General features: G+C 44.5%; 1 protein-coding gene across 2 annotated transcripts; it reads left to right on the plus strand.

The window, feature by feature from the left end:
• The first annotated feature begins 3,749 nt into the window (after positions 1-3,749).
• EFCAB2 (EF-hand calcium binding domain 2) lies at positions 3,750-105,799 on the plus strand. 2 transcript variants are annotated; one of them, XM_039237469.1, is made up of 7 exons: positions 3,750-3,856; positions 46,058-46,142; positions 81,975-82,047; positions 100,607-100,686; positions 101,544-101,586; positions 101,690-101,756; positions 105,221-105,799. In XM_039237469.1, the coding sequence occupies exons 1-7, from the start codon at positions 3,826-3,828 to the stop codon at positions 105,334-105,336; spliced, it is 495 nt and encodes a 164-aa protein (XP_039093400.1). In that variant the 5' UTR covers positions 3,750-3,825; the 3' UTR covers positions 105,337-105,799. The 2 variants fall into 2 exon arrangements, with proteins under 2 accessions (XP_039093400.1, XP_039093401.1); XM_039237470.1 differs by lacking the exons at positions 46,058-46,142; positions 81,975-82,047 and adding an exon at positions 72,108-72,172.
• Positions 105,800-144,179: the final 38,380 nt, after the last annotated feature.

The following is a 144,179-nucleotide window of genomic DNA, read 5'->3' on the forward strand; positions in this document are numbered from 1 at the left end:
ACTCTGTTGTATTCTGATAAGGTTTTCATTTGGGGATCCCAGGGGTAGGTAGGGATAGTATCTTGAAGGCTGGGCTTTCTTCCATCCTTTTTTTCTTTCCTCCCTCCCTCCCTTCCTTCCAGTAATCTCTACACCCCAAAGTGGGGCTCAAACTTATGACCCCAAGATCAAGAGTTACACGCTCTACCAACTGAGCCAGCAGCCAGGCGGCCCAGGGAGAACATTCTTGGTGTTAATCATCCAGGGAAGGGTTGTAACCTTCTTTAGGAAATGGGAATTAGACGAACCAGAGAAGTAACTGCCTCCCTATCATTTCTGGGGTCTAGTGCTCAAGGCATCTAGATATGCTTAAAGCTACTTCTGCTTGGGAAGATTTAAACATGGCAGGGTGGGGACAGGAAGGGGCCACAAACTGAAGATGCTAAACCCTATCACGTAGACCGGTACGCGTTCGTACGTGTGTGCTTGCGGGGAGCGGAGTCAGTACTCTAGTGAACAGTGTGAGGCCTGGATCAGACCACCTCTTGTGTCCCTCCCACTGGATAAACGAACTCTCCCAGTGGGAGCTGAATCTCGGGAAAGAAGTCAGGAGTTTGGCCTCCAAGTGCTCCTTCCTACATGGAAGTGGGGGTTTATCTCCAAAGAAAGTGGATTTCCTTGCAAGGTCTTAAGCTTTGGAAGAGCTTTCAGTTACATCTGTTGGGTCTCATGAAACTCCAAGATAGGGAGTTTGGACACTGCCATTTCTGTTTTTCTGAATTAACAGAGTTTTAAAGAGATGAGATGGGGCACCTGGGTGGCTCAGTCGGTTAAGCGGCTGACTTCGGCTCAGGTCATGATCTCATGGTTTGTGAGTGCGAGCCCTGCATCAGGCTCTCTGCTGTCAGCACAGAGCTCGCTTTAAATCTCTGTCCCCCCCCCCCTCAAAAATAAATAATTTAAAAAATATTCATAAGAGATGAAATAAATGACTTGCCTAGGATCATGTCAGTCCATGGCAATGCCCAAGGAAAATCCAGTTTTTCCTTTTTTAATGACTCCTAGTCCAAGAAGATTTTGATTATCCCCAGAATAGGAGACATGGTGTGATTTTTTTGACTCTGATTTTGCATTTACTCACACCACTTGGGCTTTCCATTTCAGCCGCAACTTGGGTAACAGAGTCTGTTGTATTCAGAAGAAACATCTTCTGTGTTCCTCATAGACACGGAACAGACATCTTCCGCACCCCTCGCTGTCAAGGAACTGACGCCCGTGTAAACAGATTTAACTCACTATAAATTCAAACAGGCAGAAGGACATAACCTGTACATATCCATCTGGCCCCGCTGAATAATTAATCAAGTGTCATTGTCTAAAACAGTGCCCTTGTTTTTTACAGTCTGGTAGTCTGATTCAGCCCTAAGATTGTACACTATCTGAGTGGGACCAAAAATAACTTTCCAATTAGAAATTTCAGAAAAAGTCATGAAAAATCACTATGAGAATCTTATATGAAAGAATGCTTTAGTGGGATACAGTATTATAACAAAGTTACAGCCATAGTTCAAAAACAAAATATATTCTAAGGGGGGAGAAAATAAGTTGTAGTTTGCCATTGTCCAAAGCAAGTTAATAATATTTTATAATTTAAAGTATAAGAGGGGCGTCTGGGTGGCTTAGTCGGTTAAGCGTCCGACTTTCGCTTAGGTCATGGTCTCGCGGTTCGTGGGTTTGAGCCCCGCGTCAGGCTCTGTGCTGACTGCCAGCTCAGAGCCTGGAGCCTGTTTCAGATTCTGTCACTCCCTCTCTCTCTGACCCTCCCCTGCTCACGCTGTCTCTCTCTCTCCTAGAAAGAAATAAAACATTAAAAAAATTTTTTTAAAAAAGTGTAATAAAATCAGAAATCACTTTTCCACAACCAAAAAAAGTGGACAGTCAGGTAGCATCATGCAGATAATTACACATTGGCATTGTGGACCTCTATTTTGTCATTTGGATTACCATTTTCTTTTTCCACTTTGTGGAGTTTTCCAGAATGATACTTTTATGTGTAAGCAGCTAATTGGCCAATTGAAAAGTATGTTTTAATCTCCTAAAATGCGTCCCAAATTAGGCGAGGTAGAGGTACTGTGGGTATATAAAAGATGTGTATGGTCAGGCTCAGAACTAATTAATTGGAAGAGAGGGGCTAATTAATATATATTACTTCTTTACTCATCCAAATTTAGAGAAACAGTATTGTCTTAAACATGCTGTAGGAATCAGAGAAGTAGAGATTAATGTCACTGGGATTAAATAATCAAAAGCTTTGCGTCTTAGTAAGTCATTGAAAGGACTAATTCCAGTTGCAATTTTTAAAATATATATTATTGTGAAAAATACATATATATTATTTCAGACACAAAGGTTGAAAAATTGTTCTAGGCACTGGGGACCAATATATGGACCAATAAAGTTGTTTCCTGTCCTCCAAACCTTGCAGTTCAAGTAAATATACAAAGTCATTGCAAATCAATGGAGGAGACTCTAAGACTACTGGACTACAGAGGAAGCTTCAAGGAGTATGTGACCTTCACCGAGGTCGTTGACAACTGGGAGGGAGCGAATGTGCCTTTGTAGGAGGGTGAATTTTGAGGGAAAGGCATTCCAGAGAAAGGAAACTGCAAACAGCCTGTGAAAAGGCAGTGAGTGTGAAGTAAGCCTGAGCCCAAAGCTGAGGTTTTCTTTCCTACCTTTATTTCAAAGCCCTTCCTTATCTGTACGGAAAAGGGGGAGTCTTTAAAAACAAACTACCACACCATAACGACCATGAAATTTAAATATATGTGAATGCCAATGATTACTTTCCCATGTTTGGGGGTGTTCAGAATTTACTGTAAACAACTGAATCCATTTTATGTTAAGTACCTATCTTCTAACAGAAGCCATTTTGTGAGGATTCAATAGTTTCTAATCAATTTCAAAGAGAACGTTGGTCATAGCACCAAAGGAAGATCTTCTATAACTAATACTTCTAAGAATAGTTTGCTTTACGATTTACTGAGAGATTATAGGACCACAATAAAAGGGAGCATAAAAACGATGTTAGGAAAATCACGGACAATGAACAGTTCGTACATTTTTACACAACGTCACTTAAATTAGTACCCTTATGCACTTGCAAATCCAAGATTAGTTTAAAAGTTTCCTATTTGTTTGAACCGCCTAATTAAAAAATCATTTTAAAAAGAAAACGTTCTCGTAAAAAGAGCTGATCCTGACAGGGAGACATTTAACATGCTACAGCCTCAAAGTTTCAGAGCAGCGGGATTTAGAACTTTCCGTGGCGACCGTAGCCGCGGGCCCCGTCACATTTCACGAGCGAGGACACTTTCCCGTGCGCGGCGAGGGGGAAGGCGGGCGCCGCTCGGTTGCCGGGGGACCCTCCCCGTCTGGGTCGCAAGCTGGAGCCCCGACAGCGCCGAGTTCGCGCCCGCGCCCCGGCCCCTCCGCAGCCGCCACGGCGCGGCCACCTGCTCTCCAGTCGCGCGTGACCATCCGCAGGGAAGAGGCCGAGCGGCGCCACGTCGCGCAAACACGGGAGGGAGGGAGAGGCGCCTGCGAGGTGCCCACCCGGGTCAGCAGGGAGCGCAGGGCTCGGGGCTCCCTCCCTCCCGAGTCCCCAGGGCCCGCCGGGAGGGCCGGCGCGGGGGAGGGGCGCGCGGGGGAGGGCGGGGCGCGCGCCCCGAGCCTCCCCCCCGCCCCCGCCCCAGGGTCTAGACTCGCGCGGGGGGCCGGAGGGGGCAAGGACGCCTCGACCTAGGGTGACGCCAGGCATCTCCCGGGCGACGGCTCCGCAAGAAGATGGCGGACGGCAAAGAAAGGGAAGGCCCAGGTAAGAGCCGCCCGCCGCGACCCCGGCCGGCACTGGGCCGCTCCGGGCGGACCGGGCCGCCCTCTGCCGGAGCCGCCCCCCGCGGGGCGCGGGCCGACAGGGGAGGCGGCCGCCGGCCGGCACGCTGGGGAGGCCGCCCTGAGGCACCCGCAGCCTCCCCACCGGCGCCTCGGCCCCGCCCAGTCCCCTCCCCCTCCCCCCCGGCTCCCGCCCCCCCACCCCCCCAAGCTCCAGGCCGCGGCTCCGCCAGGCCAGGGCGATAATGGCGTCCTTGTTCGCGGCCGCCGGCACCCCGCCTCCACAGCCTCGCCCGGCCTCGCTGCCGCAGGCGCCACGCCGGCCACTGCCGGGCTGCGGGCATCGGGGGCGGCCTGGCCGAGGACGGGCTCCGGCCGCCCGGATCCCGCGGCCTTTTCGGGCCGCGCCGAAGCCCCGCCCGGCGGGAGCGCGCCCGCCGCCTCCATCTTGCCGCATCAGTGGGGACGCGGGGGGACGGCCCCTCCGCGCCGCCAGCCCCCCGAACGCCCGCCCCGCCCCGCCCCGCCCCGCCCCGCCCGTCGGGGGCCTGTTCGGGCACACGCGCCCCGCGGCGCAGGGGGGGCCGGGAGCGGGGAGGAGGGGAGGCGGACGAGCCTGGCCGCACGGCGGCGGTGATAGAGCCCCGACCGTCCGCGCGGAGCTGCGAGCCCTTGGCGTAGTCTCAGCGCCGCCGGGGCGTCGGGCCCCCACACCGCCGCTGTGCGCCCGCTGGCGGGCCCGGGCCAGCGCGGGCGAAGAGCCGGACAGCCGTACCGGCGAACCTCTCAGAAACCAGTGTCCCATCCCTGTCCCGCCCCTGGCGCGCGTGGAACACCCCGTCACGTGTCGCCTGCCTCCGCCGGCGGCAAAGTGCACGCAGCTTAGCATTTACAAGTGAAGCAGCCCGTCTCGTTCGGGCGATCACAGAAATCAGCGGAGAAACGCGGGAAACGGTGCCAGAGATCTGCCTGCTGATGACAGTGCTAGGATTTGGTTCATAGCGCTGCTGGCCTGAGGAACGATGTTCTAGACGTTACCTTTCCTAAGATGGCCTTCTAGTCTCATTGTGCTCCTTCAGACATGAAAGATCCATCCGAAGGCAGTGATTACTTTTTTAAGACTAATTTTAAGGCGTTTTATTTTTTTTTAAAGTTTGTTAATTTATTTATCTAACTCAGTAATCTCTACACCCTGTGTGTGGCTGGGAACTCAGGACCCCAGGATCCAGGGTCACTTAAGCCTCCTGACTGAGCCAGCCAGGGACCCCTGTAAGACTCAGACTTGCCCAGGAAACCAAATGACTTAGTTGTTTTTATTTATTAAGTCATTTACCAAAAAATGGAAAAATCATCAGGGGATAAATTAACACGTTAACTATGGATATGTGTTTATTTAAGATTGATCAGGTCAGCATGAGAAAATGCAGTGGATCGTGTTGCAAATACAGTTTTTCTTTCTTTTTCTTAATGTATTTTTTTATGTCTTTATTTTATTTTGAGAGCGAGCGAGCGGGTGTGGGACAGAGAGAGAGGGAGACACAGGATCTGAAGCAGGCTCCAGGCTCTGGTGCCGACGCGGGGCTCAAACCCACAGACCATGAGATCATGACCTGAGCAGAAGTCAGACGCTTAACCGACTGAGCAACTCAGGTGCCCCGACAAGTATAATTTTTCATAAGCTTTTCTGATATTTCAGTTTTCAGAAATACTTTTCTATTTAGAATAAATTCAAGAAGAAACAATTCTGTTCATAGCTACAGAGGAAGTAATGACAGAGTTGGATGTCATTCATTCAGCCCGCGTGTATTTAATGCCTGTGGAAGGTGTTCTGATTCGGTTAGAATCTTGGAAGGTGGAAAGATGAGAACAACCATCTTTTCTCCTGAGAACAGGGAGATGAGGAAGGAGAGAAGACAGACATAGAGGGGAGAGAACAGGTAGCTGGGCCGAGCGACCCGTGTGCTAGATGTTTCCAGGTGAGTTACTTCCCCTCCTGGCCTGAGAACATCCTGGGGGTTTATCGGAAATGGAAAAATCTCAGTCTCTGCCCCTGACCTGTTCAATCAGTCTGTGTTTTCACAGATCTGTAGGTGACCCATAGGCATATTAAAGGTTGAGAGGCAGTGTTAGGTAGTATTTTTTATTCTTAGCAGTTTTAGGAGTTAGCTATAACAGCAGTTTGGAGGACATGATGAAATAAAGGTACATTGCCTGAGGGTAAACTAGCAACTCATATGTCAGTATCTTTATATGGACATGATTCCTGTCTCTGTATTTGATTTTCTGCTCTGATGGTTGAGAAATTATATCTAACCAATTAATTGGAATTGTGATCAGCCTTTGGGGATTCACTCAAGCTAACAACTAATGAATTATTAAAATTTTTTTTTAAAGTTTATTTAAGTAATCTCTGCACCTAATACGGGGCTTGAATTTAGGACCCCAAGATCAGGGGTCTCACGCTCTTCCAAATGAGCCAATGAGATACCCCTAACGAAATATTAATTCTTTGTCTCCCCTCACCTCCACCTCCATGAATTATTAATTCAGGGCCTGTGTTGATACTTTAACCAACAAGCTGATCTCTTAAACTTTTGGGGAGGGTGAATTTATATTTCAAAAATTCCTTGATGAACATGGACTCACGCAAAAGAAAGGGTGGTTCTGGAGGCTATATCCATTACTCTGTAAGCTTTGAGAGGAAGGGAACCATTTTCTGATCTATTAAACTCAAGGTCATGCCGAGTGGCCAGCATATGGTAGGAACTCAATATTTATTGAATTCAGATTATTTGAATTAACTAAAGATATTTATGTTTCAGCTAAAACAGTACTTGCTGTTTCCTAAAAATCTATTCTATACCCAAAAGTACCTACACTGTTTTTAGGTATTTCCCCCTCATTCTTACAGGTGAGCGGTATGCTTCTATTATATCTGGCTCAACAAACATTTTTTTGAGAGCCAGAGTAATCACTGTCTTTAAAAGACAACAACTACAAAAGTCTTCTTTGTAGAAACATACATATATTTTAAAGAGTTCATGTTTAATCTTGAGTTTTTTAAGGGGAGCCTGGGTGCTCAATTGGTTAAGCGTCTGATGGCTCGGAGCCTGGAGCCAGCTTCAGTTTCTGTGTCTCCCCCTCTCTCTGCCCCTCCCCTGCCTGTGCATGTGCTTGCTCCCTCTCTCACTCTCTCTCTCAAAAATAAACATTAAAAAATTGAGTTTTTAAAAAAATTATAAAGGAAGATTAAGTTTCTGGGTTTATGTCATGTCCAGCTCTTCAACATTTAGGGATTAATCTTGATAAAAGTACTGAGAACATCAGTAACAAAAATTACCTGTGATGGGTAATTACGTTTTATTTATAACACTTTATATAAGATGATAAGACATTGAAGTTCTATTGATTTGTAGCATTTTTGTGGTTTAACATAATATATTTTTTCCTAGATCGAAATATGTATGTAGTTCTGTTAACTAAAAAAGAAAAGTTGAATTTTAGAATCAAGGTAATTTTAATAATCATTTAATTTTGTTTTACTGAAAGAATGTTTGAAATGGGATAGCAAAAAATCTATTTATATTTTTTACAGAGAGAGAGAGTGTGTGAGCGAGGGAGAGGGGCAGCTGGGGGGGAGGGGGGAGAGAGAGAGAGAGAGAGAGAGAGAGAGAGAGAATTTTAATCAGACTCCATGCTCAGCACAGAGTCCATCGTGGGGCTCGATCCCGTGACCCTGGGATCATGACCTGAGCAGAAATCAAGAGTCGGACGCTCAACCAACTGAGCCACCTAGGTGTCCCCAAAAATGGTTTTTGAAGTTCTGTTATTTTGCTCAAGTTTACTCAGCCAGAATATTTTTCTCCTTTCTGTTTTGTTTGTTCAGAGAATCAGTGCAATTGTTGATTGTTTGGATCTTTAAATCTTATTGTTTTTATCTCCTAGAGAATTTTATATAGGACTGCAAGGAACTTCTGTCTGTAATTAGAATTATATCTAGGCAGTTCAGTCAGTTGAGCATCCAACTTGAGCTCAGGTGATGATCTCATGGTCCATGAGTTTAAGCCCTGCATCGGGCTCTGTGCTGACAGCTCAGGGCCTAGAGCCTGCTTCAGATTCTTTGTCTCCCTCTCTTTCTGCCCGTCCTCCACTCATGCTCTGTCTCTCTCTCGCCCTCAAAAATAAATAAGCATTAAGAAAAAAAAAAAAGAATTACATCCAAGAAACAAAGTGGATTAAACTGGATTAAAAAAGTTAGGATTAAACTTTTCTAACTTTTGGCAGGCCAGGGAGCTTTGGAAATTATATCAGTTTCTTTAGTAAGCCCCAGATACTCAAACCTTACTTTAGGATATACTGTTTTTGTGGGACACCTGGGTGGCTTACAGGTCATGATCTCATGGTTCGTGGGTTTGAGCCCCACCTCGGGCTCTGTGCTGACAGCTCAGACCCTGGAGCCTGCTTTAGCTTCTGTGTCTCCCTCTTTCTCTGCCCCTGTCCCACTCATGCTCTGTCTCTCTCTCTGTCTCTCAAAAATAAACATTGTTTTAAAAAGTTCAGGATATACTATTTTTTGTACTCAAATCTTGCTCGTTACTTTGCATTGCTTGGTAAAGTTCACTTCAACTATCAACTCCTAAATGGGAGAGGTTTTACGGGTTTTTGTTTGTTTCTTTTCTTGTATTTTGCCGTTCCTTTCAAACCCCAACATTTGGAAATCTAAAGTAAAAATCACACTGCAGGTGGATGTTACTTTTTAGAAAAGGAACCATTGATAGTACTATGGGTATATAGTACTATGGGTATATACTATGGAGTATTAGAAAAAGTAAGCTTTGGAGTAAGACCTGAATTCGAATTCCAGCTTCCCCAAGCTCTGTCTGATCTTAGCCAAGATGCTAGACCTCAGGAGGCTCTGGTTCCTCTGATGTAAAGTGGGAATAATTATGCCAATTTCCTAATGTTGTTAGGATGGAGACAGTGTCTTCTTACTCATTTTTGTATCCCCAGCACCCGCTGTGATGCCTGACAGTAAAGAAATGCTGAATACATAGGAGGGAAAGTGCTGGGCACACTCTAGGAAACATGTAGCTCGTAGTATATGTGCGGCATGGAGTCCAAGGGGTAAGAAAAGCTTAAATCTAAGTCTTACCAGTTGTCAGTCACACATGATGCATTCGTACATATTTTAAGGGCCATTTCATAAGTTTTTGCCCTGTTTTAGATGGATAACAGTCGAGGTAGAGACGAATGGAAGGAGAAAATGAACTTACTGACAATTCACTTCCTCTCATTCAGAATAAAGTTTGGAGAAAAACTGGGCTGAAATCGATGTTTGTAGTAACTGATAAAAGCTTGTCAAGAAAATTCATACTTTAAAAAGGCAAATGGACAGTGAGACACCAATTCACACCCGTTTGGATGGCCATGATAAACAAGTGTTGGTGAGGCATGGAGAAATTATACCCCTTGCGTTCTGTGGACGTGTATGTAAAATGGTACCGCTGCTGTGGGAAATAGTCTGGCAGTTCCTCAAGAATTCAGATACTTGGGGCGCCTGGGTGGCTTAATCGGTTAAGCGTCCGACTTTTGCTTAGGTCATGATTTTGCGGTTGGTGGGTTCGAGCCCCGCGTTGGGCTCTGTGCTGACTGCCAGCTCGGAGCCTGGAGCCAATTTCAGAGTCTGTATCTCCCTCTCTCTCTGACCCCCCCTGCTCACGCTGTCTCTCTCTCTCTCTCCTAGAAATAAATAAAAAAATATTTAAAAAAAATTCAGATACTGAATTACCATATGATCCAACAACTGCATCTGGGTTAAAAACTTTTCTTTTAATGTTTATTTCCAAGAGATGGAGAGACACAGAGTGTGAACGGAGGAGGGGCAGAGAGAGAGAGAATCCCAGGCAGGTTCCACATTGCTAGCGCAGCCCAGATGTGGGGCTCAAACTCAGGAACCATGAGATCATGACCCGAGGCGAAGTCAGATGCTCAAACAACTGAGCCACCCAGGCGCCCCTCTGCATCTGGGTTTATACCCAAGATAACTGAAAGCAGGAACTTGAACAGATATTTGTACACCCGTGTTCACAGTAGCATTATTCACAATAGCCAAAAGGTAGAAGCGACTCAAGCGTCCAGCAGTGGGTGAATGGATAAACAAAATGCTATATATGCATATAATGAGATATTGTTCATCCTTAAGCAGGGAAGACATTCCGACTTCATGCTTCCACAAAGATGAACCTTGAAGATACTCTGCTAGGTGCATTTAGCCAGTCACAAAAAGAGAGGTACTGTGTTACTCTCCTATACGAGGTACCTAGGGTAGTCTGATTCATAGGAACAGAGAGCTGAACAGTGTTGCCAGGGGTTCGAGAAAAGGGAAGTCGATATTCAATGGGAAGAGAGTTTCAGGTTTTGCTAGATGAAGAGAGTTTTGGAGATCGGTTGCACTACCACGTGAATGCACCTAGCACTATGAACTCTACACTTATGAGTGGTGAAGACGGTTCATTTTCTATGTCTGTTTTACCACAATCTAAAATAGATCAAATGGAAATGTTGAGTACCTCCAAAACAACAAGTAAAAAAAAGGTACCTTTTTCCCCTTTGGACGGCAATTTGAAAGTTTGTGTTAAAGAAAAAATGATATCCACATGCTTTGATTCTTTAATATACTCCTGGGTATTTGTCCTTAGAAAGATATTCTGAAAAGAGGAAAAGTGAGAAGTAAAATGATTATTTTAAAGTTATTTATAAATTTGAAAATATGGATAAAATCTACTTGTCCAACAAACGGGGGATGCAAAGTATGTTGTTATTGACTTAAAGGTCTCATTATCTTATTTTATTTTTAAAATGTTTATTCATTTTTGAGAGAGAGTGTGCACATGTGAGTGGGGAAAGGGCAGAGAGAGAGAGGGAGAGAATCCCAGGCAGGCTTTGCACTGTCAGCACAGAGCTTGATGTGAGGCTCAAACTCACAAATCACAAAATCGTGACCTGAGCCAAAGTCAGACACTTAACTGACTGAACCACTCAGGCTCCCCAAAAGTCTCATTATTTTGATGTCATTTATACAGAAGCTTTAAAACGCACCTAACTATTTTTATAATTTAAAATCAGTATACTAACTGTAAATTATTCTTATCCATTTGTGAAAATGTGTTCACCACATCCCATACTTGGCAATGCTTTTGTAAATCTCTAGTATGGATCTTATAGGTATGAAGAGTGTAATAAAGTTATTTATTCTTAAAATTTTTTTTTAAAATGTTTATTGGTTTTGAGAGAGAGAGACGGACAGAGCATGAGCAGGGGAGGGGCAGAGAGAAAGGGAGACACAGAATCTGAAGCAGGCTCCAGGCTCTGAGCCATCAGCACAGAGCCCGATGCGGGGCTCGAACCTACAAATTGCAAGATCATGACCTGAGCAGAAGTCGGATGCTTTAACCAACTGAGCCACCCAGGCGCCCCAGTAATTTATTCTTTAAATGCAGCAATAAATTTGGAGTCTAAAGACTGGGCTTGAGTTTGGATACAGCTTTTTTTCAGATTTTACTTGGGCATGTCACTTAATTTCTCTGAACTTCAGTTCAAAGAGTTCCCAGTGTAAACGGCGCTTAGTCTGAAGTGGGCACTGGGCTAAATGTTTTTACATGAAGTAGGTCATTTAATCCTTCCGACAAACCTATGTGATAGATGCCTCTGTTAATAGCCTTTCTACAAATGAAGAAATAGGGGCTTAGATGGGTAAAACAGACTCTGGTTTCAGCTCCAATGGATAAGAGCTTGGAAGTGATCACTCCTGTCACTATAAAAGGGAAGAAACACTTGGTAATTTTCGCAAATTACCGGGGGCTACACGACCTGCCATAAGTGTGAGAAACTCCCTGGAACCTGTAGTTCTAGGGATCCCTCAAACTTGGGTTTTGCTTCCAGGAAATGTGCTGGGTCATCTGGTAAAGAGCTAGTGAAAGAGCTGGGTCATCTGGTAAAGAGAAAGACCGCACGTTCCTTCAGCAGGGGGAGGGGGAAAGTAAACATCTTGAAATCTCAGTGCATTCCTCATGACAAAGACCTGATCTCCAGGGGGAAGGAGACTTTTCCAGTGAGCTGCTGGGGGAGAAGCGAGAAAACAGTCGTGAAGGTCTCACCCATAAGCAGGCCCACTAAGAGACTGAAGTTTAGTTATGAGATAGATGCTTCTCTTCTCTTACCGCCACATCACAGAGTTGTAGTACAGTAACAGTGGATTACAGGTGAAAGGTGTGTGGTAAACACTCTGTTGAAGGAGGGGTTCTTAGAGGAATCTGCAGCAGCCTTATTCCTAGCCAAATTGACATAAAGCCTCTTGACCATCTGCCTCAGTTCCTGTTACTTGATGGATCCTGTCTGGCTTTGAACAAAAAATTACAAGGCATGCTAAAAGCAAAAACACAGTCTGAAAATAAAACGAGCATCAGAACTAAACTCAGATCTCTGATGCATATTTTGGAATTATCAAATGGAGAATTTAAAAAAGCTATGATTAATATGTTGAGGGCTTGAATGGAAAAAGCAGCAACATGCAAGAACAGATGGGTAGTGTAAGCAAAGACATGGAAACACTAAGAATCAAAAGGAAATGTTAGACATGCAATGAAATAAAACAGAAGAATATCTTTCATGAGTCCATCAGTAGACTCGCCATGACTGAGGAAAGAATGATAGAACTTGAAGATAAGGTCATTAGAAGCTTCCCAAACGGAACTATAAAGAGAAAAAAGAATGGGGAAAAAAACCAGCATCCAAAAACTGGGACAATTTTGAAAGGTGTGAAACACACATAATTGGAATACCAGAAGGAAAAGAATGAAAAGATGGAGCAGAAAAAATAATTGAAGTAGTCACAGTCAAGCTTTTCCCCCCAATGAATGACAGACACCAGAGCAGATCCAGGAAGTTAAAAGACCACCAAGCAGGATAAATACCAAAGAATCTATATCTGAGCATACCCTGTTCACACCACAGAAAATCTAGGATGACAAGAGAATCTTAAAAGAAGCCAGAGGTAAACAAACACCTTACCTGGACTTTGTCAGAGACCAGGTAAGCCAGGGGAGAGTGGAGTGAAATATTAGAAGTGTTGAAAAGCAGGGAAGGCAGTGTAATCAGGGTCACTAGCTAAGTGGTGAAGCAAGGGCTCCATTCAAGTCTGAGTCCATGGCCAATGTCCTTAGCCTCTATGCCTCACATAGAGAAGTCCAATAGAAATTCAAATATGGAAGAAAATAAAACTCCCCCATCATCTCATTATCTAGAGCAGTGCCCAAACTTCAGTGAGCATCAGAATCACCTGGAAGCCTTATAAAAACATAGATTGCTGAGCCCCCAGCCCAGAATTTCTGAACCAGTTGGTCACACCAGGGGTGTGAGAATGTGCATTTCTAACAAATTATCATAGGGCGAGGGTGGTGTTAAAAGCCATTGATCTAGAATCTAGAATAAAGTTTGTCATTTTAATGTCTTTCTTTCCAGATTTTTTTTCTTGGCATATTTGTGTTTTGTTTGTTTCATAGAGTTGATATTGCATATAGTTTTATACCCAGCTTTTTCACTTATCCTTAATAAGCATTTCCCCATGTCCTAAGCGTTTCTCAAATACCTCATTTATAATAGCTGCATCCATCATTATTTATGGGACATATTTTGTTAAGCTTTTCCTGACTGTTGGATATTTAGATTGTTTCCAAATTTTCTGTGCTAGAAATAATGCTGCAATAAATGTTCTTCTACAAGGATCTTTTGACCTAGTTTTGATCCCCACCCTCTACCCCCTTTGAAAAAATAATTTCATATAATCTCACCTCTGTTGGATCTTACTAGTTAATAAGAGGGTAATCTAATTTCTGAATTCCAGGAGTCCCTTGTTGTGATCCTTTTATACTAATTATATTAATTCTTTTTTTCAATTTTTTATTAATCAAAGACACATCATGGCCAGAGTGTATGATCAGTGTAAGCTACATATTTGTTTTCTGTTTGTCTGCTGTATCATAGTGGAAACTCCATGAAGTCAAGAGACTTGTTTCATTTACTGCTGAATTTACCCTGGAATTTAGGACAGGGTGGAGGATGCAGGAGTCACTGTAAATATTTGTTTAATGAATGGATGAACCAGGAGTAACACATCGAGTAAAGAAATTTAATGTCACCCTTCATGGTCTCATTATGGGTAGATGAATTTTTCTGCTAACCTTTAAAAATAAATACTGAAAATAGCTCAGCTACCCCCATTACATTTGCAGAAGCATTGGGACTGAAAACACATATTTAATGTAACTTCATAACAAGCTAGAATGCCACGTCCACTTCACCATGGTGATTGAGCACACATGTTTATTTTTACCAGTCTTGAAACGCTACTAACATGACAGTAAGGGAATTACAAAAAAAGGCATAGACCTGACAAGGGTAAAGAGAGCGGGAGAGGAGCTAATAGTCGTTTGTAAAAAGACATTAGGAGAAAAGAATAAACCGATATTAGGAGAGGATATAAGAAATTATAAATGGATGGATGAGTGGCAACTAGCCTGGCAGAACCAAAGAAAAGAGACAAGTCTGTAGAGGAACGAGCCACAAAGAAACAAACCAAATGGAGCTGTGCTTGCCCTGGGGACACTTGAGATTGACAGGAGCAGCCGTTGCCGCAGGCGCATGCGTGCGCGTGCGTGCGTGCAGGCTAAATGTGGGGAGTTGTGGATTGAAATCACGGGCAAGTGGTTGGATCTCCCGTCCCCTGGAATAACCAGGTGACGCCTTCCTTTCCGTCCACGCAAGAGACTGGAGATGTCGTCTCTGATGACTTTAAATCAGAGAGACAGGACTTAGGGTTACCAGCACAGTTGAGAATAGGGGGAGATAGGTCACCATTATTATTGTTACCATCTTTGATACAGTAGCTGAAACAGTATTACAATCTGTATCAAGTTTATATTGTCATGTAGATTAAATATTCGGAGTAGGACTCAAGATAATAAACCTGAAACGGGGTAGTATGTCTGACAGGATGTCAAAGAGATGGGGACTTGAAATTCTCTTTATTAGGAATGAGGAAGAGGGGCTATGTACCTCTTTAACTGATTACTAGATTCGCACTGGTAATTAAATTATAAAGTAGTACAACTACTAAAAACTTCAAAAGGAATCCAGAGATTCAAAGACTCGAGGTGAAATCAGTAAATCGAAATTTCATATGAAACTGCAATGTAAAAATGAGAGGGAAGCTGTCTCAAATATGGCCTCAATTTCGATGACCTTGATCTCTGCTACACTTCGTTAGCCAAACTGGAGACTACCATAATCTGGAATACCTCTGATATCTAAAATTCAGATATTTCATTGTTGGGCAATATCTTCTTCAATATTGATTATGTAAAAAATAACTTTGTAAAACAATTTCTTGAAAAATTTCAAACTTCGTGAAATAATTTCAAATTCACAGAAAAACTGCAAGAATAGTACAGAGATGTCCCACATTCCCTTTACCCCAATTCACTAATTTCATCACTTTGTCACATTTTTATCATTCCTTCTCTGCTATATATAATAATATAATAATGTATCATATAATATATGTTGTATGTAATATATATTTCATTTACCTGAAGCATTTGAGACTATGTTACATACAATTGTGAAACTTTATCCCTTAATACTTTGGTGTGTATTTTCTAGGAACAAAGGTAGTTGTCTCTTATGTAAAATCTCTGAAGTGTAAGTTTATCTAATTCTGTGGTCCACATGCTGATTTTGCCAGTTGTCACAGCTATCAAAAATGCCTGCGGTAGCATCGCATCTCTAATACAGGTTTTGGTCCAGGATCACATACTGCATGAGTCTCTGGCTGCTCATCTTTCCTCTAGAGCAGCACCTCCATTTTTCTTTGTCCATCGTGGCCGTGATGGCTTCAGAAAGGGCTTGAGTCATCTGCATGACTGCACGATCTCATCTCTCTACTCCCCTCCCCTCCCCATTCACGCTGTTTCCCTTCCCTTCCCTTCCCTTCCCCCCCCTTTAATGTTTATTTATTTATTTTGAGAGAGAGAGAGAGAGTGAGTGCGAACAGGGGAAGAGAGAGAGTCCCAAGCAGGCTCCAAGCTGTCAGTGCAGAGCCCACTGCGGGGCTCGGCTCGAACTCACGAACATGAGATCATGATCTGAGCTGAAGTTGGACACTTAACCGACTGAGTCACCTAGGCACTCCAACCTTTTCACTTTTTACATGGCAGAGAAAATACAAGCCATAAGATAGAAATTCTCTTCGCTTTCTGGACACATACACATTTATCGGTATCTACCTACCCGATTATTGCAGAAGCCTCTTATGTGGTTTACTCGTTTTCATTTACCGTGCTGAAAATCTGGTTATCTGGTTATGAATCCTCTACCCAAAGCCCTTTAGCATTTTCCCATTGCCTCAGAACAGGCTAACGTCTAACAGAACAGACTAGGATGTTTTGTTTCTCCAGGTCTTTTTCTGGTCACGTGTCTGGCACGAGCCTCCGATCACTGGACCTTTCATCCTAATGAACCGTGTATGTGTTGTTCCTGTGGTGACAGCGATAGGCCCGTGCACACCTTGTGTCCTCCTCATGGGCTTTGTGTAAGAAATTGTGTTGCTCAGTGGTAAGAGTGTGAAGTCTATAGTAAAGCCTTAGGATTCACGTTTCAGCCCTCCCACTCCAGAGCTGGGTAACTTCGAGGTAGGCACCACACTGTTCTAGTCTCTTCACATGCCAAGCGAGTGTAACAGGGCCGACCTCATACGTGGCAGAGCATGTAGCAGAGGGCTTCGCACCTACCAAGAGCTCTGTACGCATTCTCAGTCATTACTTACCACGTCAGGCGCAGTGCTCACACGGGGGGAACGCTTAAAATTTCTTTTAATGTGTATTTATTTATTTTGAGAGGGACGGAGTGAGCAGGGGAGGGGCAGAGAGGGAGGGAGAGAATCTCAATGAGACTCCACGCTGTCAGCGCAGAGGTTGATGCGGGGCTTGATCGCATGAACCACGAGATCATGACCTGAGCCGAAATCATGAGTGGGATGCTCAACCGACTGAGCCCCCCAGGCTCCCCAGAGTCTAGAGATTTTTAATTTCTTTGTACTGGATGTTGGGACTTGGAGGGCAGGGTTACGGTGGATTAACACCTCTTTGTTTTGACTTCTGACTTCTCCTGGTCTCTACCTAAATCCCTGCCCAGGACCGGATGCCACCCCTGTGCTTCCACAGTATTGTCTCTGCCCTTGTGCCCAGTTTTGGCACATCTGCCGGTACAGTTTGCTGTAGCTGGTTTGTTTTTCCTTCAAACCAGAATGCAGTTGTAGTAGGTGGTCGATGTGCCCCTGGTGCCCGAAAGCACAAATGAAAGCTAGATCGGGTGAACACGGAATTTCATTTCCAAGCCAGGCATTTTAGTGCTATAGTGTCTTTGGATCAAGTTGATTATAAAATAAGAATTCATTAAGAACCAACCCGCCCCACCTCCAAAAAAAAAATAAATAAAAGAGATGAATTGGGTTCTTGGCTGTTTTTTTTTTTTTAAAGCATATTTCTGGAATAGGTACTGGCAGTACTTGAGACAAACAGAACAATAATGTTATTTGTACTTCTCGTTAATTAACCTTAAGGGCATTTCTTTACCTTTGCTGTATGTTTTAAACAGTTCTCATGGTAAGGATTCCTCTTGGGACTCGTTATTTCATTTTAATTTCTGTAGGCGGGGTTTTGAGCAGCTAGTTAAATATTTCAATATGTATAAGACATCTTAGGTTTGGGGCCCCTGGGTGGCTCAGTTGGTTAAGTGTCTGACTTCGGCTTGGGTCATTATCTCACAGCTCATGGGTTCAAGCCCTGCATCGGGCTCTGTGCTGACAGCTTGGAGCCTGGAGCCTGCTTTGAATTCTGTGTCTCTTTCTCTGCCCTTCCCCCACTTGCACTCTGTGTCTCTATCAAAAATAAATATTTTTAAAAAAAGACATCCTCAAGTCTAGGAAAGAACTCAGTTGTAGTACTTATTTAAAACTCTCCTCCATAGAGGTGCTTGGCTGGCTCAGTCATTAGAACGAGACTCTTGATCTTGGGGTCTGGAGTTCAAGCCCCACGTTGAGCGTAGAGCTCACTTAAAAACAACCCCCCCCACCCCCCTGGAAACCATCAGTGTGTTCTGTATGGCGAAGAGTCTTTCTTGCTTTGTCTCTCTCTTTTCCTTTTCCTTTGGTCATTTGTTTCTTAAATTCCATATATGAGTGAAATCATAAGATTTCTTTCTCTGACTTATTCCGCTTAGTTCCATCTGTGTTGTTGCAAATGGCAAGATTTCAGTCTTTATTTATGGCTGAATAAAATTCCATTGTATATATATACCCCTTCCTTATCCATTCATCAATCGATGGACACTTGGACTCCTTCCGTAGTTTGGCTATTGTAAATAATGCTGAAGTAACCATGATGCATGTATCCCTTTGAATTAGTGTTTCTGTGTTTTTTGGGTAAATACCCAGTAGTATGATTACTGGGTCATAGGGTAGTTCTATTTTTAACTTTTTGAAGAAACTCCATACTGTTTGCCAGAGTGGCTGGACCAGTTTGCGTTCCCACCCACAGTGCGAGAGGGTTCCTTTTTCTTCACATCCTCACCAACACCTGTTGTTTTCTTGTGTTGTTGATTTTAACCATTCTGACAGCTGTGATATCTCATTGTCGTTTTGATTTGCATTTCCCTAATGATGAGTGATGTTGAGCATCTTTTCTTGTGCCTGTTAGCCATCTGCCTGTCTTCTTTAGAGAAATATTTGTTCATGTCTTCTGCCCATAGTCAATTAGATTATTTGTTTTTTGGGTGGTGAGTGGTATCAGTTCTTTGTATATATATTGAATGCTCACCCTTTATCACATATATCATTTGCAAATATCTTCTTCCATTCAGTAGGTTGTGTTTTAGTTTTATTGATTGTTTCCTTCACTGTGCAGAAGCTTCTTATTTTAATATAGTCCTAATATATTTTTGCTTTTATTTCCCTTGCCTCAGGAGACCTATCTAGAAAAATGTTGCTACAGCCGATGTCAGAGAGATTACTGCCTGTGCTCTCTCCTAGGGTTTTTATGGCTTCAGGTCTCACATTAGGTCCTTAATCTATTTTGAATTTATTGTAGTGTATGGTATAAGATGGTGGTCCAGTTTCATTCTTTTGCGTGTAGCTGTCCAGTTTTCCCAACACCATTTGTTGAAGAGACTCTCTTCCCCATTGCATATGCTTTCCTGCTTCATCGAAGATTAATTGACCATATAATTGCGGGCTTGTTTCTGAGCTCTCTGTTTTATTCCATCGATCTGTGTGTCTGTTGTTGCGCCAGTTCCATACTGTTTTGGTTACTGTGGCTTTGAAGTATAACTTCTGGGATTACTGGGATTGTGACGCCTCCAGTTTTGTTTGTCGTTTTCAAGATTGCTTTGGCTATTCAGGGCCTTCTGTGGCTCCATACACATTTTAGGATTGTTTGTTCTAGTTCTGTGAAAAATGCTATTGGTATTTTGATAAGGATTGTATTAAATGTGTAGATTGCTTTGGGAAGTATAGACATTTTAACAATATTTGTTCTTCTAATCCATGAACGTGGAATGTCTCTTCATTTCTTTGTGTCCTCTTCAATTTCTTCCATCAATGTCTTATAGTTTGCAGAGTACAGGTCTTTCACCTCTTTGGTTGGGCTTATTCCTAGGTATCTTATTGGTTTTGGTGCAATTGTGAATGGAATTGTTTTCTTAATTTCTTTTTCTGCTTCTTCCTTATTAATATAAAAATTAGTATAAAATGCAATGGATTTCTGCATATTGATTTTATAGCCTGTGACTTTACTGAATTCATTTATCAGTTCTAGTAGTGTTTTGGTGGAGTCTTTAGGGTTTTCTATATATAGTATCATGTCATATGCAAATAGTGAAACTTCTCTTTCTTCCTTACCAATTTGGACACCTTTTATCTCTTTTTGTTAGTAGTGCCTAATATGGAATTAAAGAGAAAAAGGAATTACTATATAATGATGTAACTTGCCTCTAACTGGAATTTCACCAACTAAAATTCATTTTATATTATATTGACATATCAATTTAATTATATTTCTTTTATTTTTTTATTTTAAATTTTTTAAAAACATCTTTAGATTTTTCATTAAAAAAATGTTTAATGTTTATTTTTGAGAGAGAACATGCGAGCAGGGGAGGGGCAGAGAGAGAGACGGAGACACAAGATCTGAAGCAGGTTCCAGGCTCTGAGCTGTCAGCACAGAGCTTCATGTGGGGCTCGAACCCACAAGCTGTGAGATCCTGACCTGAGCTGAAGTCAGACGCTTAACGAAATGAGCCAGCCAGGCACCTCTAATTATATTTCTTTTATAATAAACAAGTGTTCTATATGTTTATCTGACCTAATAGAATAAGAAGAAGTAGAAAAATGAATTTAATATATTTTTAAAGGAATCTGATATATAAAATTTTATTTAATATTTTAAGATGAATTATTTAACTCAATACAAGATTATAGTATTGTGATACATTCAGTATTATATAGAAACCACTATTAACATGTAGAATTATAGTGAAATATCAACAAATTCCAGTACAGTTTGTGACTTCTTGAAAACGAATGCTAGTAACTCTAAGTGAGAAATTAAATTTTTGCTAATTTTTTCTTTCTATGTATGTTTCATGTGAATGAGTAATGGAAACCTTAATTTCTCTCAGTTAGATCTATATATAATACCTTTCTGAGATACCGAACAACTTCCCCAAATTAGAAAAAAAATTAGGAACGGGAACAGGTCTCTCTGATTGAATATTACTATAGTTCACATAGTACCTTTTGAAACAACCTTGTGGGATAGATATTCTTGATAGTGCCCTTTTCGGAGGTGAGAAAAATGGAATACCTAAGCAGTTAAGTAACTTGTTCAGAAGGCGACAGTGCTAGGAAGCAGTGGATCTGGTCTTTAAACTGGTCTGGCTCTCAAGTCTGTGATCTTAATCATCCCACTGCGCTGCCATCTTGAAATGGTGGCAAAATTTGTTCAAAGTAAGATGCTAACAAAGTTTTTTTTAATTAAAAAAATTTTTTTTCTTATGTCTTTATCTTATTTTGAGAGACAGAGACAGAGAGCGAGGTGGGGAGGGGCAGAGAGAGAGGGAGACACAGAATGCGAAGTAGGCTCCAGGCTCTGAGCTGTCAGCACAGAGCCTGACACGGGGCTTGAACCCACGGACTGTGAGATCATGACCTGAGCCGAAGTCAGCCGCTTAACCGATTGAGTGACCCAGGTACCCCCAAAGTTTTGTTTTTTTTAATTCACTAAAGCCTAAAGGACATGTATTCAGATGTCCTTAATTTTTACCTGCTGTCCTTTTCCTCTTCTAGGATCCCATATGTTGCATTTCACTGCCTCCTTAGGCTTCTGTCCTCTGTGGAAACTTCTCAGACCCTCCTGGTTTTTAATGACCACTTTGAGAGTTTTGAGGATTAGTGGTCGGCCATTTTGTAGAATGCCCCTCTGTTGGAATCTGTATGGTGTTTTTCTCTTGACTAAGCCAGGGTTATGGGATTTGGGGAGGAGGAACCCAGAGCTGAGGGGCCATTTCCCTAACGTCATACCAGAGGTACGTACTGTCTACATCACCGTTGATGTTTACCTGGATCCTTTGGCTGAGATAAGTGTTTGTCAGGTTTTTCCACTGTAAAGGTACTCTTTTCCCCTCCTTTCCATACTGTTCTCTTGGGGTGGAAGTCACTGTGTATAGCTCATACTTTTTTCTTTTAAAGCATGTCCTTATTTTCTGTCAACAAGATACTCCGGGCTCATCCTTTATATTTCTCACGCTAGTCCTAGAACCAACCCTTTCTCAGAGAGCCCCTAGTTCCTTTTTTGTGGAGAACGGTGTTAGAAACCAAGATCTGGCTGCTAGGCTGGCTCACTGCTACTGGAATGTTGTTGTGTCCCTGTGCTCCCCATGGACAGATTAAGAAAATATGTTTTCACCAACCTGTCTGTGTACAAACATCTGTACAGATTTCTTTACGTAGCCGTCAGCATCTATATGTAGCTGAACACAGGTTCGTAGAGATACCTCCAGCTCCAATCCATTGTTACACAAATCTGCTCACCTACCCTTGCTGATGACTGAATTTCCACTCCGGCTCTGTTGTTCAGTCCCTGTACGCGTGTATAGCGGTGTCCGAAGTGTTCACCGCTACCCCTGTGGGAAATAATGTTATTGGCTAGAGCACAGTGCTTATGTATGGTTCCTTTGGCCTTTGGCCTTAGCCATCCCGCTCATTTCCAAAGTTACTTAGGTCATCATCCCGCCGCCCCCACCCCCCTTTTTGTTTCATACATTTGTCATACAGTTAGTTTCTTATGTAACAGACTGCATCCATCTTGGGATTGCCTTAACCTCGCCAATGATATTCATTTTAATTGGCATACCTGAAGGTTCACTCTTTGCGCTATGTAAAGTTCTTTGGGTTTTGACAAAGGCGATGTCATGTGTCTATTGTGATAGTATCCTACAGACAGTTTCACCACCCTAAAAAATCCCATCACAATTTCAGTTATCTTCTCTTGCTTCATATTCTTGTTTTTTAAAAAATTTTAAATATTTATTTTTGAGAAAGAGAGAGAGACAGAGACAGAGCGCTAGCAAGAAAAGGGCAGAGAGAGAGGGAGACCCAGAATCTGAAGCAGAATCCAGGCTCTGAGCTGTCAGCACAGAGCCCAACATGGGGCCCGAACTCATGAACTGTGAGATCGTGACCTGAGCCGAAGTCGGATGCTTAACTGACTGAGCTACCCAGGTGCCCTGAGAATGCCTATTTTTACACTTAGTTGTTAGTTTCCTTCTTGTTGAGTTAATAAAATAAATTTTTAATGAACTATTTCTTTTTGATATCAGTCTTCCTGGTTATCATTCTGGTGGCATTTATTGAGAGCTTGTTTACAAAACATCTTTTTGAACTAACTTTATGGTAATCCTTTAAAAAATTTTTTTAATGTTTATTTTTTGAGAGAGAGAGAGAGAATGTGAACAGGGAAGGGGCAGAGAGAGAGGGAGACACCGAATGTGAAGCAGGCTCCAGGCTCTGAGCTGTCAGCACAGAGCCCAACCCAGGGCTCAAACTCATGAACCATGAGATCATGACCTGAGCCTGTCAGACTGAGCCATTCAAGTGCCCCTATGGTAATCCTTTTATGTGCTTTTATCTTCATAACAACTCTAAGAGGTATTATTCTCACTTTATAGATAAAGAAATAGGTTGGTAAATAGGCAGGGCCTGTTGGTCAGCATCATCCTATTACTGCTGCTGTTTAAACTTTTAGTGTTTCAAATTTCTGGAAAATTATGTAAATGTGCTATGTAAAACCAATAAATATTCATAAGGAAGCTATGTTTCTTCTTCACATTCAGTAACTTTCAGGTCATTTTCATGTAGTTCATAGAAAAAAAAAAAGGGAGGGGCACCTGGGTGGCTTAGTCAGTTGAGCGTCCGACTTTCGCTTAGATCATGATCTCGCAGTTTGTGGGTTCGAGCCCCGTGTCGGGCTCTGTGCTGACTGCCAGCTCAGAGCCTGGAGCCTGTTTCAGAGTTTGTGACTCCCTCTCTCTCTGACCCTCCCCTGCTCACGCTGTCTCTCTCTCTCTCCTAGAAATAAATAAAAAATATTAAAAAAAAAAAAGGGAGATTTTTTTTTTCTGGTTTTCATGGTGCAGAAAGTAAAGAAACTTATTAAAGTTGACTTTCTGGACTGCTTCATTCAAGAAGAAAATCAGTTGGTTTTCTTAGAAGGCCTTTTACATTTTGTGACTGTGTGTTTCAGACCACACCAAAAACAGAGATAAGAAAAGCCCATGGGAAGCTGGAAACTCTAAGAAGCTTTCTTCTGAGCCACAGCGTGTAGTTGACAGACATCTTTTTATAGACATGTCTGTGACTGCACACTTTTTTTAGGCTTGAAAATGTTTTCAGGGAGGAAAACCTTTCTGTAAAGTTTATAAAAGCTGTTTACAGTGAAATAGCAAACGATAACGAGACAGAAACCTAGCCAGTTCCCTTTGAACCTCTGTTGGACCACGTTTCCATAAAAGTGTCTACAACAGCCACAACAGAACACAATTAAGTCTTTGTTTAATGAGGACAAGTTGTTTTATACTACTTCCAAAATGATTTTTCAAACCTTGAGTGCTTTATAAAATTGAGAAAGTGACAAATCCAGACGAGAGAGGAAGGAGAAGGAAAACTCATTTGCTTTAGTGAAATTTGCTGAACAACTGAGATTACGGAAATAAGGATTGAATTTGACACAGCCCTTGTTTTAGTTAACTGTTACTGTGCAGCCAGTTACCCCCAAACCTAGAAGCTTCAATGACCAAACACTTATCATTTGATACAGTTTCCAGATGTAGATTTAGTGAGCGATTCTGGCTCAGATTTTCTGACAAGTCTGGGGCTCGCTGACATGACTCTTGGCAGGAGGCCTCAGCTCCTTAATGGTTGTTGGCTAGACGCCTCCATTTCTTGATACATGGGACTTTCCATTAGGCCATGTGAGTGTCCTTACAATCTGGCATCTGGCATCTGCCAGAGAGAATCATCCAAGAGACAGAGACAGATAGAGATCAAGACAGAAGGCGCAATATCTTGTATAACTCAATCTCAGAAGTGACACCATTATTTGTGCCACGTTTTATTGGCGACCTAAACTAACACACAACATTAGAGGTGACTGTGCAGCAGTGTGAATACAAGAGGTTGGAGCCACCGGGAGCCATCTTGGAGGCTGGCTAGCACTGTCTTCCCTTTGGTTCCCAACGATCCAGATCCCTCCCACATGTACATTCACCCTCTTCCACAGCCCCCTCAAGTCTCATCCCATTACATCATCAGATTAAAGTCCAGAATGCCACATCTAAATCAAGCCTAGGTGTGAATGGGATTCCTTGGCCATGGGCTACTTAAGTATAGCTTCTTGAGTAGTTTCCCTCCATCTGTAGACCTGCGAACTAAAGAGGTGAGCCATTTGGCACTTAACTACCCACCACGTAATGGTGGAATAAGTAAAGGATAGCCTCCTTGGACTAGAAGGGAACATAGGAGGCAGGCAGGAGTTGCTTTTCCATAAACTCCAGCGGGGCAGATGTTGGAAGGTTCTTGATTAGGACTTGGCTCTACTGTTCGCAGAAAATTCTAGGTGGGCTTTAAGCTCTACTGTCTGGGCTCTTGGTTCGGCCCTCTCCCTTTTATGAGAAACAGTACATGTTTTCAGGTAAGTGGTTCAGCTAAGCAGCCTGCTTCCTGCCAACAGAATTGTGGAAGAGTCCAAAGACTTTTTCATTTTGTGCTGTCTCTATCCTCTTTCAGTCCAAGCTGAAGGTGTTTCTGGAAATATGACAATCTTAGAATCTTCATGGGTCTCCTGTGAATCTTGTCCTTTAGGCAAAAGCCATACCCAACTTTACTTGAGACAAGCCATTGTCTACCTTGAGCTGCCCCACTGGGTGATCGCAACGATCTGTGGGACACACCCTCGAACCCTTGAAATGTTTTTTCTTGTTAGTCTGATTGGTACCCTGAGCCACTGTGTTTGATCTTTCTGAGGTCCTAACAAAGGATTTTATAGCCACATACACTGTTTCGTGTTTAGACTGTGTTTCCTGGCAGTGCCCCAAATTTGATCTTTGCCCAGAAGCTGTTTCTTATCTTAGCATCTATCGCCATCTGGAGAGGCAGGGAATTTTCACAACTAGCGATTCCTGGCTCCTTTTTATTTAACAGGCTTTCCTTTGGGTTATCTTTTTCCCCTTGTATTTTACTACGTAGAGCTAGAAAGAACCAGGGAGCACCTTCAGTGTCAGTGCTTTCAGGGAGCACTTCCAAGGCTTTTCCTCAAGGTCCTTCTGTCTAGATCTAGACCACCAGGTTCATTAGGCATGTTTACTATTTTCCATGTTCCTAGGAATTTTTCTGCGGTTCATAAAAGGGGTCCCCCTTTGTCGTTTCCAATGTGATTTTCCCTACTTTCTTTTGAGCTCTAACAGCCTACTCAAAGGCCAGCACTACCTGACTCCAAAGCCTCTCCCAAATTTTTAGGGTTTTTTAGTAGCATTTCACTTTCAGGTACCAAAATTCTATGTTATCTATTACTGTTATCTATGAATTTATTAGAGTTAGAGATCGAGAAGAACAGAGAGAGAGAGTACAACAAAAGCCTAACATTAAAAGTGACATGCTCTTAAATTCTACCGTTTTCTATTGGTCACATGGCCGGTCCCAGTAGAATAGGAAAGGTTTGCGATGTCCCTGCCTGTAGGAACTCCATAGTTGAGTGTGTATTTATTAGTGCCTGAGCATTGTGTTAGACTCACCTGTTGTTCATGTATGTCCAACCCTGAAAGGAGCTGCTACCACCAGATGAAGCTGAAAGAGATAACGTGTTCAAGAGCTCACCAGGGAACTCACCAGAGAACATAGATTTGAACCTACATTTGGGAAAAAAGACTTGGGAGCCCAGGCCTGAGGGAAAAGAGTGGATAAATACTCCATAGGATTATTGCCTTTGTTTTGAAACATGAATTTTCTTCAGCTTCTGTTTCATATGTGGAAAGCTTTGGGCAATGATCTTTTCTTATAGTCCCTTCTCTATATAGCTCTGACCTTTACCTGTCCTTTCTCCTCCTTCTACCGATTTTCCCCTAGTCACTTTCTGTGGAATCCTTTGGGGCTTCAGACTTATTCTAATGTAAATAAACATCTATCCAAATACTCTTTTTCTAGAACATTCCCCTCAGCTCTTCTTCTTAATTAACCCTGGCTCTCCTTCTGGAACACCACGCCTGTTGGTGCCATCTTGGGTAAGAGTTATTCATTCTCCCCTGTCTTTTATCTTGTAATAAGTTGAATTAGGCCACTTCTACTTCCAAATGACTGCTCTTTCATTCTTATAGAAAAATTCTTTTTCCTTTGAAATTTTCCCCATCTTACTCACCCTCTGGTCATCGCTGTCATTTGAAGTACAGATTTCAGAGTGGCTCATAAGAGTTAGCCAGGAGAACAGGATGTTGAGAATGAGTGGAAGGAAGTTAAGGTCATTGAGGTTGAAAAGAACAAGGAATTAGGAAACTAGCGTGTTGGATGAGTGGTCTGAACTCACCCAGAATGATGGTGGAATCTGAGATGAACAGAAAACTGACCAGGTAGACCACACATCTTTTTTTATTTTCCCCCACTGACTGACCACAATCTCCTAGATTTCAGTGCTACTCTACTTCCTTACTCATAAAGTACTTGCTGGTGGATCTTACCAAGACCTCTAGTTCTCTTGATCCTTTTCCCCTCTTCCCCACTCCCAGTTTATCAAACAAAACTGATCCTAGCTAATGTAAGTAGAAAAGGAATTTATTAGAGGATAGCAGGGAGCTCACGAAATAGGCAAGAGCCAGGAGGTTCGGCCTCCTATACCACCGTGAAGGTAATGGTACGGGACAGTCTAGTTGATATACCACTGCCAGAACCACTGCCCTCAGACTACTGCTCCTAAATCCTTGCTGTTATTGCTTCCACTGGGCCCATAGGTGACTAAAAAATTGTCCCTCATTTTTGTATTACCTCCTTAAGATTCAAAACCCTGCACAAGAACATCTGATTGGGGTGCCTTAAGGCTGTCTGGTCCAACGTCCACGTCTGTGCTTTCAGTACTGCTTGGTACTTCAAAAATGGTAGCCATCAGGCTTGAACCCCCTCAACTGTTTGCTTCTACCTTTAAACATATCTTCATCAACACTCTCCTTTCCTACCTTCCTTTAGTTAGTGAAAGAGCTCTTCCTTCTCTTGTTCGAGGCTAATTTTCTCATTTGCATTTGTAATCTCATCCACTCTGGTCTTCTCCAGGACTTTTCTTCATTAATTAAGCCTTTCTTCTTTTTGTTTTTATTTTCAACCTTGTTTTATTTATGTATTTTTAAAAAGTAATCCCCATGCCAAACATGGGGCTCAAACCCACTACCCCACGATCAAGAGTTGCATGATTCACAGACTGAACCAGCCAGGCGCCACCCCCCTTATCTTTGTTAAGATTCTTTACTAATATCTCTTTTTATACCAGACGCTGTTGAATGCCAGAGATGTAAAGATGAATTTAACATAGTTTTGAAGGATTTAGTATTTAGTAGGGAGAAACAGACACAAACAGTTGGTTGCAGTATATTTCCTTCTAATCAGGGTAATTTGTTACTATCTTATCCATCGAATGTCAGCATATCTTTTTGTTCTCTGCTGTGTCTTCAGTGCCTGGTACACAGTTGGTGCTTCATAAATGATCTGGCATGAATGGTGAGAAGTAAGCACAGGGTGCTAGGAATCATAGAGGACAGTGGTTGGTCCAGCCTACAGAATGGAAGGAGGAGGATTGAGATGGGGGAATTACAGAGGCTTGGTGGAGGAGATTTCAGGAACAGCATCTTCAAAGTTTAAAGTCAGCAGGGAAGCAGTGAGGTGAGGGCACCGGGTAGGGAGGGGAGCATGAATGAAGGTGGGGAATGACGAGGAGGCAGATGGCTTGAGCAGTTAGGTGTTAAATAGTTATTAACAGTTAACATCATTTATGGAGTGTTTACATGCGTATTCTAAGTGTTACATATATATTTTCTCAGTTAATACTTACGGTGTTCTGGGAGTAAGGTATTATTCCCATTGTAGAAAAGAAAAATACCTTCAATCCTTAGGGAAACTAACTTGCACAATGCCACTTGGCCTCTAAAGGCTAGAGGAGGGATTTATTTTGGGTTCTTTCTGGCCGCGAAGCCTGGGGCTCCTTACAAGTGTCCTGTAATACTAATGTATTGGTTCTAATGTAGTGGTTCTCAAACCACGTATTGAATCCCCCGTGGAGCTTTGCAGAAATACAGACTCCCGCTAGATCCAGGATCCTGAATCCACACTTCCAGGGGCAGGGCTTATGATGCGTATTTCTTAACAAGCTCATGGATGCTTCTCATCCACTGACCCGGACCTGGTTCTCTCATTCTTGAGAATCACCATGGCTGATGTCAAGAGCAAGCCAGGAGTCATTGATCAGACCATAGAGATAGAGTCTTCCTAAGGGTCTGTGACTTTCTCCTGTAGCTAAGGGGGGAGTTCCGGGAGGATGTTAGCTGGAACGTGATGTCATCAGACCTGCATTTTTGCATACCTCTTTGGCAACAGTGGGAAGGATGAAGTCAGAAGTACAAGACTACAAGCAACAAGAATGTTTATCTTTAGATTTCTGTCTTGATGGATTCCTTCCTTTGTGCCCACAAACATTCTCAAATCTCCATACATTTTTTTTTCTCATAGTCCTGCCCGTCTTTCGGTTGTGTGAGTTTCCTCTTTCTCCTTGCTAAAATTCTTTTTTTTTTTTTAATTTTTAAAAATGTTTTTATTTATTTCTGAGGGAGAGAGAGACAGCGTGAGTAGGGGAGGGTCAGAGAGAGAGGGAGACACAGAATCTGAAACAGGCTGCAGGCTCTGAGCTGTCAGCACAGAGCCCAACGCGGGGCTCGAACCCATGAACTGAGATCATGACCTGAGCCAAAGTTGGACGCTTAACCGACTGAGCCACCCAGGCACCCCTCTCCTTGCTAAAATTCTTAAAAGAAACAGCTATACTCAATGCCAGGTTTCAGTCAGGTCAGGAAATGCTCCTCATTTTCTTCATGACTGCCTCACCCTTAAGAACCCAGCTTCTACCCCATTATCCTATGTCTTCTCCAAGGTCATCTTTCCTTCAATAAGTTCTTACTGAACGTTATTTGCAAGTGTGGTCTTTTCTCAGATTTTGAGTTGACATAAAACCGGGGATTGGAGAAAGGGATCTAAAGGAATCGAGATAATGGGCCAGGGGCAGAGTAATCAGTCAACAAACTCTTCATGAACCAGCCTGTGTCAGAGCCAGGGGCGGGAGCACATGGCCCACAGGCAATTCTCAGTCAAAGGAACCTCCAACTGAAGATGGATGAAGGGTTCAATGGAAAATGACTGATTTTAGATAGGCTGAGTTTGAGGAAGTGAGATTCATAGTGGAAATACAGGCCTGTCCCTTGGGTGAGAAAAGGCTTAAAGTTTGGTAGTTCACAGCTTGACGTGGTAAGATGTGGACAGTGCATAATGCATTAGATTCATGAATTTTTCTTTAATGTTTATTTATTAGAGAGGGCAAGGGGGAGGGGCAAAGAGGGGGGAGAGAGAATGAGAACCCAAAGCAGGCTCCATAGTGTCAGCTCAGAGCCTGACGCAGGGCTCGAGCTCATGAACTGCGAGCTTATGACCTGAGAGGAAATGAGGAATTCTGCTCTTAACGGAGCCACCCAAGCGCCCCAATTCATGAAATGTTTTTTTATAATAATTTCTATCTGCATATCTTGAAACATTCTTCTTCTAAAGGAATGACACATATATCATGAGGGGTTTAATTTATCTTGATATACTAGAATTTAGAATGACACAAGGATTCAATTTGACTTTTGGATTTGGGTCATAATCATTCAAGAACCTCCCAAAAGATGGCATTCTCCTAGGATAAAAGAGTGCTGTCTCTTTGACATATTTTATGTAGTCCCTCCCCTCGTTTTCTATATGCTTTCTACTCAAGCTGTACGTCCCTCATTTTATTTTTTTGTTCAGGCTATTTTTCTTCTTATTGTTTTGCTCCCCACTAAGCTGTGGCTCTAAATGAAAATCAACCTATTCTGCTCATTAAAGGTTTGGATCAAATTTTTACTGTGTTTTGTTTGTTTGCATTTTGTTGTTCATGTTACAAAATGTTTCCGGGAGCCGGGTGAGCGGAAATGTAGTAAGATTTGTTTGCAAACCTGCATGTCTGGGTAGAACTCTCAAGTATCATTGCCAGACCTATAATTTTTAAGACCCTATGATGGAAACATATTGAAAATAGGCTATAAAACTGGCCGTAGTTGGAGCAGTTCTCTTCAGTAGGAAACAAAAACTTAGTATTCCCAAATCCTATTTTATTCCATGCCATATTTTTAACAAAATTAAACAATTCTTTGTCCCTCTTTTACAACTGTATGCAAGTATTAGGAAAGATTCAAAGCTTTTTATGGAGAATTATATATATCAATCTTAAATGTTAAGTCTGGTATATGATTATATTTATAATCTAAGCAATTTCTTTTTTTTTTTAAAGTTCAATTATTTTTGAAGGAGGGAGAGACAGAGCACGAGCAGGGGAGGGGGAGAGAGAGAGGGAGGCACAGAATCCGAAGCAGGTTCCAGGCTCAGAGCTGTCAGCACAGAGCCTGACGTGGGGCTCGAACTCACGAGCCAGGAGATCATGACTTGAGTCCAAGTTGGTCGCTTAACTGACCGAGCCACCCAGGCAGGCGCCGCTATAATCCAAGCAATTTCTTAAAAGCAATGAGAAGGGGTATAATGTAGTGAAAAGAATAGAATCTTTGAAATCATCCAAACTTGTGCTTGACTCTTCAGTTTCCCGTTTCCTAGGTATTTGTCAAGTCACTCATTTAACTTTCAAGCCTCAACAACCTCATCAGTCAGGTGAGGATATTCATGGCCGATCCAGATGATTTTTTTCTGAGAAATTGTAATAGTAGCTCACGTCTAACGACTGTGCGTATATGCCAGGGTCACTGCTGTATGTACATTGTGTCTTTTAATCCTCACAACAGCCTTGTAAGGTAGCTCCTGTTATTATTACTGTTGTGTTCCTATTATCCCAGGATTACAGATGACACCACTGAGACTTAGGGAGATCTGGTAATTTGCCAAAGCTGGGAAGAGTTTGGGGACTCCATCAGTTTTGTCTGACTTCAGACCTTCAGCTTTTATTTATTTTTAAAAAATGTTTTTATTTATTATTGAGAGACAGAGCATGAGCAGAGGAGGGGCAGACAGAGGGGGAGACAGAGAATCCTAAGGAGGTTCTGGCCTCTGAGCTGTCAGTACAGAGCCCGATGCAGGGCTCGAACCCACGAACTGTGAGATCATGACCTGAGCCAAAGTCGGCCACCCAGATGTCCCAGACCTTTAGCTTTTAAATGAAACCATCCCAGACGTCACACTGAACCTTGTGTCTGGCACACGGTACAAGTGTCACATTTGTTTGTTCAGACCTGCCTCCCAGGCCCATCCTGGAAATGAAGCTGCTATCCCCATCTTTCTCATTTTAGGATACAAGGTAAAGGCAATCTCCAAGTTACAGGTTCCCAGTTTGACATAATAAAAATAGCTTATGTTTTTAAGTTATTGCCAAGCACCATGTACCAAGCACTTTATATATAGTATTCACTACTCACAGTGGCCCTATGGGGTAGGTGAACTGTCATTAGCTTCATGTGACAGATTGGAGACTCAACTTGCACAAGGTCACACACCACCTGGCAAAGCTCGGATCTGAGCAGTGAGTCCAAAGAGCACATGGGCTACATTATTTATGTATGTCTTGTAGCGCACGGTGCCCAGCATGTAGCGGCTGCTCAACAAATACCTGCTCACTGAGGAGATGAATGAATGAAGGAATGAGTGAAACAAACATGACTTCCCTTTGAGCCTTCTCACTCCGCCTCGGGTTAGTAACGAACTTGCCCTGAAAGGAGCATGATGCCCTTGATCGCCTTCTTGATCCACCCAGGAATTGTCTAATTGCTGTATGTAAGTTCTCAATCTGGCTAAATACTGTGCTGTGTGTCTGCTGCTCCGGGGCCTGCAAGGCGGAGGCTGGAACCTGCCGCGCACGACCGTGGGCACCTCTTCCAGCATCCATGTGGGTTATTCCTTTATTTTCCTATCATTTGATCATTCATATGACAGATTTTATTGAGCACTGAGGACTCGCTGTGTGCTGCTTTGATGCTAAAGGCCTAGGAATACATGAGTGTTGAGAACAGATGAGGCCTCGGGTTCATTGAATTTCCAGTTTAATGGGGGTGAGGGAGGGGAAGAGTCAAGCGATTAGAGCACTTGGGAAGTCAAGGGCGCCCTGGGGGTGCATTTGGCTTGTCTCTTCCGGATCTCTGTGTGAGCCTCTAGTTTCTAACCAGCTCTGCCTCCAGCTGTGTTACCTTCAGGGCGGCAAGAGTGATCCTCCTTGATTATAAATCTAGCTAGACATGCTCTGCTTTATAAATTCTCTTCAGTTGATATCTGTTGCCCTTAGGATAAAATCCAGATTCCTTTAATGTGTCCTTTAATGTGTAAAAGACCTTGTCCCTACCTTGCACTCTGCCTCATAGCTGCGTCTCAATATAAGGATGTTTCGGAGCTAAAACTCGAACTTTTCCTCATGATTTTTGGTTTCTTTTTTCAAAGGGTGTTGTAGGAAAATTTTGCTTTTCATTACTTTGAATTTATTTTTAAAGGAAGATAAAAAAAATCGACCAAGTTAATATAAAGGATATAATTCTAATTTTTTTATTAAAAATTTTTTAATGTTTATTTTTATTGAGACAGAGAGAAACAGAGCATGAGTGTGGGAAGGGCAGAGAGAGAGGGAGACACAGAATCCAAAGCAGGCTCTACGCTGTCAGCACAGAGCCCAACGCAGGGCTTGAACCTGCAAACCGTGAGATCATGACTTGAGCCAAAGTCAGACACTTAACTGACTGAGCCACCCAGGCGCCCCAAGTATATGATTTTTAAGAACACATTTAAGAATTCTTGTCTCATTAAGTAGCTCCCCCCCAAAAATGCTCAGGAATGGGGGGCACACAGTAATTAAAAAGTGTTTCTGTTTATTTATACTCTCAAAATATACTCTTAAGTTTCTGATTTTATCAAAATAAACCTTCAGTCAGTACACAGTATGTTTTAAAATTTATAACATCATCTGAATTGAGGCATATATTGCATGGCTCTTTTATCAACATGTGCTTGTTAACGGGTATTTCTGGTATAATTTCACCATCTGACCATCTTGTAAAAGTGCTTATTTCCACGTATGGTTATTCCATTTTTTGCTTAAAGTAAAAAAGTAACATTTTCTGGAACACCTGCTGAACATGACATTTCTGTGAAATTTAATATGTTATTGCTAATATTTCTCCCCAAGCTTGGCAAAATTGCGTATACCTTGCTGAAAACTTACATATTCGTTTTAGCTGTATTTAATTTTTAAGATAACACTTCTGATATTGCCTTGGATGTAACCGTGAATTAAATAGACAGAATTACTTGGGTTATCAACCCATCGTTTTCTCTTACATGTTAAGGGTTTGTACTTCAAACCTGTTTTGTGGCAAGAAATGGAATCTTTCCAGAGCACATTTGTTAATTGTGGCTTTACTCCTATTCACGTAGCAAAGGCTTCAGTTTGAATAAGACTGTGCCTAGTGAAGGGGGACTGAGTATGGATTTTTAAAAATTGGTTAAGACTTCAGTAAACATGTTTTTCATTAATGGTGGTTATTGTCAATACAGTGCATCTTAAAAACAAAAACAAAAACAAATGATTAGCCTTTAGAGTAGAGAGCAAGAGACCAAGCCCCCATCCATGACCTCATAAGACTGTTCAGAGGGGGTCCTTTCATTGGTTAAAAGGGTTAAATGACTATTGTATTCTCTTTCAATTTAGATTTTGTGGTTTTCAATTGATCTTTTTCTCTACTGACCCAACTATGTCATCAACCACACAATTCATGGAAGTTTCTCAAAATTTGTATAAAATCCTAATCTGTTGTGGGTTAGTTACTCATGAAGGCATAGTGGATCTCAGTTATTACCAACATGTAATAATTTACATTTACAAACATATGTAGGGAAAAACACTTTGATTACCATAATACTCTAAAAATTAGTGACAATGCATTTGGTCACATTGCATTTCATTCTACTTATAGGTAAAAAATATACCTTTTTAAAAATTATTTATTATTTATTTTTAATGTTTATTTTTGAGAGAGAGAGAGAGAGACAGAGTGCGAGTAGGGAAGGGGCCGTGAGAGAGAGAGAGGGAGACACAGAATCCGAAGCAGACTCCAGGCTCTGAGCTGTCGTCAGCACAGCTGACAATGGAACTTTCTAAAGCTTTCATTAGGTTGTTAACATGCAGATATTAATAGGTTAATACAGCTTGCTGACATGTTATCATGGTATTTCAGCCAAATAGGAGGCAAGCCGGTCTTATATTTTGGCAAGAATATACACAATCAGGCTTTTTTTTCTTTTTATGATGAAACATGTAGTTAAATTAAAGAAATCAGGGATACTTAAAAAGCAAAACCAGAAACGCTAGCCAGAAAAGGGCAAAAAGGGGAAGACAGTGCTTTAGTTTGCTTTTCACTTGCTGGTTGGCTTAACTACCAGGAACTTTTCTCCTGTACTGAACCAATCTTGCATTCCTGGGGTTGATCCCATGTAGTCATAGTGTATAATCCCCTTTCTATGTGGCTGGGTTTGATGTGCCTTAGTTTTGCCTTGAAGATTTTTGTGTTTACATTTATAAGGGATCTTGATCTGCAGCTTTCTTTTCTTCTGATGTCTTTGTTTTTTTGGGGCGTCAGGGCAATATTGACCTCATAGTAGTTTGGAAGTGTTTCCTCCTCTTCATTTTTGGAAGGGTTTGTAAAAGGATTCAAGTTAATTCTTTAATCTGTGCAGGTTAGATGTGGCCCCATATATGTGGTTGCATCTTAAATTTATGATGTGGAACATATAGCACAAAAATATATTCTATGTGGTAAGGAGCACGATGGAGACATAGTCTCGATAGTCTTGAATATGGTATGTAACTTTCTCTTTGAGTATTGGAAAGAGAGTAGAATGCATGTAAACAATTCTGATGAGATTGTTTCTCTCAATTTACTGGTTAAACGCAGGATAGCTAAGAACTTCTTGCTAAAACCATCGTACAGCAGTTATTATTCAGAACTTCTATCTTTTGGCTGCATCATATTAACAGATGATGAAGGGCATGAAAAAACGGCAACATATTTCTCATATGGCATATTGGAAAACTTTTCTCTATCTGTCCTGTGCTAAGGCTTTTGAGAATATTTTTCCCACTAAATTACTGTAATCCACACAGGTTTTCCGGTCACTGGCCAAGTAATCTGGGTTTGGAAAATTAAGACTGGGAAAGGAAATTATCATAGGTTGAGAAACCTTTGGCAATTCATAATACTTTAAAACAAACATTATATCGCTACAAAGTTGCAAGCAAACATTTTCATGTTGGAATCACATGCCAGGGAAGTAAATGTCTGGAAATCTACCACTGAGCTGCTAAGATGCTGCCAAAGAAAATGTTTATTTTACAGGGATGTGTTCGATTTAATGCCAGGATACATATTGCCGTGATAAAATGGACGGCTTGGCCACTCTGCCCCAACAGCAGGTGAAAAGCCGAACACATTGAATAATTACCGACCATGACAGATCTTTTCTTGGATCGGGAAGAAAGGAGAAGACCTGGGTAAACTGCCCCCCAAGACTGTAAAGACAGGTGGGTATAGGGCGTCACGACTCAGGACTCGTGAGCAGAGGCTCACAAGCAGAAACAGCTGTGGGAAGCTGTCCCCGGGGAGGAAGACCTGCACTGCCGTCGGTGAACTCCTGGACACGCAGCGTGGACAGGGGTGACAGTTAAACTCCAGGGGGACCCAGTCGTCGGGGACCCCACGCTTTTATGAGTTTTACCTCCAGGAACTTGACCAGGTTCCTATAGTAAATATCAGAGAAAAATCCCCTTGTGCTTTCAGTAAGAGGAGGGAAAAAAGAATCATTTTGAAATACTCCAGAGAGGGGCACCTGGGTGGCTCCGTCGGTTAAGTGTCTGACTTCGGCTCAGGTCACGATCTCATGGTCTGTGAGTTTGAGCCCCGCATCGGGCTCTGTGCTGACAGCTCAGAGCCTGGAGCCTGCTTCAGATTATGTGTCTCTCTCTCTCTCTGCCCCTCCCCTGCTCATGCTCTGTCTCTCTCTGCCTCAAAAATAAGTGAGTGAAAAAAAAAATTAAAAGAAGAAAGAAAGAAGGAAATGCTCCAGAGAGGGGTGTGTGGGTGGCTCAGTCTGTTAAGGGTCCAACTTCATTCAGCTCAGGTCATAATTTCACAGTTCCCGAGTTTGAGCCCTGCATTGAGCTCTCTGCTGTCAGCATAGAGCCCGCTTCAGATCCTCTGTTCCCCTCTCTCTACCCCTCCCTTGCTCATGTGCTCTCTCTGTCTCAAATAAACATTAAAAAAAAATCTTTGAGATACTCCAAAGCACTCTGTTTTTAACAAGAAGAAACCAGTTAACTAGAATCTAACCTGCTCGGATGTTATCAGAGCTTAAACTGAGCTGGGGGAAGGGAAATACCCAAATCCAGCTCACTCTGGCCATCTCGTCCCACCATCCCACCTAACAGGAGAGGAGACAACAGAGAAGCACTGGTGAAGTTCATAGTCCAAAGGCATAGGCTTGCTGAGACCTAATCACAGGACTTATAGCTACTCCCCTCAGCTCCCACAACTCACTGCTGCATTGCTAAAGACCTTCCTTTCCCCTGGCACGTCATGCCCAGCTATAAAGAAAAAATTACAACGCATACCAAAAGGTAAAAAACACAAATAGAAGAGGCAAAGGAAACATCAGAACTAGATGTGGCAGGGATGTTGGAATTATCATATAGAGAAGTAAAACAGACATCGTGATGAATATACCAAGGGTGTTCCTGGATGCACCAGACAGCACGCAAGAACAGATGGGCAATGTAAGCAGAGAGATGGAAATCTGAAGAAAGAAGCAAAAAGAAATGCTAGAGATGAAAAACTGTAGCAGAAAATGAAGAATGACTTCAGTGGGCTTATCAGTAACACAACTGAAGGAAGAATCTCTGAGCTTGAGGATGCATCAATAAAAACTTAAAAAACTAAAAAGAAAAAAGAGAACAATGACTGAAAAAAACAATATCTAAGGATAGTGGGGCAACTACAAAAGGTGTAACGTACACAAAATGGGAATTTCAGAAGAAGAAAGAAAGGAACAGAAAGAAATGATTTAAACAATCATGACTGAGTATTTCTCCTAAATAATGTCAGGCACCAAACCACAGATCCAGGGAACTGAGAGAACACTGAGAAGGAAAAATACCAAAAAACAACACCTAGGCGTTTACTTTTCCAAACTACAGAAAAAAAAAATCCTGAAAGAAACCAAACATAAAAACCACTTCACTATAGAGGAATAGAGATAAGAATTACATACAACTTCTCCTCAGAAGCCGTGCAGGGAAGATGAGAGTTGAGTGAAATAGTTCAAAGGTTCAGAGAAAACCCCCCACCAGCCTAGAGCTCTTTATCCTGAGAAATTATGCTTCAAATAAATGCAAGAGAAATAAAGAGTTTCTCAGACAAACAGGCATTGAAGGAATTTGTTTTCAGTAGATTTGCCTTACAAGAAATGTTCAAAGCTCTTGGGGCTCCTGAGTGGCTCAGTCAGTTGAGGGTCCAACTTCAGCTCAGGACATGATCTTGTAGTTCGTGGGTTCGGGCCCCACATCGGGCTCGCCACTGTCATCTGTCAGCACAGAGCCTGCTTCAGATCCTCTGTCCCCCTCTTGCTGCCCCTCCCCCGCTTGTGCTTTCCCCCAAATAAATATTTTAAAAAATTCTTTAAAGAGGAAAAAATCATATAGGTCAGGAACTGGGATCTATATGAAAAGAAGAGCACTGAGGAAAAAAAATAAGTGAAGGTAAAATAAAACTTCTATTTTTCTTATTCTTAATTGATTTAACGGATATAATCTGTTCAAAATTATAACAACAGTGTACTTGATTATGTACGCTATGTATATGTCTTATGTACGTATACACATGTATGCTTATGTTTGCTTATATAAATGAGTGACAGCAATGATGTGAGGGATAAGAGGGAGGAATTAGGGTTATTTTGTTATTATAAGGTACTCACGGTACGTGTGAAGTGGTATAGTATTTGAAAGTGGACTCGTATTAGTTGTAAGTGTGTATTGCATACTCTAGAGCAACTACTAAAAAGAATTTAGGGGCACGTGGGTGGCTCAGTTAAGCCTCTGACTTCAGCTCAGGTCATGATCTCATGGTTCATGAGTTCCAGCCCAGTGTCAGGCTCTGCCCTTCCCCCACTTATTCTCTTTGTCTCTGTCTCAAAATAAATAAATAAACTTAAAAAAAGAATAAAAAAAAGAAATAATGTATATGTTATGAACGGACGGAACATGGAATCACATAAAATGCTCAGTTAAAACCACAAAAGGCAGAGAAAGAGTGGAAGACAAAAATAGGAACAAAGAACAAGGGCAACAAATAGAAAACAGCAAATATGGTGCTTATTAACACGGCTATATCAATAATCACCTTTTAAAAGGATTTTTTAAAGTTTATTTATTTTGAGAGAGAGAGAACATGCACAAATGGGGGGTAGGGAAAGGGAGAGAGAATCCCAAGTAGGCTCTGCACTGTCAGCAGAAGCCCTACGTAGGGCTCGATCCCACAGACTGTGAGATCACAGTCTGAGCCGAAACAGAATTGGTCGCTTAACTGACTGAGCCACCCAGGCATCCCTGTAGCAGTAAGCACTTTTGAATGTCAGTAGCCTAAATGTACCAACTGAAAGAGATTGTCAGAGTGGATCAAAAAACAAGGCTCAACTATATGTTATCTGCAAGAAACCCACTTTAAATATAAAGACACATATAGATTAAAAGTAAATAGATGGAAAAAATACATGATGGTAACAGTAATCGAAAGAAAGTAGGAGTGGCTATGTAAATTTCAGACAGAGGAGACTGGAAAGCAAGTTATCAGGGATAAAGAAGCACATTACCTTAACGAGAAAGGGGTCAATTCTCCCAAGAAGACATAATAATCCGTAACATGTATGTGCCTAAAAAACAGTGTCAAAATGCACGAGTCAACAACTGTGAGGAGAAATAGATGAATCTACTATTCATCACCCCTCAGCACCCCCTATCCAAAATGGTCAGATCCGGCAGACAGAAAATAGATTTTTTTTTTTTGTTATTGGTAGACGTGCAACTGAGTTTTGTGTGTTGATTTTGTATCCTGCACCATCGTTGATTTCCTTTATTAGCTTCTGACAGTTTTATTTGTGATATTTTAGAGTTTTCTGCATGTCATCATGTCATAAGCAAATAGATAGTTTTACTTCTTCCTTTCCAATTTGCATCTCTTTTATTTCTTTTTCTTGCCTAGATCCTCTGGCCAGAGCAGCCAATCCTATGTGGAAGACAAGTGGTAAAGGAGGGGTTCCTTGTGTTTTGTACCTGCTCTTAGGGGAAAATCTTTGTCTTTTCACCACTTAATATGTTAGCTCTGGGTTTTTTATACGTGACCTTTATCAGGTTGAGGTTTTTCTTCTATTCTTAGTTTTCTGATTACTGATATTGCTATAGGATGTTGGCTTTTACCCAATGCTTTCTCTGTTTCAGTTGTAATAATTATGTGGCCTTTCCCCCTGCATTCTATTAATGGATGTATAGCTTTGTTTTTGTTTTTGGGAGTTTTTTGAGTATCGCTGACACAAAATATCACATTAGACATAGTGATTCAACAAGTCCATCGTACTGTGCTCACCCCAAGTGTGGCTGCCATCTGTCACCATGGGAGGCTACTACAGTCCCATTGAGTGTACTCCCTGTCCCGTATGGCTCGCTCCTGTGACTTATGCATTCCTAACTGAGAGCCTGTGTCTCCCACTCCCCTTCACACATTTGCCGATCCCCCACCTTCCTTCTCCTGGCAGCCATCAGTTTGTTCTCTGTATTTCTAGGTCTAGTTCTACTTTTTGATTGTTTTGTTTTGTGTTTTAGATTCCACATATAAGTGAAATCAAATGGTATTGGTCTTTCTCTGACTTACTTCACTTAGCATGATACCTTCTAGGTCCATCTATGTTGTTGCAAATGGCAAGATCTTATCCTTTATTATGGCTGAGTAATGTTCCATTGTGTGTGTATACACACATATATGTATGTATTATGTATATATATGACAAATATATACATATACGTGTGTATATATATGTATGTGTGTGTGTGTGTGTGTGTGTGTATGTAATCTTTATCCATTCATCTATTGATGGAACTTGAGTTGAATTAGTGTCTTTGTTTTCTCTGGGTAATACCCAATAGTGGAATTACCACAATAATGTGGTGTATAACTTTGATTGATTTTTGTATGTTGAACCAGTCTTGCACTCCTGGAATAAATCCTATTTGGTCATGATGTGTAATCCTTTTAATATATTAATGAATTTGTCAACCACTACATTTTACTGTCTCTCATTTTCCTAAGTACCTTAAACCTTTCCTTGCCAATTTCTTAGCGAACAGATAATTGTCTTGTTATACAAATTGTTCTGTAATGTAGAAAATCACTAAACATCACCCAATTTCAGATATGAAGGGAATAAATAGAACTCCGATAATAATACCCAACAAAACCCCAAAAAGGGAAACTATGCAGTGTCCATATCCATATGAGATATGGATTATCTCCAACTAATTATTAACTGTTTAGGAAGCATTTATGGAGCTTTTAGTATGTTTAGTATGTTTGACTGTCAAAATTATTCCGAAGGTGTTTACAAGTATGGAAGGGGAAACAAATCCACTAACTACCTTAGAGCTTGCTGTAATAATATAATAGGAATGCCCATCAATGTTACATAATTACAGCTAACAGAAAAAGAGGATGAGGTTAGCCTTCAAAAAAATCTGTTACTCTTAAACTGCCTTGAATGCTGAGTAGGAGTCATCCAGGAAAAAGGAGAGGACTGTTCCATACAGAAGGACCGTCAAGCGCAATGGTGCTATGAAAAAGCATGATTGGGAAGCCACAAAGATTTCCAAGATAGGAGATCTTTGCAGGAAAGTGTTAGAGAATGACATTCTTGAGATAGGTGGGGCCCAATTCATAAATGGTTTTGTGGGCTTGATTAAGGGAGTCTGAATGTTTTCTTTTTAAAGACCCCAGGAATCATTGAAAGATTTTAGAGTCGTGTGAACAAATTTTTATTTTAGAAAGATCATCCTAGCAAGGACTGTGGTTTGAAGGTTGGAATGGGAAGAGGGGGAAAGGAGACTGAAGGCAAAAAGACAGAAAGTATTAATCCTGTATTAACCAAGGCCAGAAATGATGAGGAATGGAAGAGGAGAGATAGATTTCTGAGGTGTTTCATATGCACAGTCAAAGGGTGTTGACCATCAGATAGGACTGTGAGGATAGGGTCCTCTGAATTAGCTGGGGGGTTAAATTTGAAAAACAGTGATCAGGGGTGCCTGGCTGGCTCAGGCTGAAGAGCATGCGACTCTTGATCTTGGGGGTGTAGAGATTCCTTAAATAAATAAAACTTAAAAAAAGAGGACATTGATCAAGGAATCAGTAAAAGGCAGCAATGGAAGGAGGAGGAGTAGGTGACATGTGCTGAAGGAACAAAACTTAACGGAGTAGCAGTTTTTAACAGGATGAAGCAAGGATGCTCTCGGCAAGGCTGGGATGTAGGGTGCTTGTGAGACTCTGTGTTGCCTGATCCCTTCACCCAGCTAATTTCATGGCGGGAAGGAGAGGAGGTTGAGGAAGGATGGGGGACTGTTTCAGTTCAGGAGAGGCCAAAGGAAAAAAAAAAAAAGAAACAAATCAAAACAAATGGAGTATATAAACTTTGAAATCTCCTGAAGAGATTTGAAAATTGAATAGCTGTTAGATGATTTTAGTGACTTTTTTTTCATTTTTAAGAATGTCACAATTACACTGGGGTCATGTAGGAGAATGTCCTTATTTTTAGGAAATGGATGCTGAAGCACTTACGGGTAAGATATTGTAATGTCCACAATGTATTTAAGGACAGAGACAGAAGGAGAAAGCAACATATGGAAAAATATTAGCAATAGTTCAGTGCAGATGGTGGGTATTGAGTTGTTTACAGTACTGAGCTTTCAGCTTTTCTTTTTTAAAGTTTTTATTTTAATTCTATTAGTTAAAATACAGTGTTATATTAGTTTCAGGTATACAGTATAGTGATTCAACACTTCCCTACATCACCTGATACTCATCACAGGTGTGCTCCTTAATCCCCATCACCTGTTTTGTCCATCCNCCCCCCCCCCCCCCCCCCCCCCCCCCGCCCCAAGCTTGCAACTTTTCTGAATGTTTGAAATTTTTCTTAATTAATGGAGCTGGAACAGACAGGATGGGCTAGGAGGAAGGGACCAGGAGCAAAATATTGCTAATTTTCCTTAAATCCAAAATAGTTGACCAGGAGAATGAGTGGTACATCCTCAAAGGACTTAGGTGATTAGCTTAGGGGAGCGATTCCCAACGTGAGCGTGGAAAAGAATATTTGTTCAGCCTACTGGGGTAGCAACGGGAAGAGATTTGAGGCCTCCACATGGAGCTTAATGAAAAAAAATCATTGCCTTGCCTGCACGATTTTTATAAGAAAATAAAACATAAGAGTATTAGGAAATTTGTAAATGATGAATTTACATATATAACAGTTCCAAATATCTTTAAAAATTTTAATGAAGAACTATAGCTTCTTCCCAGAATACTTTTTATTGCTTTATGGTTATTTTTTAAACGTAAGCTCTACGCCCAAAGCGGGGCTTGAATTCGGGACCCTGAGACTGAGAGTTCCATGCTCTACCAACTGAGCCAGCCAGGTGCCCGCCCCCCAGAATGCTTTTGAATATCAGATTTTATGCTTCAGTGTTTGATAGCTTACCACCAATGAGAAGCTTTGTCATGTAAGAATGTAAAAGCATCTTTCTCAGCCATTAAAAAATGCTAACAGTTGAAATTATATTTATGTAATCTAAAAATGTAGCCCTTAATTGGCAAATATAATTTAGAAAAAGTTTTAATAATGCACACTGCTTTTTAACCCATTTGAACTTTCTCAGATCAATTATTTCAAGATAACGATGAAGATGTAATTTATGTAACATGCATGCATGTGTTGTTAGAACCATGTAGCAGGCTGCTAAAGAGACACATCGGGGGGCACCTGGGTGGCTCAGTTGGTTAAGCATCCGACTTCGGCTCAGGTCATGATCTCACAGTTCGTGGGTTTGAGCCCTGCGTCGGGCTCTGTGCTGCCAGCTCAGAGCCTGGAGCCTGCTTCAGATTCTGTGTCTCCCTCTCTCTCTGACCCTTCCCTGCTCACGCTCTCTCTCTTTCTCTCTCAGAAATAAATAAAACATTAAAAAAAAAAAGAGAGACACATCGGCTGCAGAGGGACAGAAGTAGGTGATTTATGTGAAGGTAGGGATGTGGGGCTGCTCCCCAGAGCCACGAATCCCCTCAGTCCCACCAGATCACAGATTGGGTTGCACACATTGCTCCTTGGACATCAAGAACATGAGCCTCTCCAGCAGCTTCTTGGGTCCTTTGTCCTTGGTGGGCAGGGACGTATTTGGTGTATGGTTTCTTTCTCTTTCTTTCTTTCTTTCTTTCTTTTTCTTTCTTTCTTTCTTTCTTTCTTTCTTTCTTTCTTTCTTTCTTATGTTTGTTTATTTTTGAGAGAAAGAGAGAGACATGAGCAGGGGAGGGGCAGAGAGAGAGGGAGACACAGAATCTGAAACAGGCTCTAGGCTCCGAGCTGCCAGCACAGAGCCTGACATGGGGCTCGAACTCATGAACCATGAGATCATGACCTGAGCTGTAGTCAGACGCTTAACTGACTGAACCCCCCAGGTGCCCCTGGTATATGGTTTCTGAAATGAGAGCCAACGACATAGGTCACCTTTGTGGTGATGTGGGGCAGCAGGTCTGATGCCATTCGTTGAGCTTGCCACCTGTGCAGATGAAGGCGCGTGGCTGTCAGATCGGTGCTCCCCTGAGCCTCCTCCTGGGAAGCCCTGGAACAGACAGATGCACTCAGCTGCTGCCTCCTCTGGCCACAGTGAAGGATGAGAGGACCAGTATTTTTGGTGACCGTTATCCATTCACGTGTTGCCAGTGTCCGGTAGGTGAGGATTCCTGAGTTGTTGAAGTCCCAGAGTCCAATCCCGGCATTATTCCCGACACAGGATACTTGGAGAAAGGAGATGCCGTGATCAGGCACATTTGGAAGACGCTGGGGTAAAGTGAACAGGTGTCCTTGCTGTAGAGCACCCAGAGTAAGACGCCTCACAGATTTCCAGGAGGAGGCTGTAATGTTCAAAGTTTCCCAGGAATGCTGGTCACCGAAGTCATTTATATCGAAGCATCTGGAGGAATGGGTGTGAAAAAGCACACTGTAGAAAATTTAGAAAATATGGAAAAGAGGGTGTTTTTTAAAGTTTATTATTTTGAGAGAGAAAGAGAGAGTGTGTGAGTGAGGCCAGGGCACCCACACCCCAGCACTCTTCACCTCCCTTCCCTGCTTTACATTTTCCATCCCCATTTGCCTTACAGGATATTTTTAACCAATATGTGAGCTTCTGTATCTCCCCCAATACAAATAGCTCCATGAGGTAGGGGTTCTGTCCATTTTGCTCCTTGCTATAACCTTAGCACTGACAAGGTGTCCAGCACATAGTAGGACCTCAATAAATACCGAATAAATGACTTAATTGGTTCAGAGAAGTAAATCTTAGTCTCAAAAACAAGTTTGAAAGCTCTTTGAGAGCATGTCCCATGTGGCTTTTGCTTGCCGCCCAGCCCCCGGGTTCCACCGTCCTCAAGCTCAGAATAAAGCAGGGCAGGCGGCCACTGGTGACCTACAGTCAGTGTCTAGTGCTGGGTTCCTTCTGCCTGTTCGGCTGGGACTCTGCCCAAACTACTTGGGACAGAAGATGCGCTGGGTTGGAAGCTGTGTCTTCATCTGCGCGGTGGCACCGTGACCGTATAGACATGTGAACCTCGTGCGTGAAGCTGGGTACTCAGAGGGGTAGGTCCTCTGATGCTACAGTGTGTGTGTCTCATGCCCCGGGACACAAGGCTCCGTCCATTCTCTGATTTCACTGGTGGAAGGTAAGCACACTACGTCATGCGTTCCGATGAGGAAAGCCTTCCGCACATGCTTCTTTATTGAGAAGTTCTAGCCAAGCGATCGACATTTCTGTTTGGAATTCAAAGGGAGAGTTATGAAAACAATATTCATTTACCTTGTCTTTTGCAGAGATACTCGTACCAGAGTTCCACAAAAAAATCAAAGAGGCTTTTGAAGTCTTCGACCACGAGGCGAATAATACAGTGGATGTGAGGTTTGGAAATGTCTTTGTTCTGATTCTAAATTACTGATACAAACTCCTAAAATAGAAAAGGGCTCTTTTCTTTTTCCAGGCCTTGGATTTCTGATGCTGTTTAAAGTATTTATTTCCCTGTGCTCTGTGGAAGGCCTTTACTAGCTATTGCTTCATGTTAGTACTGCTTCTTATTCTTTATAATCTGGTGAAAAGAGTATCCACATTGCCCATTGCAACCTCCAGACTGAAAATTCTGTCATTGAGGTGACCCTTGCTGTCCCATGATTGCTGGACACATAGCTGGTGCCTGGTAACTCTTGGTTGAGTTGAATGAATGGAATTTGCTTTTAAAATAAATAAGTTTTGTGGAGCGCCTGGGTGGCTCAGTCGGTTAAGCGTCCGACTTCGGCTCAGGTCATGATCTCACAGTTCATAGGTTCGAGCCCTGCGTCAGGCTCTGTGCTGACAGCTCAGAGCCTGGAGCCTGCCTTGGATGCTGTGTCTTCCTCTCTCTCTACCCTTCTGCTGCTCGCACACTGTCTCTCTGTCTCTCAAAAGTGAATAAATGTAAAAAATTTATTTCAAATAATAAAATAAATAGGTTCTGTGTGATCGAGCCAGGAATTACAAAGAAAGGTTAATAATGCCCGAACAGTGATATGCTCCCCAAGTAAAAGAACGAAAAGAACCCAAACAGAAGAACACACAAGAGGAGAGAGAGGCATGAACACCGCTCGATCGGGGATGGATCACCAGGGACAGAGTAGTCTGAGACCAGAAAGAAAGGCAGAAGAGACTGTCCCTGAGAGCAGCAGGGGTCGTGGGTCCAGGCCTTGGATGTGCCCGAGAGGCCATGGGACCCTCCTTCCAGGAGACCGAGCTGACTGAGGACCGTTTGGTGGGATCACTGTCCTGAAACTCAGAAGCGAAGACACAGGCCAGTGAAGCAGTGGGAAGTGACAGAAGTGCTCCTGGAAGAGAGCAGTTTGATGCCTGGAGGCTGGTGCCATCGCTCTCCAGGGCTGGTCCAGGGACTGAGCGCTTCAAAGGAGCCACCCCGGGGGAACCACGGTTTGGTTTTATCTGGTTTGCAACATGTTGTAACCGTGAGTGCCGTTTAGCGTCTCCACACCTGAGGGCACAAGGAAGGACTGCAGGAGTGGAGACTGAGACGGGGCAAACCGTTCATTACTTTATAAAGCTGAGTTTTATACCTCAGCCATGTTTGTGGGCCTCGAAGCAGGGGATACGGTTGGGAATGATGTTCCGGAACCACCAGTGCAGTAGGCCTCATGTGAGCCTTGGCTCAGCTGTTGCCAAGGGTGTGTGCGGCTCACGTGCTGGGCTCCAGGTGCTCTGGCCACAGTGCGGGCCCCCCGGGTGACACCCCGGGTGGGGGCACTTTACCCTTAAGGTGGGTATCATAGGAGGAAGACATCCCTCCGGTGGGGCCGTGGGACTGGTGATAGGGTTTGGGGTGAGGCAGGGAGCATGTGGCAGGAATGACAAAATCCTAGGATGGCTCTTGCCTTCGCCTCCGACCTCCTGCTGAGGCTGGCAGGTTCCCCAGGGGGCGGGGGACAGAGGTACTGTTAGAGAGGTCAGGGAGAACCGGAGGGAGACCAGGGGAGCAGAGAAGAGAAAGCAGCATTTGCTCGAGGCCTGTGTCTGACAGGTGACCTGTTGTTGGGTGCGGGGGGCTTCGTGGACCGTCCCTCATCTCAGTCTTTTTATTTGTGTGGCAGCAGTTGGCGTCTCTAGTTTCTGGAGACAAAGAGAAGGTAAACTGTTTGCTCGAGAAAATCTGAAAAGAAAATCTCTCAGATCTCGAAGAGCTATGATGCCGGCTATTTTCCTGGTACAGGGGCTCATTCAGGAGAAAGAAACGTGCTTATGGGGAGGTTTATCTTTTTCTCATTCAAAATTTAAAATTTTTCTTGAGGCCCCGAGGAAAAGTGTCTATATTTACAACCTAAATTGCCTACTTTATTACATAAAGAAGGTTACTGAGAAAATGGATGTTGTTTCACCTAGTAAAATAGCAATGCTAAGCATATTCAAGTAGTAGCAACAAGGATGAATGTAGCTTTCTAACCTTTATTCCTTCTGTTCACTTGTGTTTTTTTTAAATTTTTATTATATTATTGAGACAGATGGAGCATGAGTGGGGGAGGGGCAGAGAGAAGGAGACACAGAATCTGAAGCAGGCTCCAGGCTCTGAGCTGTCAGCACAGAGCCTGACGAGGGTCTCGGACTCACCAACTGCGAGATCATGACCCGGGTCGAAGTCGGTCGCCTAACTGACTGAGCCATCCACATGCCCCCATTCTGTTCATTCGTGTGTATAATGAGTGTTCTCATACAGCTGATACCATTCCTATGCACTCTTCGTAGGAGGGAGAAGCGAAGGGACTTGCCCAGGAGGGCACAAGGGGCCAGTGGCTGAGCTGGAACTCAGATTAACTCCTTCTGGTTGTGCAGCCTGAGCAGCGACCCAGCCCAGGCTTTGGGCACGCAGTGATGACGAGATCTGCCCTGCCTGTCCCCTCGGCAGGCTCTCTGTTTAAAAATAGCTAGTGTGGCTACAGTTTAGTTGGTCATGTGGTTAAAAGTGAAGGTCTACATACAGACTTTTGTTTTTTTCCCCCAAATTGCTAAACATGTTTGTTATGCCTACTTTATAATATACTGCCTTTTCTCTAATTGGATCTGATTTGGGCTGTGCATTCTGATCTGCTGTTTTACCTTTGGAAGCACTAGGTCAATCCAATATGAATTGCTGGAAATTTAATACATGGTTTAATATCTGATAGAACTAGTCTCTTTGTTGCTATTCTTTTGATTAAGAATTGAAAAATTCTTTATTTCGGCTGACTCTTGATTTTGGCTCAGGTCACGATCTCATGGTTTGTGAGTTCGAGCCCTGCGCTGGGCTCAGCACTGATGCACGAGGTTGCTTGGGATTCTCTCTCTCTGCCCCTCCCCTGTGCTCTCTGTCTCTCTCTCAAAATAAATTAAAAAAAAAAAAAAAACAAAAAAACCCAACATTAAAAAGTGAAAAAAAAGGAATAAAAAAAAAAAGCAAGACATGGAAACAACCTAAGTGTTCATCGATGGATGGAAAAGAAGTTGTGGTATAGATACACAACAGAGTATTATTCGGCCATAAAAATGAGGATATCCTGCTATTGGTGACAACACGATTGAATCCTGAGGGAATTCTGCTCATGAAATAAGCCAGAGAAAGACAAATACCGGATGATTTCATGCATTTGCGGAATCTAAAATGCAAATCTAAAATTTCTAAATTTTAGAAATCTAAAATCTAAGAATTTTAGAATCTAAAAACAAAAAGAACAGACTCCGGAAAGGAGACCAGATTGTGGTTACAGACGCGGGGCTGCAGGAGCGAGCCGGAGGAGGCCGGTGGCCCGAACGAGCCTCCAGTTAGGAGTGCGCACCAGGGTGTGACGCACGACAGGGGACGCAGCTGAGGCCGCTGGTGGTTCGTGGGGAGGAGGTGAGGGAAGGAAGTCCTGAGAGCTCCTGTCACGAGGACCCCTCTCTCTCCTCGTTCTTCCTGTCGCGTCTGTATAAGGGCACGGGCGGGGCTGGTGCTGTTGCGGTCACGTGCCCCGGCGTCCGTGACACCGACACGGCGCCATGTGTCCGTTGTCTCTCAGTGAAACTGGGGGAAAAGGGAATTGAAGGCGGAAGCCTCTGTCAGGAGGAGCGCGGAGAAGCGTCTGGCAGAGTGAGGGTCTGGACGCGCGGAGAACGGTCGCGCAGGGGGCGCTGTTGCGGGGCGGCTCCCCCCGCACCCCGCCCCCAGCCCCCAGCCCCCCGCCGCATGATGCGCCGCCGTTCTCCTCCTGCGGCAGCCCCGGGCCCCCGTAGGGACGAGTTTTGCGGAGGTCACTCTCCTTTCTCCTCACCTCACCGCTGCTTTGCACGGATTGAGAGACTGCATCTGAAGTTGCACCACAATGGAAAACGTCACGAAGCGGGTCTCCGCTGCTGTCCTCCGGGTCCGAGGGCAGCCCCGGCTCTGCACTGCCTGGGCCTCACTCCCAGCCGTGTGGCCGAGTCACTTACTCGTTCTCTCCGTGACCCCACAGGAAGGACCCTTTCGGGGGTCGGGGAAGTCAAAACTCTTTCTTATGAGAACTCTAAGACAGTATTTGCTATTTTCATTCTCAATTTTTCACAAGTATATGTTGGAGGTTTTGAAAAGCTACATGATGTGTGATAATGCAACAGATTGAATGCAGAACCAGATCGGAGAACCCAGCTGCCTTCTGTGAAGCCAGACAACACAGGGATCAGCAAACATGTAAAACGGTGCCATTCTTCTAATTCGGTTTCTTCTTGTTTGGAAAATACAGTTCTGTTTCATAAGATTACATACACTTGTAATGGATTTATTTATCGTTATTTGTAAATGAATATTTTAAAATATTTAAAAACGATATGTAGGGGCTCAGGTCATCATCTTGCAGTTTGTGAATTCCAGCCCCGCATCGGGCTCTGTGCTGACAGCTCAGAGCCTGGAGCCTGCTTCCGATTCTGTGTCTCCCTCTCTATCTGACCCTCCCTGCTCACGCTCTGTCTCCTGTCTCTCTCAAAAATAAATAAACATTAAAACACTTCTTAAAAATTATTTAAAAAATTAAAAAAAGATTTGTAAGTGAATATTTAATTTTTTTAAAAAGTTTATTTCTTTAATTTGAGAGAGAGAGAGAGAGAGAGCATGTGCAGGGGAAGGGCAGAGAGAGAGGGAGACAGAGAATCCCAAGCAGGCTCCATGTTGTCAGTGCAGGGCCCAATGTAGGTAGGGCTTGAACCCACGAACCGTGAGATCATGACCTGAGCTGAAATCAAGAATTGGACGCCTCACTAACTGACTGAGCCCCCAGGGGCCCCTAAATTTTTTGAGGTTTAATTTCTAATATGGTAAATATAGAAAAATATGACTCACGTAAGGAAAAGCTCTCTGGGAATCTCTATAAATTTTAAGAATGCAAAACACATTCTGAAACCAAAAAATTTGAGAACAAGTGTTATCATTGGTCATTTAAAAATTTTTTTAAAATGTTTTATTTATTTCTGAGAGAGAGAGACAGCGTGAGCAGAGGAGGGTCAGAGAGAGAGGGAGACAAAGAATCTGAAACAGGCTCCAGGCTCTGAACTGGCAGTCAGCACAGAGCCCGACGCGGGGCTCGAACCCACGAACCGTGAAATCATGACCTAAGTGAAAGTCGGACGCTTAACCGACTAAGCCATCCAGGTGCCCCACCCCATTGGTCATTTTTAAAGCCCTTACACTGATATTAGCTTGAGCCTTAACACTTAGAACAATGTTATTAGTAGTATTATACTTTGTATTCCTGAAGTAAATAATTTAAAGTTGGTTTTCCTCTGTTTACTCTGGACTAGCAATTATTCATCACAAACCTCTCATAAGAATTTTTTACGTTTTTCTGTGCATTGTGTTTTGATCTTTTAAGTTCTGAAGTTCATTTTCCTTGTTAACTAACTTTTGAGAGCTGGCACCTTGAAAATCATTGAGGCAGGTTTTTAATATCACTGATGGGAGACATTTTAATTTTGCATCATATGAAAACATAGAGCATGGTACATTGTAACTTATGGACATTTCCCTGTTCTTTGTTCAGATTTCAATCAATAAGACTGAACATCAAGTTTTTGTATAGATAAGACAAAGACACGGGGTCAAATTCTGAAGGTGTAAAGAATAGTGACAGGTATATCTTTCTACCTCTAACTCCTGGCTAACCAGTTGCTCATTTTATTATTTTATTTTATTTTATTTTATTTTATTTGTTTATTTTTAAGTTTATTTATTTTGAGAGAGAGAGTGAGGGGGGAGGGACAGAGAGAAAGGGAGAGAGAGAGAGAGAGAGAGAGAGAGAGAGAGAATCCCAAGCAGGCTCTGCACCATCAGCACGGAGCCCGATGTGGGACTCGAAGTCACAAACTGTGAGATCATCACCTGAGCTGAAACCAAGAGCTGGGCGCTTATACCAACTGAGCCTCCCAGGTGCCCCAGTTCCTCTTTTTAAAGCAAGCTTTGTTATAGGTTTTTTCCCCCCAGAGATAGTCCATGCAAATGTAAGTGTGTGTGTGTGTGTGTGTGTGTGTGTGTATGTGTGTTTTATTGTAGTAAGTATATAGAACATAAAATTTAACATTTTTAACCATTTTTAAGTATACAATTGAATGGCTTTAAGTACATTTGCATTCCTGCCATCCATCTTCCCAAACTGAAACTCGGTACCCCTTTGAACAATAACTCCCGACTCTGCCTCTCATGAGCTCCTGGCAGCCACCATCCTACTTTCTGTCTCTGTGAGTTTGACTCTTCTAGGGACCCAAGAAGGGTCCAAGTCATACATTTGTCCTTTTGTGTCTGGTTTATTTCTTTGAGCATAATGCCTTTAAGGTTCATGCTTGTTGTAACCTGCATCAGAATTTCATAACCTTTTTAAGGCTGAATAATACTCTGTTGTGTATGTGCCATTTTTCGTTTGTCCATCGCTCTGCTCATAGACGTTTGGGTGGTTTCCACCTTTTGGCTTTTTGCTCGATGTTGCTGTGAATAGTGGTGAACAAATATTTCTTCAAGTCCCTGCTTTCAGTTCTTTTGGATAAGACCCAGCAGGAGAATTGCTAGATGATGTAGTGATTTGATGTTTAATTTTTTAAGAAACCACCACACTGATTTCCACAACAGCTGCACCATTTTACATTTCTACCAGCAAAGCACAAGGCTTCCGAGTTCTTTAAGTCCTGGCCCACATTTGTTCTTGTTTTCCCTTTTTATCGTAATAGGTGTAAAGTGGTATCTTGTGATTTGGATTTGCATTTTCCTAATGATTGATGACGTTGAGCATATTTGCATGTGCTTGTTGGCTCTTTGTACATCTTCTTTGGAGAAATATCTGTTTAAGCCCTTGGCCCATTTTTAAATCATACTGTTTGTTTTTTTGATGTTGAGTTATAGGGTGTGTATTTTAAAAAAATGTTTATTTTTAGGGGGGGAGAGCGAGCAAGTGGGGGAAGGATAAAGAGAGAGGGAGAGAGAGAATCCCTAACAGGCTCCATGCTGTCAGTACAGAGCCGACCGAGAAGCTTCGTGTCACCAACCATGAGATCAATACCTGAGCTAACTCAAGAGTCAGATGCTTAACCGACTGAGCCCCCCAGGCACCCCTTTTTCACTTTATTTTATAAGTATGCCTGTTTCCCTACTCTCTCTTAAACAAAGTTTAATTATCAAACTTTAGGATTTTTTTTGTTTCTATTTTTTTTTCTTAAATAGTTTATTGTCAAGTTGGTTTCCATATAACACCCAGTGCTCATCCCCACAAGCGCCCTCCTCCATGCCCATCAACCCCCCTTCCCCTCTCCCCCACCCCCATCAGCCCTCAGTTTGTTCTCTGAATTCAAGAATCTCTCATGGTTTACCTCCCTCCCACTCCCAACAATTTACCAAATAATCTTCCCCACGGTCCTCCGTCAAGTTCCTCCTAATCCTTCTATACGTGCAAACATATGGTATCTGTCCTTCTCTGCCTGACTTACTTCGCTCAGCATAACACCCTCAAGGTCCATCCATGTTGCTACACATGGCCAAATTTCATTGTTTCTCATTGCCATGTAGTATTAAGCTTTAGGATTTTTGCTAATGTGATATGTAAAGAGTAGAAACTCAGTTAATTTTCATTTCTCTAATTATGGACCTCTCTCTCCATGTGTAAAAGTGATTTGTATTTCCTTTTGTTTGAACTGGAAGTTCATGTCCTTTCCCATTTTTTAAATTGAATTATTTACCTTTTTGTATATTAAAGATCTTAGCCATTATGTGTGAACTGTGCGTCATCTGTCTTTTGACTATTGTTACTTTCTGGTGTTCAGAAACCTAAAAAAATAGGTAAATTACACACCAGTATGGATTTGGTTTTTGGAAACAAAAGTTCTCAGAGTAATCTGAATAAAATAAATTTATTTTTTTAATATAAATTTATTTTTGAAAGAGAGACAGTGCACGAGCAGGGAAGGTACAGAGAGAGGGAGACACAATCCGAAGCAAGCTCCAGGCTCTGAGCTGTCAGCACAGAGCCGGCTCAGTGCAGGGCTTGAATTCACGAACCATGAGATCATGACCTGAACTGAAGTCGGCCGCCCAACCGACTGAGCCCCCCGGGCGCCCCTAGAATTTAAGTTAGCCTGAATAATGCTAGCATAGTAAGAAATAAGAAACATTTCACAAGGAATGCCTTTAAAGTAAAGAAGCTGTTTAATTTTTCCATGTAGCTGATAAATTTAATTTGAATGTCATTCAGATCTGAATCACAAACAAATCTAGTGTTTTTGGTAATCAGTGTTGTTTCATTTTTGACTCTAATAGAATAAAAATATACCACAAGTCAGTAGAGTCAGCTACTGGCTCTATCACTGAATTTGCTTATTTTTTTTTTTCTATGTTATTGTAGTATTCTTGAGTGTATTCCCTGAACTGTACTTTTCATCTCTGCTACTTGTTTATTCTGTAACTGGAAGTTTGAACCTCTTAGTCTCCTTCCTATTTCATCCATTCTTCCTCCCCAACTCCCCTCTGGCAACCACCAGTTTGTTCTCTGTATTTAAGAATCTGTTTGTTTTTTGTTCATTTGTTTTGCTTTTTAGATTTCAAATATAAGTGAAATCATATGGTATTTGTCTTTCTCTGTCTGACTCATCTCACCTTAGCATAATACCCTCTTAGTCCATCCATGTTGTTGCAGATGGCAAGATTTCACTCTTTTTTATGGCTAAGAAATGTTCCAGTGTGTGCCTGAGTGTGTGGTGTGTGTATCACCTCTTCTCTATCCACTCATCTATTGATGGACACTTGGGTTGCTTCCATATCTTGGCTATTATAAGTAATGCTGCAATAAAAATGGGGGTGCATATATCTTTTTGAGTCAGTGTTTTATTTTCTTTGGATAAATACCCAGTAGTGAAATTGCTGAATCATATGGCATTTCTGTTTTTAAATATTTGAGGACCTTCCATTACTGTTTTCCACAGGGGTTGCTCCAATTTACGTTCTTACCAAGAGTGCATGAGGGTTACCTTTTATCCACTTCTTTGTCGATGCTTGTCATTTTGAGACCAGCTGTTATGACAGGTGTGAGTGGTATCTCATTATGGTTTTGGTCTGCATTTCCCTGATAATAAGTGATGTTGAGCACCTTTTCATGTGTCTGTTGGCCATCTGGAATGTCTTTGGAAGAAATGTCTATTTTAATTGGATTATCTTTTTTTTTTTTTTTTTTTGGTGGTGATGAGCTGTTTAAGTTCTTTATATATTTTGGATACTAATCCCTCATTGGATACATCATTTGCAAATATCTTCTCCCGTTTGGTATGTTGCTTTTCTGTTTTGTTGATGGTTTCCTTCACCATGCAAGAGCTTTTTATTTTGGTGTAGTCCCAGTAGTTAATAAAAACAAACTTTTGTTTTCCTTGCCAGAGGAGACATATCTAAAAAATGTTGCTAAGGGCAGTGTCCAAGAGATTACTGCATGTTTTCTTCTAGGAGTTTTATGGTTTCAGATCTTACATTTAGGTCTTCAATCCATTTTGAGGTTTTTTTGTTTTGTTTTGTTTTGTTTTGATTTGATTTTTTAGTGTAGGGTGTAAGGAAGTGGTCCAGTCTCATCTTTTTTGTAGCCGTCTAGTTTTCCAAATGCAATTTATTGAAAAGACTGTCTTTTCTTCATCGTATGTTCCTGTCTCTCTCTCCTGTCCTGTTGATCTCTGTGTTTGTTTTTGTGCCAGTACCATTGTTTTGATTACTATCATTGGTTTTTTTGTGTGCCACTCTCTTTTTATTCATTTTCCTCATACCTGCTTTACTTAAGCCCTTAAAGTGTTAAAAGCAGCAAATGAAAAATGAATGAATTTTGAAAAGTATATAAGGTCAGATCAAGTTATATATGTTTCTAACACTCCATTCTAACCAACTCCAGAACAGTCTGATCCCCGGGAATTTGGTGCGCCAAGATGATATAGGGTCCTATCCTGGAATAAAGGTGCTGGTCGTCCCCTTTTTCCCAACCACACCCATCTGTGCCTTTCCTATGTTCCTGTGCCTTTGCAGAGTGACATTACTGGTATTCGAGGCTATTCTTTGTTTACTTTATTCCTGCTTCCTCTGTAGGAGATTTTTCCTACTATTTTCTTGTTGTTTTCTTAGTCTTTGGGCAAACTTTTTGCAGTTCAGTGGCCCCAGGTGTCCTCTTGCTGATGTATTGAGTCTCTTTTTCGGTGCCTCATTCTCAACTCAGCAGGAGTCTCTGAGGCGCACAACACCCAGTGTTCATCTGTTTCTCTGATAAGGAGACTTGAGTTTCTTAAGCAGTTGGTAGGAACTTTGAATGTATTAGGGCTTATCTAAAATTCAATAAGAAGTAGGTAATAAGAACCTTTTTGTTATGCATTAGGGATAGCTTTCTCTAAGAAGACTGGAGGTACCATAAATATTTTTTCTACCTCTTTGTATTTAATACTATTTTTGAAGATAAGTTGATAAGATTTCCCAAGACAGTTAATCAGGTATAAAAAGGTGAGCAATACAGAGGGATTGTGAGGATGGTTTCCCTAAACAATTATCTGAGAAAAGCTTGAGACGATTCGAAGAACTTTGGAAAAACTGTACACGTCAATGGACCTGTATTGGTGTGATGGAAAAGCACAGTGTTAAAGAGGAATGGGATTGTTAGATCCATAATTGTAAAAACTAGGTCTGTTCATGCATAGTTCACACATTTGAATGAAACGAATGATGACCTAGATGACTTGTACAACTGGGATCAATTTCAAGAATAATGTTGTGTTAAAAAAATTACAAAAAGAAGCAAACCTGATAACATATGTAAATTTTAAACATACAAAAGAATAGCGTCTGTGGTGTATGAATACAATGCCCTGCTAGGGAATGATAAATATTCTACTTAGAATAGTGGCTGCATCTGAAGACAGTGGCAGAAGGGATGGAGTGTGGGTCCTTAAGCTGTTTCTGCCGTGTTTTATCGTTAGGGAAGAAATTGGAAGCAAAGGTTAACATCAATTAAATCTTGGTATTGGATGTTATGTGGCTGTTATACTTTTGTGTGTGTTTTTTTCTGTAATATGTCACAATTACTCATAAAAATAAATATTTTTGGGGGGCACCTGGGTGGCTCAGTCATTTAAGCGTCCGACTTCAGCTCAGGTTGTGATCTCGCGGTTTGTGAGTTTGAGCCCCATGTCAAGCTCTGTACCAGCAGCTCAGAGCCTGGAGCCTGTTTCAGATTCTGTGTCTTCCTCTCTCTCTGCCCCTCTCCCGCTCACACTCTGTCTCTCTCTGTCTCAAAAATAAATAAACAGTAAAAAAATTTTTTTAAATAAATATTTTGTCATGAGTGGTGTACACCTTTTCACCATCTCACTTTCCAGTTGCATTGTAAACAAAATTGATTTGCTTATAAAAGTCCTTTTGGTGAATTGTGATTAAATAATCACTTAACATTTTAAGATATCATCCCAGGGGCGCCTGGGTGGCTAAGTCGGTGAAGCGTCCAACTTCGGCTCAAATCATGATCTCGTGGTTCGTGGGCTCGAGCCTCACATCGGGCTCTGTGCTGACAGCTCAGAGCCTGGAGCTGCTTCGGATTCTGTGTCTTCCACTTTTGGTCCTGTCCCGCTTGCGCTCTGTCTCTGCCTCGCTCTTAAAAATAAAGAAACATTAAGAAAAAATTAAAAAATAAAAAATAGTCCCAAATCTTACCTCCGAAAATAGCAGTTGCTAATGTTAGATAAATGTAGCTCTAGGCCTCTTTTTATTCATATGTAATAGGATAAATGGTTATAATGATGGAGAGTTGATAAGAAGGGAAGGAGGAGGAATGGGAAGAAAGGAAAAAGAAAACACATGGAAGAAAATAACCTAGAATATAATCTCCATGAGGGCAGGGCCTCCTGTCCGTTCTGTTCGCTGCTGTATTTCAGGACCCAGGCCTGTTTTTGGCGCAAGTAGTTGCCCAGTATACGTACGTTTATTAAATGCATGAGGGAAGAGACTATCCTCTAAAAATAAGATCATGATAACCATGCTTTTAAAAAATAAAAAGTATTAATTTAATTTTTCTTGGATTAGGTAAAGAAAAAAAATAAATTTAAATGGAAGAAATTGTGGAATCTCACATGTGTGCTGGCCGAGAGAGACTTTGTTTTCACTTCAGAGAAGATAATGAGGAAAACATTAAGAGGTTGTGTGTATTCTTAAAAAAGCTACTTATTTCAGATAGAAATAGTATCAGTTGACTCCCTCCTGTGGAGAATGTGGACGTTAGCACTTTTAAAATTTTTTCCATTTTTTCACCTTCAGTCCCCCATCTGAGGTATAATTATTTTTACACTGACAAGGTAGAGTCTTCATACTTGGTTTGATATTAAGTTTTTAGTATATTTTTTCTATATTTGAAAGGATTCTTGCTGACCCCCATTTCCCATACTTGCTTATATTCTTTGATTTATTTCTGTGGTCTGGATTCTCTTGTCCATTTCTTTTTCAGAAAGGGCTCTTGGGTATTTTTGCGAGTTCTTTAATGTTTATGTATTTTTTTAAATGTTTAGAGAGAAAGAGAGAGAGCATGAGGCGGGGAGGGGCAGAGAGTGGGGGAGGCAGAGGATCTGAGGTCAGCTCTGTGGTGACATCAGAGAGCCCCATGCAGGGCTTGAACTCTTGAGTCGCAAGATCATGACCTGAGCCAAAGTTGGATGCTTACCCAACTGAGCGCCCCAGGTGCCCCAGTTCTTTAATGTTTAAAATGTTTGCCTTATAGTCAAATACTTTGTACTTGAATGACATCTTATAAGTTTATAACATCATTGTTAAAAATGGCTGCAAGGTAAACACCTTGGGATGTATAACTATATCATAATTTAATGTTATCTCCTAATTTTAGAAATTTGGGTTGTTCACAGTATGATGTTACTGTTGTGGTCAGGGCTAAAATTATCAATGTGGAATTGTTCAAAGACTTTAGCCCTTTCCCAGAATGCCAAAAAGTAAATCCTGTAAGTCCAAGGTGTTTTCTCTTACCTTTGCTGAAGAGGAAGACTTTTTTTTCTTGTTGGGAGATAGGGTGTCTCAATCTGCGTAATTAAATTCTGATACTAGAATGGTAGTGGTGAGGGAATGAATAAGAAGCTGCTATGGTCCGGGGGTGCCTGGGTGGCTCAGTAGGTTAAGTGTCTGACTTCGGCTCAGGTCATGATCTCGCGGTTCATAGGTTCAAGCCCCACGTCGGGCTCTGTGCTGACAGCTCGGAGCCTGGAGCCTGCTTTGGATCCTATGCCTCCATGTCTCTCTGCCCCCACCCCCCCTCGTGCCCTGTCTCTCTGTCTTTCAAAAATAAATAAATGTTAGAAAATTTTGAAAAAAAAGGAACTGCTATGATCTGAATCTTTGTGTGCCTGCCTCCCTCTCCCTATTTCATATGTTAAAGCCCTACCCCTCAGCCTGATAGTATTGAGAGTTGGGCCTTTGAGAGATTAATTCGGTCATCATGGTGGAGCCCTTGTGGCTGGGAGCTAGCCTGTCCTTTCTACCAAGTAAGTTTACAGCAAAAAGACGCTATGTAGGGAGTAGGTTCTCACCACCCCAAGTCTGCCTGCCCCAGGACCTTGTACTTCCCAGCCTCCAGAGCTATGAGAGATGAATGTTTGTCGTTAATAAGCACTCAGTTCGTGATATTTTGTTTTGGCAGCCAGAGCAGACTAAGAAGGCCACTCTCACTGTGACTGAAGAGGAGTTTGTCAAAGATTCAAAGATGTTAAGGGGGGAAGAAAGATTTGAGAGTGGTGGATCTTGGTGACAGGATATGAAGGGAGTAATCAGGAAGGGGAATTAAAATTAAAGATACATTTTAAAAATAATGTATCTACATGGTTAAAAATTCAAAGAGACCGAAAGTACAGAGAAAAGTCTGGCTAAATCCCTTCCACCAGCCATCCAGGACCCCTCCAATGTCCTAGTAACTAAGGTACTAATTTCTAGGGATCACTCCAGAAATACTCTGTGCATACATAGAGAAGGATATGCATGTATGTGATTTTATTACCCCCCCCCCCTTTTTTTGCTCAAATGCTTGCACACTTTCATAGGATGAGACTGTTCCCTTGGAATGGGATCAAGCGCATGATGAAGTTCATTTTTATGGCCTCTCAGTAGCATTCAGGAGTCTAGAATGGATGTAGCTTTCCATTTACTCTTAGTCTAAGTACATGCATGTGCTAAGTTTTTGTGTATTGGAGGGCATCAGACAGGGGGTGGGGGTCCTAGATATCCCAGTAAACCATACCCCAGGCTTTATAGATGAGAGTCGATTAATAGAACAGCATGTGACAGACAGACACGTAGCTCTTGGATTGGGACTATCATGTCCAAGGCACTTACTTTGCTGTTGTCATAAAGAACACCCTTTTCTGTCTTTGATAACTTTGGAGGCCGACTTTGGTTGACTCTGGATTATAGATATCTCTCTGTTGTATTTATTGTCTATATCAGGTGTGAGTTTTATAAATTTTTAAAAATGTTTATCTTTGAGAGAGTGAGCAAGCGAGCAAGCAGGGGAGGGGCGGAGAGAGATGGGGGACAGAGGATCTGAAGCAGGCTCCAGGCTCCGCGCTGTTAGCACAGAGCCCAACACGGGGCTCGAACCCACGAACTGCGAGATGGTGACCTGAGCCGAAGTTGGACACTCAACCTACTGAGTGCCCCCAGGCACCCCAGATCAGGTGTGAATTTTATTGTACGGCCTTAAAAATCAGGAGCTGGAGGCCGAGGATTGGTGGTCTCAGGGAGTGTACTTCCTGGGGCCTCTGGGCATATAATTCCTGTGGCCTCTGGGTGTGTACCCTCTGTGGCTTCCAGGTTCATACTCCTGCAGCCTCAACCTGATCTTCACACAGGAACTAAATATGATAAGAGAAAAATAAAATAACACAATGATGGAGTGGGGCTCTTATGTCCTAGAGTTTCTGTTGGACGCCTGTGGAGAGATACGTCATTTGGTTGCCTAGCCATCTCTGCTGAAAACAGCCGTGCCTAGTGGTACAAAGCACCACACCCTACACGTGAGGGACCTCTCACCAAGACTGTGGATGACTCCCTATCTGGTACAGTTACCCCTAAACCCTGATGAGGTCACAGAAACCTAAAATGAGACCATTTCAACCCAATTTCTAGGCCAGTAGTGCTAGTAATTCTCCTTCTCCCTGGTAGTGCTAGTGATTCCTGCCATGGTGGTTGACCGTGGTAGAGACTGGGCAGTCTAGTTGTATTCCTGTCTTCCTGAGCACATAGCTGGGCTAGAATTCCCACCCTACTGGGAAGATGGCGGGAGGCTGGGAAGGGCTGTCTGGGGGGACCGTCTGGCTGGGTTTTGGCAGTGATGTGTGCCGCTTCTACCTGATCCTTAAAAACCTCCTGTGCGTGGCCCTTTGTGCTTTCTCTCCTTCTGGCTTGATACATGCAAGCCGAGTGACGTTGGAAGCCATGCTTTGAAGGTGATGGAGCCACAAGATGGACGCAGCAGGGAGCACAGCGATTCTTCCATCAGGAAAACTCATTTGGCTTTAGTGCAAGCTGCCTCTGTAAGCGTTGCCTTAGCCCCTGCGTGTTTGCTGTAGGGGTGACTGCTATCCTCACAGAGTTGCGTTATTGAACTTGCTCCACAGGAACACAAGGAAGGGTTTGGGGCCCCTACATATCTTAGCGAGCTGTGTCCAAGGCTGAAGTTGGTTGAAGAGGCTGATGGGAAATAGAGGAAGAGCCCTCATTGTTTGGTTACTGCTGTCAAGCATGACGTGAAAAATGTCTCCCTTCACGACTTACCCTACAGATCACAAGCCATGCAGATCAGATACATCTGTGGTTGTGTAAGAAAATCTGGGAATTGTTTGAAATGGCCCCAGATTGACTTGTGGGGGGAGAGCAAGAAGGGCAGGAGGGGATCGGTAGCCAGTGGGTCCGTATCATACACAGGGCCAGTGACTCGGTCTCCACCACAGTCCATTGCGGCAGTGGGATTCCATGTTCTACAAATTCTGGATGGAGGGAGTGGCGGAAACTTCATCTATTTCCTCCGTAGAGATAGTAAGAGATGCCCAAATCTGTCCTTTCCCCGGGGGAGGTGAGAAAGACAGGACTGTGCCCGGTGCTATTCAAGCGTCTGTGAAAGGGAGATTGGGTTACATTAGCAGGGTCCCAAGGAGCATGGGAATTCATTATTTGGGTCTTTGAAGGACTCAGAAACCAGCGTTTGGAAGTGTCACTGCATAATGCGGTGATGAAAGCTGGCCAGGAGCCAGGCTGCAAATGCTGTAATTCAAGTCAGCTTCTGGTTAATTTAAAGGCATGGTGGCTACCCCAGTTCCTGACCCATAGCCTTCTTCTGTTTCATTTTCTGAATTACTGAGAAGTGATACCCAAATGTCTTTTTTTTTTTTTTTCTAAAAACTGCCGGTGCATTTTGTAATAGTTTCCAGCCTTTCACGGAGAGCTCATTTTGGCTGTCTTGCCTTTGCTCGCCCAACTCTAAAAGTATTTTTGTTTCTAACTAGGAGCTTCTATTTCTCATCTCTCCTGTGTTTAAAAACTTACTGAAGACAAAATGTATTTAGCATTTGGGTTCTGCGTTGTGTACAGCATTGTCTTTTGTCCATATGCAGTGTCACTACTATATATATATTTTTAACATTTTATTTTCTTTTTGAGAGAGCGCCAGCGGGGGATGGGCAGAGAGAGAGGGAGACGGAGTATCCAAAGTGGGCTCTGCTCTGACAGCAGCAAGCCCCTAGGTGGGGCTTGAACTCACAAACTGTGAGATCCTGACCTGAGCTGAAGTTGGATGCTCAACCAGCTGAGCCCCTGGAGTGTCAATCATATTAGCAGAGGGTTTTGGTAGTGCTTTGTGGAGTTGTTAGGAAATGGATGTTATAAAGGTGGGCTGGGGCTATTCAGTCTTTATTTGTGCCCAAAGGAGCCTGGATTTTGTTATAAAGGGAGTGGAAATCCTTAAGTGCAGAGAGGTAACAGATTTGGGCTTTTAGAAAGAGAACTCTAGGGGCGCCTGGGTGGCTTAGTCGGTTAAGCGTCCGACTTTCGCTTAGGTCACGATCTCACGGTTCGTGGGTTCGGGCCCAGCGTCGGGCTCTGTGCTGACTGGCAGCTCAGAGCCTGGAGCCTGTTTCAATCTGTGACTCCCTCTCTCTCTGACCCTCTCTGCTCACGCTGTCTCTCTCTCTCTCCTAGAAATAAATAAAACATTTAAAAAAAAAAAAAAAGAAAGAGAACTCTAGCTGTAGGATGGTAGGTAGGTAGGCATGTGGACGAGAGCAGTGGTTTCTAGCTCTGGGTGTGCTAGACCTAGAATCACATGGGAGCGTCTTAAAAAACGCCCGCAGACACAGCAAAATGGGCAGAGACTTTAACAGGAACTTTTAGGCATATGTTGTTTCAGTAGCAGGTATAAACAAGGATATGGGCAAGATGACTTCCCAAACTCGGCTCCCAGGGATCTTAGCTAGAGATTGGGGGACAAAATGGCTAACAGTGTGTGTGTGTGTGTGTGTGTGTGTGTGTGTGTGTGTGTGTGTGTGTTGGCCTTTACAGAGCTGCCCCATAACCCAGATAGCCCAGGACTGCACACAGAAGAACAGCATAGAGCTGACCCGAGGGCTCTCCTACCTCACAAGACCCTGTGGCTTTCCGGAACCCATAGCTAACGCCAGGCAGAAACAGGGAGGTCAGCACGGGAGCAGACCTGGAGGGTATGAGTTCCTAGCCACACATTCACAAGTAATGAGCCCTTTGGATAAGTAAGCTTTCCTTGGATTCACCCTGATCTCTATATTGTGCTGAGTAATCGCCTCCCTGAGCTAGTGAATGTGCAGTGTGCTAGCCGCCTTGGTTGGGGGAAGGGTGCCTTGAGTTGGATGGAAAGGCTTTGTCGTTCCAAAATAGCCCACTACATAAATGCCTTTCGTATAAACCAAAACCCAAATAGCGAACAACAAAAAAACTCATGCCCAATAAACCCCCAGTTAATGTCCTATCCTTTTCCTTCTCTTCACAATTAAGAATTTCATGAGAAAAAGAGTTTGCTTTCATTGATAACCTTCATTCTCTTCATTCTTCATGGACACTGTGTACTTTGACTTCTATCTCCAAGCCCATTCCCATTCAAATGGTGTCTCCTGAGCTCACCGGTTGTCTCTTCCTTTGTTTTCCCCAAGTTCACCTATTGTTTTTACCCAACACCTCTGATTCTTCTCTCTGAGCTCCTGTTAGGGATGACCACACCTGTGGACAAATTACTAATGCCCCCCAGAAGTTCATCCCCACCCTTTAGATCCTTTCCAGGAAAATCTCATCCATATCCAAATCTGGGGCTCAACCTGGAAAACCTTTTAAGAGTCCCTAATGACTCTTAGATCAAAGGGGAAATTTTAGGACCATGACATCAGAAACTTCTGGGAAGTAACTATAATGGAAATGAGATATGGAAATGGCATTAGAATCCATTAGATACCACCAAATAAAAGCTCATGAAACCTGGATCAAGGAAAATAAAAGCATAAGATAATGAATAGAATATACAACTCAAAAAGCCAGGGGAAAAGTGTAAACTGAGAGAAAGCAGAAGGGAGGGATTAGTGAAGATAAAGCATGATGGGGTGGAAAACAGGGGAAGAGTAGGAACTAATAAAATGAAAAGCTGGTTCTTTGTAAAAGGTTAAAAAAAAAAAGTCCTTGGCAGTTTTTTGTTTGTTTTTGAGAAAGCACAAAAAGGTCTTGAGTGAAAGAACAATCGAATCAGGAGAAATTTAAAGATACTACGAGAGTAGTATATATTTATATATATGGTGCTGGACTTGCTGGATATTTACATGCAAGTAAGTGACATTTGGATCCTTGCCACCTACCATATATAAAAACTAACTCAAAGTAGATTGAAGGACCCCCTACACTGAGGACCTGAAACCATAAAACCCTAGAAGAAAACATCGGTGATAAGCCTTTGTAACCCAAGGTGAGGCAGTGGCTTCTTAAATATGTCACACAAAGCACAAGCAACAGAAGGAAGGAAATCGGTACATTGACTAAATCAAAATTAGAAACTTTAGTGCTTCAGTGGACAGCATAATGAAAATAAAAAGTCCACCACAGAAGAGGAGAAAATATTTGCAATCATATATCAGCATCCAGAATGTACAACAAACTCTTACAACTTAATAATAAAAATACAAATAACCCAATGAAGAAGTGGGGAAAGGATTGGAATACACATTTTTCCAAAGAACATACTTAATGGTCAATATACACATAAAACATATGCCAAACATCATTAATTGTTAGGGGAATACAAATCAAAACCATAAAGAAATACTACTCAGATCCACTAGGATGGCTATAATATTTTTTCATGTAAAATGATGAATGTCGGGGAGGATGTGAAGAAATTAGAACCCCCATACTCTGCTGGTGGGAATGTGAAATGGTCAGCCACTTTAGGAAACTTGTCATTCCTCAAGAAGTTAAACAGTTACCATAGACCCAGACATATTTCTTTTTTTTAAAAAAAAATTTTTTTTTTTATGTTTTATTTATTTCTAGGAGAGAGAGAGAGACAGCGTGAGCAGGGGAGGGTCAGAGAGAGTGGGAGTCACAGACTGAAACAGGCTCCAGGCTCTGAGCTGGCAGCCAGCACAGAGCCCGACGCGGGGCTCGAACCCACGAACTGTGAGATCATGACCTAAGCGAAAGTCGGACGCTTAACCGACTAAGCCACCCAGGCGCCCCGACCCAGACATATTTCATCCCTAGGCATATACCCAAGAGAAATGAAAAGATACATTCACACAAGTTTATGCATGAATGTTCATAGCAGCATTATTCCTAATAGCCAAAAAGGATATGGATGGATATCCATCAACCGATGACTGGATAAACAAGATGTGGTGTATCCACACAATGGAATATTCTTCACTCGCAAAAAGGAATGAAGTGCTGACACGTGCTACAATGTGGGTGTGCCTGGGAGACATTATGCCAAGTGAAAGACAGTGGACACAGAAGGCCATGGGTTGTGTGACACTTAGACAGTACATAGTGATCGTGAGGAGGTGAGGGGAGAGGAAATGAGAGGGGACCGCTCGCAGGTATGGGATCCTCTCTGGGGTGATGGAAATGTTCTAGGATTAGATAGTGCTAATGGCTGCTTACCACTGTGAACTTACTAAAAGCCACTTTCCAAAAAGTTAATGGACAAAAAAAAAAAAAAAAAGAAGCAAAACAATAACAAGAAATGGTGCCCAGTAAAGATAGAAAATCTCAACATACTAATTTCCATAGAATCAATAGGCAAGTTTTCAAAGAGCTCTCTCACCAAAAGGCTTCAATCCAGATGCTTTCATAGGAGAATTCTGTCAAACCTGAAAAAACACTTTTGTACCAATGGTACTTAGTTTCTTCCAGAATATGAGAAGAGAAGGAAGACTTCAAACTATTTTTCTGAGGTAAGTACAATACTGATAGCAAAAACTTAATGAAAAATTCCTACGGAACAGTCATACTTACGAATAGCTATACAAAGATTATAAGTGAAATGCTAAGCAATGAAATGCACTAGCACATTAAAGCAAAATGGGATTTATTCCAGGAGAGAGAGAATAGTATAATGTTCGGAAGTGTATGAATCTGTTTAATTATCTTTTTAAAGTTTATTTATTTTCAGAGAGAGAGAGACTCAGGAGGGGCAGAGAGAAAGGGAGAGACAGAGAGAATCCCAAACAGGCTCCACACCATCAGTGAAGAGACTACTGTGGGGCTCGAACTCACGACCAATGAGATCATGACCTGAGGTGAAACCAAGAGTCAGACACTTAACTGACTAAGCCACACAGGTGCTCCTATATTTAATTATATTGATAGGTCTGAGAGGAAATATCGTAGGATCATCTTTATAGACATGTAAGAGGCATAGGACAGAATTCAGCACCCATTCATAATTTTAAAGACTCAATATATTAGAGTTCTGCAGAGAAACAGAGGCAATAGAATATGTCGGTATCATCTGTACCTACATCTATATCTGTATCTGTATCTGTATATAGAGAGAGTCGGGGGAAAAGGAGAGTCATTATAGGGATTGGCTCACGTAATTATGGAGGCCAGGAAGTCCCCTGACTACTGTGTGCAGGCTGGAGAGCCAGGAAGGCCAGTGATGTGATTCAGTCTGAGCCCAAAGGCCAAGAAGCAGGAGCATCATTGTCTAAGGGTAGGAGAAGATGGATATCTGAGTTCAAGGAAAGACAGCAAATAGGCCCTTCTTCTGCCTTCTCTTCCTACTCAGGCCCCCCGACAGATTAGATGATGCCCGCTCACATTGGTGAGGACAATCTTCTTTACTCAGTCTACCATTCAAATGCTAATCTCTTGAAGACAACCTCACAGACACACCCAGAAATATTTTACCAGCTGTATGGGCATCCCTTAAGCCCAATCAGGTTGACACATTAAATTAGCCATCACAGGGGGCGCCCGGGTGTCTTAGTCGATTAAGCGTCCGACTTTCACCCAGGTCATGATCTCGCGGTTCGTGGGTTCCAGCCCCGCGTCGGGCTCTGTGCTGACTGCCAGCTCAGAGCCTGGAGCCTATTTCAGAGTCTGTGTCTCCCTCTCTCTCTGACCCTCCCCTGCTCATGCTGTCTCTCTCTCTCTCTCCTAGAAATAAATAAAACATTAAAAAAAAAAATTAGCCATCACACTCAGTCGATCTGAAATAGTCAATCTGGAAATACGTATATCTTAACATGAAATATGTGTATCTCAGCCTAAAATCCAGTTTCTTTCTTTTTTTTTTAATCCAGTTTCTTTCTTAATGAGAAAGCACAATCAATATTTCTGTTAAGTCAGGAACAAAAATAAGAATATCCATATTTGCCATTATTATTTAACATTAGAGGCTTTAGCCAGCACAATTAAACAAGTTGTGATAGAAGCATAAATATTGGACATGAAATGGTAAAAGGAAGAAAAGATAGAAGATAGAACAGTCTCTATTTGCAGGTATGAAATCATGAAATACCTAGAAAACCCGAGAGAACCAATGGAAAAATTACTACAGAAAAAAGGTCCAATAAAGTAGTAGGAAATCAAACTAATACACAGAAATCAAGAGCCTTCAACTATACAATGACCAGTTAGGCGCTACTATGGAAGATAAGACCCATCTACAAGAACAACAAAAAAGCTAAAATTTATAGATGTAACAAAAAATTCACAAATGCTGCCTTAGGAAAACAGGAAAGTTATAAAAATAGACTTAAACAAATGGAAAGACATACTGTGTGTTTTGGATAGGAAGACTTGCACTCATGAAGAGGAGCTCAACTTACAAATCCAACACAACCACAGTGAAAATATCAATAGAACTTTACTGGAGCTACGCAAGTGAATTTCATGTTCATATGGAAAAGAAATGAGCAAGAATAGCCAAGAAATTGCTGATAAAGAAGGGAAAGGAGGTGAGGTTAGCTTTATCTGATAGTAAAACATTATAAGTCCTTTACAATGAATGGAGTGTGGCATAACAGACATTGAAATAGAACAGAAAATCCAGAAATGTTCTCAAGTGCATACAGAGAGTTCATTTATGATACAAGTGACTTCTCCAGTCGGTGGGGGAAAAGGTAGACTCAACAACTATATAATAGCCATTTGAAACATTATGAAATTAGATCTGTACTTCAAGTTGTACACCAAGATAAAGTCTATATACAACAAAAACCCAAGTGTAAAATGGAAGATCTTTTTAAGTATTAAAAAATACATAGGTGAATTCCTTTATGAACTTGGCATTCTAAAACAAAATTCTAAAGTGAAAAGATTGACATGCTTAGCCACATCAAAAAAAATTTTCGAGCAAAAAAAGCTTAAAAAAAATCAAGAGATAAATGACTGAGAAAACGTTATATTGCAAATGGCTAATATCCCCGAGGTGTATAAGTGGTACTTCTTTAAAAATATCTGTTTTTTTAAAGAACTCTCCGTTCTTTGGCCATAGAAAAAAAGGCATAAATTATTTAAAATAACCTTTTATTTCAAACATTAAAAAAATTTTTTTATTAATGTTTTTTATTTATTTCTGAGAGAGACAGCGTGAGCAGGGGAGGGTCAGAGAGGGAGGGAGACACAGAATCCAAAGCTGGCTCCAGGCTCTCAGCTGTCAGCATGGAGCCCGATGCGGGGCTCGAACACATGAACTGTGAGATCATGACCTGAGCTGAAGTCGGATGCTTAACCAACTAAGCCACCCAGGCGCCCCTATTTCAAACATTTTAAGTAAAACATAAAAGTTATTTTAACACTTAATCTTTGTAGTGTTTCTAAAACCATTTTATTTTGAAATTAATTTGAGACTTACAGAAATACTAAAAGTAGCACCGTGTATCCTTTGCCCACCTTCTCCTCATGGTCACGTCTTCAGTGGAAGCAGCAGCACAGTTACCAAAAAGAAGATCTTCTGGGACTTTCAGCTGCTTTCCCACTAATCTCTGTTCGCTCCCTAGGATCTGGCACAGAATCCTTGCACTTAGTTGTCTACTGTCTTCAGTCTTCCAACCTGTGACATGTCTTTCTCTCTCATGACCTTGTTACTTTCAAAAAGTCCCGCTCAGTGATTTTGTAGAATGCCCCCCTGCTTGGGTCTGTCAGATACTTTCTCCCACACAGATCACGGTAATGCGTTTTTGGCAGGAATACCAGGGAGAGACTTTGTATTCTTCTCAGAGCATCACATCAGGGAGTCCTTAATGTGGCCGTGGCATTACCTTGTTCACTTGCCTAAGGCAGTGTCTGCCAGGTTAACCCACCTTGAAGTTATTATTTTTCCCTTTGTAACTAGTAAATATCTCGGGGGAGAGACGGCAAAATATCCTTTCTCTTCAAATTTTGCCCACCAACTTTTGCATTTGTTGATTGATCTTACGTGTAACAAATGATTACTGTCACGTTTGCCCAATGGTTTTTCAAGTGTTATTTTTAAAAAAGCAAACTCCAGGACAGTGAGCTTTTGTTTGTTTTGTTTGGACAGTGAGCAACCATTTGGCAGTGTTGAACTTGGGATTATTTAGAGCTTTCACAAGAGTGGAAAGTGTTTCAGTTAATTAACCTAGTAAAGGCTTATTAAGCCCATGTTACAATCAAAACATCTATGAGAAACATGCAAAAGGTGTTGTGGTTCTGTTCCACATCTGAGTCTTTTTCTTTATCACTACTTTTCACCTTAAATCACATTAGCCACCATGATTTGTTCTAAGAAAGATGTTCTTACAGCGACTCCTGAGAGACAGAATCTCAGGAATCAGAGAATGGAACCAGCTTCCTGCTTTGCTCTATACTAGTTATGTTCCTGGAGGGTGAGGCCTAATTTTTAAAATGGGGATTATAATGTGGATTGAGGGATGCCCGGATGGCTCAGTTGGTTGGGCGTCCAGCTCTTGATTTCTGCTCAGGTCATGATCTCAGGGTTCATGAATTTGAACCCCATGTTGGGCTCTGCACTGACAGTCTGGAGCTTGCTTGGGATTCTCAATCTCTCTCTGTTCTTCCCCCGCTGGTACAAGCACTTTCTTTTTCTCTTTAAATAAATAAACCTAAAAAAAAAAATTCCCATAATATAGGTTGATGTGAGAATTAGATGAGTGAATACGTATGAAAGCTCTTTTTATTTATTTATATTATTATTTTTTAAAATGTGTATTCATTTTTGAGAGAAAGATAGAGTGCAAAAGCAGGGAAGGGGCAGATTGAGAGAGGGAGACACAGAATCCAAAGCAGGCTCCAGGCTCTGAGCCGTCAGCACAGAGCCTGATGCGGGGCTTGAACTCAGGAACCGGGAGATGGTGACCTGAGCTGAAGTCGGACGCCTAACTGACTGAGCCACCCAGGTGCCCTTAATTGTTATTTTCAAAAGGTGGTTCTGGTCGCTGAGGGAGTGGCTGGGGGCGGCTGGTGGGTCGTTGGTGGGAGTGTAACAGCCGCTACCGTTGCTGTCGGGCGACACGTGCGCCCATCCCGCCGGAGTCGCGTCCCTGACGCCCAGCGCCTCAGAACGCAACCTCGTTTGGAGAGAATCCCCTCCCTAAGAGGCGGCTGAGGTAGAACGATGCACGAGGGCAGGCCCCAACCTGACTGGAGTCCGGAGAAGACGTCCGGGCACACGAGGGCCGCACGCGCCGGGGGCCCAGGCCTCGGAGAGCCCCGCCCAGCCGCCGTCTTGGTGCCGGGCTTCCCGCCTGCAGAGCCGCGGCGCGTGCGGTGGGGGACAGTCGTGGTGGCGGCGGTCTCGTCGTCCGGTTCAGGCCGGAGCCACAGCACCTCCGGTCAACATGGAGACGCCACTGAGTCGTTTATGATCTCTAGTGCCCAGTGTTTGGTAGAGCTTTTTTCTTGATAGAGGGGGCCCCGAGGCCTTCCCTTGGGGGCTGGAACCTCTCGCACAGAGCACTATACGAGGAGTAATAGCGTCACCGGTTAGAACCCCACGGTGTTTGGAAAGCACATCTGAGCAGTGGAAAAATGAGCCTCACTTGGTTAGAGGGGCCTCTGGAAAAGTAAGCCTTTTTTTTTTTTTTTCCGGTGAATAGAGCAGTTGTGCTGAATAGGGAGGTTCAGCCATTATTTCAGTTTCATTTCACGGCTTTGGAAAAAAGGGCAGTCTGCGGAAGACGCCCTGTGCAGGGGCAGAGCCTCCCTTCGGCCGGCCGCTGTGCCCAGAGCGGTCCCTGGCACACAGTAGCGTTTGGCAAATATTTATGAAGTAGATAGAAATCATTTTCGAATCCTGCTCTGTTCCTTCTTAGAAATCTTCGGCCTGCTCGCCGCATTCTGTTCCACGTCGCCGAATATCAGCTATTCCATAGAGGAGGTAAAATAATTTGCCTATTCTTTTGTCCCTTAGCATTGTGTCCATTGGCCTGAATCGGGGTCTTCACTCTGAACGACTTTGACCTTAGACTGCCCTTAAGCGGAAGGCTCACAGCCCAGCTCCGTGGCATTGGCTCCACCTTGTGTCAGGAACGTGGTACTGCACCCACTGGACGCCTGCCAGAATTGTCTCAACTAAATGATGTGACTCATATGTTCTGAAGCGATTTTGTCCCCGTGTCTACTGCGTTTTATAGAGTGCAAGTACAGAAACAAATTCTTAGCGTTTAACCATAAAGGCTTCGGGAGTTGTTCGTACTTCTTATCAATAAAAGGCAGCGTCTCCTGTGCCAAAGCGACTGAAATGGCCCTGCAGATTTTGAAAGACTTTAGAACATGACCGTTGATTTTCACTTTCTTGGAAGACACTACCAAAAGTCAGGTGTCCTCAATTAAAACGAAAATGCCACAAAATTGATTTAAAAGAAAGAAAAAAAATTTGCAAAGGAAAAAAAATATATGTTTTTACAATAAACCTATTTAATTTCTGTTCCGGAAACCCGGTTGGACACTAAGTGGGTCCTAACCCTGCTCGTTGTACAGAGGGTGGTCCCATCTGCAACCAGCAGGTCCGGGCCCCCTGAATGAAGCGGTTGGGTCTAGAGAACCAGTGTTGGAACCTAATCGTGCTGACTCACACGAGATGGTTGTTTGCGGGAATTCTGCAAGCCGCCGCTACACACTAATTTATGTAACAAGTCAATTACACAAACGTACAAGGAAATTATATTAAAAAAAACAAAGGTGCTCCCTGGGGCGGCGCCTGCACCCAATTTGGAACCTGTGCAGAGATGAGCAGGGCCCCTGCATGAGGGCGTTACCCAGACTCAGCAAGCGTTCTGTACTTTCTCACGCTGCTCTGTATAAAATGTGAAAATGAATGTGCTTATTAACAATGAAAAGGTAATAAATACTCAAAATTGACCACTTCCTAATTGCAGTACCACGTTTACTTACTTAGGCCTTTTTAAAAATTTAAATTCAGGTGAGTTAACACACAGGGCACTGTTGGCTTCAGGAGTAGGACCCAGTGATTCGTCGCTTACGTATGACACCCAGCTCTCATCCCCACCAGTGCCCTCCTCAGTGCCCAACCCCCCCACCTCCCCGCCAGTAACCCCCAATTTGTTTTCTGTATTTGAGTCTCTGATGGTTTGCCCCCTCTCTGTTTTTATCTTACTTTTCCTTCCCTTCCCCTGTGTTCATCTGTTGTGTTTCTTAAATTCCACATATGAGTGAAATCATAGGAGATCTGTCTTCCTCTGATTGACTTACTTCGCTCAGCATCATACACTCCAGTTCCATCCACGCTGCTGCACATCTGTCTCGTATACGTGTGATACGTGTGCTGGGGTGCTGTGCTGGGGACACCGGAACGGCTTTTCCCACCTCCTCCCCCGGTGACTTCCCTCTGGCAGCTCAAAACTGGCCCAGATGGCCGTGTTGACACAGGGGAGATGCAAACGCTTCGAATCAGGGCTTTTCCCTCCTGAGGAAGCACTTGGTAACAGCACACTCCCTGTTGTACACACATGCGTCTGCACATGCGTCTGCGCCTTCTCTCTGGGCTCTCTTCTAAAAGTCTGGCAAAAAGGAAGAAAGTATTAAAATTCAAAAACACTTTTAGTTTTATTTTACTACATTGACTTCAGTAAGTTCCTAAATAGTTGCTTTCAAAGGTACTTTAATCATTGTAAAGAGTTTTGGGGCACCTGGGTGGCTCAGTCGGTTAAGTGCCTGACTTCAGCTCAGGTCATGATCTCCCGGTTCATGAGTTCGAGTCCCGTGTTGAGCTCTGTGCTGACAGCCTGCTTTGGATTCTCTCTCTCTCTCTCTCTCTGTGCTTCTCTCCCACTCACTCTCTGTCTCTCTTTTAAAAATAAACATTAAAAAAATTGTAAAGACTTTAACAATTCACTGTTACGAGTAGTCTTAAAAGTTATTTTAAAATAATTTTCAATCATTTTGCTTGATTCAGAATCCTGTTTCATACAAGTAGGTCAATCAGCCTTAGTGTTATATGTAACTTTTCCACTTTATTTCACACTTTTGCTCCATGTTCCAGTTGTCTGATATCTTTGTCATTTCTTCTTCCTGAAGTTACTTTATTTTTGTCATTAAGCTTTGGAATTTCTGTTCCTTGTCTCCAAAAGCTATAGTCTCACCTCCTTCAGTGTTTTCTCACTCTTTCTTGTTCAGGTCTCCTCCTTTCTAGACTTATGTCTCTTTCTCAGAAATTCATGGCCTGATGTTTTTCTGGCCTCTGTTCTTTCTTGCCCTTCTCTCTCTTTCTCTCTCTCTCTCTCTCCCTCTCTCTGGTTTGTTTTGTTTTTCTTCACCCACCTTTATGAGCCCACTGCTCCTGAGGCTGAACTGTGAGTTGCATGGTTTCCTCCTTGGTGGCCAGGAATAGCTCCATCCGGGTATCTGGGGTTCTGGAAGCCCCTTCGGTTGCATTCCTGTGTTCTTGGCACCAGAATCGTTAGCGAGAGGAGCTCTTGGGATTGTCCAGCCTTCTCTGCCTCCAGCCTTGTATTTCAGGACAAGTTAGAACAAGAGGCATCTTCACTTCTCTGTTTCCTGCTTCTCTCCTCCCCTCCTCTCCCCCTTCCCACCTTTCCCTTCCCCCTTCTGGGAATGTGAGAGGCCTCTTGAAATAAATTCATCTCAATACATTATCATTTCAAGAAAGAGCACATTGAGGGGGAAGGGGTTAGTAGTACTTAAACACCCCCTGCCTTCCCCCCCTGCCCATCCAGGCTGGGGGGGGTCCTGTCCGGTGAGCTGCCGTGCTGGGCCAGAGTGGATCTGACTCTGGGTGGAAGGTGCTGCCCCGTCCGTAGTGAGCTTGAACCCTGTGCTTGGTGAGAGTCCGTCAGAGACACTGCTCTGGTCCTGTACCCGCAGGGAGTGGTTCACTGGGGGAGTGGGGGGAGGTGGGGAATGACCAACAGGGCTCCTTCCTCTCCAGATACCTTTACCGCAAGGAACGGTAGACAGACAGACGGCCTCATGGCAGCTTGCACTTCGTGCAACAGATCTTTTAGATCTATCCAGTGCTGCCACATTTTCGATTCTATTTTATTTTTTTTTGAGTAATCTGTACACCCAGCATGGTCCTTGAACTCAACCCTGAGATCAAGAGTCACATGTTCTATGAAGTGAGCCAGGGAGGCATCCCCAAGTTTTCAATTTTAAATGCTCAAGTACTGAGTTAAGAATGTTGTGACTCATTTTATTGTGAAACTGAAGAATGTTGTCACTAATGTATTTTCTTGTGAACTAAGAAATTGTTAGCAATCAACATTTTTTAAAAAAGTTCTTATTTATTTTGAGAGAGAGGAAAGAACGCAAGCAGGGGAGGGTCAGAGAGAGAGAGAGGGAGAGAATCCCAAGCAGGCTCTAAGCTGTCAGCACAGAGCCCGACCTGGGGCTTGATTTCATGAACATGAGATCATGACCTGAGCTGAGATCAAGAGTTGGATGTTTAACCGACTGAGCCGTCCAGGTGCCCCCATAATCAAATTTTAAGCCAAAAATGATAAATATAGTATAACACAAAAAGGTAAATTGTTTTGTAGATAGTTTATATAAGGCAGGATTTCTGTTATTATTTCTTATTACTTTGGTTTTCATTCCTGAGAATGAAATGTGCTTATCTTGTGTTTCTTTTAAGTTTGTTTTTTACTAATCTCTATGCCCAATGTGGGGCTCAAACTCATGACACAAGATCAAGAGTGGAATGCTCCATTGACTGAGCCAGCCAGGCTCCCACTTCTTATTGTTGTTGTTTTTTTTTTAATGAAAACTTTTTATTTAAAAAATGTCACATTTACAAATAGTAAGAGTGGCACACAGAAAGAACTCTTGTGTACCGTCACCTAGATGCACCGATTATTAATGTTCTGGCACATTTAAAAGATACACACACACACACACACACACACACACACACACTCTTACACTATATACATATTTATATGTTTTATTATTACTTTAATTTGGCTGGACTATTTGCAATCGAGCTGTAGACACTGTGACCTTTCCCCTGAAATCCTCTAAGTATATCTTCTAAGAACAAGATGATTCATGTACATGAGCCACAGGTATGTGTGTGTGTCCATGTGCGTGTTTATATATAATCTTAGAATCAGAGCCGCTGGGGAGAACTTTACAAGGTCTCTTGGCTCATTCCCCCTACAGGTAAATTCCTACGGTACAAAATCGCTGTTTCCAGGAAAGATAGACCCAGGTTCCTAAGGGCCCAGGCCTGTGATATGAATGTGTGAGGCACAGAGGCCAGGGCAGAGCTGAGGACACGCGTGTATGACCCAGCTCTGTGCTGAACAAACCTTATCTGAAGGCCAAGTCTGTCCCTTGGGTCGTCTGTTTTGAGCCCTAGATCTGTCTTCAGGGGGCCCATAGGACGGAGCCTCACGGAACTCCCACTTTTCTTTGGAGGTGCCTTGTCACAGTCAAGAAGCTCCCTCCATCTCCAGAAATACTCGGCAGGTTTATGAGAGGCGGCAGCTCGCAGGGCTGGGGAGTGTGGTTTATGGGAGGCAGTGGCACGCAGGGGTGGGGAGTGTGGATTCCAGCCTGTGTGTTTTGGGATCCCAGTCACTACTTACTAGGGCGCTGGGGAAGTTACCCAACCTTTCTGTGGCCCGGTTTACCCCATGAGTAGAATAGCGGGTCCGTCCTCACAGGGCTGCTGTGCGGACGAAGTGAGTAAGGGGATTGGGCCCGTGGGTAAAGCCCTGTTCTCGGTTGCCACTCCCCTGCAGCCTGCAGGTGGTGGAGGGGTGGGGGTGGGCCGCAGGGTCTCCTCCAAGCCCCAGAGGAGATGTCGGTTCCCAGCCAGAAGGCCAGTTAGTCTCCTGGGTCAGTGTCCTGCCCTCTCGTGAAACACGCAGCCTGGGCCCCCTGCCCTGGGGGGTGGGAGGCAGCTGCAGTGCGCAGCTGTTGGTGGCCCTGGTAAGTTACTGAACACCTCGGGATCATCTCCTGGTCTCTGAAATGGAGAGGACAAGGCACAGACCCCATGGGACTGTCCCAAGGGGTCAGGGCGTCTGTGGGGACGGCGGGATGGTCACCCACACTGAGTCCGAGCTTCTGGCTGGGAGCTGGGGTTGGCTCTCCAGAGCGACCACCTTCTCCGCTGTGTTCCCTGTGCCTGCCGCTTGAGTCCCCCACTGCTGCCGCCCTGCACCGGCTTTCTGTCCATCTCCCTGCAGGTGCCGGGGCTGTGATCACCAGAGGGCCTCTCTCTGCCCTGGTCTGGGGGGTGGGCCTCTCCCTGCCCGGATCCGAGGGGTGGGCCTCCCTCTGCCCAGATCCGAGGAGTGGGCCTCTCCCTGCCCAGATCTGAGGGGTGGGCTTCCCTCTGTCCGGATCTGAGGAGTGGGCCTGTCTCTGCCCAGATCCGAGCCATGGGCTTTCTCTAGTGCGGTCATCCTGCAACCAGGGGTCCAGGCAGGCAGCAGTTGCGGGGCTGTGGGAGGAAGTGAGGGGTGGAGAGGCTGAGGGAGACAGGGCAGGCTGACGGGGTGCGCCAGCGCTAGGCGGCAGGTCTGCAGTGGACAGTGGGCCGTGACCTGGCAGTTACAAGTTGAATAATTTTTTCATGTTAAGGCTTATTTATTTATTTTAAAATTTTATTTATTTTTTAATTTACATCCAAGTTAGGTAGCATTTAGTGCAACAGTGATTTCAGGAGTAGATTCCTTAATGCCCCTCACCCATTTAGCCCATCCCCCTCCCACAACCCCTCCAGTAACCCTCTGTTTTCTATATTTAAGAGTCTCTTATGTTTTGTCCTCTTCCCTGATTTTATATTATGTTTCCTTTCCTGCCCTTAGGTTCATCTCTTTTGTATCTTAAATTCCACATATGACTGAAGTCATATGATATTTGTCTTTCTCTGACTAATTTCTCTTAGCATGATACCCTCTAGTTCCATCCACATAGTTGCAAATGGCAAGATTTCATTCTTTTTGATTGCCGAGTAATACTCCATTATATATATACCACATCTTCTTTATCCATTCATCCATCGATGGACATTTGGGCTCTTTCCATACTTTGGCTATTGTCGATAGCGCTGCTATAAACATTGGGGTGCATTGAAAAACATTGGGCCCTTTTGAAACAGCACACCTGTATCCCTTGGATAGATACCTAGTAGTGCAATGGCTGGGTCATAGGGTAGTTCTATTTTTAGTTTTTTGAGAAACCTCCACACTGTTTTCCAGAGTGGCGGCACCAGTTTGCATTCCCACCAATAGTGTAAGAGGGTTCCTGTTTCTCCACATCCTCGCCAACATCTGTTATTTCCTGAGTTGTTAATGTTAGCCATTCTGACAGGTGTGAGGTGGTATCTCATTGTGGTTTTGATTTGTATTTCTCTGATGAGGAGGGATGTTGAGCATTTTTTCAAGTTGGTTGGCCATCTGGATGTTTCTTTGGAAAAGTGTCTATTCATGTCTTTTGCTCATTTCTTCACTGGATTATTTATTTTTTTGTGTGTTGAGTTTGATAAGTTCCTTATAAATTTTGGATACTAACCCTTTATCTGATATGTCATTTGTGAGTATCTTCTCCCATTCCATTTGTTGCTTTTTAGTTTTGCTGATTGTTTCCTTCACTGTGCAGAAGCTTTTTATTTTGATGGGGTCCCAATAGTTCATTTTTGCTTTTGTTTCCCTTGCCTCCAGAGATATGTTGAGTAAGAAGTTGCTGCAGGTGAGGTCAAAAAAGTTTTTGCCTACTTTCTCCTCTAGGATTTTGATGACTTCCTGTCTTACATTTATGTCTTTCATCCATTTGAGTTTATTTTTGTGTATGGTATAAGAAAGTGGTCCAGGTTCATTTTTCTGCATGTCATTGTCCAGTTTTCCCAGCACCATTTGCTGAAGAGACTGTCTTTATGCCATTGGATTTTCTTTCCTGCTTTGTCAAAGATTAGTTGGCCATATGTTTGTGGGTCCATTTCTGGGTTTCTCTATTCTGTTCCATTGATCTAAGTGTCTGTTTTTGTGTCAATACCATACTGTCTCGATGATTACAGCTTTGTAATACAGCTTCAAGTCCGGGATTGTGATGCCTCCAACCTTGGTTTTCTTTTTTAAGATTGCTTTAGCTATTCAGGGTCTTTTCTGGTCCCACATAAATTTTAGGATTGCTTGTTCTAGCTCTGTGAAGAATGCTGGTGTTGTTTTGATAGGGATTGCTATTTATTTTAAAAGAGGGAGATGGGGCACCTGGGTGGCTCAGTCGGTTAAGCGTCCGACCTCAGCTCAGGTCCTGATTTCACGGTCGTGGGTTCGAGCCCCGCGTCGGGTTCTGTGCAGCTCAGACAGCTCAGAGCCTGGAGCCTGCTTCAGATTCTGTGTCTCCCCCTCTCTCTGACCCTCCCCTGCTTACTCTCTCTCTCTCTCTCTCTCTCTCTCAGAAATAAATAAAACATTAAAAATTTAAAAAAAAATAAAAGAGGGAGAATGAGAGCACGGGAGAGGCAGAGGGAAGGAGAGACAGAGAATCCCAAGGAGGCTCCATGCTGTCAGTGTGGAGCCCAATGTAGGGCTGGAACCCGCAAACCATGAGATCGAGACCTGAGCCAAAATCAGAGAGTCAGCTGCTTAACTGACAGAACCACACAAGCGCCCCCAAGATCAGTAATTTGGAACAAGGGCTGTGGTAGCAAAGGAAGCGGAAGGAGAGTACTTGGAGGTGGTAAGGCACCTGTCAGAAATGTCTTAGGAGGAAGAAGGAAGATAACCTGAATATTTTAGGCCAAAAGAGGAAGCCGCTAGTAAAGGACCAAATGAAGATGCTGAGTGGGACGCAAGTGTGTTCAGAATGGGAGCCAAGACCCAGGGGATTAAGGCTACATGCACCGCGATAAGCTCTGGGTGACGTATGTACTTGTTGGGGGGAAGAAAAGAGCTAAGCCTGGAACTAAGGAAAAGTGAGAGGGGTGAGCTTTATTAAGGAAGAGCCCTTTTAGTTCCTCGGAGGCGGAGAGGGAGAGGAAGGGAGGGGGTCCAGGGGCCGGCCTTTCATGGGGGTGCCTGCCACCAAATGTGTGTGTCCCTCCCCAATTCCTGTGATGGGGCCCTACCCCCCACGTGATGGTGCTCAGAGGTGGGTCTCTGGGAAGTGATTAAGTCTAGACGTGGTCCTGAAAGTGGGGCCCCCGTGATGCATCAGGGCCCTTAAAGGAAGAGGGAGACCCAGAGCTCGCTCGCTGTCGGTCCTGGGAGGATGCAGGGAAGGTGGTCGAGCCACCCGCTGGCTGGGCCCAGGCTGTGGCACGTGGCTGGTCGCCCCAGCCGACCAGGCAGGTGGTAGGCGGGTTAACGGGGCCCAGTTTGCATGGGGGCGGGGGACACAGGAGACAGGTCTGTGGGGTCTTCCGCCGAGCTTCGGCGCGCTTGTGGTTTCAAGCGTGAGGCCATGATCTAATGGTTCATGAGTTTGAGCCCGGCTTGGGGCTCTGCACTGACAGTGGAGCCTGCTTGGGATCCTCTGCCCTTACCTCCCTCTCTCTGTCTCTCTCTCTCGATCTCTCTCTCAAAATAAATAAAACAAATAAAATGTTTTCTCAGTAAAATAGGGAGTAAGTATAACACCACCATTATTACCCAGGCTGGTAAAAGAATTAAATATTCTCATCGAGTGGGGCACCTGGGTGGCTCAGTTAGTTAAGCATCTGACTCTTGATTTGGGCTCAGGTCGTGATCTCAATGTCGGAGATTGAGCCCCACATCAGGCTCTGCGTGACAGCTCAGAGCCTGCTTGGGATTCTCTCTCTCTCCCTCACTCTCTGTCCCTCTCCCCACTCATGCTCTCCCTCTCTCTATCTTTCTCAAAATAAATATTTAAGAAAAATATTCTAGTCAAGTAAATATTTATTCAACTAAATTAACATTCAAATATTACACCTTTAATTTTAACAATTTTAAGTGGAAATATTTAACAATCGATTCCAAATCCTCTCTTTTCACATCTAGAGAGTACTGAATATAATTTATACTTTTCTTAGGTTATTTGCGGAATTGAGTTGCATCACTATGGGGAGGGCAGGGGCGTAACCAATATTTATTGAGTGGATGCCACTCAATACACAGTTCTTGCATAATATAAAGGAAGAACTGTGCTTGCTTTATATTATGATAGCTCATATTATTTCTCTCTTAGGGTGTTCCCGGCCCCTTTAAGTATCTGCACGAGGTCATTACACTTTAACGACCAGGTAGACTTCTGCACTCAGAGATTAAGCTACGTGACCTAGCACGTGACAGAGTTCGGACCCGAACCCCGGCAATCTGACATTAGTGCCTTGCTTTTCAGTATCCTGCCACTAATGTGGACTTTAACACAAACCTCTGAGGGAGACATTATTGTCCCCATTTTACAGATGCAGAAACTGAGGTTTGAAACAGTTAACTTAAAATCAGCTAATAAGTGGCTGACATTTCTTTTTCTTACCCACCCCCCCCCCCTTTATGTTTCCTAGGACTTCTGATTTGTGTTCAAGCTAATCAACACAAACACTTCTTTCTTTTCCCTTTGGTTCATTTGTCTGCCTTTTCCCTCCCCTGGAGAGTGTCTTCTATCCACAAGAGGCAGGACTTAATTGTGTGACCTTGGTGCTGCATCTGCCCTGACCTTGTTTAGAGAAACACAGCACTTGCTTTTCAAAGTATATATTCTCAGACTGTTGCCCACTTTCTCCGCAGAGAGATCGGAACGATTGTCAGGTCGCTAGGGTGCTGCCCGAGTGAAGGAGAGCTACATGACCTGATTGCGGAGGTAAGCAGACCTGGGTAAGGCTGCGTGCCGCGGGCTCCGTGCTGGGGCTGCTCCTGGTGCTCAAAAACTTTTACCTGCAACTAAGCATGTCCTAAACTAATGAGAGTGCTTGGTGGAAGCATTCGGGCAGCTTTACGGAACAGCCAGCCAACAGGGTCTGAGAAAACTAGTATCAGATCTGGAAGAAATGGCTTTGACCGAGTAATGTGATGGCTCAAGTAGGGAGCCCACTTTATATTGTTTATACTCTTTTTAAAAAAATGTTTATTTATTTATTTTTGAGAGAGAGACAGAGACAGAACACAAGCAGGAAAGGGGCACACACACACACACACACACACACACACACACACACAGAGTCCAAAGCAGGCTCCAGGCTCTGAGCTGTCAGCACAGAGATCCCGACTTGGGGCTCAAACCCATGAACTGGGAGACCATGACCTCAGCCGAAGTCAGATGCTTAAGCAACTGAGCCACCCAGGCGCCCCTTATTTCTGCTATTTAAAATTAGTTGAAGAAAGGCCAGCAGACAGACCCAGGGGACTGACTATGCAGAGAGGGTACTGACACTGGCAAGGAGTATCCTGAATGATGTCACTTCAGAGGAGATAGAAATGGAAACAGAGTCTGTAAGAAATTTATATTTATTTGGGGGAAATAAAACCAACTTTCCGAACATGCAGTGAACACAATAATAGGAACTAACTTGACATTGACCAAACAGTCTAAGAATTTGGAAACTGGTTATTTGTAACATTATAGATGAGTCCCTGGAGAGAAGTACCCCGTAAAGCAGTGATGAGTGGCCCACGACCGGAGAGCTTCGTCCCCTGCTTGGTTTTCCAGCAAAGTGTCTGCTCTGACTTTCACAGGCGGCTCTCAGTTCAACATAGTGGGGGCCTGCAGGGAACAAAGCTCCCTGCCCTGCCCCCACCCCCATGAGAAGAACCTTTCCAGAACTGCTTTTGTGGGTATGTGGGTCTGCATGGAGGCCAGGCCCGAGCAGGAGGAAACGGAAAAGGCAAGGAAGTACGGTTTTGTGGATTTCCTTATTCCGTGTGCGCACACAGCACAGACCCACGGTGAGTCCCTTAACCTCTGTGTCAGTTTCTCCATGATAACACGTACTTCATTTTTTAAAAAATGTTTTATTTATTTCTGAGAGAGAGAGAGACAGCATGAGCAGGGGAGGGTCATAGAGAGAGGGAGACACAGAATCTGAAGCAGGCTCCAGGCCCTGAGCCGTCAGCACAGAGCCTGATGCGGGGCTCGAACCCACAAACCGTGAGATCATGACCTGAGCCGAAGTCGTTTGCCCAACTGACTGAGCCCCCCAGATGCCCCAAAAACACATAGTTCAAAGATAAGTGGAATGACGTATTTGAATCCTAAAGCACTATATAAAGTTAAGGGATGGAAGATTAGGTGTTTACCCACCTCTTAGCGTCTCGGTAACTAAAAAGCAGTGCCAGTTTTTCATTAGTATTTAAACATATTCAGTAAAGCACAACATCTTTACCTTGGTTTTCCATTTGGGGACCCAATAAGGCTATTTTTACTCAGGGGGAGGGAAAAAAACCTTATTTTTCCTCGAGTTGTTCTCGCATTTTAAAAAAATGGTGTTGATCGCTGCTTGACAGCGTTTATTGACAAAGCTAGCATCTGTGCTCAGGAAAGGCAAGTTGGCGTTGTGGAGCAGTGAGGGACTGGAAGATGAATTTACAGTGAAATCGTAATGCTTGCATCTAATTCAGGAGAGTACATGGAGCGGTAATGAAAAATGGCCCCGGAAAGATAGAGAAGCAGAACCTTTAGCACCTGATTCCTTGATGGTTTGTTTGTATGTTTCAATCCTTAATGGAGACTTGGGGGGGGGGGGTGTCTGCAAATCCCAATCCCTGTTGTTGTAAATAAAGTTTTATTGGAAAACAGCTAAACTCGTTTATTTACATATCGTCTGGGGCTGTTTTCTCACTGCAAGAGTGGAGTTCGGTCCTTGTGACAGAGACCATATGGTTTGCAAAGCTTAAAATATTTGCTGTCTGGCCCTTTCCAGGAAGAGTTTGCCAACTGTTGATCTGTAAGTTTTTTCTGGCAAAGTAGAGCAGACGCCACAAGTAGTGAGTGTCAGGAGGTCTACATGCAAACCTCAAAGTTACCAGTTAACAGCTGTGTGGCCTTGGCTGAGTGGCATCCTCTTTCAAAGCCTGGCTCCACATCTGTGGAAAGAACGTGACAATAGCAAAGTGGCTTTATGAGAGTTAAATCTGATCACTGCAAGGAATCAGCTGTTCCCTGCTGGGCACTCAGGGTGTATTTGGGTTGGTTTGCTCTTAGGCGGCTCGTTACTGAAATGACCCTGTGGGTTTTGGCAGTTAATCACAGCAGACAATTTTATTCTGTCTTTGCCCTTTGCTTAGGTGCATCGACAGCCTTTGAAAATTACACGTTTCAAACAGTTGGACCAAGAGGGATTGCCATGCTGTCTAAGCCCTACATATGTTTTTCTGTATTTGTGTGCAACAGTTTATTCGGATTAAATTATAGCAAGATGCTTAAGAAGCTTTCGAATTATAGCAATATGCTGTCTAAACCCTACCAGTGTTTTTCTGCACAACAGTTTGTTCAGATTAAATTATAGCAAGATGCTTAAGAAGCTTTGGGTGTGACTACACTTTTTTAAGTTTCCCAAATAATTGAGGGGAAAAAAACCACATAGATATTTGTAGTTATCAAATACATTAGAAGACCCCCCAAAGCTCCAAATAGCAGGTGGGCAGGGGTGAATGTTGAATTGATACATGCTTTGTAATGGTTTCAGAAATGAAATTATTTCTGCTTCATTTGCTTTCAAATGCAGTCATGTTAAAAATGCAGTACTGTGACCATGCTCTAAAATTCTTGTGCACGTCGAAGGGCACCTGGGTGGCTCAGTTGGTTAAGCGCCTGACTCTTGACTTTGGCTCAGGTCATGATCTTGTGGTCTTCAGATCAAGCCCTGCATTGGGCTCTGTGCTGAGTGTGGAGCCGGCTTGGGGTTCTCTTTCTCCCTGTGCCCCTTCCCCCACTTGTGCATGCTCGCTCGCTCTCTCTCTCTCTCTCTGTCTCTCTCAAGAACAAACAACCCACACCAAAATCTATGTTTAGTTCTCTAGTTGCCATTTACTTGAATTTTAGTATAGATACATACTAAATCTCAGTCCCTCATTTCCTGAAGAGCGAAATGAGAGCTGATGTTTCTCTTGAAATAGATCATTTAAAAATCACTCAGCATTGATCCCTCTACTTTATGTTTTACAATTAACAACTTGCCCCAAATAATCTCTACCTGTTTGAAATATCGAAAAACCCAATAGCTGTGAGAAGAGTTAATATAAATTATATTGACATACAGGTTACCAAACCAGTCTTCCTTTATTATGGAGTTAAAACCTTCCAGGATCTTCTGTGTGAGAGCTGGGGGGACATGGCGGCATCTCACTACCAGTGGGAAGGGCGTGGAGAGGTCTACAGCCTTTGAAGTTCAAACCCAAGTGGAATTGTAGAGAATTTATTTAAAAAATTTTTTTAAATGTTTTATTTATTTCTGAGAGAGAGAGAGAGAGAGCGTGAGCAGGGGAGGGTCAGAGAGAGAGACAGATACAGAAACTGAAACAGGCTCCAGGCTCTGAGCTGTCAGCACAGAGCCCGACGCGGGGCTCAAACCCACAGACCGTGAGATCATGACCTGAACTGAAGTCAGATGCTTAACCGACTGAGCCACCCAGGCGCCCCGAGAATTTAAAGTGATTAGAAGGGAGAACTAAAAGGTATTTGGAAAATAACACCTGTGTTGGTAGGATTATTACACTGTACAGTGATTTTTTTAAAGGTCAATTCATCAGGAAGGTATAAAAATCATAAATGTCTATGTACCATAGCAATAATCGTGCCTTGGATAAACCTCATTGGCTATGATACTGCTACTGCGCAAAGCTTATAAATGTCTATGTACCATAGATGGAGACTTTAACAACCCTCTCAAATAATTGATAGAGCAGCTACGTAAAATATCAGCAAAGATGGAGATAATCTGAACACCACCATCAGCCATTCTGTCCTATACACTCACAACTGCAAAATGCATGTTCTTTCCAAGTGTATTTGAAGTGTTCAATAGGATAAACTAAGGGCTGGACGATGAAACAAGCCTCAGTATATTTTTAAACATTGAAATCATACAAGATATGTTCTCTGACTTAAAAAGTAGAATTAAGTTAGAGATCAGTTGAGAATAGGATGACTAGGAAATCCTCAAATGTTTGAAATTAAGCAACATACTTCTAAAATGGCTTGAAATGGTTTGTGAATCAAAGAAGAAATCACAAAGGGAGTTAGGAAACATTTTGCCCTGAACTTTTGTGAAAATGCAGCATGTCAAACTTTGTGGGATTTGGGGAAAGCAGTGCTTGGAGGCCAGTTTACAACATTAAATGTTCACATTGGAAAAGTAAAAAGACCTAAAATTAATGATCTAAATGCTCATGTTAGGGAAGCTACAAAAAGAAGAGCAACATAAACTCAATATAAAGAGAAGGAAGAAAATTGTCAGGAGCAGAAATCAGTGAACTACAAAGTGGACAGAGAAAATCATTGAACGCAAAATACTAGTCTTTTCAAATAAAACTGATAAAACCCTAGCTAAGACAATCAAGACAAATTACCAACATCAAGATTAAAGGAGGATTTATTATTATCCTTCAGACATTTTAAAAGGATAATAACAGGACAACTTTATGCCAATGAATCTAGCAACTTAGATGAAATGGACATCTTCACCAAGAGACACAAATTACCAAAACTGACCCGAAAAAAAATGGAGAATTTGAGGAGCCCCATATCAGTTATGAAAATTAAATTTATACTTAAAAATCTTCCCATAAAGAAAACTAGAAGTTCAGATAGCTTCGCTAGTGAATTTTTTTTCAAGCATTTATGGAAGAAATAGTATCAATTCTACCCAAAACTCTTTCTGAAAACATTACTGGAGATGGCACCTTCCAGGCTGGTATTACTCTGATATTCTAACCAGACAATCATATTACAAAGGAGGAAAACTACAGACCTTGTTAACATAGATGTAAAAAGTCCTTAATAAGATTTTACTAAATCAAATTTCAACAATATCATAAAAGGGAGAATACATCACGAGCAAGTGGAATTTACCTCAGGAATTTAAGGTTGGCTTAACATGAATCAATATAATTTACTACATTAAGAGAACAAAGTAGATAAATCCTATGATCATTACAGTAAATATAGAAAAAGCATTTGAGAAACATTCAAGACCCATTGAAGATAAAAATACTCCGCAAACTGAGAATAAAAGGAACCTTTTCAAACTGGCCAAGGGCAGCTGTGAAAACTCAAGGCTAAGATGATAGTCAGTGTTTTCTACCTAAAATTGTGAACAAGGCATGGATGTCTGTTTTCATCACTCCTATTCATCATCGTACTTGAAGTCCTAGCTAGTGCCACAAGGTAAGAAAAAATAATAAAGGTTCTTTTATATTATTTTCTATATTTAATATAATATATATTTTTATAATACTTAATATATTTAATATTGTAAAAATAAGGAAGGTGAAACTATTTCTGTTTCAGACAACATGAGTTTTCATGGAGAAAAGCCTAAGAGAGTTACCAAGAAGCCACTAGAACTAATGTGTGAATTTAGCCATATCATAGGCGACATGGTCAACATGAAAAATTAATTGTATTTCTAATTTTGAAATTAAGTAAACAACTCCATTTAAAAAAGCATTAAAATGGAATAGTGAATACATTTAACAAAATACAGGCAAGACTTCCACACTAAAACAGCAAACACTGTGAAGAGAAATTAAGATTTAAAAGGTTACATATAGATGTTTATGGATTGCAAAACAACATTTTTTTTTAAATTTTAATGTTTATTTTTGAGAGAGAAGAGACAGAGTGTGAGTGGGGGAGAGACAGAGAGAGAAGGAGACACACAATCCAAACCAGGCTCCAGGCTCTGAGCTGTCAGCACAGAGCCCAACATGGGTCTCGAACCCATGACTGGAAAATCATGACCTGAGCTGAAGTCAGACACTTAACCGACTGAGCCACCCAGGAAACCCAAAACAACATTGTTAAGATGGCAGTTCTTTGATTGATAAGTTCAATACATGTTCAAAATCATAGCAGGCTTTTTTTTTTTTTTGGGAAGAACTTTATGAGTTGACTCTGAAATTTGAATGGAAAAGCAAAGGACCTAGAATAAACAATAATTTTGAAAATGAAGGGCAAGGATGGACTTTTACTACCAGCTTGCAGGCTTCACTGTGAAACTACAGTAATCATGACAGTGTGATATTTGTGGACTAAGAGACATATAGACCAGTGGAGCAAACTAGAGGATCCAGAAATAGGACCATACGTACCTCTTTGACAAAGGTGCCAAAGTAATTCAATGAAGAAAGGATGTTCACTTCATAAGTAGTGCGGGAGCAAATGGGTATCCGAATAGAAAGGATACAAAGTTTGTCATTCTTTTACTCCACCCACAAAGATTAACTTGAAGTGGATTATGGACCTGAATAGATGAGCTGAAACTATAAACTTCTAGAAGAAGACAGAGGGAAAACCATGTGATATTGGCTTAGCCAAACATTTCTTAGATAAGACAAAAAGCATGAACCACACACCCCCAACAAACAAACAAAAAAACACAACAAATAATGATTAATCACTATTAATAATGTTTGCCCAATCAGGGGGCGCCTGGGTGGCTCAGTCAGTTAAACATCTGACTCTTGGTTTTGGCTCAGGTCACGGGTTTGAGCCCTGCATCAGGGTTCACGCTGTTAGTGTGTGAATCCCACTGCTTGGGATTCTGTTTCTCCTTCTCTCTGCCCCTTCCATGCTTGTGCATGCTCTCTCTCTCAAAATAAATAAATAAAATAAACTTTGCCCAATCAAATGACACAGTTAAAAACCAAAGAAACAAATGCAAATCATAGAGGGGGGAAATATTTGCAAATAATTTATTTGACATGGTATCCAGAATATATGAACATCTGTTTTAACTAACATTAGGAAGGCAATCAACCCAATTTTTAAACTAGCCAAAGATTTCTTTCTTTTTAAAATATAGTTTATTATCAAATTGGTTTCCGTACAACACCCATTGCTCATCCCAACCAGTGCCCTCCTCCATGCCCATCACCCCCTTCCCCTCTCCCCCAACCCACATCAACCCTCAGTTTGTTCTCAGTCTTTAAGAGTCTCTTGTGGTTTGCCTCCCTCTCTCTCTGTAACTTATGTTTAACCATTTCCCTCCCCCATGGTCTTCTGTTAAGTTTCTTAAGATATATATATATGCGTGAAAACATATAGTGCCTGTCTTTCTCTGCCTGACTGATTTCACTTAGCATAACAGCCTCCAGTTCCATCTACATTGCTACAAATGGCCAGATTTCATTCTTTCTCATTGCCAAGTTGTATTCCATTGTATATTTAAACCACATCTTCTTGATCCATCTGTCAGTTGATGGACATTTAGGATCTTTCCATGATTTGGCTATTGTTGAAAGTGCTGCTATGAACATTGGGGTACATGTGCCTCTATGCATCAGCACTCCTGTATCTTTTGGGTAAATTCCTAGCAGTGGTATTGCTGGGTCATAGGGGAGCTCTATTGTTCAGTTTTTGAGGGACCTCCACACTATTTTCCAGAGCAGCTGTACCAGTTTGCATTCCCACCAGTGGTGTAAGAGGGTTCCTGTTTCTCCACATCCTCGCCAGTGTCTAGAGTCTCATTTTAGCCACTCTGACCAGCTTGAGGTGGTATCTCAGTGTGGTTTTGATTTGTATTTCTCTGATGATGAGGGATGCTGAGCATCGTTTCATGTGTCTATTGGCCATCTGGATGTCTTCTTTGGAAAAGTGTCTATTCATGTATTCCGCCCATTTCTTCAGTGGATTATTTGTTTTTTGGGTGTGGAGTTTGGTGAGTTCTTTATAGGTTTTGGATACTAGCCCTTTATCTGATATGTCATTTGCAAATATCTTTTCCCATTCTGTCTGTTGCCTTCTAGTTTTGGTGATTGTTTCCTTTGCAGTGCAGAAGCTTTTTGTCTTGAAGAGGTCCCAGTTAAACTAGCCAAAGATTTAAAGAGACATTTCAAAAAGGAAAATGTATGAATGGCCAGGAAGCACATAAAAAATGATAAACATCTGCAGTCATTGGGGAGAATGGCTAAAATTTTAAATTCTGAAAATATTTGATGAACAGGAGATATTGCACTGCAGGGCATTATAGAACCTCTTCATAATGCCACTAGTTTCTACAAAATTGTTGAATCACTATATTGTACACCCAAAACTAATATAGCACTGTATGTTTACTATATTAGAATTAATAAAAAATACTTAATAAAGAAGAAAGCATTTACCAGTGGGGATGGGGGGAAATCATAGTCACAACTTTCAAGAGCAAGAGATTTAGCTGACTTTCCTAACACACAGAAACAGACACAGAGTTAGACAAAATGAGGAGACAGAGGAATTTAGTCTAAATGGAAGAACAGGACAAAATCATAGCACAAGAGCTAAATGAAACAGAGATAAGTAATATGCCTGATACAGAATTTAAAGTAATGATTGGGGTGCCTGCGTGGCTTAGTCAGTTGAGAATCCAACCCTTGGTTTTGGCTCAGGTCATGATCCCAGGGTCATGGGATTGAGCCCGATGTTGGGCTCTGCATTGAGCATGGAGCCTGCCTAAGATTCTTTCTCTCACTCCCTCTGCCACCCTCCCCCCCCCAATAATAAAATAAAGTAATGATCATAAAGATACTGGACTTGAAGAAAGAGTGGAGAATCTCAGTGAGACCCTCAAGGAAGTGATAGAAAACATAAGAACTAATCAGAGGTGAATAACTCAATGAATGAAATGAAAAATACATAAGAGGGAATAAATAGTAGACTAGAGAAAATAGAAGAATGGATCTGTGACCTGTAGGACAGAGTAATGGACAGCAATTAAACTGGACAGGAGAGAGAAATAAAATAAGAAATGAAAGTAGACTAAGGGAACTCAGTGACACCATCAAGTGCATTAACACTGACATTATAGGGGTCCCAGAAGGGGAGGAGAGAGAAAAGAGAGTAGAAAATTTATTTGAAGAAATAATAGCTGAAAACTTCCTGAATCTAGGGAAGGAAACAGAAATCCAGATCCAGGAACCACAGAGAACCCCCAACAAAGTCAACCCAAAGATGTCCATACCAAGATACATAGTGGGCAAAAAGTAGTGATCAAGAGAAAAATTTAAAAACAGCAAGAGAAAAGAATATAGTAGCACACAAGGGAGACCTCATAAGGCTATTAGCTGATTTTTCAGCAGAAACTGTGCAGGCCAGAAGGAAGTGTCATGGTATATCCTAAGTGCTAAAAGAAAAAAATTCTGCAGCCAAGAATACTCTATCCAACAAAACTCTCCTTCAGAATAGAAGAAGAGATAAAGAGTTTCCCAGGCAAACAAAAAGTTAAGGAAATTCATGTCCATTAAATCAGCCTGACAAGAAATTTAAAAGGGACTTTTTGAGTGGAAAGCCGTCGTCCTTGCTTACATGCTGTTTTCGACTATGTCATACATACTTCTATTCAGAGTCTTTGTTCTTGCTCTTACCCCTGCTCTGGGATGCTTTTCCTCCAAGTACGCACAGCACTGAGAGACCCCATGTGTTTGATCTGGACCAGAGTGAGTCCTAACATGGCAAGAAAGCATCTCGCAGATGATGTCGCCATCCTGAACTGCCCCATGTTTTACCTGTGCTTTGTGAACCTCTGTCCTCACAAGTTTAATACTGGATAAGATCTCGGATTCTGGTGAATCTGACTTGATGATACCACCCTTTGTGTTTCGTCAGTAGTATTCAACATGATCTGAAGTTCTCTATTTATGTGTCTGTCTCTCACTTCTGTGATAAAGACTCCTTGAAGGCACAAAGCTTATGCTTTGTACAACATCGCATCCTGAGCATGTAGAAAAAAGCCTGACGTGTACTCGTTCAAGAAACTGCTCTCCTGTTTCCTGTGGGCCTGAGCAATATTCTGGTTATAATCATGTTTCCTATACTTTCTCTTCGGCCTCTAATACTTTAGAGACTCTGCTTGCAAGCCCTACTATCAGAACAGTAGCAACTGTGGAAATCAGGCTTACAAAGCACTGCAGAGATACTTGAGTGAAGAGTTTTATAATAGGTCTGATTCATGTGCTCAAAAATGCCAAGTTTATAGTAAGTAAAAGCAATTAAAAACTGTTGTGAACTGGTCATCATTCATTCGACAAATAATTATCAAGCATTTACTACGTGCCAGGTGCCAGGTGTATGGAGTCACAAGAAAACGGAAGAAACCCCATCCTACTTGGGCTCAGGATAGTCAAACCCTTTAAATTTGTGAACATCAAAAATTTAAGTACAAAGGCATTAAAATATTCAAGATTGTATTCAGTCCTATTCATTTCGCTAAGTGAAGAAACACACATAAATGAATGTTCACTTGCATTTTCTGTGGTCAATGATTTAATGTTAAATTAATAGTGGTGAGAAGCCTTGATGATGTCAATGTTAAATATTCCCTGGTAACCAGTTAAAACAGTGTAATGATTCTACTGAGTCATTTCCTGCCTTTGTCATCTTGGATGAAAAATTTCATACCATACCAGACATACTGCAAGCCCTGAAGGTCCCAAATTACAGTTTCTCATTATTTTTAATTGGTTAAGTATCCTCAGAAACTTTTTCTTTGAAACTTCAGAAATGGCTGTCTAGTTAGTAGAGTAAAATCTACATAATCGATATAAAAAGTAAAGTGGGGATTTCCATCAATCTGGACCTTACCTGCACCATTCTGGTACCAGATGAGCCCTGAGATGTCACATCATTCAGCATCCAACTGTGTCAAGCTTCTCAGAGACTGGGAGCGGGTGAGGGGTAATTATCTTCTGATTTTGAAGTAGGTGATGTGAAATATTGTTATCTGTTATTTTTCCTCAACACCTTGGCATTGGAGAAGGTGGGAGGAGGGAGTAAATCTGCTCTAATTTGTGCTAGGTTAGATGCTGAAAGTTAAAGGATTGTAGACTGGGAAGGAGGTACCTTGGAGATTATCTAGAAATGTCTACCAGCCACTACGTCTGAATGGAAATAGGTAAATGGAGGGGTGGGGGTGGGGGAGGGTGTTGAGAAGATTGTGTTGTACAAAGAACACACCAAGAATCACTTATCTGTAGTTAGAAGAAAAACAGTAAATGGTGCTAAGGCAGCAGGAAACAAGACCCAGGGAAATCGGTGGATAAGAGTCATTTTCTGTCTCCTACATGAATATGTAATGTGAATAAATACATTTCATAATTTTATATAAACCAACCATAACAAGAGACTAATACAAGTTTTATTTCAATGTTTATTGTGATAAAGTAAGTCATATATTGTAGAAAATTTTTAAATAGAGAAAAATCCTTTCCAATAATCCATCACCGTAATATAATCATTGTAATATTGTAGTGCGCTTCCTTCCACATTTTTTTCTGTGTGCGTGTTTTTAACATAAAACTGTAATCTTACAGTGCAGTTAGTTTAACTGGAACCCCTTGACCACTCCTCCCTACAAGAGGATAAAATGGGGAAATCTCATTTTAACCTCAAGTTCTAGAAACTCACAGTTGGAAGGGAACTTCTTAATTGTCTGCCTTAGCCACCTGATGATTCTTAGTATCTCTGATGGTTGATTGATTCCAACTTTTTTTTTGATACTCATCTTTTTAAAAAAAATTTAATGTTTATTTTTGAGAGAGAGAGACAGAGAGAGAGAGAGAAAGAGCAAGAGAGCGAGAGAGTGAGCACAGGGGAGGGGCAGAGAGAGAGGGAGACATAGAATCTGAAGCAGGATCCAGGCTCCAAGCTGTCAGCATAGAGCCCTGACCCAGGACTCAAATTCACGAGCTGTGTGATCATGACCTGAGCTGAAGTTGGAGGCTTAACCGACTGAGCCACCCAAGTGCTCATTGATACTTATCTTAATAAGAAATTCATAACCCAAAAGAAATGTATCCTGATTTTTGTTTTGGAGTAAATAAATTTTCTAAAGTAGGTGGCTTAAATTTTTTTTAATGTTTATTTTTGAGAGAGAGAGAGACAGAAACAGAGACAGAGACAGAGCATGAGTACGGGAGGGGCAAAGAGAGGGAGACAAAGAATCTGAAGCAGGCTCCAGGCTGTGAGCTGTCAGCACAGAGCCAGACGTGGAACTCGGACTCATGAATTGAGAGATCATGACCTGAGCTGACGTCAGATCCTCAACTGCCTGAACCACCCGTGAGCCCTTCAAGTAGGTGGCTTTAAGATTTTTCATTTGTTAAGATAATCTTTTTGGCAAATGCCAATGAATTTTTGTTAATAAAATAGTCCATCCAAGGTAGAGAAATACTTTTTCAAAATTGTGCTGTTATTGCTTTGAGTCATGATTTGTATCAGATTTTGACTATGTGATATTTAGAGCCTAACTTAAAATATCTCGTGGTTTTTGTTTTTATTTTTTAACCACAAAGAGTTAAAGAAATGGTATGTATATCTTATTTGGTGACCTGGAACTAGATGGAATGTAGGTGCTTTATAAACCATCTTAACTACTGATATTATCTTGCTTTTGTGAAGCATGAAATCATTCAATTTATTGACTGAGTGAGTGTCACTGGGGAGAAATGAATTTTCACTGTGTGTTTTATTGCACCTACTCAGTAAGTTCAGCATTAAAGTAAATAATGCTTTAATGAGAAAAGGGACGGCATAATGATTTCACCGTGGGAATAAAGATGATTTCACTATGGGCGTAGAGCACTCTGGGCTGTGGTCCCATCAAAACTCCTGACCAAATTATGGACCAGGAGGGCACTTCACCACCCTGTGCTCAACTTTCTGCAGAAGCAAAATACAGGAAGAAAATGGACTTTTGGCAAAGTGGAGCGAGAAACCGTATTTGCCTCATGCCTTGAGACTTAGACACATGTTGATGTTTTTCAAAATCCCACACCGTCCCTATTTACTGGGACTTCTTGATGGCGGGGAGAGGGTGCAGGGAGACTGGGGTGTCTGCAAGCACCGTGGTCGCCTCCAAGAGCTGGCCCTCGGTGTGCCAACGAAGCAGTATAGTCTCTTCGCGTAGTTCTTTGGAGGGGAGCAGCCAGGCGGATCAGGGCCTTGGTCTGCCAGGCGAACATCTGCCCGCACACGAGTAAGATGGATTCGCTGTGAGGGGGTGCTTGGAGGCGGGATCTTCCTGCCAAGGGGTCTGTTACTTCTGCATTCACAAATGCTGCCCAGGCCACTTGCCAGTTGTGACCTCCTTTTCAGCACGTTAGCCCTCCTCGTAGCTGAGACAAACCTGATTATAAGGGACTCTGCCCCATTCCTGTTTGTGGTAACGTGATGCCTTTGTTGGGTTTCTTTGTGTCTTTTGAAGGGGAGGGATGTGTTGGTGGCTGACTGTGACGCTCCCCTGTCCTGCCAGTCGGTCCACAGAGGCACAGAAGGAGACAGCAGAAGGGAGCACATGCCCTGTCCTCTAGGGGGGGCCGGGGCCCGGCACGAGGCACAGGATATGCCTGGCTATGGAGCACGTCCTCGCCACTCACCACGTGGCATTTACAGGTGGAGGCAGGTCCCCCTCCTGTATGGACAAGCTAGATCCGTTTGGTGGGTGGGGAGCATGTGCTTGAGATTTCGGCACCAGACATTGCTGCTTTTAGGAGGAGGTGGCGTTGCACGATATAGACCCAGATGTGTGCGCACTCTTGATTGAATCGTCATACTCACAACAAGAGACTCACAGCTGGGGCTCCTGGGCCGCTCAGTCAGCTGGGCATCTGACTCTTGGTTTCGGCTCAGGTCATGATCTCCTGGTTCGTGGGTTCGAGCCTCCACATTGGGCTCCTTGTTGACCATGCAGAGCCTGCTTAAGATTCTCTCTTCCTCTCTCACTGCCCCTCCCCTGCTCACACTCTCTCTCTCTCAAAATAAATAAATTAAATAAATTAAAAAAAAGAGAGACTCACAGTTCACAGAACACCTCATGTCGTCTCATGTAAACTTCGGAGCAACTGTGTGAGGTAAACATGCCACATGCCCTTTACAGGTGAGGACAGGAAGGGGCATATTAGTCAGAATGTTTGAAACTCTCTTTGGTCTAACAAGGGGAATATATTGTGATATTCTTCCATGAGAAAGGCAACATTTATTTATTTATTTTTTAAAGAAACTACCCAATAGAGAAGTAAGTTTCCCCAGTATGCCTTTGCTTGGAGTGAAGAAATGGCAATGAATTCCTAGTTTTTTCCAATATGTCTCCTCCATGTGGGGGGTCTTTCTTGAGTTCTCTTCATTATAAGTCACTTCATTGAGTTTTCTCTTGGAGAAAGTAGGTCTGGGCTGTGTTATTTGCTCCATATCAACTCTGTAAAAATCAGTTCTGAATTTCGAATATCTGCGTTGTTAATCTCCAGTTGGTAATTGTAGGAACTTAAGCTTGGTAGTGATTCAAAGTCTTTGGGTTACAGTGTGTCATGCATACTTAGAATATGTATGTGTGTATATATGTATATACGTATATGTGTGTGTGTGTGTGTGTGTGTGTGTGTGTGTGTATACGTTTGGTAGGGTTACCAGGACAGAGTACCACAAGCAGTGGCTTAAATAACAGGAATTTATCCAACAGTCCTGCAGGTTAGACCTACAAGTCAAGGCATGGGCTGCGTTGGTTCCTTCTGGTCTCTGTGAGGGAAGGATCTGTTCCAGGCCTTTCTCTGTGGCTTGGAGATGGCTGTCTTCAGGTTCACATGGCATTCTCCCTGTGTGCATGTCTCTGTGTTTAAATTTCCCATTTTTATAAGGACAACAGGTCAATTTAGCTTGATTACCTCTTTAAATACCCTCTCTCCACATAAATCACATTCTGAGGTATGGGGGTTAGGACTCCAGCATAGGAATTTGGGGAGGATACAACTCAACCTCTCTCTGCCTCTCCCTATATCTATGGATGTATCCTCGTTCTATACTCCCCCCACACATATATAATTTGATATTTGATATATTTCTATTAAATCTTAATGGCATTTTAATATGTGGTTCTAAATAACCTTTGAGCCATTATTGCATAACATTTCTAGAACATAATATTTTTGTCCTATCTTACGGCCTCAAAAAGTTAACTAGCTTGCCCTGCACCAGAAATAACAGAACCACATCTTAGTCTTCCCTCTCCTCATTCATGCTTCCAGATTCTGCCCTTCTCATATGGTTTCTTTTTTATGATAGAGAAATATATCATATTTTCAAAATGACTTTTAGGGGCGCCTGGGTGGCTCCGTCAGTTGAGCATCCAACTTTAGCTGAGGTCATGATCTCACAGTTCGAGAGTTTGAGCCCCATCCCCCTCTCCCTCTTCACCTCTTCCCTGCTCATGCTCTCTCTCTCAAAATTAAACGTTTAAAAATAAGAAAAAAATAAAAATGAGTTTTAGAAAAACAAATGGAATCCAAATAAAGCATAGAGTTTAGTGAATACTAATGTATTAATATCACTTCATTAATTGTGACAATGAACCAACTAGCACTGTACCATAGAAATGGAAGGGTTAACAATAGGGGAAACTGGCTGGGGGTGTATGGGAACTGTGTACTATCTTTACAACTTTTCTCTAAATCTAAAACTATTCTAAAATAAAAAGGGCTTTTAAATGCTTAACGACCTTTTCTAATACAAAACAGTTTCTAGTCCAAAGCACTTTATTAATACTATGTATTAAGAATTATCATATAATTGGGGCACGTGTGTGGCTCAGTCAGTTAGCATCTGACTTAGGCTCAGGTCATGATTTTGCAGTTCGTTGGTTCAAGCCCTGTGTCAGGCTCTGTGCTGACAGCTTGGAGCCTGGAGCCTGCTTTGGGTTCTGTGTCTCCTCCTCTCTATCTGCCCCTACCCCCGCTTGTGCTCTGTCTCTCTCTCTCAAAAAAAAAAAAAATTAAAAGAATTATTATATAATTGCATTGTTTTTATGCCATTGCTTCTACATCTTTTTGCACAAAAGAATGGATTAGATGTGGCCTCTAGAGGACAGTGTTGGGTCATAGAAAGATTTTTCACATTCTGCTCAAGTTGATGGTGGACTTACTTATTTTTCTTCTTTTTAACTGTGAGTCCCCTGTTTATTCATTATCCATCTTAAAAAAAAATAAGGGGGGGCGCCTGGGTGGCTCAGTCAGTTAAGTGTCCGACTTCGGCTCAGGTCATGATCTCAGGGTTCGTGGGTTCGAGCCCTGCGTTGGGGTCTGTGCTGACAGCTCAGAGCCTGGAGCCTACTTCTGATTCTGTATCTCCCTCTCTCTCTGACCCTCTCTTGCTCACGCTATCTCTGTCTCTCAGAAATAAATAAAAAACATTAAAAAATTAAAAAAAAAATAAGGAAAGCATGTGTGTCTTCTGCTTTCCTGATTTGCTGAAGATCTACTCTGACTTACTGCTTTTGTGCAGTTTTGGCTCTCACAGACAGATGGGGCCAGAATGATTGTGGTTTTTACCCCAGCGTTGTGAGCCCCGGGGGGCTCATGGAAATCGTGTGGGAGCCAGGGGAGCATTACGGAGCACATGCCGTGTGTTGTGAATTCTCACGTGGTGGAGAGAGTGCCACAGAGCTGAGCTCCCTTTGGACAACCTATGGAACATTTGTAGATTGATGAGGGTGCTCATAAAATATAGAGGGGTTTTGATCTTTCAAGGTCGAGACTGTTTGCTCCACAGTGATTTATTTGTTGGGATTGGGGAGAAAGGGAGGCAAACTATTGCCCTGGCTTCTGGAGCAGATCTGTGGAGTGATCAGCATAGAAACTTGCCATTTTAATTTGAAAATGATCCTTCCAAAGGTAGTCTCATGAGGCTAACATTTGATTTTTTTAAAAAATGTTTTATTTATTTCTAGGAGAGAGAGAGAAAGAGAGAGAGACAGTGTGAGCAGGGGAGGGTCAGAGAGAGAGGGAGTCACAGACTGAAACAGGCTCCAGGCTCCGAGCTGGCAGTCAGCACAGAGCCCGACACGGGGCTCGAATCCACGAACCGCGAGATCATGACCTAAGAGAAAGTCGGACGCTTAACTGACTAAGCCACCCAGGCGCCCCGGCTGACATTTGATTTTTAAGAGGCTCCTGGGGTTGGAAGCTACAGAGCATTACTCAAGCACATCAGAGCCAGATGAACATTAATTTGTAAAATTATTCCTTGTACCAAGAGGCAGTTTCTAAGACAATTGTTGGTGTATTGATGGGCTCAGAGAGTCCAGAGTATCATTCTGTCATGAGATGGATGACATTTTCTGTTCATAGTGGAGTCTGAGGGCCCCACTCATACCAGGTGGGCCCCTGAGCCTCTAGGATAAACATTAAAAAATAGTTGTCATCTGGACGACAGTGTGTTCCATTTAGCAGCAGCCTATAGATTTCTTATTTTTCATTCAAAGAATAAATCTGTTAAAAGGTCCTGTGTTGAATTGGGATCTATGAGCCTTTAATAGGATTTTTGAAAGGGCGTGGAAAATTTACAGCTCCTTGTAAATAGCCTGACATGAAAATGAAGATTGATAGTGTTTTGTACCGCCACACCATCGACATTGAACCTATGGGCCAGAGCCTCTCGTTCTCATCTAAAAGTGCTGGGTACCAGAATTTCTCTTTCTCAGGTGTAGTGTTCTCTTATTTAGTGGTGGTAGAGCAAAGTTCCATTAACCATGTGCGCATTTAGTAAATATTACGGTGACTTGGTATGTCCCCTGATCCTTAAGATATGATTGGTCCCCTAATCCGAGCCCTTCTCCTTATCACAGGGAAGAGCATCATGCCATCCCATTTCTGCAAGTCAGAGTCCTCGACTCTTCTCTTGGGTCTCATCTTTGCCCATAATAGATGCAGCTCCATCCTACTGTTTTTACTTCTTAAATGGTTCTTGAAGCATCCACTTCTTTGCCATGGCCACCGCTCTAATCCACGCTCTGTCAAGGCTGCTGAGCCCACGGCAGAAGCCACTTTGCCCACAACCAGTGTGATCATCACACACATCTACCAGACCTCAGGGATCTTGGTCTTAGGATGACAGCCAAAGTCACTTTCATGGACGATAAGACCCAGCAAGTTCTGGTTTCTGTCTCTCCCTCCAGCTTCATCTGGAAAATTCTCCATCTTGCTCCCTAACATCCCTCCTCCAGCCTCCTGGCTTCCATGGGGTCTTTGTGCACCCCATTTCCTCTGCCTGGAGTCTCGTCTCTGCCGGCTTTGTCTAAGTACCTCCTACTCACCCTTTATAATTAAGCTCCAGTATGATTTCCTCATGAGTGATCCAGGTATGCTCACTATCAAATCCCTAGCCCTTGGCACAGTGCTTGGGAAAGGAGTTGCTCAGTACACTTGCTGAAGTAACATGTGGCTATTTTGTGTGGAATGTTTAGGTAGAGGAAGAAGAACCCACCGGATACATTCGATTTGAAAAATTTCTTCCAGTGATGACTGAAGTACTATTGGAAAGAAGGTAAGAAGGTGCCTGCAGTTGTGAAGGTGATGATTAGGATTATCTTAATTTACAAACACTTGGCCTTTTCACTTTGTATATTCTACTCAGCTAACCAGTATTTATCCTGGGATAGCATCCTTCTGACTTTTCACTATACTTTTGTTTTAAAATTTTTAAAGTTTATTTATTTTAAGAGAGAGAGAGAAGGAGAGGGAGAGAGAGAGAACAAGCAGGGGAGGACCAGAGAGAGCGGGAGGGAGAGAGAATCCCAGGCAAGCTCCACACTGACAGCATGGAGCCCAGTGTGGGCCTCGAACTCACGAACCGTGAGATCATGACATGAGCCAAAACGAAGAGTTGGATGCTTAATTGACTGAGCCACGTGGGCACCCCAGTCACTGTAATTCTGAACTGCCATTTGGCATGTGCTTAGAAATATCAACCATGTTTGTATTCATCTGACCATCAAAGTGTAATTACAGAGGGAAAAGGCCACCCAAAGCAGAAATCAACAGCATATTTATTGTCATCTATTTTGAATCATCTCTGACAATGAGCCCTAATTATTTTTTCTAAAGACCATGTAGCGTTAGCTTACCACAGTAGGTTTATCGTAGACATTTTATTTCCCAATAAGTAGATTTTCATCACGATGATAAAGGTGAATAGATAACATCATGTGATTTTTGAACCAAATATTTTCTGTGGGTGTGAAGTGCTTTCAACTTTCATCTCTAGAAATCCAAAGCTGTTTCAGGGAGGGGAGTACTATTATCCTTGTATATTAGCAGCTTTTATTTTGTTTTATGTGATCATTTGTTGTATAGAGACTGAGCTAAATACTGTGACATTTGCTCCCTTTACTGTGTCCTTAGATACAGACCAATTCCAGAAGATGTCCTTCTTCGAGCGTTTGAGGTGTGTAAACTCCGGATTTTATATATATTTATGCGAAAAATTCATCATGTAGAATTTATTCACCAAACCCAAAATATAATATCTACCTTTTATTTTCTCATAGGTATTAGATCCATTTAAACGTGGGTTTCTTTCGAAGGAAGAACTGATCAAATATATGACTGAAGAAGGTAAGAGTGATTTATGACTTCCTTTATAACTGTGACTAATTGAAGCGATTCATAACTTAACAACAATTATGGAAAAATTTTAGAGGATGCTTTATTTTTATTAAGAATTTTTTTGGGGCGCCTGGGTGGCTTAGTCAGTTAAGCGTCCGACTTTCGCGTAGGTCATGGTCTCGCGGTTCGTGGGTTCAAGCCCCGCGTCAGGCTCTGTGCTGACTGCCAGCTCAGAGCCTGGAGTCTGTTTCAGAGTCTGTGTCTCCCTCTCTCTCTGACTCTCCCCTGCTCACACTGTCTCTCTCTCCTAGAAATAAATAAAACAAACAAACAAACAAAAAAAACAACAACAAAAAAGAATTTTTTTAATATTTATTTTTTAGAGAGAGAGAGAGAGACAGAGTATGAGCGGGGGAAGGGGCAGAGAGAGAGAGAGAGAGAGTCAGAATCTGAAGCAGGATCCAGGCTCTGAGCTGTCAGCACAGAGCCCAACACGGGGCTCAAACTCACAAACTGGGAGATCATGACCTGAGCCAAAGTTAGGTGCTCAACAGACAGCCCCCTAGGTGCCCTGAGAGCAAGAGTAAAATCTTACGTGCTATAGCCCCCGTCCCCGACCACTGTAAGTCTCAACAAATGTGAGTTGAATGAATAAACGAATGAGCAGATGAAGGAAGGATTCGTGAAGGGGCCCGGTGGAGAGAGACAGGTATTGATTACATCGTGCGAACGGAGGTGGGGAGGTGGAAAGCGGGCATTGGAACCGCTGTATCACGGACCCTGAGTGGAGAGCCCCTGGGGATCTTGCCAGCAAACAGGAGACAAATCCAGGTAGATCTGGGGGCCAGCCTGCCAGGGCTGGGCTTGGGGGCTGGGCCTCACCCTGTGGGCCCCACGGGAGCATCGCGGGGTGTTGAGTGGATGGGCCCCCCAGTGCAGGAGGGGTCGTTGGAAGGTCAGTCTGGTACTGGTGGTTTATTGGAGTACAAGACCAGTCAGGAGGCTGCCGTGGCTTTGTACAGGCCCCCAGCCACGTCAGGCCAGTGCTAGCAGGGGAGATGGAAAGGAGAGACAGGTACAGCAGCCCCCCGGGGGGCTCAGTCGGTTAAGCTCCTGGCTTCCGCTTGGGTCATGATCTCAGGGTTCATGAGGGCGAGCCCTGCGTCGGACTCTGTGCTGTCATTGCAGAGCCAGCTTCGGATCTTCTGTGTCCCCTCTCTGCCCCTCCCCCAGTCACGTGTGTGCGTGCGCTCTCTCTCAAAAATAAATAAACTGAAAAAGGAGAGCTGGGTACAGAGGGCCTGTTTACAGTGTAGGATCCGTGGGTCTTGATGAGTGACAGCAGGAGGCAGAGACAACACGTACGGATGGTTAGTCAGACTGGGAACCCATTCCGACCGCCCAGGATAAACCACATGTTACAGCACAGTGAATCCAGTTCCCGCAAGATGTGCGGGCATGTGACGGTGTCAGGAAGTGTTTAGCAGCAGGGAAGGTCCCCACGACTGTGTTTAAGCTAATATGTGTTACCACCCGTGTGCCAGGCAATGTTCTAAGTGTTATTTAGCTAATAGCACGTTTAACCCTCCTAACAACCATGTTAGATAGATGCTGCGATTATCAGCTCCATTTCACAGGCAGGAAAACTGAGGCACAGAGAGCTGAAGTGATTTGCCCAGGATCTTAAAGCTAATTGAGACAGCTTAGCATTTGAACCCAGGTAGTCTGCCTCCCAAGATTGTGGTTTTTTTAAATGTTTATTTATTTTGAGAGAGAGAGAGAAAGAGAGAGAGACTCCCAAGCAGGCCACACACTACCAGCATAGAGTCTTATGTGGGGCTGGATCTCATGAACCATGAGATCATAACTGAACTGAAATCAAGAGTCAGATGCTTAACCGACTGAGCCTCCCAGGTGCCCCCAAGTTTGTGCTTTTGATCATTAAGCTATTCTGTTCCCATCCTTTTTTTTTTTTTTTTTTAATGTTTTATTTATTTCTGGGAGAGAGAGAGAGAGAGAGACCCATGAGCAGGGGAGGTTCAAAGAGAGAAGGAGACACAGAATCTGAAGCAGGCTCCAGGCTCTGAGCTGGCTGTCAGCACAGAGCCTGATGCGGGGCTCAAACCCACAAACCGCAAGATCATGACCTGAGCCAAAGCCAGACGCTTAACCGACTGAGCCACCCAGGCGCCCCATTCCATTCCCATCCTTAATCAAATACTGCGTATGTCCTTCCGTGCCCACGGAAGCAGTGTCACTGAGTGGTCATGTGTGGTCCTCGAATTCACGGACCTTGAGCTGGACGACGGCATCCAGATCCCAGCTCTGCCACTCACCTGCGGGGCCGGTGGCTTCATGTCTCTGTGCTGATTCCTCTTCCGTAAGTGGGGAGGGTGACTTCCTGCAAATCTCAACACATGGTTGTTACCAGTGCTCTCTGAAGGAGAGTTCATGGGCACCGGATTTACCATTTCATCAGATATAAGAAAGGCATAAGAAATGGCATATTTGTAGGCATATTTTCTCTTTTCTTAGGATGTAAGTACGGTTTCGAGAACTCGATACCTTCCCCTTGTTTGATAATCCGTTATCATTGTCCTCACGAAGCCCACCTGAATAATCTCTGTAGTTTTAGCTGAATTCCAACCTGGAAAACATTGCTTGTCGTCGCACATGACAAGCTTAGAAGCTAAGGGATCTCACCGGCTCGGAGGCAACTCTTTGGGGAAGGTGGCGATTTGGACATGTCTGTATTTTTGCTTAATATCAGGGCAAAGTTCCTTCTTAAGCAGTTGGCAACCTTTCCGACATTCCTCCTGAGTAGCTTCTCATCCTGCTGCAGTCAGTGTCCAAGATGACCCTCAGCTGTTACCTGCATCCAGCAAAATGCAGAGATTTTCTGTGCAACTTTGATTTCATACAACAGCAACGCTGGGCCAAACTGTACCAGAGAGGACCGTTTTGTCTCGGAGGATGAGCGGCACCTGTCCGTGGGCTTGGCCGGCGTCGCGAAGGATTCAGAGACTTCAAGTCTCTATCATCTGCTCCTCAGTAGTTTTGCATCATGACCATTTAATCCCTACCTCACACCCTTGCTAAATATAAAGGTTAGACTCCATAGAAACATGGCCTTCGGGTGAGCCCTTAGGCGATTCCAATAGTTTTAATTGAAATAAAGAAGCAACCTTATTTAGGACGTCTTAATGTTCTCCTGCTGTTTTGGCTGGAGTGCTCGATTTTATAGTTCACTTGAACTAGGATGTCTGCAAGGGAGAATGAGTCCAGAGTCTGCCAGCTCTTTGAGTGTCTGGACGGTTGGTCATGATGTGCTGACTCTGCGTCCCCAGGGAGAGGAACCGGTGACACAGTGTGGGTCTGGGGGGTGGGGGTCCATGGCAATTAAGCTGGTCAGAAAGAGAAGGGAAAAGATCAGAAGATTGTCAACAGTGAATTTCCCTTCTTGTCCTTCCCAGGTGAGCCTTTCTCTCAGGAGGAAATGGAAGAAATGTTGTCTGCTGCAATTGATCCAGAATCGAATTCAATTCATTACAAGGACTATATAACAATGATGGTGATAGATGAAAGTTAAGTGCCTTGAAGACTTGATTTCTAATTGAAAGGATGATGTTAAAAACGGCTTGTCCTTGTGAATTTTGCATGTTCTCTTATAATTCCTGCATCCGTTCTCTTATAACGCCTAGTAACAACTATGTCAAGATACTTTCTTTTTTAAAGATGACCATAATGGTGTAAAACACAGATTTGTTTGGTATGGTCTAGACTTATGGAATGACAGATCGCTAATTATTTTAAAGCTTATTCTTAAAACGTTTTAACATTATCCATGGATTGTTGTTAATTTCTTGCAATAAAACTCAGGGAACATCCAGATTAATGAAGCTGACAAAATGAAGAATGACCAGAATGACCCCAGGTTTAGGGTAGAAAGATCTTGGGATGGGCAGAATGACCACAAACTGAAAGTGAGTAGCAGTGTGGGGAAAGCCATGAACAACTAAAGCTGCAGCATGTGAACATGGAAGGGGAGTTATTGAAATAAAAACTGATAATTAATTCCTTATGAGGGTCAATTACAAGTCTCCTTTGAGATGATAGTAACTTAGTGTAAAAATTTAAATTTGCTCATCCAGCATGTTACTGACCCAATTAAAGGAGTTGAGGTCATTGAATCTAGAGAGGAGAAGACTGAATGGAGCAGCGCCTGGGGGGCTGAGTCGGTTAAGCATCCGACCTCGGCTCAGGTCATGATGTTGCGGTTCATGAGTTTGAGCCCCATGTCGGGCTCTGTGCTGACAGCTCAGAGCCTGCAGCCTGCTTCTGATTCTGTATGTGTGTCTCTTTCTCTCTCTCCATCCCATCACACTCTATCTCTGTCTCTCAAAAATGAATAAATGTAAAAAAATAAAAAAAAAAAGAAGACTGAAGGGAAATTGATCATGCAAGGAAGTGGCAATTCTCTTCTGGTCTTTAGAATTCTTACCAATTCACAACAGCTGCTGTGTGAGTATTGTCCTGAATGCTGAGTGAGAATATTGAGAAATTCTGTGGTGTGCAGGAAGTTCAGCTGTTGACAGAGCAGAATGAAGTTATCTGAACACAAGAAATCATGATGGAGAAAGACCCGGGAATTTACAAGCAAAGGCGGAAATAAGGTAAAGGAAAATGAATAATCTCCCATAACCTGTCTGTTCTTTCTGGTGCATGCACACACACACAGTAATCTCTAGGTATTTTTTTATTTTTTTAATTTTTATTATTTTTTAATGTTTATTTTTAAGAGAGAGAGTGAGAGAGAGAGAGTGTGTGTGTGTGTAAGTTGGGGAGAGTCAGAGAAACGGAGATACAGAATTTGAAACAGGCTCCAGGCTCTGAGCTGTCCGCTAGAGCCTGACTCAGGGCTCAAATCCACGAACCATGAGATGATGACCTGAGCCAAAGTCATATGCTTAACCGACTGAACCACCCAGGCACCCTATTTTTCTTTATTTGTTTGTTTGTTTTTGAGAGAGAGAGAGAGAGAGAGAGAGAGACAGAGCATGAGTGGGGGAGGGGCAGAGAGAGAGGGAGACACAGAATCCGAAGTAGGCTCCAGGCTCTGAGCTGTCAGCATAGAGCCCGACGCGGGGCTCGATCTCACAAACTGTGTGATCATGACCTGAGCTGAAGTTGGACGCTTAACCAACTGAGCCACCCAGTCGCCCCTATTTTTTATTTTTTAATTACTGTTTTTAAATTTATTTTAGAGAGAGAGCACAAGCGGGGGAGGGGCAGAGAGAGGGAGACAGAGAATCCAAAGTGGGCTCTGCTCTGACAGCAGAGAGCCTGATGTGGGGCTTGAACCCATGAACCATGAGATCATGACCTGAGCGGAAGTTGTATGCTCAACCAGCTGACCCACCCAGCCGCCCCCACAGCGATTTCTATTTAAAGATGCTTCACTCAAATGTTCATCAGCATTTGATGTTGCTCATGATTCTTCCTCCCAAGCATGCAAGCGAGGGGGCTGCTACCCAAGAAACCATTTGTCGCTATTTGTCTATTCATTCCTGAAACATTCACTGAGTACTCTTAGATGGCGTGTTAGGAACTAGAGTCACAAGGTGGCTCTGTCCCTAACTAATCGAGGTCACTGTTTAGTGAAGGAGATCTGCAAGTCAGTCAACAACCACCTTTCAGGCGGGGGCACATTCAGGGTGCTGTGCAAATGCATAAGAGGGGCAGCTCACTCAGCCTGGCGGATGGGTTTCCAGGAGAGGGGAGGGTCTTGCAAGCAGAGAAGGCACCCCAGAACAGAACACACCCATGGTAAAGACAAATAGGTGACTGAGCTGGTGGTGGGACATGGGGCATTTCCGCGGGGGACCAGTGGGTACAGAAACCCTGGGGGTGCCATGAAGCCTGGGGCAATCTGGGAACTGAAGGTCGTGGAGTGTTTGGCGTGTGGACTGGGGGAATGTGATGCGAGATGAAGCTGAGCCAGTAGACGGACTGCATCGTTAAGGACGTCGGGTTAGGTGTGCAGTCAGGGTTTTAGGGTTGGAATTTAGACTTTTTCTGAAGATCGTCGAGAAAGAGCATTTGTAAGTAGCAGGGGAAGTAGATCCTGAGGAGTAGAGACTAGAAGGAAGCGGGGGGGGGGCAGCTGGTGAGCCCTGTGGTTGGTGAAGAGGACGTAGGCTGGGAAAAGTCGGGTGGGGGGTCCCCGGTTTCTGGCTCGCATGGTGGGCAGATCGTAGAAGCGAGTCAGGATTGGTGGGCGAAATGGCGAGTTTGGCGGTGGACGTCCAGGGTGGAGGAGTGAGGGAGGAGACACCCAGTGGGACATCGAACGACCAGTTGAATCAGTAGGAGAAAGATCTGGCAAGAGACTTGGATTTCGGAGCCCTCAGCATGTAAGTAATAGTTAAGAGAGAAAGTAGAAAAGTAGAAAGGAAAAAGAAGGTCAGGCAGCCCATGGGGAACGTCAGCAATTAAGACAGGGCAGGGGAGGAGGGCCCCGCGAGAGACTGGGAAGGAGACACCTGGGGGTGGATAGTGGGAGAGAAGCATCTGGAAGCCAAGTGGGAGGGGGTCGCGTGGAGAAGCCAAGACATAGCGAGGGCAGGGAGATTACAGATGGAGAATGTAGGGGCGCCTGAGTGGCTCAGCCTCTTGAGCTCTGACTTCGGCTCAGCTCAGGAGGTCACGGTTCGTGAGTTCGAGCCCCGCATCGGGCTCCCTGCTGTCAGCAGAGGGCCTGCTTCAGATCCTCTGTGCCCCCCCTCTCTGCCCCTCCCCTGCTGGTTCTCTCTCTCTCTCTCTCAAAATAAATAAATAAGCTGGAAAAAAGAAAGATCACAAATGTCCACGAGTTGTAGCAACAGTGTCCGCGAATGGCCTTTGCAGGAGCAGATTTGGTGAAGTGACAGGGCAGCTTCCAGTAGACTGGGGACCCGAGAGCTGCGAGCAAGTGGGGCGTGAGGGCGGGGGGGGGGAGAGTAGGTTGAGGGGTGATTTCAGAAGAGGGGACATGTGCGGCACATGTGCACTCAAAGGGCTGAGGGCCAGCAGAGAAGTCAAAGATCCTCAGGAAGTAGGAGGGTCCGGATTCCAGAGCAAAAAAGAAAAGGATTGTTCTGGGTGGGTTAGAACAGTGAACCCACATATGTGGTTCCTACCTAATGGCTTCTGATTCATTCCTTTTTTTTTTTAATTGTTTTGCTTATTTTTGAGAGAGACAGATGCCCGTGAGGGGCAGAGAGAGAGGGAGACAGACTCTGAAGCAGGCTCCAGGCTCCGAGCTGTCAGCACAGAGCCCGACGTGGGGCTTAAACCCAAGAACCACAAGATTGTGACCTGAGCTGAAGTCGGACGCTTAACCGACTGAGCCACCCAGGCGCCCCTGTTTCATTCCTGAATGAGGAAAAAGGGAGTAGGTTATGAGCTTGGGTTAGAAAGAGCCCACGTAAGTTTTTTCAGGAAATACTGGAGGATTTTGGCCAGTGATTTGGGCTCAGGGGCAAAAACGGTGGGTTGCTCTCTTGATTCAGGGTTAAGGCCTTGTCATCTGAGATGGAAGAAACCAAAGGGTGAGAGAGCTGGGGACTACACGGGAAAGCAGGTACAGTGATGGTCTGTGGCGTCCCCGTGCTCGGCAGAGGTACGGGGGCAGCTAACAGACTGAGACAAAGGGGCCGGGGCCCCCGGACCTCTACAGGGCAGCATGAGTGTGGTGGGAGCAGGTGTCTGAGTAGTAACCCTGTGTGCTTGATCTTGGACTTCACGGTGTTCTTGAGTGTTTTTTTTTTTTTTTTTTTTATTTCTAGGAGAGAGAGAGAGAGACAGCGTGAGCAGGGGAGGGTCAGAGAGAGAGGGAGTCACAGACTGAAACAGGCTCCAGGCTCTGAGCCGGCAGTCAGCACAGAGCCCGACGCGGGGCTCGAACCCACGAACCGCGAGATCATGACCTAAGCGAAAGTCAGACGCTTAACCGACTAAGCCACCCAGGTGCCCCATCTTGAGTGTTTTTTTTTATCTTCCACGTTATTCCGGCTAACATTGGTGCACCATTCACTGTGCCCTCCATCAGCTCATCTAACCCCTGCGACCGCCTGCGGATGAGCGTACTGTTGCGTTGCCCCCATTTCACAGCGGTGCTAATGGGGCCACACAGTTCTGAGGGGTCGTATTTGTCAGCGTCCACCACGCTGTGTTGTGATAACAAATAACCGGCAGACCTCAGTGGCTTTCTACAATGAGCTGTTAATTGTTCGTGTTTTGTGTCACCTGGGGTGCGCTGGGGCTCTGCGTCCGTGACCGCTACGTTCAAACCATCTGCAGGTAGGGTGACCATTGTCCTGCTCTAACAGGACAATTGCGTATGAACGCAATTATTAATTGAGCTCCCTTGTGGCAGTGTGCCAGTGTAGACAGTTAAGACGTGGTCATCCCACTTAGAAATAGCACATGGGATGCCTGGGTGGCTCGATCGGCTAAGCATCTGACTCTTGATCTTGGCTCAGGTCACGATCTCATGGTTAGTGAGATCGAGCCCCATGTGGGGCTCTGCGCTGCCAGTGAGGACCCTGCTTGAGATTCTCTCTCTCCCTCTCTCTCTGTTCCTCACCTGCTCACATGTGCTCTCTCTCTCTCTCTCAAAATAAACATTTAAAAAAATAGCCCATGGAGCGCCTGGGTGGCTCAGTAGGTTGAGCATCCAATTTCGTCTCAGGTCACAATATTGTGGTTCGTGGGTTCGAGCCCCACGTCGGGCTGTGTGCTGACAGCTCAGAGCCTGGAGCCTGCTTCCGATTCTGTGTCTCCCTCTCTCTCTGCCCTTCCCACACTCGCACTCTATCTCTCTCTGTCTCTCAAAAATGAGTAAACGTTAAAAAAATTAAAAATAAACACGAAGTAGCTCATAAAAACGACGGTGAGGAATCCTTCCTGCTGGAAGGTTTTAGGAAGAGCAACCACCGAGGTGTGGTAATGGCCAGGGTGAGACCCAAGTGGAGAAAGGGTATGCCAGTCACTTAGCCATGCGTGTTCCAGCCACCACCCAGAGAGGAGTGTGAGCCTCGTGCCCGTGGGCCAGGGCGGAGCAGCCCGAGGAAGGGGTTGTGGTGGCCCTGAGAGCATTAACAGACGGCTGCTCGTGAGGGCGATGCGCTGCGGCTGTGAAGGAGGGTGGCAGGGGCGTGAGGTGCCCAGGGAGGAGGAAGCACGCCCGGGGGCTCATCATTTGGCAGTGGTGGCTGGCGCCAGCACGCCGCGTTGAAGCGTGTCCCCGTGCCCGGTGCCGAGGCCCAGGCAGGGACTTGTTCGGAGCATGTGGTTCTCTTCTAGAGGTCTGTTGCCCTGGGTGGCCCTGGGGCCGCGGAAGCGTGGTGTGGTGAGTTAGCCCCAACGTGTCTGTGGTCAGATGGTGACACGTTGCCCTTCTGACGAGGGGCTCCCTCCTAGAAGCTCCCTCGGGGGCCCCTCCCCCTTCTAGAATTCTTTCAGAAGTTCTGACTGGTGGCCAGCTTCACACCCTGTCTCAAGGACATGCAGTCTCTTGGGTGGTCAGAGAGGTAGCTCTGTGGGATGCGGTTCGTTTATCTTCAGCACACGCTTCGTTTTTCTAAGGCCTCCTTAAAGCACAGCACAGAACTCTGGTTCCGGCCCTTAGACGCGGAATCAGCGTGGCCTGTTTACGAAGGGGACGTTTGTCTTTGTACTCAGACACCTCTCCCCCCGACTTGGCCCTCGGCCTCCAGCGTGAACCATAAGGGTGTCCTCCCGGCGGGAAGAGCCTGTGCAGGGTCTGCCTGTCCCGAGGACCCCTGGCTTGTGCAGAGCCTGTCGTGACCCCCCCAGCGTGGGGGCCGCGTGGGGACCCAGCTCTGTTCTCGCGCCTCCGGGCTGGGGACACTACACGATTCAGGCCTGGGAGACAGTCGGTCCTCTGGACCCGCTCTACTCCGATGCCTCCCTCCCGCGCACCTGTCTGGAAAAGAAGGAGCCTGATTCTGCTTCTCCCGTCTTCCCCGACGTCCAAGTGCCAAGGGCTGAGACACAGAATGTCCAAGACCCCTGGGATCTTCCCTGGCAGGTTCTCTTCCGTGGAGGGGGTGCATGTAGATCTTTCTCCCCTCCAGCTTCCGGGGAAGTACACCCCCTCGTTCATACAGCCACTTCCTCGTGACGATGCGTGTCACCGCGTTGCGTCTTCTGGGCACGTTAGATACACAGAGAGCCTCCTGGTCACCGAGCCGCACCTCGTGCCGAGTGTGGTAGCTTCGGGTTTCCACCCCTCCACCTGGGAGGGGTGTCCGCTAGACATCCGGGCTCCCGAGTCCCCTTCCAGAGCCCCAAGCAGAATCTCGGTGTTACATGGTGCAAGGGCGGGCTTTGGAGCCGGGCTCTGCCCCTGACTGACTAGGCAGTGGGCGCAGACCTTTAACACTGCTGAGTCTCTGCGTCTTAATTGGTACCGTGGAAAGAACACCTGCCTTACGGGGCTGGTGGGAAAATCAAACGAGATAATAAAGGAAAATTCTTCAAGGGGTGTGAGGTGTGACACACATTTTATTTATAGGGAACCAGCCAGGGAGGGAGGAGGGGAAGGAGGAAAAGAGGAGAAGGGAGAGGGAGGAAGGGAAGGAAAGGGGAGGGGAGGGAGAAGGGGAGAAGGAGAGAAGGAGGAAGGGAGGGTAAGAGAAGGGAGAAGGGGGAAAGAGAGGCCAGCTGCCTGGGTAGGGACAGAGAGGGTGGGGAAGTAGGTAGGTAATAAGCTAGGCAGTGAGCCACCTCAGGTAGAAGGATCCCAGGAAGTTTGCTATCATGGTGCTGTTAATTATAAGCTCTTAAGTTTAGGCTGTGAAATTAGGAGGCTTTTAAAAAATGTTTTATTTAGGGGCGCCTGGGTGGCTTAGTCGGTTAAGCGTCCGACTTTCGCTTAGGTCATGATCTTGCGGTTCATGGGTTCAGGCCCCGCATCGGGCTCTGTGCTGACTGCCGGCTCAGAGCCTGGAGCCTGTTTCAGTCTGTGACTCCCTCTCTCTCTCACCCTCCCCTGCTCACGCTGTCTCTCTCTGTCTCCTAGAAATAAATAAAACATTTCTTAAATGTTTTATTTATTTTTTATAGAGAGAGCGTGCATGGATGGGAGTGGGGTCCTGAGTGGGGTAGAGAGAGAGGGGGAGAGAGAAAATCCCAAGCAGGCTCCATGATGACAGCGCAGAGCCTGACTCAAGGCTCGAGCCCATGAACCGTGAGGTCGTGACCTGAGATGAAATCAGGAGTTAGATGCTTAACCAACTGAACCACCCAGGCGCCCCATATGAGGAGGTTTTAGGCAGTGCTTTGTCTTTCTTTCTTTTTTTTTTTTTTTAACAACTGCAGTAAAAAACAAACAAAATAGTATAAAAGTTGCCATCTTAAATGTCAAGTGTACAGGTCAATAGTACTGAGTATATCTATGTTCTTGTGAACTAGATCTTTAGAACTTTTTCATCTTGCAAATCTGAAGTGCTGTGCCCGTCAAACCCTTCCCCCCTGCCACTAGTGAGTACCGTTCTACTTTGTTTCTGTGAGTTTGACTACTGTGAGCTAGATGCTGTGTGTAAGTCGAGTCATGCTGTGTTTGTCTTTCTGTGACTGGCTTGTTTCCCTTAGCATAGTGTCCTCTCCCTTCATCCATGTGTAGCAGGCGTCAGGATTTCCTTTCTTTTAAAGGCTAAATAATACTCTGTCGTGTGTACTAACCACATTTTGTTTATCCATTCATCCATCGGTGGGCATTTGGGTAGCTTCCACGTGTTGGCTGTTGTGAAGCATGCTGTGGACCCTGCTTTCAGTGATTCCAGATAAATCCCCAGAAGTGGGATTGCTAGATCTTTCTTCTTTTTTCCAAAATTGCTATCAGTCATAGTGCTTTTAGAGTGGCATAAATTATTCACCTTACTTACTGGAGAAAACTCTCTTATTCACTTGAGGAAACAGTGTTTTATTTTTATTTAAAAAATTGATGAAGTTGAAAATGTGAGGCCACTTCTAGTTCTTTGGCGAAGGAGGTAAGATAAAATAGCCCATTCTGAAAATCCAGACACAGTCTTATACAAGCGGGGCTGTGCAGAGTGGCTGGTATGTCCGGGTACTTGTTAGTCTTCAGCTACTCAGTGAGAAATCTCGAAAGATGCTTCTAACCGCTGATGACTATGTTTATGAAATTTATGAAAGTATGGACTGAGTATTACCTGACTTTAAGCGCAGCTAAAAAAAAAAAAAGTCGGGATTTGTTTTTGTTCTAAATGCTTAGTTTTGACTTGTCTTGCAACGGTGGTGACTCCATTTGGAGCCCAGTTACCAGTTCAAGGCACGATGTTCATGGAGGCAAAGCCCTGTTCGTGAGAGTAAAGGTAAATCCATTTGCCAACTAGTCTTTTTAGTAATTTACAATATTTTTTAGTTACTCTTCATGAAATCAGATAAGACCCGACCAAGAACAACTGACTAAGAGCTCGGCCATTTTCTTGACACTCACTTCCGCCAGTAACATATTCAATTCTAGGTCACTTTGTAGGAAACTTTTTAAGTGTCTTATCAGTTTAGGGAGGCTACTTTTGTTAAAACCAGATAACATCTGTGAATCCCCCACTTAACTGGGGACCCATAGAGTTAGTAAAGGCTGAGAGTGTGTAGCGGGGCCAAGGCACCCCCGCCTCTGCCGTTAGGACACCTGCCTGCCTCCCCACACATGACTCCTGACATGTGGACCCAGTGACAATGCTGGTGTCCATCCATACTGCATGTGGTCAGATCTAAATCTAATTTTGAGAATCTCCAGAGGAAAGGGTCTTTTGGGAACATAACATAAAACGTAAAATGCTCTAAAAGCTGTCCGAGTATTTCTAAAGCAATGTGTAGCATAGAAATCGGAAAAGACAAGTAGGCAAAAAAAGAAGAGGAAACCCGAGACTGTGTATTTTTATACAACGTCTTCAAAATGTCACTGTGGAGTCGATTGGTCGGGGTTCTAGACTGTAAGGACAGAAACAAGGCTGCTTCACTGATGCGAACAAAGAAGACAGAGGGGCTCACAAGCGTCCGTGGGAGCCAGGGAATGAGGGTCAGGGAGGACAGGAGCGAAGAGGGCTTCTGGGGGGGGGGGCAGAGAAGCAAGGGCCAAGACATGGTAACCATCTTATAACCAACTGACCCAGCCTGTCCAGGTGCTCAGGGGCAGAGGACGGCCTCGCACTGGCTCAGATCAGAGTCCTGGGAGGGACAGCGGGGGGACCTGAGGACTTCCCTCCTCCTAGGAAACATCCCAGGGATCATTCATCCACCAGCTGTCCCCACCTGGGGTAGAAGACACTCCTGTAGGAAGTCAGGGAAGAGAAATAAATAAACACAGCAAGTGTTTATGACAGGTTGATAGTCTACGTGCTATTGTGTAATCAGTGCTTTATTTTGTTTAACAATTTTTAATGTTTTGTTTATTTTTGAGAGAGAGACAGAGTACAAGTGGGGGAGGGGCAGAGAGAGAGGGAGATACAGAATCCAAAACAGGCTCCAGACTCTGAGGTGTCAGCACAGAGCCTAACACCGGGCTTGAACTCACAAGCCATGAGATCATGATCTAAGCCAAAGTCAGACGCTTAACCAACTGAGCCACTCAGGCGCCCCGTAATCTGCACTTTAATACACCATGAACAGTGTTTCTGTGCTCATGTATATTCACCTAAAATAGAAAGTTAATCATTGGGTAGTATCTAATTGTTGGGATCTATCATAATTTATTTAACTAGTTTCTTATTCCTGGTCATTTAAATAACTTTCAGTTTTGATCTATCATGAATATCCAGGTAGTTGAATCTTAATTATTTTCTTAGGAAACATTCCTAGAAGCAGAATGGTTGAGTCAACTTTATTTTTTTATTTTATTTTATTTTATTGATGTTTATTTTAGAGAGAGACAGAGCGTCAGTGGGGAAGGAGCAGAGAGAGAGACAGGGAGACACAGAATCTGAAGCAGACTCCCAGCTCTGAGCTGTCAGCACAGAGCCCAACACGGGGCTTGAACCCAAAAACCGTGAGATCATGACTGGAGCCAAATTCAGACGCTTAACAGACTGAATCCCCCAGGCACCCCTGGTTGAGTCAACTTTAAAGAGCTGGGGAATATTTTATAAAGCCTATTGTTAATAATGTGTTGTTTTTTTTTTAATGTCTTATTTATTTCTAGGAGAGAGAGAGAGAGACAGCGTGAGCAGGGGAGGGTCAGAGAGAGAGGGAGTCACAGACTGAAACAGGCTCCAGGCTCTGAGCTGGCAGTCAGCACAGAGCCCGACGCGGGGCTCGAACCCACGAACCATGAGATCATGACCTAAGCTTAAAGGGACGCTTAACCAACTAAGCCACCCAGGCGCCCCGTTAATAATGTGTTTTTAAGCTCTTCTAGAGAAACCCTCAGCTTTTTTTTAACTTTGCCAACTTGATAGGCAAAAAATAGCATCTCTTGGTGACACTTTAAGTCTTTGCATTCCATTGATCACTTGAGCTTTCTAAAGGCCCAGGACAATGTGTATTGGAGGGTTCAGTTGGATTAGCTCTAAGAGGCACCAGATTTCAGCCATCACAGACTGTTTCCAGTCAGACAGAAACAAGAAATTCCGCCCCCTCCCCCCCCGGCTGCTGTGAAATGCCGCCCGCAAAGCACAGCCTAACAGCAGAATCCAAATTCCAGAGGTAGCTCTCACCCTGAACACGCACTGCTCAGAGGAGGCGATGACTGAGAACGGGCCACCGTCACGCAGAATAGTTGACAGGAGGTGTCACAAATACTGAAGCAGAGAAATGGGAGCCTGGGGAATAAGCACGCAAAGAAGAGGTGAAGAGTGATCGCCACAGCCAGAGCGGGGGCCCAGCTGGCCATCTGCCCCACTACGGCTTCCTGAGACAGAAACACGTTCCCCGGTGCAATTTGTTTATTCACTCGGTCCACATCGACTGAGTTCCCAGTACCTGCCTGACACCGTTCTGGGCCCCAGTGACGCCAAAACGAATGAGACACAGCCCTTGTCTTCTAAGAGCTCCATTGTATGGGAGAGACATCCAGACAAGTGATTACACTGCACAGTAGGTGTTTGCAGCGAAAGCAAGGTGTTTGGGGATCAGAGCATAAAGCAGCCAGCTCTGCCTGAGGGACTCACAGAGGGCTTCACAAAGGAAGAGGTTTTTGTGTTCCTGTTGGTGGTGGTGCTGCCAGTACTGGGTGGGAGAGAACGTTCTGGAGTGAGATGGCTTGAAGCTCATGCTAAAATAGCTAAACGGCATGGCTTGGGAGAAAGAATGGACCTGCTTTGGGAATTCCACCTGCAGAATATGTGCCCTGGGTGAGGCCATTTGACGGGTCTCTACCTCGATTGCCCAGCCATCAAATGTCAGTCATCGTATCTACCTTGCAGGGTGCTCAGAGCATTAAGGGGTACTCGCGCAGGACTTGATCAGCAGTATCTGTCATTACAAAGTGCTCAGGAAATATCTGTTGAGTGATGAATACAAAGATTTTCTTATACGGTAAACCTTTTAGAATTACGTGACGAAGTTGAGTTCAGATACTCGTAGGATTTCCAGGCATAAGGAAGGCTGATTCTTCAACTAAGTGACCTCAGGAATTTTATGTAAAAGGGCATTTGTGTCGTTTTCACTTCATTCATTCAGCAAACATTGGTTTAGTGACACTCTGTGCTAGGAACTGCTCTAGTGAACAAAACCAAGTCTCTGCCCTGTTGGAACCTGGCTTCTCATTGGGGAGACAATGAGCCAATGGATGTGTATGTCACTTCGGGATGAGCCCCGTGGCGAAGAAGCAAGACAGGGATAATTAAGAGCGTGTTGGGGCACCATTGCAGCCAGGGTGATACCGATGTCTTTTCCAAGGAGGTCACCTTGGAACAGTGACCTGAAAGAAATGGGGGAGCATTGGGGAAGAGCATTCCCTGCAGAGGGGACAGCAAGTGGCAAGGGTGTGGCAGCCTGGAGAAACAGCGGGGAGGCCACGGAGGCCGTGGTAGCCTGGGCAAAGGGAAGGAGGCAGAAGTTGGGGGTGGAGAGGTAGGCGGATCCAGAACGTGAAGGGCTGTGTAGGCTGGGAAGAGACTTCGATTATTCGCTAAATGTGAGGAGAAGCCACTGAATGGCGTGGAACCAGTCCGTGGCCTGTTGCATGGAGTTTGGCCTCTCAGACCAGCGTGACAATGGTAGATGGGGTGCGAAGTGGTTGGCATCAACCTATTTGGGAGATGAACCGAAAGGATTTCTTGAAGGATTAGGTGTGAGTGAAAAAGGAGAGAAATGACCCAAGCGACGAGGTGCTATTAGTTAAGCTCTGGGGGGAATGGAGAGCATGGTGGGGGACGATGGCAGCACGAAGCCAACGAAACACCCAGGTTGGCTGTCCAAGCCTGGAGCCCAGAGCCGGGGCTGTGGGTGGAATAGTCGGTGTTTGGTGACATTTAAAGCCATGGTGTTGCAGGGGGCGGTGGTGGGGGGATCACCCTAAGAGGGCGATGGATAGGAAAGAGGAGAAAGACACACAGGAAATGCGGTATCAGGAAGATCCCAGATCCTGCTGTGTCCCCACCCACCAAATGCCACTGAGGGCCTCTGTCTGTCGAGACCCTCACCCAGTTCTAGTCAATGGTCTTTCAGATTCCCAGAGACAGTTTGGACTCCCAGGGCTTAGAAAGCACTACAGGTGTTGGAGACGGCTCCAAACTTTCTACTTGCTTGTGAAATCCAAGAATATCCCGTCTTGTCACATTGGAAATGACCTATCACAATCCCCATGATTTCCCAATTTCTTTTAAACTCCCATGATCTTCAGCTGTAAGTGGAAGGGAGTCAAGATTAATCAGGGCCTAATTAGCACAGTGAGGGGCTTCATTAGGAATTACAGGAACTTGGGGCACCTGGGTGGGTGAGTCGGTTAGGTGTCCAACTTTGGCCCAGGTCATGATCTCACAGTTTGTGAGTTCAAGCCCCATATTGGGCTCTGTGCTGACAGCTCGGAGCCTGGACCCTGCTTCAGATTCTGTGTCTCCCTCTCTCTCTGCCTCTCCCCTGCTCATGCTCTGTCTTTCTCTCTCTCACAAATAAATAAATGTAAAAAGAAAGGAAATTATAGAGGCTCGATCTAGATGAGATAGGTGTTGGCTACCAAAAGTAAGCTGTTAACAAAAGTTGTGGGTTTAAAAGACAGAGAGATTTGGGGTTCTTAGTTTTCAGCATCATGAAGGAATTCATGGATAACGTGACCCTCGGGCATGAAAGGCCTCTCTTGTGCCTAAAGCATCACGTTGTTTCTCTTTTAAAAATTTTTTAATGTTTATTTATTTTTGAGAGAGAGAGAGACATAGAGTGCAAGCGGGGGAGAGGCAGAGAGAGAGGGAGACTCAAAATCTGAAGCAGAAGTTCGGTGGGGCTCAAACTGACAAACCAAGAGATCATGACCTGATCCGAAGTTGGACGCTTGACAGACTGAGCCACCCAGGCGCCCCATTGCTTTGTTTTTCTAAATCAAGTCTGACTCCAAGCCCACCTGTCCAATCATGTTACAAAGAGCCCTCAGTTTACCATTTTACCCACCAGCCGGGAGCAGAGACCCCACCCCCCTCACCCCCCGATGTTAGAAGCAGGGGCCCTTCTTTGTCGGGGCCACAGCCTGCCTCCCCCGCCTTCCCACTGCCCAAGCCCAGAGACCCACCTGCTCTCTCCAGACACGTCAGCCGTCTGCTCGTTTGTGGGAAGGCTTTTGAAAGCATGGCCTTTCGCGTCTGCCCTGCTTGTGAAGGAAGCCCGGGTTCGCTGGAACTCAAAGCACGGTGTGCCCCCCGTGAAGGGGTGGGTGGTGATGAGGTGAGAAGGCATTACTTTAATTTTTTTCTCTCTTTGAACAGCAGTAATAATAATAAAATAATAACTCTATAAATTATCCAGCCAGGCTACAATATACATGTTTTTCGTAAAATGCTTGAATATGAAGGGTTAGCGGGCAGAGTGCAGTGAACCCCCTGCACCTCCTTCCTCAGTGGCTGTCACCTCAGGGCCAATCCCGTCTCCGTCTTCAGGTGCCACCTCCCCCTCCTTATTCTCAGATGAATCCAAGACCCCATTTCATCTTATCCATAATATTTTCAGCATGCATATTTAAAAGGTAAAGATTCTGGGGTACCTGGGTGGCTCAGTCAGTTAAGCGTCTGACCAGCTCAGGACATGATCTCACGGTTCATGGGTTCAGGCCCCACGTCGGTCTCTGTGCTGACAGCTCGGAGCCTGGAGCCTGCTTCTGATTCTGTGTCTCCCTCTCCCTGCCCTCCCTTGCTTTCTCTCTCTCAAAAATAAATAAACATTAAAAAAAAAAGATAAAGATTCTTACTGAAAAACATAACCAGAATACTATGATGACCCCTCAAAAATAATAATTGCTTAATGTTATCATATATCTGGCCAATGTTCAAATGATCAGTTTTCCCATAAATGTAATGAGAGGCTTTCAAAAAATACAGTTTGAACTAGAAGTCAAATATGATTGGTTGTAGGGTGATTAGTTGATAAATACATTTTTTTTTTTAAAGTTTCCTTTAACATATGATTTTTGTCTCCAACCTTTCTTCCCACCCGACACGTAATTCTTGAAGAAACCATGTCGTTTGTCCGGTAGAGTTTTCCGCGGGCTGGATTTTGCCGCATCCCCGTGAGGTATGCAGCTGTGCATGTATGTCCCTCCGTCCCCTCTAGTCCATAGTTTGGCAGGAGGATCGAGGCTTGATCAAATTCAGGTTTGATTTTCTGGGTGGTGCAAGCTTACTTTATAGTCGCTGGGGAGTGTGTGATGCTTGGTTGTCGTCTGGGCGTCGGTGCCGTGCGAGTCGAGTGCTGAGTTTATTAACCCGTGAAGGGCTGCAAAATGGTGCATCTCCTCCTATCCTTCATTTATTTTCTTTAAAGGAAACTATTCCTCATCTACTATTCGGTCACCCAGTGTGCAGTCCTATAAGAGTAGCAGGATAAATGTTTGAGGGTTTTTAAAAAAATATTCTTATTGAACCATTTTGAAAGTAATGATTTGGTTTCCTGGCATTCTCTAACAGTGACCAATTAGTCTCTGTTTGCTTTTTAGCGCTGTCGGAAGTTCCTATGCGTTCATCATAAACTCCTGTGAGTTTGGTGCTTTTCCACCCATTGCAGCCACTCACACTGATGCTCACAGCACCATGTCTTTGCTTAGTGGGCGTCTCTTCAGGTTGCCCTGAACGAAACGAGGATGCGTTGTCCATCCTTGGTGACCTGGAATCGGCCATCACTGGGCCTTTCCTTGTGATGCGTGATGGGGTGGAAAGTAGAGGAAGAAAGGTTTGCTTGGCGTTAGAGATTTGGGGGTCCCGATACCTGCTTTCCATCAGGGCTCCACGCAGTAGTGCATGGACACAGACCCACCGGGTCCATGGGGGTCAGAGAACCTTCAGGATGGTTTGTGAGCGGCCTAGTTAATCTCTCGGACCTGGGTTGCAGAACGCAACTAGAACACGCAGCCGAAGCGTGGGCCTCCGATTTCTCAAATCCGGACAAGATTCTCCGGGAAGCTGTGTATGTAGAACCTCTGAATCCATCGTTATAATCAATAGAGTAACTGACTTTTATTTTTTATTTTTATTTATTTTAAATATATTTTTAAGTTTATTTCTGAGAGAGAGGGAGAGAGAGAGAGAGAGCGCAAGCAGGACAGGGGCAGAGAGAGTGGGGGGGCATAAGATCTGACGCACTTAACCGACTGAGTCCCCCGGATTATTACTTGCCTTGATTTCCCATCTGTTGGTACAACACCAATAACACAAATAGAGGAGAGGCAGGCCCAGTACAGACTTTTTAAAACAGTGATGAAAAGTGGTAAGAGCAAAGCTCAACACCTCTCCCCTTGGGTGAGCCGTCAGATTCGCCTTCCCTGCAGGGGAGGGACCCAGGGGGCAGCTTGAGAGCTGGAATTGCTTATTCTTGCGCTCCTTCTGGGGTGTGAGGGGGCTCGTCGGTGTCGCTCCCTACAGTTCAGGGGGTGGGGCCCGAGTCGGGAGGTCTGTGGGCACGACGTGACTCCCAGCAGCCTGTGCCAGAGCTGGATCCTCAGAAGAAAAGAGGAGATGAGGACAAGGGGCTGCTTCTGGAAGCTGGCAAGAAGGCGACAACAAAAGTAGCACATCCCTGCTCTGAAATCTGTAAACGGACTTAAGAAGGAAGGTGGGGGGGGGGCGCCGAGGGGGGTGTGCCTGGGTGGCTCAGTGGGTTGAGGGTCCAACTTCAGCTCAGGTCATGATCTCCTGGTTCGTGGGTTCGAGCCCCGCGTCGGGCTCTGTGCTGACAGCTCAGAGCCTGGAGCCTGCTTGGGATTCTCTGTCTCCCTCTCTCTCTGCCCCTTCCCCTACTCACTCTGTCTCTCTCTCAAAAATAAATAAACATTAAAAAAATTTTTTTAATAAAGAAAGAGGGACATTGGTCTGGGGATAAGACAAGGCAGAGGCAGAGGCAGGAGAGGCAGAGACTGAGTACTCAGAGCTGGAGCAATGACCGACTGGCTCACAGATCTTTGGGGGACATTGGGAATTAGAGGGGTGCTTTGATGGGGAGGGTGGCCAGGTGAATAGCCAAGCTTACGTTATTCTGGAACTGCCTTTGCAAGGCACTGATCACCACTTTGGGTGATTTGCTTATTTATCTTAAAGTTTATTTATACTGAGAGAGAGAGCGAGAGCATGTGTGCAAGTAGGGGAGGGGCAGAGAGAGGGAAACAGCATCCCAAGCAGGCTCTGAACTGTCAGCACAGACGCGGGGCTCAGACCCACAAAGGGGGGGATCATGACCTGAGCTGAAGTGAAGAATCGGGTGCTCAACTGGCTGAGCCACCCGGGTGCCCCCCCCCGCCTTGGGTGATTTAAAAAAGACTTTCTATTAAGAAATATCAACACTGAAAGAACAGGGCAGGTGTACTCCTGTGTATCCATCGCCCGTTAGCACGTGGACAGTGTCACCCTGTCTATTCCAGCTCTACCCTCACCCCTGCTGGACCATCTCAGCCAATTCGGGACATTGCGAGAGTCATCTCTAAGGGCTTTGATGTTATCTTTAGCAAATACGGATGCCCTTCCCTCTTATCCGCACAACCATGAGACCGTTATTATAACAAAAAAGTTAACAACGGTTCTTTAATATCGTCTGATACACAATCATTTACTTTTCCACAGTGGTCTCAAAAAGGTCTCTTCACTCTTGGTTTATTCCAAGCAGGATCCAAACGACGTCCACACACTGCATTTGGCTGATGTGTCTTTCAGTCTCTCGCACTCCCCTTCCCTTTTGTCCTCGCCATTTATTTGTGAAAAGCGTGGCCACTGGTTCCGTAGAATTGTCCACATTTTGGATTTGTCTGATCACCTTTCTGTGGTAGTGTTTGACGTGGTCTTCTATTCTCTGTACGTCTCGTAGACCCATTGATCAAGTTCAAGATCAGTTTTGTTTTTGTCTGATTTTCTGGCAACTTCATTGAAGGTGGTGTATATACATTTTAAAGTTTATTTATTTACTTTGAGAGAGAGAAAAAGTGCAAGTCAGGGAGGGGCAGAGAGAAAGGCAGGGGGTGAGAACCCCAAGCAGGCTCCAGGCTCTGAGCTGCCAGCACAGAGCCCGACGCGGGGCTCGAACTCACAAACTGTGAGATCATGACCTGAGCGGGAGTCAGGTGCCTAACTGACTGAGCCCCCGAGGTGCCCCTCTCAATTTCTCTCAAAAGTATGCATTTTATTTTTATTAATTGTGTGTGTTACAGGTGGGGCGTGAAATGGCTTAGGCCCTTATGGGAAGTATCAGCCCCACTTGCGTGTGTAGCTAAGGCTGCAGTGGGTAACGGGTAGATTACCTCATTATTTTCTGGTGATTTACACTGTTTGCATTAGCGGCTACACTGCTATTTTTGTCAGAGTGAATCTGTCTGTTTTCATGTGAAGCGAAGTGTTTGGACTTGACTTGATGTAATAAAGCTGTTGCAGATTGATAAATAGGTTTCAGACATTATAAGGTTATAAAGAAAAAGATGATTCAGAGTATTGTGTAAATGATAATAGTGTAGCAAGAATTCATAACAAATCTGAATGTAATTCTTCCCTAACTAAGCACATATAAACGATCGACTAACACACATGTATTTCAGTATACTTTGATATTTAACTATTTAAATTATATATTTAAAATGATGTATATTTTAAAGTTTACTTATTCTGAGATTATGTGGGCATGAGGGGGCGAGGAGCAGAGAGAGAGGGAGAGGGAATCCCAAGCGGGCACCATGCTGTCAGCTCAGAGCCCAGCCGGGGGGCTCGATCTCAAGAACCACGAGCTCATGACCTGAGTCAAAATCCAGAGTTGGATGCTTAGTTAACTGAGCCACCCAGGTGCCCCCAAATAATATGTATTTTATATGAAAAAAACACCCACACAACACGGATTTGCATCTTTTTTTAAAAAAATGTTTAATGTTTATTTTATTTTTGAGAGAGAGAAAGAGAGAGAGACAGAGACAGAGCATGAGCAGGGCAAGGGCAGAGAGAGAAAGAGAGGGAGACACAGAATCCAAAGCAGGCTCCAGGCTCTCAGCTGTCAGCACAGAGCCCGATGCGGGGCTCGAACTCACAAACCGTGAGGTCATGACCTGAGCCGAAGTCAGACACCTAACCGACTGAGCCACCCAGGCACCCCTCAGATTTGCGTCTTTTTGTGTCTGTTTCTTCCATTTTGAATTTGATCATTCAGCAACACACATTGGTTACCATGGACTTTAGAGGCAGTTGTTAACCGAGACAGAAATTCAGCTAAATTTCTGCAATAATCAGGATTGAGCAGATAGTTTCAAAATGCTCGTAACGGAGGAATCAGGAATTCCTGATACTGCACTGGGGGTAGAATTATTTCCAAAGCGTTGTAACCTCGCTGCAGAGAAAGGTTGCGCGTCTACCTGCCTGACGGACATTCCCCGGGCGCGCGGCTGGCGTCGAGGGCTCGGGCCCTGAAGGCACAACAAGAGTGAGGTCGAGCGGGAGGCGCGAGGCTCACGGAAGCAGCCGCCGTGCGTGCGAAGGGCAGACCGGGCCGCAGGTGGCAGCGGCCGAAACCCCTTCTGGGAGGAGGAGGTATGGGAGCAGCCTGCGGAGGACGCCCGCTCAGCGCGGGGGTCCCGCTGTCCGTCTGCGCGCGCACGCGGACCAGCGCAGGCGCGGGGTCAGCAGGCGGGAAGGAGCTGCGCGCGCGCGCACGTAACCCAGGCGCTCCGGCCGCTCGCCGGCCACGCCCTCTGAGCTGCACTGACCTCTCGCGATAGAAACAAAGTCACTGTTCCCAAGTTCCTGCCCCACCCCTGGGCAGGTCTGATCGACGACCTGGCCTCCAACTTGACAGGCTTGCAGGCTCTCAACACCCTCCTCAAGGGCAGACGCTCCCCCAGGTCCTGGTCTCGGAGGTGCGGGCGGGGGGCCCACGCACCTCCACGCTGCCCCCTCCTGGTGCGTGTGCCCCTCGGTTCCTGGCCCTGGGCTCCCCCAGGCAGGTTTCAGAGCGACCCCCAAGTCAGGACCCCCGCCAGCGCCGACTCCCCGCCGCGCCCCTGGGTCCCTGAGCTGATGCTTGCTTCTACCGCCCTTACCTGCTAACCTGCTTCTCTGCTCCGGTCCCTCCCGCGGCCTCCCTACCCGTCTTCTCAGTGTTCATGCTCCTTCCTTTTCTCCTTTTCCGCCTGTTGGTTTCTCTCCGATCCTGATCTTACTCAGGTCCACCTACCCGTCTTTTAAAGGACACTTTCCAGGCGCCTGGGTGGCTCAGTCCGTGAAGGGTCCGACTTCGGCTCAGGTCATGATCTTGCGGTTCATGGGTTCGAGCCCCGCGTCGGGTTCTGTGCTGACAGCTCGGGGCCTGGAGCCTGCTTTCGATTCTCTGTCTCCCTCTCTCTCACTCTTCCTTCCCCTGCTTGTGCTCTGTCTCTCTCTCTCCTCAAAATAAATAAACGTTAAAAAAAACAAAATTAAAAGACACGTCCCTTCCCTGGGACGCATTCCCGCCCATCCCTGGTCTCTCCCAGCCCTTCACCGTGGGCCCTAGGAGAGAGTGCTAGCCTCTCTCTCCACTTCTGTCCCGCCTCCGACCCTCAGCCCCTCCACCCTGCCTGCTCTGGGGCTCCTGACCTGCCTCCTGCCCTCGGTGTCTGCGGCCGCTCACCAGCTCACCACGCGGACCCCAGCTGCCAGTTCCGGTCTATAACCTGTGTGAGCTCACTGTCGCTGCGGCGGTCCCCATTTGCTGGGTTCATAGGCATGCCCTTTCCAGATCCCCCTCCCTCTCTGCATCCCCTTAAATATTAACGTCGCTTAATGACATTCATGAAATGAAATTGATGACACCTTAATGTCCCCAGGATTCCAGTCTTGTCTTTTCTTTGAAACAACAACTCCCCCTCCCCCCTGCCCAGTCCCTGGCAAGTGCCTTTCTGCTTCTAGACACTCGGCTACTCGAGGCCGCTCAGGCAAGTAGAATCAGGCCCTGTTTGTATTTTTGTGACAGGCTTATTTCACTTCGCATCATGCCTCTGCATGTGACAAGATTTCATTCCTTTTTAAGGCTGAGTAATATTTCATCGCACCTACGTACCACCTTTTGTTTATCCATTCATCTGTTGATGGACACTTGGCTGCTTCCACCGTCTGGCTCGTGCAGATAGCGCTGCTCTGAAGGTGGGTATGCAGATGTTTCTTCCAGATACTGCTTTCAGTTCTTTGGGGTATATGCCCAGAACTCTACTGGATCAGACATTAATTTGACGTTTAATTTTCTGAGGAACCGCTCTACTGTTCTCCATAATGGTCACACCATTTTCCGATCCCACCAACCCTGATCAAGGGTTCCAATTTTTCTGTGTTTTTGTGAACGCTTGGTTTTTTCTGAGGTTTTTTGTTTTGTTTTGTTTTGTTTTGTTGTTTTTTTTTTTTTCCTTGATAGCAGCCATATGACCAGTGTTTTGATTTGCATTGCTCTGATGACCGGTCACCCTGACCATTTGTTCATATGCCTGTTTTGCCGTTTCTATCCTACAACTCAGTGGCTCACCACCACGGAAGGCCGATAAGAGGAGGTGCCACCATCTTTGTTCCTTCAAAGGCTGCTGAATTGAGGTTGGGGACCTACCCACCCTCCAGCTGGAGGGGAGAAAAGCTTCTTACTGGGCAGACACTTCACCAGGTCCATCATGATAGACCAGCCTACAGATTGTTGAGAAAATATGCTTTTTCTTTTTAATAAAAACAACGGCAAACAACTACATGTGCAAACTTGTAACAGCCTATCGACACAGAATACTAAGCCTGCTAATAAATATACCTTAGGAAAACAAAAACCAAAAAAAAAAAAACAAAAACAAAAGCATACTCTGCTGCTAAAAATTAACTTTAGAATTTACTTTTTGGCAAAAGGGGATAATGAAAAAGAGCCGCAAAGACGTAAAAAAGGCAGCAGGGAGACAGCCCCTCCCCTTCCTCTTCACCTGGTCCTGGGTGTTTGTCTAGCACTCAGGCACACTGAGTTGAGACCACCGAGTGCATATGGTGCCAGGAACCAAGGGTGACCTTCATGGGACAGCGGTGCCCAAGCCAGCCCACTGCTGATCGCAGGCGGAAGCATTTGTAAAAGAAAAGTATGGTTCACCACTGCCTCCGTCTTCCATGAGCCATTTGCAGGAAAGAGGGAGCTCAGATCCATTTCTTTCCATTGTGTGTGGACTTTCCAGGGATGCAAAAATTAATCGACTAATGAAGGCTACATGGATATCTCTTAGTTTCATGATATCTATGGATTTTGGCTCTTTCTTACGTCTTGAAATATTTCTGGTGCCTACTTTGTCTCTCTTCACTTTGCCTCTCTTCACTTTGCTTGCATGAAAGACAGCTTTTTCCTTCTGACTTTGAAATTTCTTGTGTAAACAACATAACACCTTTTGTACTTGAGTCTGTCCAGGGGAACTCAGCACAGGCGTCTGGTGGCCATCAGCTAATCTGAGAGGCATGATTACTATTGTTTTATTATATGAAGAATCCTATTACTTTATTTATTTCCTTTAATCCCACCTTTAACATAATTGGAGTTTCAAAGAAGTATCTGTAGCCAAGTAAGAGAAAGTTACTGAGAATTTTACTATATTTGTGTGTTTGTATATTTAGAGAAATGTGCGAACGTAAATATGTGATTTTATTTTATTTCATTTTTATGTATTTTTAAAGTTTATCTATTCTGAGAGAGAGAGAGCAGGGGAGGGGCAGGGAGAGAGGGAGAGAATCCTAAGCAGGTTTGGTGCTGTCAGCACAGAGCCTGACACGGGGCTTGAACTCACAAACTGTGAGATCATGACCTGGGCCAAAATCAAGAGACGGACACTTAAGCAACGGGGCCACCCAACTGCCTCATAAATATATGATTTTAAACTTTTTAATAGTTTTTTTTTGTTTACTGTGGTAAAATATACATAACATAAGATTAACCAGTTAACAGTTCTGTGACCTTAACTACATTCGCACTGTTGTGCAACTATCCCCATCATGATCTCTAGAAGTTTCTCATTCCACGCTGTAGCCGTGTGCCCACTAAACAACTCTGTGTTCCCTCTTCATACTTTTTTGAGAGTGGTTTTCGTAATAAAAAGCTTGTACTTTGAAAAACACCTCGGTGGCTCATCAGTGAAGTGTCTGACTCTTGGCTTAGGCTTGGGTCATGATCTATGAGTTCAAGCCCCATGTCAGGCTCTGCGCTGACAGTGCAGAGCCTACTTGGGATTTTCTCTCTCCCTCTCCTTCTGCCCCTTCCCCACTTGCACTCTCTCTTTCTTTCTCTCTCTCTAAATACATGAATAATCTTAAAAAAAAAAAAAAAGAACTCAAGAAAATAGGATATATTTTACCTCGATCCTTAAATAAGGTTTGCTTGTTCTGCTCTGCTTCCAATATTATTTTTTCTGTGAAGGTTCCCCCCCCCCACCGCAAAAGCTCATTACGGTGTCTTACAAATCAGTCAGTCAAATGAGACACTTTTGTGTCTCAAGCCAATTTTATGAGGTTTCCAGGTATTCTTCCATGAGGATTCAGAGAAAGCTAGTAAGGATTTATCTAGACTTATTCTCAGTGAACTTAACCCAATCAGTGTTGGGGTTGATGACAGATTTTGTCCATCATGTGGACTCTATGTACCCTTGCATGACTTTGTTGCCTTTTCGTTTACATTTTTTCCCCTTTCTTTTAGGGATAAGATCTAATGCTTATACTTCCTAAAAGAATTTTAATTCTAGTATAGTTATTATACAGTGTTCTATTATTACTATATTATTTCAGGTATACAATATGTTGACTTAACAGTTCCATATATTTCTTAGTGCTCATGAAAATAAGTGTATTCTTTTAATATTCTTTTTTTAAATGTTTATTTATTTTAGAGAGAGAGAGAGATCAAACAGGGGAGGGACAGAGAGAGAGGGAGACACAGAATCTGAAGCAGGCTCCAGGCTCCAAGCTGACGTGAGGCTCGAACTCACAAACTGTGAGATCCTGACCTGAGCCGAAGTCTGATACTTAACCAACTGAGCCACCCAGGTGCCCCAAGATAAATGTATTCTTAGTGTTTTCATTTTTTTAAATATTTGTTTCAGTGCCATTTAGAAGGCTTGTTATTTGGACTATGCTGGACACCGTGGAGAATATGGAAGTTGAAAATGTGATTCATCTAATGGAACAGTAATGTATTTCCTGGGAAAAATGTGGTAGGAGGAGGGCATTCCAGTCCTCCATGTAGAGCTGGCTACAGAACACATGTGATTTCCAGTGTGAAATTAATATGCCACTTACGAACATACAAAATAGAAACAGAACTGAACTCTGGAAACATGTTCGAGGAACAATGATGGTGATGGTATCAACACCCAACGGTCACAGAGCATTCGTCGTGTGCCGAACATCACACGAGTGCTTTGCTCACATTATCTCATGCAATCCTCACAAAAATGCTACCATTAGTGAGACTAAGGGCACAGCGCTGGGAAGTGAGGAAGTGGAGACCCCAGCTTAGCTCTGCCTCACTCTAGGCACCAACCTTGACACTCCCCCCTACTGTTAGGACACTATTGGTGCACCATTCTGTCACTCAAATGCCTGGTCTGGGAAATAAAAGAGAGTGGATCTTGTGCTCTAATCTTTTAGTTTTCGTCGAAGTGAAAATGAAAAGGGAGGGGCCCTGGGTGGCTCAGTTGGTTAAGCGTCCGACTCTTGGTTTCAGCTGGGGTCCTGATCTCACAGTTTGTGAGTTCGAGTCCCGCATCAGGCTCTGCGCTGACAGTGTGGAGCCTGCTTGGGATTCTCTCTCTCCTCTCTCCGCCCCTCCCCTGCTTGCTCTTCTCTCAAAATAAATAAACAAATTAAAAAAGAAAATGAAAAGGGAGCATTTAGGAGAAGATCGTATGAGATTTATAATGGTCTCTTGTCCCATGTCCATCGTTGGTTTGCAGGTCAGGGTTCTTTCCAAAAAAAGTCTTGCTGGGCCATTTCCAGACCCTTCCACGTATGCCTTTCCTGTGGAGACCACCGTGCAAAGCTCAGTGGTTGGCCAGAGGCCTATTTCTGCCATTCTTCTTCTTTTTCTTCTCCTTCTTCTCCTTCTTCTTCTTCTTCTTCTTCTTCTTCTTCTTCTTCTTCTTCTTCTTCTTCTTCTTCTTCTTAACATTTATTTATTATTGGGAAACAGAGACAGAGCATGAACAGGGGAGGGGCAGAGAGAAGGGGAGACACACAGTCTGCGGCAGGCTCCAGGGTCTGAGCTGTCAGCACAGAGCCCGACGCAGGGCTCAAACCTACAAACTGCGAAATCATGACCTGAGCCAAAGACGGACGCTTAACCGACTGAGCCACCCAGGAGCCTCTGTTTCTGCCATTCTTCAGGGTCAGGCTGAGGACTTGTTCAAGAGGAAATCCAGCGATGCCTGAAGAGCCTTGCCTGGTTGATTGGATGGTCAAGGTTTTCATTTCTTAAAAAATGTATTAAAGGGAGATGCTATCAATCCACTCATTTAAATTATTATTTAAAAAAAATTGTGGCCCCTTTCTGAGCTATGAGGAAGGAGAGTTACTTCCCGGATCTTCCATGTGGCTTATCCCTGGGAAGGCAGGTCCCCTCCAGAAATACAGGGGGTGAGGCAGGCATGCTCTCAAGATAGGAACTGTGCAATTGACAGAACTTGAGAGCAACTGATTTCATGTCTCCCCGTCAGCTGTCCATCAACGCCGACGTGTGTGTCTCATTTAGTCTTTCCCTCTCGTGCTCATTTGTTCATCGGCAGTTTCCTTTCTTGAGTGAGGTGCACCTGCCTCTGCAGCAGGGCCGGCGGAATGGTGCTCAGAGCCCACCCTCTGTCCACAGGGGGAGATAGACAGGTGAATGGGCACGTCACACCAGCGGCCCCCGTGCTCCTGGAGGGCAGAAGACCAGCCGCGTTGGTGACGTCCGCACTGTGTCTTTAAGGACGAATAGGAAGTTTCCAGACAAGTGGTGGGGAGGGAGGGGGTTGCAGACAGTGACAGCCGCTTCAAGGGCACGGCACCTCCAGAGCAGCTAGCCCAGGCCTCCATGCGGCACATGCCGTCGCCGGAAACGAGAAAGTGCCTGCGTTTCTCGTTTATATTTATTTCATATTATTATCATTTTCTTATTTTATATAATCCTTACTTATAGGTATCTAAAGCTTTCAGCCACTTTGAGTGTCTGGCCGAAACCTCTCTTTGTCTTAAACTATAAAGATTCATATTGTCAACGTAGTGTAAGAGCTGGTCTTGTGAAAAATATTTTATCAACCAAATACACGGAAGAGCCAGACAATAAAATCCTGGCTCTCTAGCTTCTTATCGCGTGCTGTGTGGTACAAAGTATTTTGTTTTTATCTCCTTCTTGTGGCTAATACTCAAAAAGCCAGACATGACTTTATCTGGTATTCAGAAATATCTGTGTGAGAGCTTCTAAGCCCTGTAAAGAAAATTACTGTTTTTCTTCATTTTTTCCCCCACCAATATTGAGAAGCTCCCAAATGCATCTGATATCAAGCAATTTGCAGTCAGCTTGTTATGGCATCTGGCTTCCTTCTCTCAGCAAAGGATAAAGCATATCCTCTTAGTCTTAAATATGCCTCAAATGGAAAATACTGGCTGTCGGGTAGGGACAGCTATGGTGCCTGAGAATCGTGGTGCATGAAAAATCTGAATCTTTTTGAAACTATGGGAAAGGGCTACCCTCTTCCATTTTTACATTATATTGCCCCCCGAAACCTCCTGGAGTCCAAGACATCCCAGTTCTGCCATGAGAAACAGACGAGAAGGGAATTCGAATGAACTATGGCACCTATGATGCATCTTTTGAGATTGAAACCGAAGACCAGTCTCTTCCAGGAAGCCGTGAATCAATCTCGAAGGAAAGGACCCAGGGACAACGGGGGGCTGGGCTGGTGAGGAAGCCAAGGGAGGGTGGTTGTGAGGTTTCCGGAGTGCTCTTGAGGTTCCTCTGCAGGGTGGTGAGATGGCTGGCTATCCCCTCCTGGGGCTCTTTAGGACCTAAAGAGAAATCCTTCAATAGAGGACGCTACATGCTGTACGATAGCAATAGTCATGGTGGGTGCTTTGATTTCTAGCAGATATGATATAAAGAGAAAACTGTGTCTGCACGAGGGTGGCAGGCAAAGTCCTCAGCTTAGAGACAAGGGCATGACTCACCCAGTTGACAAGGGGCTGGGCGGAGGTGGCGAACTGTTTGTGCTCCGGTTATAGATGGCTGGGAGATTTTGTCGGAGCACAAAGTGTGCCTCTGGCTCTTTTGTGCAAGTGGGAGAAGTCCAGTTGGTGAGACCCTTGATATTCCAATGATCTAGTGGCAATGAACAGAAATTATGGATAGGCTTACAGTTAGGAGATGTGAAAAAATAAATGAATGACTGAGTAATTGACAGGTAGGAGAATTCACAGGAAATTAACAGATAGGAAAAGTGAATGAATGAGCAGATAAGCCATGTGAATTCTTGACCAAGGCGTCATCATGATTTTTCGGTAGAATAATTTCTTAGTTCTGATGTGTCTAATGCTGATAACCAACTGCAAATTTAGATGTAACAGGAAGGGCTTATTAACCCACATGTCCTCCATCAGAAGACAACATACAAGAAATTGAAGAGCTAATTTCTTTTTCATAATAAAAGTGATCATAAACGAGTAAGGAACTGATCTAGTGTGCATGTCAGAGACTCCGAGGGAGGCTGAGGGCCATTTAGCTAAAGAAATAAGGATGAGCATGAATGTAAAAATAAAAAATCACCTGACTCTCCTTTTGAATGAATAAGAATGTGCTTGGTACAAAACTTCAAAGGTGTAAAGGCTTCTGGAATAAAGATGAATTCCTTTTTATAAACCTGTCCCTCAACCACTCAGTTCCCTCCCCGCGGAGTTCACCAGTTCTATGGAGTTCCGTGGAAGCATGTGGGGCACATGCATCACACTCTTCCACGAAACAGCAGATTCTGTACACCCGGTTCATAAATATAAATATCTACCTCATTCAGTATCCACCGAGCATTCTATGGCATGAATGTGCCATATTTTATTTCCCTGGTCCCCTTGTAAGGAACATCGAGGGTTTTTTTTTCAATCTTTCAGTGAATCTGAATTCTATTGCCGTGGATGTTTTGGCCCATCTGGAATCAGACCCACGCCTTTTCCTTAATTTCATTTGCCTGCTGGGTTTTTGCTCATCCTTTTATTTTCAACATTTTTCAAGCATTGGGGGGGGAGGGGTGCTGTTTCTCTTGTAAACTTGGGTGGTGATTGGGACATCTCCAGCAATTATTCCAAGTTCCATTTTAGATATGGAGACACCTATCACTTGGTACATTGGGTGAAGTGTTCTGAGCTAGTTTCTTTGGTGGGCAGTTGCCTAGTGGTTTGATACGTATGCCCTGTGGAACAATGCAATTGGGCAGAGTCCAACTTAAGGGCGATGTTAGACTTGGCTCACTTTGATTTGCAGCCCACTAAACCCAAAACCATTGTGGCACCCCACTTTCTACAAAAACTGAATCGTATATGTGTTGATAGGTATGGTGTTAATCCAGCTCTAATCTGGGTTTGTCAAGCCCAGACTTCTATTTTCTAAATATTTAGAACAAACACAGATCAAAATGAATTTTGTCAACTACATTTTTCATTAGTTTTGAAAATCAAAAAAATTTTTTTTAACATTTACTTATTTTTGAGAAACAGAGAGTGAGTCGGGGAGGGGCAGAGAGAGAGGGAGACACAGAATCCAAAGCAGGCTCCAGGCTCTGAGCTGTCAGCACAGAGTCCGACGTGGGGCTCAACTCACAAACCGCAAGATCATGACCTGAGCCGAAGTCGGATGCTTAACCGACTGAGCCACCCAAGCTCCCCTAGCTTTGAGCATTTTATAGATTTTTTTATTATCATGAAACCCATACAAATGTTTCATAAGAAGAATTTTCAGGAAATTTTGTGCCCCTACTTAGAAACCTCCAACAAAGAAACAAGTAACACAATAAGGAAATAGGTGTATTTTTTGCACAGTGTGTATACTCTGAAATATTAACTATTAACACCTGACTCAAGATGCGATCTTTGTTGTTCAAAGAAACAGAAATCAGCCCCTAAGGAGGAATTAATCGGCTCATATACAAAGCAGTCAAATAGTAGACCTAGCTTAGACGCGGCTCCATCCAGGGCCCACACATCACCATTAGCACCTAAGTCTTGGTTCTTCTTTGGGTTGGTCCCACCTTTGGACAATCTCTTCCCTCAAATTCTCAAGATGGCTGAACGTAGTTCCTGGACTTTCCCTTGCAGTGATGTATCCCCCGGGAACCAGTGTTTCCATCCCTAGTCGTGGGACAAGAGTCTTGGACTTTATTCTGACTGACGAAGCCCATCTTGGGACCATCAGTGATTAGCTCAGGCCCGAGGCAGTCCCGACCCCTACAGCCAAAGGCAGAGCCCAGCTTCCATGAAGTATATGGGCTGGGTCATGGTGGAGGCGCCCATCTGCACAGAATGAGAGACGGCAGACCAGGGAGGGAGAAAGGGGCAAACGTCTTTCCAGTCCCCATGCCTTTACCAGGAGGACACCCGGAAGTCTTGCTCCGCAGCACCCCCCCCCCACACACACACATACCCCAGGAGCCACACAGGTCTTGGTTGTTTCCTGATCTAATTTTTCAATTCCTCAACTTTCGACCTCCTCCCTGCATCTTCCCTTGTGTGACTGTTCGCTTTTCACCCGAACACAAAGCATCACCCTTTTCCCTCAGTTTGCCTCAAAAGTACCCTGGGGACGCCTGGGGGGTCATTCAGCTAAGCAGCTGACTCTTGGTTTTGGCTCAGGTCATGATCTCACGGTTGGGGAGGTCGAGCCCCACGATGGGCTTCGTGCTGACAGTGCGGAGCCTGCTTGGGATCCTCTCCCTGTCCCTCCCCTGCAGCTCACTCGGTCTTTCTCAAAATAAACTTAAAAACATTTTTTTAAGTACTCTAACAGGAGGCAAACTGCTCAAGCTGTGGTTTGTCCTTAGCCAAAGGTTGGCCTGGTGAGAGGTGAGAGGGAGCTACTTAGGGGCACATTACAGGACACGACTGAAAAGTTAGTATCAGCCTGTTACAGAAACAGCTTTACAGATGTAGTTCACATACCGTAAATTTCACCCTTATAACGTGTACATTTCAATGGCTCTCAGGATTTTCACGGAGTTGTTCTGATCACATGACATTTTCATGCTCCCAGAAACCCTGTTCGTTCCCCCCCTCCCCCATCCCCAGCCCTGCCCCATCGCTGGCCCCGCCCCTGGCAACCAATCATCTATTTTCTGCCTTTATGGATTGTACTGCTTCTATATATTTCATTTTAAGGAATCATGTCGTATGTGGCCTTTTGTCTCTGGCTTCTTTTATTTTTATTTTTTAAAATGTTTTATTTATTTCTGGGAAAGAGAGCGTGAGCAGGGGAGGGTCAGAGAGAGAGGGAGGCCCAGAATCTGAAACAGACGCGGGGCTCGAACCTACGAACCGTGAGATCATGACCTGAGCCGAAGTCGGATGCTTAACCGACTGAGCTCCCCAGGCACCCCTCTGACTTCTTTTATTTAGTGTGATGCTTTCAGGGTTCATCGGCATTGTAACACGTGTCAGCTTCATTTCTTCTGTGGTGAATAACATTCCAACCTGTGGATGTGGCCCATTTTGTTTATGCACAGGTCAGCTGATGCATATCCGTGTCGTTCCCACATTTTGGCCCCCGTGAATAAGGCTGCCATGAGTGTTGGTGACATGCGCCTGTTTTATTTTTATTTAAATTTATATTCATATTCATATTTATTTTTAAATATAGTGTATTGTCAAGTTGGTTTCCATATAACACCCAGTGCTCATCCCAACAAGTGCCCTCCTCCATGTCCATCACCCCCCTTCCCCTCTCCCCCACCCCCGTCAACCCTCAGTTTGTTCTCTGTATTTAAGGGTCTCTTATGGTTTGCCTCCCTCCCTCTCCTTATCTATTTTCCCCCTTCTCTTCCCCCATGGTTTTCTGTTAAATTCCTCCTGATGCACATATGTGTGAAAACATAGGATATCTGTCCTTCTCTGCCTGACTTATTTCGCTCAGCATAACACCCTCGAGATCCATCCATGTTGCTACACATGGCCAGATTTCATTGTTTCTCATTGCCATGTAGTATTCCATGGTATAAACCACATCTTCTTGATCCATTCATCTGTTGATGGACACTTAGGCTCTTTCCATGTTTTAGCTATTGTGGAGAGTGCTGCTATGAACATTGGGGTACATGTGCTCCTATGCCTCAGCATTTCTGTGTCCCTTGGGTAAATTCCTAGCAGTGCTATTGCTGGGTCATAGGAGAGTTCTATTGTTAGTTTCCTGAGGAACCTCCACACTGTTTTCCAGAGGGGCTGCACCAGTTTACATTCCCACCAACAGTGTAGGAGGGTGCCCATTTCTCCACATCCTCGCCAGCATCTAGAGTACTCTGATTTGCTCATTTTAGCCACTCTGACTGGCGTGAGGTGGTATCTCAGTGTGGTTTTGATTTGTATTTCCCTGATGGGGAGGGATGCTGAGCATCGTTTCATGTGTCTGTTGGCATGAGCCTGTTTTGAAGAGTGCCTTCACCGACACCCCAGTGGCCCCCAGGTTTTCTGCGAGTGACTCTCTCGTGGAAGTGCCATGGGCAGAGATAATCAGGGCTGCAGGGGCAGTGTCGTTCCCTGCAATCAGCCGGACTTGGTGCGGGTGTGCTGAACTCTACATGTCCATTGGACATCCAGGTGGAGGATTCCAGAAGAGAGATGAGCCTTGGGAGGGGGCAGGGAAGAGGTCAGGGCTGGAGATGGGAGTGAAATGGACACCATCAGAGCCTGGGCCCGGTGCAAGCACTGAGATGGCGGAAGTGCACGAAAGAGAGGACTGAGGCCATGCCCTGGGTGACAGGGAGGGAGCCACCCGCGAGGGGGTGCCAGGAGAGCGGAGCAGAGTGGAGACTGCTGTCCGGGGGGCCAGCCCAGAGTGGAGGGTGCTGGGCCCCCAGCGAGAGCCCCCAGATCTGCTGCGAGGAGGCAGCAGCAGGGTGGCGGCAGAGCGGACCCCTCACGCCCCACGACACAGCGAGGAGCCCACGGCCGGGAAGGATACGTCCGGAACCGGCAGGAATCTCAGCGAAAGCACACTGAGAAAAATGGAGGTAAATACGCCAAGGAGTTCAAGACGGTTGCAGGGGAGGAGAGGGCGCAGGCGGGTGAGGGGTGGGCGGCGGGCGTGAGAAGCAGCCTTCGCTGCTCTGTGCGCCTCAGCCTGCTGAGCGAGGGTTGCTTTGATAACGAACTTCCAAAGGACGAAACCAGCGGGCATTTGTGCAGGTGCCAGCCCGTGCACACACCCACACGCTCCACACACCGCACACCACACCATTATACCTCACACACACCGCACACCACACCATATACCTCACACACATCACATCTTCTCACACCCAGAGCCACACACACACACACACACACACACACACCCCATATACCTCACTCATACCCCCCAACACACACCCACACGCCCCACACACCACACACACCACATACCACACCATATACCTCACACACATCACGTCTTCTCACACCCACAGTCACACACACACACACCACACTACTCACACCACACACACACACACACACACACCATATACCTCACTCATACCCCCCCAACACACACCATACACCACACCACACACAAACATACCACACACACTACTCACACCACATATCCACATGCCCCACACACCACACACACCACACACCACACCATATACCTCACACATCACATCTTCTCACACCCAGAGACACACACACACATACACACACACCTGCACACATCACACCCCCTTCCTGCCCATCCCCCCACAACACACCCCACATACCCGATGCCCCTCCTCCCATCAAATACACCCCACACATCCTCTGCCTCTCCTCCCCACGTGGTGGTTTCTGAATGGTGCCGTGTGGGGGGGAAGGCAGAGAGCCCTGCTGTGGTAGTGGGCTGGGGGGGGGTAGTCGCCTCCCCCGGAGGACTGGTCACTTGGTGACGTCCCGCATGCCCTGCTGGGACATTTTCCCCTTTATTCACGGGCTCCGTGACAGAAAACCAGAGCCCAGGGAGGCTCCTGGGGCCAAGAGAGGGACGGAGGTCGTCGGAGGTCTCTTCCTTCTCCCAGGGTCCCCTCCGCGTGCTCCCTTCCGCTGTAGGGACACCCCGGGGAGCCCCTCCCTCCCTGCCCCTGTCATGCTGTGACCTCCAGCACGTCACCCCCCGTACCACCCAGGCTCGCGAAAGACCATGTGGTCTTTCTAGTTTGGAGAACGAGCATTCTAGAAGACCGACAGGGGTGCGCGTAGGAAGTTCCTGCAATCCCTGGGTGTCAGGAGGGGATGGCCTGAAGGCGACAGCAGATGCGAGGAGGGGGCATGGGGTGGCAGGGGGCGAAGACTCCGAGACGGCTGAGGTCTAGCTGTTTGCTTGTTTCCTGTGGCTTTCACTTCCAACCAGAGGGTCAGGCTCTCACGGTGAAGCCCGCGGTATCACCCCAAATTCATCGTGGGGGCTCCGGGGTTGGGGTCCAGGGATCTCACTGGCTTGTGGAAGGGGGTTTGGGGAGAGTGGCCCCCGAACCAGAAAGAAGCAGGCAGAAAACAAAAAGGGGTGACGTTTGTGTCCCCCCAGCTCCCAGGTTCAAAGCTAACCCACTGCATGAAGGTGCAAGGAGTTGGGGCCTGGGGAGGGCGGCGTCCTCACCAACATGGCTGTGCCCTTATAAGGTCCCCCACCTGAGGGACCTCCAGCTTCCAGACCTTGAGAAATAGGCATGTGCTGTTTAAAAGTCTTTTTTTTTCCCCCCTTAAATGCTTATTGTGAGAGGGAGTGAGGGAGAGAAAAAGAATCCCGAGCAGGTTCCACACTGTCAGCGCAGAGCCCCACGTGGGACTCGACCCACGAACCGTGAGATCATGACCTGAGTCGAGATCAGGAGTTGGACGCCTAACCGACTGGGCCCTCTGGGCGCTCCTAAATGTTTGCTGTTTAAGCTCCCTGGTCTGTGTCATTTGTTGTGACAGTCCATGCTGAGACAGGGACGGAAAACTAGGAGGTGTGTGAAAGGAAAGTCAAGTAAGTTGGGACAAAAAGGAAGACATTTAAAAAGCAGGTGGTGGGGCGCCGGGGTGGCTTAGTCGGTTAAGTGTCCGACTTTCGCTTGGGTCATGATCTCGCAGTTCGTAGGTTCGAGCCCTGCGTCGGGCTCTGTGCTGACTGCTGGCTCAGAGCCTGGAGCCTATTTCAGAGTCTGTGTCTCCCTCTCTCTCTGGCCCTCCCCACTCACGCTGTCTCTCTCTCTCTCTCCTAGAAATAAATAAAAATATAAAAAAAATAAAATAAAAAGCAGCTGGTGAAGGGACGGGCCTCACAGGAAGAGGGGACGCTGGTCCCAGAACTGAGTTTGGGTGTGTTTTGTGGACCGGTGCAGTGAATGAATGTGTTCCTTTCCTGGGCTGACATAACACATCATCACAAACTTGATGGCTTGAAATAGCAGAAATGAATTCCCTCACAGTTCCAGAGGCTCAAGTTCAAAGTCAAGGTGTCTACAGGGCCATGCTCCCTCCAGAGTTCTAGGCGACTCCTGCCTGCCTCTTCCAGCACCTGGTGGCCCCACAAGCTCCTTGGTTTGTGGCAGCCACACCCCAGTCTCTGTCCCTTCCTTCCCGTGGCCTGTCCCCCATGTCTCCCTGTGTAAGGAGGTCTCAGATCTCCCCTTGTCTTCTAAGGACACCAGTCGTTGGATTTAGGGCTCACCCTGAGGCGAACACGATCTCATCTCCAGATCCTTAATTACATCTGCAAAAACCCTATTTCCACAATTGGGTCACATTTGCAGATGGTGGGACTTTAGCACTTGGAAATATCTCTTTGCGTGCCACAGTTCCACCCATGGCAATTATTTACATTGTTTTCACTTCTAGGCATGGCATTCTCTAGAAGGAGAATCTCTTAGGTGTATTGGACAAAATTTAAAGTTCTTTTTCATTTTTCATTTTGTTTTGCAAAAAAAATTGGACATGAATGGGTCCATGAGAAGATATTAAAAATATGGAGTGTGAGAAGATATTAAAAATCTGGAGTATGGCTGAGAAAAAAGAGAGCAACTGAGAGCCTGAAAGTGAGTAAAGTCTCGGATAGAAGTTAGCATATGTTTCTCTGGGATCTCAGTGGATTCTGTGTGGGCCGATTGATTGAATGTGATTGAATGTGAATCACATTGTTGAATCACATCACAAGGAAACACATGTGATGGTGATGTTTTCAGGAATCCCTGTGCTCGGCGATCTCCTAGTTGTGTATTTGACTCAGCTGAATGATTGTATCAATTGTTCATCAACCGAACGAACCCTGAACCCTACAAGACACGGGTCAGATCCCGTGAGAAGAACCAAACGGCATGTGGCCGAATGGTTTGCCAGGAGAGTTCACAATCCAATAGGAAAGGAGGACCTTGCACTGGAGCCTGCGCAGGACAGCCATGGGCTTTCGGGGAAGAGGACAGCGCATCCTGTTGGAGAAATTCATGAAGGTCTTCCTGGAGGAGGGGGCTGAGCTTTGCAGGCGGGAAGACTGAAGGAAGGCCATTCTAGGTGCAGGCAGAAACAGCCTTGAGTGAGAGATGTCATCATGCGTGTGGGGGATAGTTGTGGTTCAGTTCCGCTGGCGTTAGAGTTGGCGAGAGAACATGGTGGGAATGAAGTGCAGCGAGGTCAAGGGGGGCCAGCTTCTGGAGGGTCTCCAGGGCCACACAAAGGAGTCTGTTGTGCCTTCTCAGGAGGGCAGTTTGATAGTTGGACATTGTTGGGAAGTGCACATGCCTGCTACCCAGGGTCTGAGGCCCTGGACGGTGGGAACTATGCCAGCTCTGGGCACGGCATGATGCATGTACGACTTAGAGGGCGGGGTGAGGCCAGAGGCCAAGTCCCACGGGGATGCTCCCACCATATCACGCACTGATGGACGGGAACGGCCATGGGAAGAGACAACGGCAAGCAGTTCCCTCCGAGATCTTATTTGTGGAGCGTGGCTGAACTCCCGGCTCTGGGGGGCGGGGTGTGTGTGTGAGTGGGGCCGGATTCGGCGGATTTCTAGCTGGACACTCTCTCCTTATTTAGGTTAAGACAACGTGTGCATGGTTATCTCGGCCTCTCATCCTACAGCGTCCCCCTTGATGAACTGCTGATTCTGAGGGTGATTCTGATCATTGTTGACACGCAGGCTGAAGTAAGGCACAGACCCCTCCGCTGGCCCAGAGCTGGGGTAGGGGGAGGGGAAGAGGGGGTGGGATGCCACACTGAGGTCAGATGGTCCCATGGACTGATGCGTGAGCTCAGCTTGCCCCTGAGACCTTGGACTAACCCTGGCTTCTTCTTCTTCTCTCTCGCTTCTCATTCAGCCCACCACATCCTACCTTCTAGATGCCACCCGGCAACAGGGAAGGATCCTGGGGGACACTGTGCTAAGGGAGCTAGCACTCACAAAGGACATATGTCACTCACAGGAGGTACTTGGAGTGAAAGCCACAGAGACAGAACTGTGGGTGCCAGGGGCTCGGGAGGGGAGATGGGCACATCGTGTTCAGTGGGTTCAGAGTTTCAGTTTGGGAAGATGGAATGTTCTGGAGATGGATGGTGGTGAAGATTGCACAACAGTGTGAATGTGCTTACCACCATGGGGCTGTACACTTAAAAATGGCTAAGCTGGTAAATTTTATGTTATGTGTGTTTTACCACGATTAAAAAAATATAGACAGGCATGTGGATTCCAAAACAGTCCACAAAATGTGGCCAGCACTGACCACGTCCATGGTTACCAGCCTGGGCCAGGCTGCCCTTATCTCCCATGTGGACTAGTATAATGACATCTACCTGGTGTCTACTTCTGCCCTGGCCCTCATCTCTCTACTCTAAACATCATCTGCTCAAAAACCTCTAAGCGGCTCCTCATGCCACTTGGAGTAGAAGCCAAAGTCTTTACATGGCCCACACGACTCTGCCAGGGGCCCTCTGAGGCCACCTCTTACTGTTCTCGGCAGCTACAGTGACTTCTTGACTTGCAGTTCCCCAAATGGGCCAAGCACACTCCTGCCCCAGGGCCTTTGTACCTGCCATGTCCTCTGCCTGAAGTACTCTTCCCCACAGCTGCATGCCTCAGCCCTTCACTTCCTTCAGGTTTCGGCTCAAACTTCACCCTAGCAAGGAGCTTTCCCGACAACCCTGTAAGATAATAACGCCCCTTGTCTCCCCCACCCATCCATCTTCCCTGCCTTCGCACGGATCGACCCCCGCCATATTTGTTTATTCGTTTATTCCCAGTTTGCTGCTCTGACTAAAATGTAAGTTCCAGGCGGGCAGGCCTTCTGTTGGTTTTGCCGTTGTGTTCCTAACTCCCAGCACAGCCAGCGCCTTGCTTGTCTCAAGCGCAGAGTAGATACTTATTTAAGGGATGAGTGTGTTGAGACGTCTCATTTCTTAGGCGATGGATTAACCAGGGGGGCACACACCATGCCAGGTATCTCAAGCAAGAAGAGATTTAACTCGAAGGATAAGGGTCTTGCAAAATCACTGGAAGGGTGGGGGTGCACAGGTAGGGAGAGGCCATCATAGCCCTGGGCCCGCAGTCGCTGACAGGGAAACGGGAAGTTTCAGAACCAGGAACCGTTGCCAGGGTCACATCTGCTGAGCAAATTCCCTAGGAAATGAGGCCCTAGGATAAGGCCTGTCCGTCATGTTTGCCCACTCCAGGCGGGAGCCACGTCGAAGGGGTACCACTCTATCTCCTCCACCCTCCTGATGTCAATCGAGTGCTCTCATTGGCACAGTCTAACCCGGAAGCCTCCTTGTTGGTATCCTGGGAAGTGTAGTCCTCACCCAGAATCCTCCCGGTTGGTACTCTGGGAAATGTAGTTCTCAGGCTTCCAGCACCTGTAATTAAGGGGGAATATACAAGAGTAGAGAACAGGGCTGAAGTCCCACGGAAGGCAGAGAATGTCCACCCTCTTTGCTCCTCCGGCTTTATTCCCTTTGACGAAGGAGCGACTTCACAGATTGGGGCCTGTCGGACTTTGTTGTCCGTCCCACGTCCCATGTGGCAGGAATGTTCTGCCTCGCATTTTCAGAAGGTAATGATTATAAGCTAGAGTTTATGGGGCTCTTTGTCAAGCACTGTACTAAGCCTCTCACATAAATTACCCCATTTAGCCCTCGGGACGTGAGCATTATTATCCGCTCTCATTTTGTAGGTAAGAAAAGAGGAAATGGAGGCTGAGTAACTTGTCCAAGGTTGCCTGGCTAGAATTTGACGGTGGAGTTTGAGTCTTTAACCCTTAGATCACACTGCCCTTCACGAAATCTACGTACCAGTTCTGGATAGCTGGGCCACGTGAAGGTTGCACAAGGAGGGGAGGGTTTTGTGAGTCTAGGTGACTTTGACAGTAACAAGAAAACAAAGACTACCTGCATACAGTGCTTGGGAGCTTGAAAATACAAGCTAGGAGTGGGTCTCAAGAAGCATGGGGGCGGGGCATCTGGGTGGCTTAGTCGCTTGAGCATCTGGCTTTGGCTCAGGTCATGGTCTCACGGTTCGTGGGTTCGAGCCCCGCGTCGGGCTCTGTGCTGACAGCTCAGAGCTGGAGCC

The sequence above is a fragment of the Hyaena hyaena genome, unplaced genomic scaffold (genome assembly GCF_003009895.1).
Source record: "Hyaena hyaena isolate Hyena2069 unplaced genomic scaffold, ASM300989v1 scaffold_127, whole genome shotgun sequence".
NCBI classification, from domain to species: domain Eukaryota; kingdom Metazoa; phylum Chordata; class Mammalia; order Carnivora; family Hyaenidae; genus Hyaena; species Hyaena hyaena.

What these genes read in the sequence shown, in the direction of transcription:
- EFCAB2 (XM_039237469.1), top strand. Translation starts at nt 3,826, where the DNA reads ATGGCGGACGGCAAAGAAAGGGAAGGCCCAG. An exon ending in CAAAGAAAGGGAAGGCCCAG is followed by an intron (nt 3,857 to 46,057) that starts GTAAGAGCCGCC and finishes TGTCTTTTGCAG; the next exon opens with AGATACTCGTACCAGAGTTC. An exon ending in CAAATATATGACTGAAGAAG is followed by an intron (nt 101,757 to 105,220) that starts GTAAGAGTGATT and finishes TGTCCTTCCCAG; the next exon opens with GTGAGCCTTTCTCTCAGGAG.